Source organism: Bos mutus, chromosome 29 (genome assembly GCF_027580195.1).
Source record: "Bos mutus isolate GX-2022 chromosome 29, NWIPB_WYAK_1.1, whole genome shotgun sequence".
In the NCBI taxonomy this organism is placed as follows: Eukaryota; Metazoa; Chordata; class Mammalia; order Artiodactyla; family Bovidae; genus Bos; species Bos mutus.
The window spans coordinates 28,667,809-28,811,219 of NC_091645.1; the positions used below are offsets into that span (position 1 = coordinate 28,667,809).

A 143,411-nucleotide genomic window follows, 5' to 3' on the forward strand; every position below is an offset into this window, starting at 1 on the left:
GCCAGACAGTGATATTAGATGCTGCTGCTGCTGCTAAGTCGCTTCAGTCGTGTCCAACTCTGGGCGACCCCATAGACGGCAGCCCACCAGGCTCCCCCCATGTGTCTGGGATTCTCCAGGCAAGAACACTGGAGTGGGTTGCCATTTCCTTCTCCAATGCATGAAAGTGAAAAGTGAAAGGGAAGTCCTCAGTTGTGTCTGACTCTTAGCGACCCCACGGACTGCAGCCCACCAGGCTCCTCCATCCATGGGATTTGCCAGGCAAGAGTACTGGAGTGGGGTGCCATTGCCTTCTCCAGATATTAGATTAGTATCTACTATATGCTCAGCATCACTTAGCACTCTGCCTGGCCTTATTAAAAGTGCTTAGTAAAAGCTAGGCATAATTACCAATTTAACATTTATTGAGTGCCAATTATAAGGCTGGGCCCTGTACTTTGTGTAAGAGATTCAAAGAAGTAAAGATCTGGACACTGCTTTTTTTCTTCTCTTGTTTATTTATTTATTTGGCTGTGCTGGGTCTTCTTTGCAGCACGTGGGATCTTCAGTCTGCATTGAGACATTTGGATCTTTAGTTGCAGCATGTGAATTCAGCTGTGGTATGTGGGATCCAGTCCCGTGACCAGGGATCAAATCCCAGGCCCCTGCATTGGGAGTGTAGAGTCTTAGCCACTGGACTACCAAGGAAGTCCCTACTCTAAGGGTTTCATGTCTTAGGTCCATACCCATCCTCTGTCCACTGCTTTGTGATGCTGACCTTGGGCCCTGTGAACCCCATTTCTGCTTTGCTAGCTGTTTCTTCGTGATTTCCCAGTAGGAGCCGCTAAAGGGAAGCTACGGGATGGACAAAGAAGGGTGGGCATCTCCTTGCGCCTGTGTGTTCCCCACACGCCTCACTCCATACTTCTCCACCCCAGCGGCAGCAGGCCCACCCTGAAGCAGCGGCTGAATGCAGTTTGCAGTTTTTCCGACACTGACAGCTTCATCATCCACCACCCACTCCCACACGCCTGCCCCAGAGCACCAGCACCAGCTGGCAGGTGCCTCTTCCTGAGGTCTGGGCACAAGCCCAGGGGTCTTCGCTTCCTGCTCAGAGCCTCCTCCTCAGGGGTCTGAGGCCCAGGCTCTGGGTCCCCCTCCTTGCCATGTTGAAGGTTCGGTGATTCCAGCCTCTTCCTTTGTTTTCCCAGCCCCTGCCGTTGCCAGCTCCATGACACCCAAGCATGCTCTTGTGTTACCTAATTAGCAACTTTATACCCAGTTACCAATTCTTTATAGTCAATTCTCTTTTTCAACTGACTGATGTGATTTCTGTCTCCTGCCTGGACCCCGACTGACACAGGTAATGAAGAATTAAAGTTTTCAGAAGGCTGGGGATCTGCTTCTCTTGGCCGCCCTGCAGAGCACTCCCCCCTCCTCCATTCCCAGAATTATTTGGCTGCCAGTTGCCAAGGAGACGGCTGACAATCTCCAGTTGCCAAGCCTCCCCCTGGAGCTCTACAGAGACATTCTGGAAACTCCCTTCTCCTTCCAGCTCCCCAGCCAGGGAACTTGGAGAATTGAGCCAGGTTGGGGAGCAGGGGATTGGGAGGGGGTGGCGGGGAGCACGCTAGGCCTGAAGATGAAGAGAGAGGCAAGAGCTTTCCTTGAGCCCTGACTTTCTCTGCTGACCTTGGTGCCTGGCTCCTCAACAGCCCTGTCCAGACAGATGCTCACTGGGTCCAGCCAAGACTGAATTCTCCAACCAGGCCCTCAGTCACGGAAAGCTGTCTCAGCACTCCAGGCATGATAGAAGCCCCAGCACCAGCTGGGGCAGGGAAGGGCCTGGAACCTCTCTTAGAGAGGACCGTCTACTGGAGCAGCATTCAATATGCTCTCAGATCTGGTGTCCAGGCCCAGGCTCCAGACTATTTCATAATAGCAATAACAGCAACACTGATGATAACAATAGCAGGCAGGTGGGTGTGAATCTCACTCCACAAACTTACGTGTGCAAGAGTATCTGTTCCTTTATTTCACTAAAATCAGATAAAGTGGATTCCATATTGGAGTCCTTGCCCCTCCCAGGGGTCGCCTGAGTTACCAAAAACAGAGAAGCTTCGAACCTCGGGTTCCTTGTGGTTGCTGCTGATTTTGTAGCCTGAGCCTCTGGGGGCCTCTCCACTTCTCCGCCCCCAGCAGTCATGGCCCTGACCTTGATCCTTTTCCAGGGACCCAGGGACCTGTGACCTATCCTCAACTCAGGAAAATCTCTCCCTCTCCACTCTACCTCCAAATGCTTTTTCCTTTCTCCTACTCATCACTTCCTCTGAGAATACCTACCATGACTTTGGGCTTCACAAAAATAGGGAAATGCTAACTTTGGTGTAGGGCTTCCTTGGTGGCTCAATGGTAAAGAATATGCCTGCCAATGCAGGAGATGCAGGTTCTATCCCTGGATTGGGAAGATCCCCTGGAGAAGGAAATGGCAACTCACTCTTGGGCAATCCTATGGACAGAGGAGCATGGTGGGCTACAGTCCATGGGGTTACAGAAAGTCAGATTCGACTTAGCTGAACAACAACTTTGGTATTAAGCAGGTTTTGCGTCTGCCCTGTAAAAACCCCTGAAGCAATGTGGAACTAAAGACTTGGCTGAAGATGCTTCATCGGTTTTATTTTCACGTAGGGTTTTTTTTCTTTCTCAGTAGCGCGTGCATGCTCAGTTGTTAAGTCGTGTCTGACTCTTTGCAACCCCAAGGACTGTAGCCCTCCAGGCTCCCTTGTCCATGGGATTTTCCAGGTAAGAATACTGGGGTGGGTTGCCGTTTCCTTCTTCAGGATTCTTCGTAGTAGTTGTATTTAATACTTTCCCCAGTGGCTCAGCGGTAAAGACCCTTCAATGCAGGAGATGCAGGAGACATGGGTTCGATCCCTGGGTCAGGAAGATCCCCTGGAGGAGGGCATGCAACCCACCCCAGTGTTTTTACCTGGAGAATCCCATGGATAGAGGAGCCTGGAGGGCTATAGTCCATAGGGTCGCAAAGAGTCAGACACAACTGAAGCAACTTAGCACTCACACATGCATATAACACCTTCTTCTTGACTCTCCTTCCCATCCCTCATCCAACCCCTCTAGGTTCACGAAGATATTTTAGAGATACCATTACATCTCATCCCTGAATGTCTTAGTATTCACTAAAAGACAAACAGAACATTGTCTTATATAAACACACAGCTATTATCACACATAACAAAACCAACAGTTTTTCCAAGAGCAGCCTCCTTTTATAGGGGAAAACTGAGACTTGGAGTAAGTGACTTGTTTGCTGTCGCCCGGCTGGTGGATGACGGAGCCAGGATCTTAACGCTGAGCTGACTCCAAGGTCTGCCCTGGCCTCACGCCCCGATCTGTACAGTGGTTTTTATGCTTTTTACAGTCCTCTCCTCCTTCACCACACTCTTACAACAAGCCCCAGAAGCAGCTGGTGGGCATGACAACCACATTGTTAATCCATCAGGAAATGGAGGCCAGGAGAAACGGGTGTGCTGCGCACCGCAGCCCAGGAAGGGACCACTGAGAGTGGTGAGGAGAGGGAAGGAGGGCTTGTGCCCAGGCAGAGCCAGCAGAGACCCCAGGCCCCAAGGAGCCTCTGCCCTCAGGGTCACACCTCGGCCTCTGCCTCCCCTCCCTTCCTCCCTTGCTCTGTGGTTCTCCCTCTCTTCACCCCTCCACCTAGGCCTTGTTCATTTCCTCTCCGGCCTCCAAGGAGCAGTTTACAAAGTGACTAAGCGGTGACCCCTGCTGGACCCTCTGTCCCTCCGCCCCCCCCCACCCCCCCACCCCTCCTCTCAGCCATGAACTCAGCGGGAGCTGTGTGGACCGCAAAGCCTCTGGCCCATTTCCTCTCCAGCCCTCGGCTCATCTCCCACAGGGGTCCCCAGGGCCTACAGTTGGCCTCCAACAAAGCCCACGTGAACACACATGGAAAAGCCGTTTATTTCTAGGAGCATCTGCTTTCTCTGCTCCAGCCCAACTGTCCCCATCCTTCCATACTCTGCTCCTTCCGAGCGAGGCCTGGGGCTCCAGCATCAGATTCAAGATGGTCGTGACAATCTGGCGAGCTGGCTTAAAACCACAGCACAGAATGAGGGGCCTACAAGTTGACTCAGAGAAGCAGAGATGTGAGGGAAAGACAGGAAGAGGCTGGCATGAGAGTCCCTTGGCCCCAAAGTTGAACAAGTGTCACAGTCTGGTGTGATGCTGCCCACAGCAATGCAGAGGTTCCTGGAAAGTGAGGCAGTGGCCAGAAACCTGGAGAGTGGCTGCAGCCACACCGCTCCCTCGTCCAGAGCTTGGGGAGCACCATGCAGCTGCTGTGTCCACTCAGCATGCTGAGTTCCATCCAGCCTTGCTCGTGAGCCTGGGTGTGGGCCCCATAAAGCAGCGGAATTCAACACACCCTGGTACATGGTGGCCGGGAAGTCAGTGTTTACTAGATGGATAAACAGTGGCAGATTTTATTTTCTTGGGCTGCAGAATCACTGCTGATGGTGACTTGTAGCCATCAAATTAAAAGATGCTTGCTCCTTGAAAAAAAAGCTTTGATAAACCTAGACAGTGTATTAAAAAGCAGAGACATCATTTTGCTGACAAAGCTATGGTTTTCCCAGTAGTCGTGTATGGATGTGAGAGGTAGACCATAAACAAGGCTGAGCACAGAAGAATTGATGATTTTGAACTGGAGAAGATTCTTGAGAGTCCCTTGGACTGCAAGATCAAACCAGTCAATTCTAAAAGGAAATCAACCCTAAATATTCACTGGAAGAACTGATGCTGAAGCTCCAATACTTTGGCCACCTGATGCAAAGAGCCAGCTCATTGGAAAAGAACCTGATGCTGGGAAAGATTGAGGGAAGGAGGAGAAGGGAGTAACAGAGGATAAGATGGTTGGATAGCATCACCAACTCAATGGACTTGAGTTTAAGCAAACTCTGGGAGATAGCAAAGGACAGGGAAGCCTGGCGTGCTGTAGCCCACAGGATCACTAACAGTCAGACACGACTGAGCGACTGAATAACAAGAGATGGATAAGCAAAACCCTAACAGTACAACACTGAGAGAGATAGTGATCTTCTTGCTAGGGAGAAGAAACTTAGCAGTTCCGTGGACCCCTAGCCAGCCCAGAGGGGACGGAGCCCGGGGTGGGTGGGGACAAACTGAAGAAGGCCCAGAGGTAGGGAGCCAGGTGGGAAATGAAGGCATTGGAGACGGGGGAAATGGAGAGAATTCGAGCTCACTGGTGAAATGCAGGCAGCAATGCTGTTTCCTGGCGGGCTGAGAACACCCGGCACACCCAGCACAGACCTGTCAATGGACAGGGACTCTGATTACCACTCAGGTGGAGAAGAGGAGGGCCGGATATGCTGTTGCAAATATTGAATGCCTTTCATTTGAAAGTGGAGAAGGAAATGGCAACCCACTCCAGTATTCTTGCCTGGAGAATCTCAGGGATGGAGGAGCCTGGTGGGCTGCCGTCCTTGGGGTCGCACAGAGTCGGACACGACTGAAGCAACTTAGCAGCAGCAGCAGCATTTGAAAGAGGAATTCGAATAGTTTCACAATGTTTCATTGGAAGAACTCAACCCCAAGGACAGATGTGTCAGGAAAGCAGATTCCGGTTCAACCCAGACACAAAGAGGGCAAGAAAGAGACATTGACTGGACATGCACTGTGGGACGGGGGTTTACCAGATGCTGGATGTGTGTGTGTGTGTGTGTGTGTGTGTGTGTGTGTGTGTGTGTTGAGGGGGTGGTTTGGGAAAGATTCAAGTGCGTTTTGTATACTGGGCACTTCATTTCTGTTAGTTTTACATCAGCTCCCCCTCAGATCCTCAGGCATTAGATCCCAGAGGTTGGGGACGCCTACTTTAAGGGGTTCTGATTTACCCTGTCTGGATCCTCATGTTTTCTCTGGATACAGGGGGTGCCAGCCACCCTGGGGTGGATGGCAAGCCCAGATCCCTATTCTCTGCTCCCCAAAGAATGGCTAATGGACATTCTAATGCTCCCCCAGTTAGGATGAAGGCATCAGAAGAGAAGGGCCATAGAGCCAACAGGGGACAGCAAACAGAGGACAGCAGCCTATCTGCCCCACCTATCCCCACTACACGGGACCCCAATCCCCAGGAACCATCTGCCATTCTACTCAAAGCTGAGTTAGGAACGAATGGGGCCTAAAGACCCTGTGGAAGACAGGGAAGAACATTGGCTATGGGTTGAGTGAAGGACAGGGGTCTTTCCACTGTCCTACGGCCACTGAGAAGCCGAGAGTACCACAGCCAACATCCCTGGGCCCAGTGATGCCCTGCCTGGCATCAGCTCTGACAGCCCCTGTCCTGGCTGAGCCCCAGGGAACCTAACACCTGACACCCAAGCTCATCTCACTGGGGTCCAGGAATCTCACCCTCCCCCAAACCCTGCCATCAGATAATGGAAAACTCTGACCTTATGTCAGGTTGTCATAAGAGACAGCTATAGCAGCAGGACGTGCTGAGAACAAGAGAGGGGAGAGAGAGCTGGGATTCAGAGAGGCCAGCCCAGCAAGCTGGTGTCCATTCCATCTCCAGGGCCCTGACTTTGCAGGCCAGATCTGGCCAGGAGCTTGAATGTTAGTACACCGACTATGTGCACCATTCACACGTGTGTGTGTATAAATTGTATCAAGCATATATACAAAACTAATATACAGCTTGATGTACTGTAACTCCTACCTGAGACAAGAAATAGGACATTACAAGCACCCAAGAAGCCCCCCAGACGCTAGTGTAAGTTTTTCGTTTATAGTCACAATAATCTTTACAAGAAAGGAGGTATTATTATCCCCGTTTATCTGTGAAGAAACTAACACTCAGAAAGGCTCAGAAATATCCTAAAATTTTTCGGTTGATCAGTCAAACCTGAACTCTGGAGTGTGTTTGACTCCAGGGCTCCTGCCAACACTCCACCAGCGTCTCTCCCTGAAACGTGAGGAAAACACGAGAGGCACAGACAACGTGAGCCTCCCGATCCCCGTGGTCTGGAGGGCTGCACGCAGGGGTCCCGCACTGGACGGGTGGTTGGACCTGGCGAAGTTGGGGCCTTTGCCACATCCATGCTCACACTCTCTGATTTCATATTACTGAAATCAAGTTTCAGGGACTGCGGGTCCTCCCCGGCCCGGTCTCGCCCTCCCCAACTCTGCATTATGGATGGAGTGAATCATCTGGTAAATAATTCACCTGTAATCAGGATGGTGAGGGTAACGGGAGATCCGGGGTGGGTGTGTCAGGAGGTGCCCCGGTTGGCAACCTGAGCCAGACTGCCCCCCAACCTTCCAGGGCTGGGCTTTGCTCTGGAGAGAGGGAGCCTGAGAGGCGGGCAGGAACCTCGGCAGGGCGGCCACGCAGGGAGATGGGGCCATGGTGGGTCAGGGGGCCCTGCTCAGCCCACTCGGCCTCCTGCTGCTGGCACCTCTCTGTCTTCTGCATCCAGGGGCCTCGGGTGAGTGATGCTCAGTCCGCCCTCCACAGGAGCCCACCCCTACTCACATCCCATTATTTCTTTCCCTTTCGTCCTCCTGATCCTCTTTTTGCCCTTGTGTAGCCGTTCAGTGAAGTCCATTAACTTCATCCACCTGCCAGACATCAGCCAGTGTGCGCTGAGTGACCTCTCGTGCCAGGGCGGGGAGGCAGGCCCGAGCACCGAGAGTGCTCTGCTCTTCTGAACTTTGAAAAGCCGTAACAGCTTGTGCCGAGGGCCACTGTCGGGGTGTTAGCTTAGCGTGACACGGTCAGACCTGGGTTTCAGGACGTTCCTTCCAAAGCTGACAGATTTCAGGGAGCTGGAGGCAGTGGGGAGGTGTTTGCAATAGTCCAGGTGGGAGATGCTCATAGCGTCCAAAGTAAGGTCCACGGGGTTGGAAAGCACCGGTTTCTGGATTAAATGCCTTTCTTCTTGACCAGCTGAACATCAGAATCTTGACTCTGATCCCGTCCCTCCAACTCCATGCCCGTCTCCTCCTCTTCTCTCTCTGGGGAAGCTGACAGCAATGGGGAGAATCTGAGGTCAGGGATTAGGCAGGGCTCCAACCCTAGCTCCGCCATGTACCGTGTGGTTTTAGACGAAGTGATTTCATGTTTCCGAGTCTGGGGAGGGTATGCCGTGGTTGTTATGGTGAGGATCAGTAGGTGATCAGCAGGGGAAGAGTTCAGGGCAGGCACGGTACGGGGGGCACTCAGTCAGCAGAAGCTTGTGTGCGGGAGCCCTGGGGCTCGGTCGTCCTCCGAGGCACTTATCTTTCCTAGTTTGCTGAGGCTCCCTGCAGCATGCTGACCACAAGCGACAGAAGGACAGGGGCCCAGGCAGGCGTGAGGGTGCCTGCTGGATCTGCCCCATCACTGCTGTCTACTGCCTGGTGGACCGGAAGCTCCATGAGGGCAGAGATGGAGGGCTCATTTGTCACGGTAGCCCATGCCTGGCCCCGTGCAGGCGCTCCAGATTAACAGCTGATGAATGAATGGGTGCTGGGTGGGCTGACGGCAGGCTGGGATCATCTTCCCTTTGCTGCAGTGGGTCTGGAATCCCCTGGAGTCTTTACGCAGATATCTCCAGAGCCTGAGTTACCAGTGGTCACATATACCTCCTGAGCCTCGGGGGTCGTTGTCTGGCTGGTCATCAGATTGACTTCTGGATGGTTGTTAATATACAGATTCCTGGGCCCTGACACCCCTCTCCCCATTCGGGGATTCTGACTCAGTCTTCCGAGATAAGGCCCAGGAATCTACATTTTATCAAGCTTTCTGAAAGGCCTAATGGGAACCTCTGCTCCCACATTCCCCGATTTCAAGAAATCCCCTAACCCACCCACTTGTATAGCACAGCCAGACAGGAAGCTCTGTGGGCCCCTCAGAAACCATCTCTTGTCTTCCAAGTCCCTTCTGGACTTTGATAAGGCTTATGCTGCCTTATCAAACCCTGCCCAGCCGGCCCGCCCTGCAGACCTGCAGATAACAGAGATTCTGGGCGAGGAACTGGAGCAGGAGACCTCAGACCAGCCCGGACAGTCTGCGTTGCCTCTCTGTCTCCAGGGCAGCTCCATCCGACCAAAGGAGCCCCCAGGGAGACCTCCTCCATCCAAGGAGTGCGAGGCGGCTCAGTGGAGCTGGACTGTGGCACCCAGTCTGCCCCCCTGGTGGTCTTCTGGAGCTTCACTCCCCTGGGCTCGCTGATTCCCCAGCCTGTGGCCGTCGCCAGTGGAGGGGAGTTCAAGGTGGAGGCCAGCGCCTCAGCTCTGGGGGCCGTGAGTCTGCGAAACAGCAGCCTGGTGCTGTGGGAGCTGCAGGAGGGGGCCCGCGGCCACTTCCTGTGCCAGGCCCTGCATGCGGCCAGCGGCCAGCTCCACGCCACCTACTCTTCCCTCGCTCTGGCCGTGCTGGGTGAGGGGCCTGGCCGGGCACCCCGGCGGGCTTGAGCTGCTGTGCGTGCTGCTTGGAGTCTATTTGCATGTGCCGCCCGTTATGTTCTGCTGGGCTCGGGTTCTATGGGGCCCTCCTCCTGGGAGCAGGGACACCTGGGATCATGCGAAGGGACGCTCGGGGGCCTGCCAGCAAGTGCTGGGCCGCTGGGCATGGCCTGGGTCTGCGATAACAAACACAGGGCCTCTCCTTCCTCTGGCCAGTGCCTGTATCGAAGCCTCAGGTGTGGCTGAGTGACCCGTCCCCAGTGGAGGGGGCCTCCTTGGTGGCCACGTGTATAGTGCGGGAGGGCACGGAGCCCGTGACCTTTGTCTGGCAGCATCAGGCACCCCGAGGCCCTGCAGAGGCTCTCATGGGGGTCACAAAGCGTCTGATCCAGCTGGACCCCGTCAACCGGACCCACCTGGGCTGGTACACATGCACTGCCCACAACGCCGTCAGCCAGCTGAGCAGTGATGGAGCCTTCCTGGACGTCATCTGTGAGTCACAGTGGCCGAGGGGAAGGGGTCAGGGCTGGCACCCACCTACCCACCTGGGCTTGGCCTCCTGACACATCTCGGGACCCCCCAGGAGTACCCTAGCCCTCCAAGAGGCTCCAGCAGGCGGGAGTCAGGGCTTTGTACCCACTGGGGTCAAAGACGGCTCTAGTACAGGGCATGTTCACCTTGTCAAGGTCGAGGACCCTGTTCCCAGGAAAATGTGCATACATTCAAGGTCAGTTTACCCTAACTTCAGGGGGGGCTCAGAAATTCTGCTTTTGACCAATTGGACCCTGAAGAAACAGGGAGGGAGTTTCAGTGAAAAGAGAGGGTGGCAATTTGATCCTAAGTCTGAGGCTGAGAGGTTGCAATTAGAAGTCAGAAACTTGTCTTGGAAGCACACACAGCAAACAAAGGATTAGAAAGATCTCCAAAACAAGTGAGGAAAGAAGCAGCAATCTGTACAAAAGTGGATCGAGGACAAAAATAGTTATTTCAGTAAAGAGAACACATGTAGCAACTTAACTTCTAAAAATTTTTTTCAAAAGATTTTTTTGAATTTAAAAATGAAATCAGGGGTTTGTGTGAAAGATGAAGACTAGGATAGTCTAGTGCTATACTGTCCAATAGGGTAGCCACTGTGTGACTGTGATTTCTTGGGATGTGGCTGAACCTGAGATGTGCTCTGAGTGTAAAGTGCACACTAGACTTTGAAGATTTAATCTAAAAATAAGTATGTATATCTGTGCATATATATGGGCTTCCCCAGTGGCTCAGACAGTAAAAAATCTGCCTGCAATGCAGGAGACCTGGGTTTGATCCCTGGGTCAGGAAGATCCCCTGGAGAAGGGAATGGCAACCCACTCCAGTACTCTTGCCTGAGAAATCCCATGGAGAGAGGAGCCTTGCAGGCTACAATCCATAGGATTGCAAAGAGTCAGACATGACTGAGTGACTAACATACACACATATCTATATATATACTTATATATACATACATACATATATATATATTCATCAATACTTTTTAAAAATGACTTTTGAATAAGTGTACATTATTTATTGATTTAGTTTTTAAAAATTTTGTCCATGCCACATGACATGCAGGATCTTAGTTCCCCAACTGGGGATCAAACCCATGCCCCCTGCAGTGCACGCACAGAGTCTTAACCACTGGATGGCCAGGGAAGTCCCAATATTTTTTATGTTGATTGTGCATTGAAACTATAATATTCTGCATGTATGTGGTTCAACAAAATATTATTAAAATTGGTGTTTTTTTTCACTTGGTTGGGTTTGGTTATTTTTCCTTTCTAAGATTTGGAAAATTTAACACATGGATAGCGCTGGTCTAGCACATTTAAGGAGCTAGGACTCTGCCTAAGGATGTCCACTAATGATGTGGCCTGTGGAAATTGTCAGCAGAGGAGCATGGGGGAGACAGGTGAGAAGTTCTTGGGAAGGAATTAGGAGCAGAATGAAACCAGCAGAGAATTCAGTCATTTCTGGGAATCAGGGAGAGAGAGGACCCAGGAGACAGGGGCAGTGAGGAGAGCTGGCTGCTAGGGTTATGCTCAGGGCATCTTCTCACCCAGTTTTTATCCCTTTCCAGTCTAAAAGGATCAACTGCCCCAGTTCCAAGAAACCCCTCAATCCCAGGCAGATGGGAAGGACTGGGCATCCTGCCTCTTTTCTGCCCAGCTGGGTCTTGCCCATCCCCCGACCCCAGTTCAACCACCAGTCCCTCAGGGGCTCCCCCAGCCCAAGGTGCTCACCTCCACCAACCCTGGTCACCTACACTGGACTGTGAAGGCCCCTGCTGCTTGAGTTCCTGGGGGCCTAGCACAGTAGTCGACACAGCTGGTACATCATAGATACCCACTGGGTAGGGAGTGAACTCAGCAACGACTATACGAGTGACTGAAGGTATGGTAAGTGACTGGGAGGTATGACAAGCCTTCCTTGCCCTCCAGATGGTCCAGACAATCCTGTGATCACCGTGGAGCCACTGGGCTTCACTGAGGAGGGATTTGGGGCCAGTGAGAGGGAAGAGGTGACCCTGAGCTGCCTGGCTGCATCCAACCCCCCCAGCCTCTACGTGTGGCTCCATGACCACACTCAGGTGCATGCCGGGCCCACCTACGTCATCGCCAGTGCCAGCCGTGCCCACACAGGTCTGTACACCTGCCTGGCCCGCAACAGCCGCCTGGACACCCACACGCAGACCAGCGTCCAGCTCACCATCTACTGTGAGTGTGTGGGGAGGGGCCCCTTGCAACAGGAGTCCCCCGGACCTGTGCTCTAGCAGAGTCCAGGGGCCCTGGTGTGGATGTGGATTGGGAGGGAACACTTGGGAAACCAGATGGAGTTGCTAGGTGGTCAGAGCGGGTCTATAAAAGCCCTCCAAAGTGGGAAGGGGCGGGAAGACGGGATGACCATATGTAGACCCCTCCCCAGGGAATTGTTCTTTCACCCTGGGGACTGAACTGAGGCACAGAGAGGGTAAAGAGAAGGGCGCAAAGCAGAGAAAGGGAGACTTCCCAGGTGGGGGCCTAGGGGGCTCTGGGATTCCTCATGGACTCTGAATACCCACCCCTCTCCCAGCCTCTGCCCTTGGCCTGAGAACTATGCCTTTCCCTATCAGCCCCTCACACAGATCACTCTTTCCCGGCTCACCAACTTCTCCCTACTTCCTCCACCCTTGACACCTCAGGCCTCCAGGCTCCCAGGTCGGGGGAGGGTGGAGGGGGGGTTGCGGTGCACTGCTCCAGCCCTGCCCTCACACGCTTCTCCACCCAGATCCCCCCAAGGCACAGCCCTCCTGTGCTGTTCTCCCTGCCCCTGGGGCACTGGCTTTGCTCTGCACCTGGCCTGGGGGGCTTCCAGCTGCCCAGCTGCAGTGGGCCGGACCCCAGGGAGCTGGCCCCACTGCGCTCAGCAACGTCACCTGGAGTTATGCAGCCACGCATCTTGCCAACGGCAGCGCCTTCACCTGCACCGGCAGGCACCCAGCTCTGGCTCTGCCCATGCTCTGCAGGATCACACTGTGTGAGTGGAGATGGTAGATGGCAGGGCATGCCAGTGCAGGCAGAGGAGTGGGCAGGGGGCCGGGGCCCAGACCACTGGGGCCATGCGGTCGGAGAAGGGGCTGCAGACCACAGTCTCCCAGACCTGCTGCTTAATGGGGAGGTGGCAGCACGGCTCAGTCCCCACCTCCAGCTTTTCTCTCCTCTCCAGCCCCGGTCTCCACCCACACGGTGGCTTAAGTCTGGCTTAGAGCCCCGTGACACCCTCGTTACCATCTCCCAGCCCCCAGGGAGGACCTTATTTTTACTGGTCTATTCTCGCACGCTTGCATTATCCACAGGATCTTAAAGAGTTGGGCACGACTTAGTGACTGAACAGTGAACAATTATCGCATGTTGGCCTTGAGACTTGCCTTTAGTTTTCTTTCTACGTTGGGAACTCCTTCCCATCTACCAAGGCCAAGTTCATATGTCGTCCTGTCTTCAGTCCTCTTCCCTGAAGACCCAGAGACTCTGTCTTTCTACCTATGCTCTAGCACACATCAGATTATATCGCACTCTGTTCCCACTGTTTCCCAGGCACATGGTCAGCCCTCAATAAACGTCAAATGAATGAATGAATGAATGAATGAGTGAGTGAGTGACTGTGTACTCAGAGGCATGAGTGAGTGAAGCAATTAATGAAGAGTGAAGGGATGGGTAGGCCTTCCAGCCCTTTCTCCTCCTGTAGCGCCGTGCTGAGCCATGATTCCCTACCCAGGGGAACCGCTCTGGAGCCCCACTTGCTGGACCTTGGCCACAATCAGAGACCAGTTCATCATGCTGAGCTGTGAGTGGCCCGGAGGCGAGCCCCCTGCTGTGCTGAGCTGGCTTGATGAGCAGGAGCAGCCTCTGGGCAGCAGCAGCTCCTCCCCGGCCGTCTACCTCCTGCAGGCCCAGGAAGACCTGGCTGGCAGAGAGTTCACGTGCCGGGGCACTCACCCACTCAGGGCCCCTGACCCCCTCTGCCGGCTACGGCTCGGTGAGTCAGAGCTAGAGGCTTGGTTCTGGGGCGGGATGGGAAGAGTGGCTCCCTGGAATTAGGGTGAGGGGCTCTGGGGGTTGGCGGCTGAGGAGAAATGCAGAGTAAGTCAAGACCCTGTGTCACCTCCCCTCCCAGGGCCTCAAGTTTTTTGATGCATAAAATCAGGGGGCTTGGTCTAGGCCTGTGTTGTCCAATAAAAATATAATGTGAGCCATAGATAGAATTTAACATTTTCTAGTAACCATGTTTTAAAAAAGTAAAAAGAAACAGTGAAACATTTTATTTAGCTTGATATACCCAACACACTGGGCTTCCCTGGTGGCTCAGACGGTAAAGAATCTGCCTGCAATGTGGGAGACCTGGGTTTGATGCCTGGGTCAGAAAGATCCCCTGGAGAAGGGAATGGAAACCCACTCCAGTGTTCTTGCCTGGAGAATCCCATGGACAGGGGAGCCTGGCAGGCTACAGTCCATCGGGTCCCAAAGAGTTGGCACGACTGAGCGACTAACACAACCCAACACGCTGATATACTAATTCCAACGTGTAATAATAAAATTATCAGTGACATTTACATTCTTCTTTCTTTTCATACTGCCTTCAAAATCTAATGTGTGTGTTTCCAGTGGCAGAACGTCTCAATGTGGACTGGCCACATTTCAACTGCTAAATTGTCACGTGTGGCCGGGGAGTGGGGGAGGGGGGCTGTTATTGGAACGCAAGGTCTAGACTTGGAGGGATGCTGTCGCCCTGGTTTTCATCAATTTGCACAAGGTGCCTAAGTGTCTTCTTGATTTGCATTAACGAATCAGGCACCAGAAGTCCTCCCCTGCTTCTCCTACTCCCTCTGTTTTTGGTCTGATTTCTTTCTCTGTCTTCATCAGGCCACGCCAGTCCTGCTTATCGCCAACTCATGAACAAAGAATTAAACATGAAGTAAAAATTTGAGAAAAGCGAACGGCATAGCCGTCACCCAGAACACTTGTCACAAAATGTTTCACGTCTTGGTCTGCAGAGGCCGAGTGACTAGCATGGTTTTCAGGGAGGTCCACCACTCAACATATTTCTTTCCCTTATTACTCAGCCTCAGGACTGGAAATTCCATCACAGGAGATTCATGCACACCTGAAACCCTGCGTCTGAAACCCTGGGTCTTTAGGAGTTAGTCCATAAAAACAGCACCTGCTATGGGCCCGGCCCTGTGCCTGGGGTGGAGGAGCTGTGGGCCTTTGGGGGGTGGGGATAGGAGGCCCTGGGCCAGGTGCTGGGAGGAGGGGGTTAATGCAGAGGTTAAGTAGGGCGGGGGCCCACCTGCAGGAGCTGCTCTGGGGTCGGGACGGAGAGAAGCATCATGAAACACAACTACTGTCAGTAAAACTTGGAGCAGGTGGTACTGGGAATTCGGCATAAAATGAGAGACTGAAAGAGGGGGCAGACGGGGCCAAGGCAGGCTTCACTGTCAACTCTACAGCCCTCCCGTCTGCTTTCTCCCCTCCCCACTCCCTCCACCACTGGCCAGCGCCTCCCCTCTGAGCATCCCCACCAGCACAGCGGGCACCTTCTCACCTTATCCTCTCTGTCCCTACAGAAGCCCCTCAACTGGCAGTGGCTGAGCCCCGGGTGTCAGTGCTGGAGGGGGAAGAGGCCTGGCTGGGATGTACCCTCCTGGGGGGCATGCCACCTGCCCAGCTCCTCTGGCTGGGACCTCAGCGACGGCAGGTGGAGCCAGGCACTTTGGGATTCACTCTGCACCCTGAGGGGACCCAGCTGCGCCTGAATGTCCAAGGTGCCGACCCAGTCCGCCACGGGGGCACCTACCAGTGCGTGGCCCAAAATGCCTTGGGCAACAGCAGTCGGAGCGTCCTGCTGGAGGTCCTGAGTGAGTGAGGGGTCGTGTGCACATGTGCGTGTGTGCGCAGAGGGAATGGGGAACCTCCAGCCACTGCTCTTTAGGTGGAAAGGCACACGGATTCTCTGCTTCAAACCTTGGATGCCTTATCTTTCTGAGGCACAGATGGACCCTCAAAAAACACAAACCCCACGTGAACGTGAATCGGATGCCCTCGAGTTCAGGCAAACAGAACTCCATGTAGTCAGAATAACTTCCTTTTCCTCCATTTATAAGGGGCTTCCCTGGTGGCTCAGACGGTAAAGAATCTGCCTGCAAAGCAGGAGACCTGGGTTTGATCCCTGGGTTGGGAAGATTCCCCTGGAGAAGGGAATGGCAACCCACTCCAGTATTCTTGCCTGGAGAATCCCATGGACAGACCATGGAGCCACGGAGTCGGACACAACTGAGCGATTAACACACACCTCCATTTATAGAGGAGGAAACTGAGGCCAGTGTGTAAGTCTAGGGTAACACAGACCAAAACTACACAGAAGTAGTCGAGGCTACAACCCCCGTCTCCGCATCCCCACACCACCAGCTGTATCTCAACGAAACCCTAATAAGCCCTGGAGCACACACATGCATGCACACACATGCCTGTATGTGTCCCCGCCTTCACCCCAGGATACCCCGCTCCCCCCAACGTCACCATCAGCCGCCTGACCTACGGGAGACGCCGGAGCGAGGTGCAGCTGCAGTGGACCGTCCGAGGCCCCGGCAATCTGACGGGCTTCCTGGTGCAGCGAAGGGCCGGCGTCCCAGGCCTCGGGGCAGGGGCTTGGGAGACCGTGGCTGGTGACATCGAGCCGGAGAGCAGGGGCCGGCGGCTGGGGGGCTTGGACCCGGGGGTCCTCTACGCCTTCCGCGTCCTGGCTCTGAATCATCGTACGGCTGGCCATCCCTCTGAGGTGAAGACACCAGGTGCCTGGGCTTGCGTCGTGGAGAGACTTGCTTTTCTCCACTGAACCCACCCCGAGTCATTTTCTTCTCCGCAGGGCATGCGTTCCTTTGTTGTTTCCTCCTGAGCCCCTCCACCCCCAGTCTCTGTCCTCCCCTCCGCCCTCCCCTCCGCCCTCCCCATCTCAAGTAACCCCACTGCTGTCTTTCCGTCCCTCTCAGAGTCTCTGGAGGCCTGGGCCTAGCAGCGGGAACCATAGTCCAGTTCAGATCAGAAGAAATAGTGAACGGGAGGTGTAGTTGCTGGTAGTTAAATTAGGGTGAGGGCCCAGCTCTGCGCCTCAGTCTCACCTCCCGGGGCACAGGTGGGCTCTTGGCTTCCTGCTGTTCATTCTCCACCCTGGGTATTCCTTCCCTCCCGCCCCAGGCTGCCGAGATAACCAGACTACTGCCTGCTCTGCCAGATAGAGGGGGCTTGGCTGGGGACTCAACACCCCAGGAGCCCAGGCAGGCTGAGCACCCTCTCCCGGGGAGACACCTGGTCTCCCGATTCTCTAGGTCAAGGCTTGCTCTTGATCACAGCCCCCAACCCCCAGGTGGAGGGCCAACCGGAGGAGCAGGGCACGGCCTGCATTATGCCCCAGAGCCACTGTTGCCGAGCTCAGCAGTGGCTCTAAACCTACCCTGTACACCCTCTCCTAGCGGACCCTCCCTTCAGTGCCTATGCGGCAGTGCTGGGTGCGGCAGGCACAGGAATGGTGGTGGCGACAGTGGCCTCCCTGCTGGTGTTCCAGTATGCTGCCCGGCACCCGGACACCTTCCCCTGTGAGTGGGAGGCTCAAGGACTGGGCTGTTGACCCCAAGAGGCAGCCCCATATTAGATAGGCTTCCCTGGTGGGTCGGATGGTAAAGAACCCACTTGCCAGTGCAGGAGATGCTAGAAACTCGGGTTTGATCCCTGGGTGGGGAAGATCCCCTGGAGGAGGAAATGGCAACCCACTCCAGTATTCTCGCCTGGAGAATCTCATGGACACAGGAGCCTGGTGGGCTATGGTCCACAGGGTTGCAAAGAGTTGGACACAACTGAGCAATTTAGCACACAATACATAGACTCCCCTGGGCAGAATCTAGGCTCTTCCTTAGTTGTGCCCTCTTCCCAAAGCTAGAAGTCCATCAGGGCTCCAACCCTGAACCTTGGGGCATCTAGGGCACCCCCTTCCAGGTTCCTGAGCCTGGGGAGAGGAGGGTTATTCTTCCGGGACCTAGGCTGGTTGCTCAAGAAATGCACCTCTTCCTTTTCTTCCTTCAGGCCTTGGGCGCTTGCTCGTCCCCAGGTGCGTGTGGAAGCCCAATCACTCTGGAGGTCAGGATTTTCTTCTAACTGGACAGGAAGGCTGGGAAAGTATAACTTTACTCTCCTACTTCACCCTCAGGGAGCAAAGTCACCAAGATCAGGGCTCAAGGGGTGGCCCCGAGGCAACGCCAGGTAAGCCCAATTTTACCCCCAAACTGGGGAGAATAGTCATGAGTCACCCATGGTAATCAGTCTCCCTTGTCCTCTGGGAGCAACCTGGGACACCCCCAGGCATCTCTCTTTCCTTTGCTTGTGTCCATTCTCTGTAGGCACCGAACCATCCCCCACCACCCCAGGTTCAGATCCTGCACAAGAATCCACGGAGCCCCCGGTAAATGTCACCATCACAGTGACGGCCACACCATGAGGCCCCAAGCGGAAGGTGCCGACAGGCTTAGGGGAGATGGTGGGGGGATGGGAACATCCCCTCGTCACATTGAATCTTAAAGACAAGGTAGCTAAGACCCTAACTACCCCTTCCCGTTGGATAAGCATCTTCTTACAACCAGCGGAAGGCTCAGCTGCAGGGCCTCTAATGACTTGGTTACGAAACCAGTCCTGGCCCAGCTCATGGCAGACGGAAGTGGAAAAACCAGGAAGACACATGACTGCGGAGAAGATCGCTGGCTGTCCGAGGGCAAGTGAGAACCACGGTGCTGGGAATGGTGTCTGGACCCATATGACCTAGCTTCCCGCCTCCAGCCTGAGTTCACGCACTGAACAATCTCTCAATAAATCATACATGATGCTCTCACTGGTGGAGGGTTAGTCCACTTGCAGTTCCCACGGGGAGAAGCTGACCAGCTTCAGTTGGGACCCAGGTTTCCCTACTGGGAGGAAGCTAGGAGATGGGAAATGAGATAGGCAGGTGTGTGTGTGCCCTTCATGCAACGGTAGCAAGAAATGTGCTCTTCTCCCATCTAAGTACTAACCAGGCCCGACCCTGCTTAGCTTGCGAGAGCAGATAAAATTCGGCGCCTTCAGGATGGTAGGGCCGTAGAGATGTGATCTTCTGGCTCTTTCCCAATCTCCAGCTCCTTCCCCCTCAAACACAAGCTGCACCAGGGCTGGTAGAGGGCCAGGTGCCCAGAGCCCTTGTCTCCCTTTCACCTCTTGTGCAGGCACAGCACAGAGCCTGCCGTGGCCAAAGGGCTCACAGTCGCTGGAGTCGAGAATCGGTGCCAACAAGACGGGACAGGGGTTCCTGCCACCAGGCTGGGGGAGCTGGCTGCCAGGGGCCCGGGGCTGGCCAAAGTCACACTCTGTCAGCCGCCGGCATGACTCACTGGCTCCGAGCGTGTGTGTCTGACATCTGGGTGAAGCACAAATGCGTGCTTGTTCCACTGCCTCCGCGGGGGACGCAGAGGAGAACAAACAGCCAGGCGGCCAAGGGATGGTCCTGCCAGGAATCGGGAGAGTGGCGCCTGAGAGGAAACGGAGCGCTGACAGAAACGGCGCGCTCCTGTTTCTCACGGACTCAGTCTCTACGAGAAGAGGGCTTTCGGGTTCCCTCAGAGCTCTCAGGACTGGGGCTGAGGGTCAAGGAAGGCCCGTTTAAATCTCTGGAACACGCCGTGACAGGCAAAAGTCCCTGGTGGCTTTCTGGTCGAAGCAGCCCAGACACTGGGTGTTTTTGTTTTTGGCTGTGCTGGATCTTGTTGTTTAGTTGCTAAGTTGTGTCTGACTCTTTGCGACCCCATAGACTGTAGCCCCCCAGGCTTCTCTGTCCATGGGATTTCCCAAGCAAAAATACTGGAGTAGGTTGCCATTTCCTTCTCCAGGGGCTCTTCCTGACCCAGGGATCGAACCCGTGTCTCCTGCATTGGCAGGCAGGTTCTTTACTCTCTGAGCCACCAGAAAAGCCACGTGGGAAGTGCCAGACCTTAGCTGTGGCACACAGGATCTAGTTCCCTGACCAGGGATTGAACCTGGGCCCCCGGAGCGTGGAGTCTTAACCACTGGACACCAGGGAAGTCCCACCCCAGACACTTTTTTTTTAGGGCAGTAAAGCTAAGCTGCTTCTTAAGACTAAATTTCTGGGGTTAACGGTAAAAATAGACAAGGTCTGAGAAGGGATCCCTCTTTCTCACTCTCCTCTGCCCCCATTTCCTTCTGAAGAAATGCTAAGCCCCCTAAGGGGATGTATCTGCTTTGACAGAGCTCCTTGCTGCAGATATTTTCCCAGCCACACATAATGTATTTGTCCTGGATCCTTTTTCTTCAGGGCCTGGATCTCTGCAGTCAGATCAGAAAGGATTAATTCACTTGACTCTAAGTTGCGCAGAGGAGGTTTTTAAGGAAGGACACGTCCAAAATATTTCAAAGACATGCACCCATCTCCACCACAGGCTATAAGCAGCTTCACACAGACAGGGAGCATCAGAGAACTGCATCTTCATGAGCTACTCTACATGAAAGCAGCATTCTCTTTTAATAGAAAATCATATCGACCAAATAAAACCTGTCAAAGCTACATCATTTAAAATATATACAATTTCAAACATAATATTACAACTTTAAGGAAAATAAAACATACTTTTCAGTATGATACAAAAACATGCATCTGAAAATCACTGCTTTAGGAGAGAGCAAGACAGGTGAAATCCAGTTAGAAGGCTAACTTCTTGGCAGTCCTGTAGCTGGAATGAGACTTGCGTCACGATCAGCTTAGTAATCTGTATCCGTCTTCGCAGACTCTTTTGACAAAAACAAAACTCAGAAAGAAATGCCTTTTGTTTTTAAAGACCACTTCAAAAGGTTTAAAACATTGCCATTTCACTTACATTCTGTACAGCGCCCATCATCAGAGGATCAGTGCATAACCAAAAGAAGGGGGGAGAAAAGGAGCTAGAGAAATGATATAGCAGAAGGGGGAGTTTGATGCTAAAACAAAGACTCACAGAGTTCTAAGAGGAGAAGGGATGTGAAGAGGTCTGATGGATTACAGGATCACTATCACGCTGAGAGAAGGTCAAATTTCCGGGGAAGGGGTGGTAGGAAGGGAGGGGGGTCACGGGGAGTAAGGAGGGCTCGGAGGAGACCAGGTAATAAGCTCAGAGCTCTGCCCGCGGGGCACAGGGACAGCCTCTCTAGTTGTGGAGCTAGAGGATTGGAGGAATTCTGCGGCGGGGAGGACCGGGGGCTTACAGAACGGGTTCCATCAGCAGAGTGAACCGCAATGGTTTTGGAAAGCAGTCTGGAAAAGCAGGAGCTCAGATTCCCGCTCCAGATAAGTTCAGATTCAGGCTCTGTGGCTCACCCGTGTGATCTGGGGACTTTATCACCTACTTAGTAGCTGTGTCTTAACAGGAAGATTTGAGATAGTAGTAGCAAGCACCAGCAGTCTGGTACATAACAGTAACTTCACAAATGTTAGAGCCATCGCCCATGCTGTCCTGTCCTCTGACTTCCTGGCAAGTAACATTAGGTAGGACTGTTTTGGGTAAATGTGCAGAGCATAAAAGTTCAGAACAACTCATAGTTAGAGAGCACTCATAACTCCTAAACATGAAGGCAATTATATATATATATATATTTATATTTATATATCTCAATATATAAAAGCATTTTTTATAAATAAAATACAATTAAAGGGATAACACTTAAAACAGCGTTACTAATAATATAAATAAAGCAGTCCACAACGAGATTGCCCTACAATTAAAGTCATTTTTCTCTTCCTAGTGGACAAATCCCATATTCAAACTCAATCTTTAAAAGCAGTTTATGACCTAAGGCTCACGCTAATACATCTCTGTTTCCTGAATCAAAATGACTGCTTACAAACACTTACCCCCCAGTTTTCTGAAACTCCCTTTGTGAGTGTAGCACTATAACCTGACTGGCAGACACAGGGTATGTTTTCATATTCCGTGTGCTAGGACTTTGTCCTTTGCTGGCCACAGAAGTAAAGGATGCAGCTAACTCCCTCCAAAGCTAAGTGCATCTAGGCAACAATGAAGAATAAATCCAGTACACTATAGGTGTGGATGTCTGAAATGGAGAATTTGACTCTGGAGCATCCGTGGTACCTGACTATGAAACTGTATCCACTACATTCTACTCCAAGTAATCCTTGCATAGTGACCCAGCTCACACGGCACATTCCACTAGCGGTTCTATTTCTAAAATATATAGACGTATGTAAGGGAATATGGATGCATTTACACAGGAAGTCGATTAATACAGTATTCTACTCTATTTTACTGCAATTGTTGGGAAACTGTAAAAATATTTTCACTTATGCTAGAATCGCTTGACTCTCCATAAAGAGAATTGTTTTGTTTTTCCCTAAAGGGATGCACAGTCCAAAAAAGGACAGTGATCCATAAAGCTCGAGTCAAGCCATCAAATACACTGAGTGCTGTGTTGTTTTGTTTCAGACGTGCAGAAGAAAAGCCTTTCAATGGCAGCTGCAAATGTCCTTGTCACTCAGAGGCAGCAATAACTGTGATTTACGAGCTCTGCCAATCAAAGCTATAGGTGCCTGTTACAATGACGACATTCGGGAAAAATGTCAGGAAACTTCAAACCTCCAGATTCTTTTCTGACACTCATATCTTTCAGGTATTGCCCAAGCTGGAACTTAGAAAATACGGATTTTTCGGGGGTGTTGCACCACGATACTTCCTATACTAACAGGAGAGCTTCCGCCAAGATGATCCACCTGGAACCTTCCCTTTCTTCTTAAAATATGGATCTTTCTCTTCTAGTCACCATTTGAAAGTCTTATTTTTCTCTTAGAAACAGTCAAAAAGAGCCCCATGGTAACCATGTTATAAATAAGTGTGATTTTAAATGATACTGGGTTTGAAGGCATTCTTTTTCTCTCTGGTCCCGGCTCCCTTTCTGCCTTCTACAACAACCCAACCAGACCAGCTTAACCTCCGTCATGTCCACAACACTGTGATTACTGCCTAGAAAACTGGACATAACCTGTGCCCACATGCAGACAGCCTATAGGTCAACCCTCACTTCCGTGGAAGGCACTCATCAAATTTACAAGACATCTATTATAAACATCAGGTGTTACAACTGTGGTTGATTTCCAATGTTCTCAGACAGTCTGATAATGCAATAGTGAAAGACAAGCCTTCCATCTGAAAACTCCCAAATGGCCTGTGCAATTCCCTCTTAGCTGAATCAGCCAACAGGTAGGATCCTTGCAGGAGGGGCTCTTACTGTCGCTGAGGCTCTTGGACAACACGGTCTCAGGTGATTGAAACTGTGCCAAACGAGGTTGTTTACTGACGAGGGGGAGGAAGGAAGAGGGAGGGAAACTTTTAAGGCATAAATAACATAAAAGGGCACACATTTTAAGATACATTCATATGACATCACTACCAACAAAAAATAAATAACGCTCTTTCTCTGAATTGAACTAATGTCCTTCACACAGTCCACTCCCAGGGCTGTTTCGCAGTTGCTGGCTTGCAGTGGGAACGTGACGGAGCACTGCCGCATCCTCAGGTTTCCTGGGGTTGCTGAAGGACCCCTGGAGGACTGTCTACAGGAGTGCCAGGAGGACACCACAGTGTCTTTTCAGTACAGTCCTTCGAGACAGGTGGCAAAACAAGAGGATTCCAACTTAAAATGTTGTTCTCAGCTTCTGAAGGCACACAGCTGTCTCCTGAAAAACAAAGGTTTGGAAGCACTATGAAATGAGAAAGGCTGATTTTTATCAAAGCAGTCTAAAAACACTACCTTCAGCAATAAAGAAAGAACCATGAGCAAAATTAGAGCCCAGTTATGTTTATGTTTGAATCTGAGGGAGGCAGAGGTTTAAAATAAAGTTTAGCTCTCATGGACAGTGACATGATTCATCTAAGGGTTACAGCAAACCCCTTTAAAGCCCCCAAGTAACCATGGTCAAGAACTACTACAACTTCAGAATCAACTCAGACGAGAAAAGAAGCCTAGGATCACGAAATGCACCCTTCTAGCAAGTCTACTGTTCAGGTACAAAACTGAATCAAAGCCTATTTGGATTTATTTTCCAGAATAGAATAGAATGAACAATCAGAGATGAAGCATGTGTATCACAGAATTTCAGGGACTTCCCTGGCAATTCAGTGATTAAGATTCCCTGTATTGGGACTACAGGTTCGATCCCTGGCTGGGGAACTAAGATCCTACATGCCGTGCAGTGCGGTCAAAAAATTAAAAAACGCCAACAAAAGAACATCCCCAAACACCCCAGAATTTCAAAGAATCCTTTACAGAGTCAACTTTTATTGACATATCCAATACCCCCACGCAATAATCTAAGAAATATGAGTGGATCACAGAGAGAACGTTCTGAAAGCATCATCTCTCCTGATATAGTTCTTAGTTAACTGAAGACTATTTAGAAACTTGAGATTTACAATGTCTTGCTGTACCTCTGTGGAACTCTGCTGTATCTTCCACACAATCGGAACTGGCCCCATCTCTACTGTCTTGACAGCAAATCGGCTGAGCAGGTGTTGGTGTCTCATCCTCTTTGATGCCCTCCTCAGGTGGCTGAACACAGTCGGGGACGGTGGAAGCCAGACACACAGGCATCTTCATATGACCAAAGGGCTTCATTTCCAAACCGTCTTGAGGATAAGGTGCTATCACTGGGACCACAGGAAGGGGGCTGCTGCTGAAAGTGCTGCTGGTTTTGGTGAAACACCTACAAAGGGTAAACCAAAACAGACAGAATTGTGTCTAGAGGCGTCAATAATTAAAATTCACTTACTTTGAAATATTATTTGGTATTTTGTATCCACAGATTCTTAAGGAAGACTGGTGCTCAAAATTAACTAAATGATTCACTATGATTTGAATTAGCAAGATCTCAAAAATTAAAGTGAAATACAAAGGAGAAGGCATCAAAATGCAAACCAGTGAATAATGGAACAGCACATGCTGACTCATCACATGCACCCTTTGCCTCCGTCCACTGTTAGAAGTTGTCTTTCATAATAAACTAGCTCCTGAATATAGCACACAGAAGGAAAAGGCCATTCATGCTGGAAGGAGTGAAGCAGAAAAAGAGGAAAAGGGCAGAAAGCTGAGAAACTTACGGCCACATGAGAGAAATGACCTTATGAAAGCCAACAAAAATACAGTTTTGAAACCAGCGATGTTCCCTTTCATTCTTGGAAGACACACTATAAGAACTAGACATTCAAAATCCAAGTTTTGTTTATTTTTCAATTTTTTTTTCTTTGCAGAATTAATTGCCAGAATTTATTAGTACTAAACATTCACTTCAATTCTGCCCTACTTTTGTCTCCTGTCTTCATCCAAAATATGTGTTTTCTCTAATTTTTTCTTCCTGTTCTTCAGATTGGATAATCTCTATTGATCTTTTAGTTTATTGACTCTTTCTTCTATTGTCTTCAATCTGATATTAAGCCCAAACGGTAAATTCTCCATTCCAGTTATTTATGCTTTTCGGCTTTGGAACTTCCATTTGATCTTTACAGGTTCTATTTCTAAGATGAAGTTCCCCACGTGAAGCCACAGTGTGTTGTTCATTGAGTCCTTGAGCATATTTGTAACAGGGTCTGTTTCTATTGACAATTTTCTTCCCTTGAGTAAGTATCACTTTTTCCTATTTTTCACATGTAACTTTTTTTTTAAACTGGATTTTTCCCTCTGATTTTCTGGTTGTTCTGTTGACCTCAAACTCCATCTTTCAACACCTTCAGTTTGTGTTCTTAATCCAAGATTGAAGAATGTCCTCAGGCAAAAACCCACAGACAAATGTTACCCATTGTCTTTCAAGGTTAGATGTATTCAGTTCCTGCCTGTTTCTTGTTACTCTACAATACTTTCAGATTGCCCAGATTCCATCATTATTACCTGTGCATGATTAGCTATTCCATCATTAATAGAAACTGGAGACTGGAGACCCAGAAGTAGTTACATATAAAATAAAAATATTTTTTATTTATAAAATTAGGAGTGAGAAAAGTGAAGACATTTTATGTGACTTTGGTCGGGAAGGTTAGGTAGGAAATACAGAAGTGTGCTCGAGTTAGGCATGTTAGGGAATAAAGGTAAGAATTCTTTGGACCTCCAGCCTTTTAACATGGGATAGTATGTTTCTGGAACATAAAATCAGGAAAGGGAAGTCCACACAGCTGTCACCAGCATCTCTGTTGGTTCTAGTTACCAGAAATAACAAATGCTAAGCTTGAAGCCTTGGAACCTGAAAGAGAATAAGATATCTGTCAGTAAACCAAATCCTTAATTTAAATACGTTCAACTTTAATTTCAAAGAGAGGAACAGATCGACTGTACACTTAGTAGAATCCAGATACCAGTCATCTGGCATGAAAGCAAAGTATGTCTGTTAGGTATTCATCTGCACGGAGAAACGTGACTGCAGTGTAATCTAATATGACTGTAATCCTAACCTTTAACACCATCAGAAAAAACACATACCTGATTCAAAGAAAATCTGTATTCCGATGCAAGTGTTAAGGCAATAAAAAGTAGAGGAAGGACTGATATGGAAGAAAGTGTGTTGGAGTCAGAATCAAAGCACTGAGCTAGCAGACCATGACTCTAGGAGAGCAAGGCATTCCTCAGGGGTCTGCTGGACATTTCATTGAACTCTGAACTTAAACTTTTTCCTGGGATGCTGGGATGCCGACAAAGGTAAACACAGACCTCTTGACATCCATTTAGAAGTGTCCGTGTTATCATCTTTTCACGAGTCTCTTCCGCTGTCTCAATACCCAAGGAATCTGAAAACTCTCTTGAATGTATTCAATTCATGAGAAACTACAGAGTCTAAACAGGGTATTCACCTACGATGTGCGGCAATGTCAGGGGGAAATTTTTTGTTTCTTTTTCTGGCCCTGCCATGTGGCTTACAGGATCTTAGGTCCCTGACCAGGGAATGAATCCTGGGCCACGACAGTGCAAAGTGCGGAGTCCTAATCACTGGGTCACCTGGGAACTCCTGGAAAAATCTTTTTGTATTCAAATTACTTCTAGTGAGAATGTACTGAATATTATATCTCTGTATAAAAAAACTTACTTAGAAGAACCCTTTATTCTAAAAGCATGTGACATGTGAATACCTTCTAAACGTCAGAAACTGTGGTAGACACTGAAAATATAAATATAAATACAACAGGTTCCAGCTCCCAGTCTAGCAGAGGAGAGTGAATAAACAAATGGTTATACTACAGTGTAGTAAGTATAACGTAAGAAGATACAAGACACTGGGAGCACTCAGCTTTGAGATGGTTAGGGCTGTATGGCTGATGAGAGTAAGGTGCTTTCTGCATTCCAACTAGAGACTAGTGTGTATCCTTCCATGCTCTTTCAGACTCAAGAGTCTTATAATTGAGGAAATTACATTAGATGATAATTAGAGAGGAAGAAAGATTCTGATTTCCAAAAACCAGAAATATCTCTGGTCAAGGGAATCTATATGACTACCATGATTTGTTGAAAATAATTCTTAAAAATTACATTTCTGGCTTCTGGCTATGACTGATTAGTTTATACCAGAACAACTCTCCTGCCAAGAGCAACTGAAAAAAAAAAAAAAGATGGAGACATTGGCGTTTAAATCTATTGGAGTCATCAGAGAGCTACCCAGCACTTAAGCGGCTAAGATTCCAGAAGGAAGGTAAATGTGAATTTCAGCAGCACTTGTCCTCACAAGGCATCTGCCCAGCTCAGTGCAGGATGGAACACCGAGGCGTCAAGCATGCAGTGGCGGCTGAGGAACTGAGGAGAACTTCTGGCACTTTCACGGGGCTGGGCAGACAGAAATTAAGAGTTCAGAGTCTGCCAAAGAGAAAAGGCCCAGTAAACACTCCAGGCTTTTAACTGAGACCCTTGAAGGGTTACACTGTGAAAATAACAGTGAAGCAGGAAGAGACAAGGCTTTTAAAAAGACCTGAAACTCAGCATTAAATCAGCTCAGTCTCTAAGTGGGTTAAAATGATCTGGTCCTTTCCTAATTGCCTGCCAAAAGCAAACGCAAATACTTTCTGGGGGAAGAAAACATCTTCCAGAGCCTCTAGGAGTTTTTATACGCAATGTCCAGAATTCAATAAAAAAGAATTACCAGGCATTTCCGAAGACAGAAATAAAAGAAAAATAAGTGATGCTCATATTGAATTAGAAGACAATGACTTTAAAAGAACTGGATGATTATATTCAAGAAAAAAGGTGACAAGATGGAGAATTTTAACAGAGACTGAGCATCTAACAATAATTATTATTTGGAATTTCTAAACTAAATAGAATGACCTAAATGAAGAGCTCAGTTCATGGAGTTAAGTGGAAATTGAGCACAGATGACCAGAGGTTTAGTGAACGTGAAGTGTGTTCAGACTGAAGACACAAAAGGATGGACAATATATAAAGAAGCTTAAGAGACATAAGAGGCATACAGAAAGGCTCATATACAGAATGAAATATTACTCAGCCATGAAAAGAAACAAGACGATGTCACGTGCAGCAACACAGATGGACACAGAGACTGTCATATGAGTGAAGTAAGTCAGAGAGAGACAAATATCGTATGTTACTTATATATGGGATCTAAAAAAAAAGGTACCAATGAACTTACACGCAAAACAGAAACAGACCCACAGATGTAGAAAACAAGCTTATGGTTACCAAAGGGGAAAGTGACAGGGAGGGAGGGAGAAATCGGCAGATTGGGATGGACATATACACAGTATCATATATAAAATAGGTAACTGACTAGGACCTACTGTATAGCACAGGGAACTCTACTCAGTGCTCTACAGTGACCCAGGGAAAAGAATCTGAAAAGGAGCAGATATGTGTATACGTATAGCTGATTCACTTTGCTGTACACCTAAAACTAACACAGCATTGTGAATCACCTACACTCCAATAAAAATCAACTGAAAAAAAGAAAGGAGAGAATAGCAACAAAGATAATGTTGGGACTTGTGAATAAACATTGCAAAAAAACAGAAACTGTACTGTCTTAAAAGATTTTAAATATTTATAGAATTAAACTATATGATGAAAATAAGAAAGCACTGGAGAAGAAACTGCAGTTAAAACGCTCTGAAATATTTTGCTGTTCTAGGAAGTAATAACACTACTAATGCGTGTTAGACTCCAATTGAGGTCACCATGTCCAGTGCCAAGCACGTAGTAAATGGCATATCGTAGGACCTCAGCAAAAATGGCGAATGGATACATAATAAACATCGAACATCACACTTTTAAAATAAGCTTTTCTGTAAGCAAGCAAAATTATTATCAAAGAGCAACAACTAAACTAACGGGTCAAGATATCATATAATAGATCACACCCAAAACTAAGACACATAGATTAAAAGTGAGAATGAATCATATACTTACCCCTGAAGATTTTTGTACCACAATAGAAATGATCTCTGTCCTCGTTCATATTGGCTCTGTTGGTTAGCTTTCTTTCTATCTGTTGACTTCAAAGTTATCTGACTTAAATGTCAGTCTTCTGGAGGATGGGCAATGTCTGTCCTTGGTGTCAGAGAAAGCTCTTAGATCAGTGAGACACAGCACAGTCAGGCACTTAATGAAATCCCCAATCATGATGTAAAACAAACAAAATGAGCTTCTGGCTTAATGTCCCATTTCTCTGCAGGAATCTGGAAGTAATACAAAGGTACCTGAAACCTGAAAGACAAAAAAAAAAAAAAAGGATCGGGTCAGAAAGAGACATTTTCATTTAAAGAAGTAAAGTTAAGGTGTAGGAAAAAAATATACTCGCCAGATTTTGAAACACCAGGGCAGTTCCCTAAAAAACAAGATACTGTAAGTTAATAACTGGCTTTCACAGAGCTAACAGGAATGAAATTTCATAATGTTAACACAAAATAATGAAGACTCACCAGATAAGATGCCTTCAATTCTTCTGTTGTCTTTTTCTCCCTCTTTCGTTTCTTTTTTGTCCTGCTCATTTCTTTAAAGCAAAGGATGAGATTTTTAAAGGACCTCTAAGGGCAGTCTAACAGCTTGAGTGTAGAGCACTTTTGCGAACATTTTATTTCACAGATGTTTGATCGCTACACTGGCTACCAGCCTGAGAGCTGTTACAATATGGCAGATGTGGTTCTGATGCTGCCTTCACTGATGAAAACAAGTGCCAAGGCTTCACATTTTCCAAATGAACAAACTAGTTTCCTTCATAGTGGGGAAAAAAAATACAGCACTGTTGTGATAACGAAGGTGAACGACACGGATGGCACAGGACCAAAGGATGGTGAGGATAGAGGCGCCAGGGCCAATTACTGTGAACAGTATCTAGAGAGCTGATACTGTCGTCTGGTTTTATGAGCTGGGAGTTAACAACTAAATACATATGTTTTAAAAGAAATCACAGATATTTAGCAGGAGAAAAGTACAATTTCCTATTGGATATTCTTTAGCATCTATCTTTCAGGTAAGTGATATAGAAAACCACTTCAGTGCATACTTTTATTCCAAACTTTGAGTCTCAATTATCAGGGTGGTGCTGACAGTAAAATCATCATGTGAGTTGGACTGGTAAAGTGATGATTACCCAAATTTCAACCTGATAAACCAAACTGGTTTAAAATGTTCTAGTACAGTGAACCCTGATTCATAATTATCAGTAATTAACCACATAGAGCAGGGCCTCCAACCACCGCGTTCTAATGCCTGATAATCTGCAGTGGAGCTGATGTAATAGCAAGAGAAATAAAGTGCACAACAAACATCATGCACTTGAATCATCCTAAAACCACCTCCCACCTGGGGCCATGGAAAAACTGTCTTCCATGAAACCAGTCCTTGGTGCCAAAAACGCTGGGGACCACTGATGTAGAAAGCCGAATATAAGTAATTGAGTCACATTACTTCTAGTTCATTTTTGGATGTCTGCATGGGTCAGCATGAAAATGGCTTTAACCTGGGGGTTACGTGCTAAGATATAAACACAGAGGACATAGTCTATAGAAAAGAAACATGATACCTGTTCTGAATGTAATTAAGCTTGTAACAAGTGAAACAATTATTTTACTGATGCTTTAATTAAAGCATTTACTGATGCTTTAATTAAAATTTCTAAAGCAACCAGATTACTACAAAAATAGTACCTGTATATATGTAAGAGACCCAAATCTACAGGTAGTGAGAGAGAGAGAAAAGGGCAAATGTCTGCACATTTATGACATTATTAACATGCTCTTACAATGCACATCTCACAGTTTAAATGATACAAAGTTTGTATTTTGTATTAAACTATTTTGTATTAAAATAGTTTGTATTTTCTTATCTATCTTAGGCTTCTCAATCTTTCAGTTGCAGTTATTATTGGCTTAAGGTGAAGTGACAGTTTTCAATGGGTTGTCTCTAGCTCAATGAAACGACTTTGTCTAAGTTTGAAAACACTGAGTAATCAGAACTCCGTGCATCTTGCCACATACAAAGATTTGTGCTGCTTTGCAAGAATTCAGGTGGTCTGGGACCTGTTAGTTTATTACTAAGGTATCTTTCAGGAAACAGGAGAGGGCTGTCTGACCAAAGGAGAAGATAGGAGAATGACTATTACAGTGTAATAAAAAATAAAATATTCTTGAAGCAGCCATCTGAATAGCACACACTAAGAAATAAGAAACTGGAATAGTAGCTCAGCATTGTTTAGAAGAATACGTTGCATTAGTATTTGACTAAACATATTTTGGACATTCCAGCAAAACTACATAGCACCTCTGGAATGTTTTGCAGAGAAGTATCCCATTTCTGATTACATAGTTGAATATTTGTTAAGCATGATTATGTACAGAATTTCTGTGATTAGATAATTGTATACATGTTGCCTTAAGTTTCCTCTTCTGATTATCCCTGGAGGGCAGGGACTAACTACCCACGAACCTCTTGGATGGTGATGCTTATTTTCATGAATGTGTTCCATGAATATCTCCTGAAACCGTCTCGTCTTGGTGGCGGTTTGCTTTAATGTTCACCTCACCCTTGCTGTTTCCTCTTGCCACTGTGCCTGTCACTTGGCTGACCTGGCCCTTATCTTGAGGAGGTCATCAGTTACCCTGCAACAGAACCCTGATGACATTCCTCTAGGGCCATGGAGGTCCTCTGTTCTCACCATACACTCTTTGCTACAGGCTGCAGTGACCTGAGCCATGCAGTGGAAGTTTCCTTTTGGGAATTAGTTTATTCGTGGCTGTCACAGAACAGGTGACAATACATGTTGGTGTTAGTCACTCAGCCATCTCCGGCTTCCCTGGTGGCTCAGACGGTAAAGAATCTGCCTGCAATGCAGGAGCTGCAGGTTTGATCCCTGAGTTGGTCTTTTATTTGTAAGACTGTGTGTGTGTGAGAGAGTGAGCGAGCTTGCCACGTTCAGTAATGTATTCCGTCATTTATAGTCACCCAACATGTATTTAAAGGGAGTATTAGTCGCTCAGTTGTGTTCGACTCTTTGCAGTCGCATGGACCATAGCCCACCAGGTTCCTCTAACCACAGGACTCCTTGACAAAAGGATCAGGTCTCCATATCAAAAACAGAATATAAGTCACTTCCCCCCAAAAGGAAGGTACCAATCAATTAAAGAAATTAGACACAGTTTTTTGAATATTTTTCTTAGAGAATCAGGGAGATTACCATAGATGGTAGAGAATCCAAATCTTGGGCTCTGTGTATTTCCTTCCTTTGGTTTTATGGCTAGTTTGGAAGTAGCTGAGTGGTCAGGGATAGGAGATGGGTTGAATCATAACCAATTAACCTGCTGGAGCAGAGTCTAATTGTCTTTAGATAAGCAGTTGTTTTCATATTTCACAAACCAATTGGGTAAACCAAACCCTCCACCTAAAAGATCTACTATTATAATGGAATGTTTTCACATTCATCTCTACACACTTATGTTTATCTGAGTATATCTGATTCAGTGGAAGGTTTCAAGTTGGTGAAGGAGTACCTTCAAACCCAACAATACTCAGACTTTTAAGGTGATCATTACATAAAAACTTGGAGGTCATTTATAATATCTATGTTTTCTAAAGCACTATTCCCAATAGTTTTATTTCTCCTCTTGACCACCAGCCATGTATAGCTCATACTTTTTTCCCCAGATGGATTATATACATTTTTCCAAGTTGATTTTTACTTGGCAACTTCCTGCCCATTTCCAATCTCTCTAGGACACTTAAAGTTAATTTTTGTTTCTTCCTGATGGGACCGCTCAGTTCATTCATCTGTGAATTTCATCAGTGTCCTCTCTTACAAATTATCAAGACTGATGGTAAACAGAGCAGATTTAATGTCAATCCCTTCCCATTAAACTAGCCAAGCAACTGACAAACCCCATTTAATGACATATCCAGAACTGCACTACTGTTTTCTGAATTGAAGAGAGAAGAGTAGAAAGCTATTGATTTATTTGATTAAAATCTGTTTAACTCTTGCAATGCACAAGGATTTCTCAACTGAGTTGTTCATGCAGGGGGCTGGCTCCCCCAAAGCTACATTAAATATGTTTCTTTCCAGCTGTTCGTAGTGAGTCGTTACATGCAACTCTTAAACCCAAAAAGCATTCAAATGGACTAAACGCAGTGAGCAGGCTGCTGCTGGCTAAGTTGCTTCAGCTGTGTCCGACTCTGTGCGACCCCATAGATGGCAGCCCACCAGGCTCCTCCGGCCCTGGGATTCTCCAGGCAAGAACACTGGAGTGGGTTGCCATTTCCTTCTCCAATGCATGAAAGTGAAAAGTGAAAGTGAAGTTGCCCAGTCGTGTCCTACCCTCAGCGACCCCATGGACTGCAGCCTACCAGGCTCCTCTGTCCATGGGATTTTCCAGGCAAGAGTACTGGAGTGGGTTGTCCTCTACAAATGCTACCAAAGCCCTAGAAGCAAATAAAACTCTAGAATGCTAGCGTGTGCACTCCCCTTTTGTTGTTTGGTTGCCACGTTGTGTTCAACTCTTTGTGACCCATGGACTGCAACAGGCCAGGCTTCCCAGTCCTTCACTATCTCCCAGAGTTTGCTCAAACGCTTATCTGTTGAGTCCACTCCCCTTTGACCTGTTCTCAAATTTTCACGTCAATATGCCAGTTTAAGAAAGGCAAAGTTTTCTATTACTGAAATAGAAAGATGATAAAAGGACCTTAAGGTTAGCAATGACTTGCTTTTTAAAAGGCCACTCCAAGAAGTACATTCGAGTTTAAATCTAAAAAGGCAGTGGGCAGGGGGGGAAGCTAGAGCGGCAAGATACAGGGCAGGTAGATTCCAAGGGGAAAGGCCTTCATCAATTCTTCACTCATCAGTAATCTGTAGAGTAAGAGACCTGCCCTGGGTCAAGGTGAGTTTGATGAAGCACCACTGGGGTTGAAGGGGATGACTCCCAGGTGTGTGAGGGGTGGACGGGCTTATGTGTATTCCCGCAGTGTCTCCTCGTTCAGTGATTACATCCAATTACCTGGACACCATCCTTGACATCTTCCCCTCAGCGGCCTCATATCTTTTAAAAAAAATTGCACCTTCTAAATCTCTCCAAACCACCTACCTCTCTCTGCATCTACTATAGCTATCTTAGTGCACTGTTTCTCACCTGGACTGCTGCCACAGCCATCCAACTGATCCCTTGTATCCTTTCTTGTGCCATCCAACGGAGTCTCCAAACTCTATCCTCCAGAGTGCTCTGTCATGCTAGCCTTCGCTGACTCAACTGTGGCTCCATATGGTCTTAATTCACTCATCTACCTCTGACCCTTTCCCTTACTACGTTCCTGCCACATTAGCCTTCTTTGATTCCGTAAGAATTCCAGCATTCTTTTTATAGCTTAAAGTATCTATTACCAATGATTTTAAGATTTTTTTTTTGATGTGGATCATTTTTAAAGTCTTTATTGAATTTGTTGCAATATTGCTTCTGTCTTATGTTTTGGTTTTTTGGCCACGAGGCATGTGGGATCCTAGCTACCCAACCAGGGATCAAACCCATGCCCCTCACTCCCTGCATTGGGAGATGAAGTCTTAACCATTGGTTCACCAGGGCAGTCCCTTTTTATTTACTTATTTATTTTTAGAAATATTTATTTATTTGACTGTGCTGGGTCTCAGTTGGGGCACACAGGATCTTTTAGTATGGCACGTGGAATCTAGTTCCCTGACCAGGAATTGAACCAGGGCCCCTGCATTGGGAGTGCAGTCTTAACCACTGGACCACCAGGAAAGTCCCAGGATTTCAGTATTCTGCCTTAAAGGTTTTGCATAAATAGTACCTTGCCTTTGCCTGGAAAGCTTTAAACCCATCCCTATTCTCTTTGACCTAATTCTACAAATTCTTCACGTAAGGTGCCACTTGCTTAGTGAAGTCTTTCCTTTCTAATGCATTCTTTATATTGTCTTTAAAGCACCCAGTTTGAATTATTTATTCATTTTTATGATTTATTTATGCCATTTTGAAAAAAGATGTGTCTCCCCATCAAATTATAAGCTCAGTGGGCAAGGACAATGCCCATTTTGTTTGCAGCTGTAGCCTTGGGACCTAGCTCGGCACCTGGTCCACAAAAGACTTTCAAAAAAATGTCTGTTGAGTGAATGATGAATGATTGAATCCTCTTTAATTTTCACTCTCCTGATTTTATCACACCCCTTGCCTCATCTCTTTGAAAATATGTCAAGGCAGTAAGCAAAAAAATAATAACAATACGAGAGAATTATGAAAAGAGTGTCTAATTACTTCAAATACTTAAGAAATAAAAGCCTTTAAAAGTTAAATATATAAAAATAATCACGGTCTCCATTAGTATATCCACTGATTTTTAAATTTGTTTTCCTTTCAAACTTTGTCTTATTAGGCAATATGGAATTGGTGGTATTCAAACATTTTTATCCTACAAAAACAGCAATTTCTGTATATATGTGTGTATACATATACACATACTTATGCATTTCCAAATAAATGTCTTATTGATAAAACAAAAATCTCCCCCCTACCACCACCAAATATCTTTAAAATGGTCAACTTTTACATGTAGGTAGAGAACTTCAAAACGTCCAACCCATCTTTAAGTTCTATTACTTTGATACAAATGACTCGTAAATATAGAGATCATTGTCCCAATCTACTCCCTGAACTCGAGACCAGCATTTTCATCTGTCTGCTTGACTTAGACGTTTAACTGGCACTTGAAACTCTAAAAACATCCAACCAATATCATCACCTTCCCTCAATATATCATTTCATTAAGTTTCTTGTTTCTATGACTATCACCGTGGCGACTACCAGGCCATTCACATCTGAAACTCTCTATTCATTTGGACCTTTTCCTAGATTGCTATCAGTGCATTCCAGTCAATGGCTAATCCCCAAAGTTCTAACTCTAGAATCGAACTCAGCTCTCCTTTTCTAGCCTCATTCCTTTCATGAAGCTAAGGCCTTCATTACACAAGTAGTCACAGTGGTCTCCTCCCTCCAATCCCACCACCACTAACCAGCCTAAACACATCTCTGCATCGCTGGCTCCCTTTCTCAAACATCTTCAAAAGAATCACGATGCCACTAAGCCCAGCATGTCTCAACATTTAACCCATGTCCCCCACTTTTTGATTAAGGCAAAAATCTCATATCTCTCCTATGTTTTATATTACAGAAACAATGGGGACTTTTCCTATTCCTTAAATATAACACAATGAGATTCAATGTGCTTCTTCAAACTCTGCTCACCATACTTCAAGCTCTGACTGTGACTCCCTCTTATTAACTGCTACCTCTCTGGAGGGAGGCCTACTATGTGGTGGGCACTCAATAAATGTTGATTAAATGAACTACTAAACCCTGACAGTAAGGATCATCCATGATATAAACTCAGTCTGGTTTTCCAGTTTTATGATCTGTGATGGGCTTCCCAGGTGGCTTAATGGCAAAAGAATCTGCCTGCTAATTCAGGAGACACAGGAGACTCAGGTTTGATCCCTGGAGGAGGAAATGGCAACCCACTCCAGCCTGAAAAATTCCATGGACAGAGGAGCCTGGCTGGCTACAGTCCACGGGGTCGCAAAGGGTTGGACATGACCGAGCACGAGTACTGCACTTTATCGAGAGGTTGAACTTCGCCCCTGATGTGGAGCATGTGCTTAGTTGCTCAGTCGATCTGACTCTTTGTGACCCCATGGACTGTATCCCACCAGGCTCCTTTGTCCATGGGGATTCTCCAGCAAGAATACTGCAGTGGGTTGTCATACCCTCCTCCAGGGGATCTTCCCAACCCAGAGATCGAACCCAGGTCTCCTGCAATGCAGGGGGATTCTTTAGAGGCTCATAAAATGAGTTAGGGGTTCATGAGTACTCACTACTTGGCTACTCCAGCCAAATTATGCCAGTGGTTCTCAAAGCATGATCCCACAAACAGACATAAGCACCCCTGGAATGCACTAGAAAAGCAAATTCTCAGTCCCCACCTTAGATCTACTGAGTCAGAAACTCTAGAAATAGAGCTTCATAATTTGGTTTTTACAAGTGCTCCAAGCAACTCTAGAGCACGCTAAAGCTTGATAACTACTGAACTAGACTATTTACCCTCGTGTAAGTGTTATCTTTCCTCCTTCCATGACTTGATTCCTTCTGCCTGGAAACTCCAATGCCTGGCTAGTACTCAATAAATGTTCATTTTGCCTGAACAGCCAAAAACTCTAAGATGCCCCCTTGATACACTCATATAGCTGAACTGACATTATGCTTCTTTTTGTGTACATACCCTTTTCAGTTGGCATGAGGAAATGCAAGCTTATTCTTAGCAATAATGTCAATATTTTAGAAGTGCAAATTGTCTAAAATTGTGCATATTTGGGGGAATAAAAGATATATCATCTACTTCTCAGTATTTGAAGCTTATTACAAATTTTGCCATCTTGAGGATCTTGAGAGGAGATGCCTGTTTTTAATTACAATGTTAAAAAGAATCAGAAACCTTTAGATTTAATGATTCCAATTTTGCAGAGTTGAAGATAGGTACTTTTTGATGTTAATCTGTGTCAGAATCACATAAGTGTTCCAAGAAGCCAGGTGAGCCACTTGGCTAACCTCGGAGCCCAGGCAGGAAACTGAAGGTTTGCCCTAAAACGGTAGATTCTGAGATAGGAAGAATATTTGGGCCAGGGAGAAACTGATGCTGGCTTTCTAAGGCTGCAGAGAATTCATCTGTGTTTCCAGATAAAAGTAAAACCCCAAACATGAAATACAAGAGGTCGCTAACTTGAAAATCAACAGAAATATTGATTGGCTTAAAGGAGAAAACCATGTATAATAAAACCCCAAAGACCACACACACACACACACACACACACACACACACACAAGCTCACATAAACAAAAATGGCAGTGAACACAAGATGGCAGAAGCCTTTCAGATTCTTTTAAGGAAATGGGATATATTTCTGGTACTAGGATATGATACCTCATTATAAAGATGATTAGCAGCAAATTACCAAAAGCTATAATCAGAGTACATTGTGAGCAATTTTACACTATCTAGGACAACTCACTGTTTTTCAGATAAGGAACAGCCTCAGAAAGACTACTTAACTTTCCCAAGAGCATAGATTTAATCAGCGGCAAAGCCTATGTTGATTTCTTCTTGGACCTGAGGTCTTCTTGCTACGTCATTCTAATGTCTGGGTTGAATCGTATTTGCTGCTGGCCACAGAAGCCACTGAGAATGTGTTTTAATTAAATCCATCTGATTACTCACCGGGCGTATGAACTATCTTAACCGATTCTTTAGCATGTTCCTAACAAGTTGTGATAAAGCCTTTGACAAACTCTGGACAAAAATGTGGCTTTACTGGTACAAGCATCTTAAAGTTTAGTTAAGGTCATACAGCATTTTAAAATATGACAAGCAAATCTTGGTACACAAAACAGGCAGATGGCTTTTGCTAATACAGAAACCCTAAAATGGGTTAAGCAAATGATGAAAAACAAATCTCTAGGAAGCTTTATTGCTTTTGCTTGGCAACTCTCAAAACACAAGATGAAACAATGTAATTTTAATTCAATGGCTGACTGGATCCTTCTTTAAGTTCTGGCTTTGATAGCTCCCAAATGCAACTTTTAATTTCATAATTCATTTTTAAAATATAGGTCAAATCCCATTTCACTAATGAAATATCCAAACTCTAGTCCAATACTCCAGGTATTTTATGTACTAACTGTAATATGATTTCTAAATTGCAGAGTTTTAGAGCTGAGAAGGACTTTTGAGACCATGTAATCAAACACCATCATCGTGTAAAAGAAAGAACTGAGATTTCCGACAGTTGTAACTTTAGTACAACAAAATATCTGATAATCCTTCAGGATTAATATATAAAGAAGCAGCATGAAAGCTTTCTGACTATTCTGTCAGAAATTAAACGTATATGTCACTCTACATATTCCTATCTTGTTTGAAATATTATGAGCACATATAATCCTTAATTAAAAAAACCCAGAAATTAAAAGAAAGCAAGCTTGTGCTACTTAATTATTAATTATCTTAAGGTCTTAAGAATTTTTTAAAAAAATTGAACAACCTGATAAGAAAATTTCGGCAATGTTACCATGAAAAAACATTACCACACACACAGGGTTTTTCCCCCCGACATTCAAACAGGCTGTCATCTACAATAAAGAGTAGAAAGTATCACACAGCACAGAGAAGTCTATTGAAAATAGAATATGTGAGAAGAGATAAAGTCTATATAAAGAGAAAGACACTGATTTAAAGGTTTCAAAAAGATCAAACCTTCTAATAGAATCTCAGTGAGAAATACAGCCTTTATATTGTCAATATATCGAAAGAAACCAAAGCACGAAGCTTTAACAATTGTAAAGCTGGGGCAACAACTGAGTAACAGCCTTAAACCTAAGACTCCATACTCTGAGATTTATACATAACTTAGGTAAAAAACTGCAAGAACTTTCTCTGCTGAACACAGAATAACAAACGGAGTTACACACCCCTATTCACAACTTGCAAATACACACCAGCATACCTATTGTTGTTCCGACAGTTTCGACAGTTGATGCATTCCATCGGGTCAGCCGGAGGTACTGCTGTGTACAGGCCACCACCCTTGTCAGGAAGGAAGTGGAGGGAAAAGGAAAAAAGAGAGTGCTGAAGGTGTCACAGACTAGAAATCAGATCATCTCTACAGTTAAACAAAGCCACATCAACAACAAATGGTTACGTGGTATATGTTAACCATCTCCTTGAACCATGTTATCTTTATCACCATTTACCTATATTCACACAGGGGTTGTGCACAATACTAAAACTGTTCTCCCCAAACTCAACCACCATGGGTTTTTGCATGTATGTTTGTACTGGAAAGAGGGAAATAAATGAAGGGAGAAGGTTAGTCATTTCCCTTCAGTGTTTCAAATCTAATGGGCCCAAAATACACTATACGTTATAAGCTCCTATTCATTTTCACTTTCCTAGCAGTCATGGAAAATTTTTATGGGATGCTAGCTGGAGAAACAGGGTGGAAATCTGTTTGAATGATGTCACAAGATAAACCCATCTTCATTTTCCTGTAATTATTTCGATTAGGTTGTTCACTTGACTCCATGAAGTCTTAAAACATGTTATATTTTTCCAGATGGAGTAGATTCTCAGCCAGCGATGACTTGGAGGGGAGTATTAATATTGTGCTGTTGCTTTTGGCGGAAACTGCCCAGCAATTAAGAAAAATGCCCAGATTAACACATACCTCACTGTAAAATGTTCACTTGACATATACAATGGCAAGAGTTCTTCAAAACGGGTTAAGACTTGAATCAGCCTCATGGTCAGAGTCAAAATTCTGCTTTCAGAAGCAAAACAGCAGAGCTGAATTTGATAAGGGTGGAGGAGGCTGTTGCACTGCTCCCCAAGCCCAGAACAGGCCCTCAAGGTTAGGAAAAGTTCAGGCAATTGTTTTTCCCAGAATACTTTCCATTTCCATTCATCTCATAACAACAGCCAGAATCTAAGCAAACCAAAAGTACTGAAAATTTCTTTGCAACATTCCTGATCCAACTAGCAACAGGAGCTTTTGAGAAAACAGAGAGAGAAAGAATATGCCTATGCTATATTCAGTCCAGGAGGATAAACTCCAAAGCTGTAGAAAAACCTGAAGTTAAGAACCTACAGGATAGCATATTTATTGGACTCACCAAACATATTAAAGTTAATTCAATCATTTTATGATCAAAAGCGTTTTAAAAATGTCCACATATCCAGAAGAGTAAGAAAATGAATGAGCTAAGATCACAGAGGATAACATGTAAAACTGCACACTTACTGGGGCAGCTATTATTTAAATAGCAACTCATTGTTCAAAAAACACAAAGTACTGTGTTCAAATACTAAAGCAAACATCAGACTTATTTTTTTTTTCTTATGGAAACAGCATGTGCTATTCAAACGGTAATGCTCTCTCCTTCAATTTCTTGGACAATGTTAGTAGTTTGGATTAGGAATGGTGACAAAAAAAAGTTTAGAAAGTCTGAATATAAGCCATGTCTTTCCATACAAAATAATGAAATCATTATTCACTTTTGGTAATGATGTACTAAAGCAAATTAAATATTTTTTCTACAACATATGAAAGCTAGGTCACAGGAAAGCCATTAGATTTCTAGCTTTAAGATACAAATATATATCATAGTTTTGGTCTCCAAAGGTAAGATTTTAATAAATCTTTACTACTGTTCAAGATTTTTTAAAAAATCTCTATAAACGTCTTCATTTCTAGCACATTGTAGGTTATGACAGATTTATCTGTAATTGAAACAATGACAAAAATGTAAATGAGTGTTTAATTTGATCAACTAAACATTTTATTTATGTGATTGAAAATAAAGTAGCTGACTATCCAAGCAATGTAATAAATCAAGCTTCCTGGTGCAGAGAATCTCTTAAACCAGTACAAATCTAAAATACATTAGTCATTCTATTCCCATTTCAAAAATGAAAGTATATCAGCTGGTTGAAAGTGAAAGTGTTAGTCACTCAGTCGTGTCAGACTCTTTGTGACCCCACGGACTATAGCCCGCCAGGCTCCTCCGTCCATGGGATTCTCCAGGCAAGAATACTGGAGTGGGCTGCCTTTTCCTTCTCCAAGGGATCTTCCCAACCCAGGGATCGAGCCCGGGTCTCTTACACTGCACTGAGATAAAGTAGTACTAAAGCTTTATCTCTCCTTGTGGGAAGAGAACACTAATCTTATAAAATATAAAAATCTTACAGCCAACCACAAAACACACATGGGCAAAACAGATGAAGAAAACCTCACAGGAGGTCAGAAGTGACAATCTGGTGGTACCCAGCCATGCTGTGTACGGCCCATGCAAGGCTTTCTTCTAAAAGTGGAATTAGTTGCCAACATGTAAAAAATCTAGATTTCACCTGGATTTACAGATGTGAAAATTCAGAAGACCTGGCCACACAAGGTGTGTGGACAACAGGCGCTGAACCTGGGCTGCTTCTTTTTTTTTTTTTTAATTTTATCTATTCATTTTTTGGCTACGCTGGGTCTTCATTGCTACAAGGGCTTTTCCCTAGTTGCAGCAAACGAGCGGGGGCTACACTGTAGTTGCGATGTGTGGGCTTTCACTGCGGTGACTTCTCTTGTTGCACAGCATGGGCTCTAGGCTGCGTGGGCTCAGCAGTTGCAGCTCCCAGGCTCTGGAGCACAGGCTCAACAGTTGTGGCCCAGGGGCTTAGTTGCTCTGCAGCACGTGGATCTTCCCAGATCAGGGATTGAACCTATGTCTCCTGCATTGGCAGGGCGATTCTCTACCACTGAGCCACCAGGGAAGCCCCCCAGGGCTGCTGTTACATGGCTCTCCCATACCTTTGCTACTTCCGTCTCATCCCCAACTTGTTTCACTCAATTTCAGGATCTGCCTGAGTCCTCTAAGCGTATAAGCTTTTAGACTTTGCTCTAAATAAATCACATTTAAACTATGTGGCTTGGTCCATGGCCAATAGTATTTCCGCTTCATCTCAAGAATAACTTCCAGTCTGTTTATAATTGGCCCTGCATTTTCAGTGCTAAATAACTCTAGATACAATTCAGATTGATGAATACAACTACTGCTTGATAATAGAAAGCTTCCAAAGATGTCTGGATCAAGGGGCTACCGGTGCCACAGGCTACACCAGTGACCCTGTGAGGTTTCTTTATTGGGAAAAGCACGTGTGCTGACCATGTTCTCGCACCCTGACATCGTGGGGCACAGGGGGCTTTTATTTATAAGTAGGTCTCTTACATTCACTAGATGACGAGGATGTTCAAAATCCACGCGTGTTCTGGTTAGAGAGCTCACGTGCCCGGAGTAGAGCCCTCCGTTTAAGCTCCCGCTGACTCCATTGGGGACTTTATGGTGCAGATGCGAGCAGCCATTGCTGAAGCTTCCATGAACACTTCCGTTTATCCGGTTTGTGCCGGGCAGAGTGGTGTATTCCACCATCTGCCCGTTGACATCTGACCCTTGGTAGAGATAGCCTGGTGGGTCGTATTCTGTTGAGAGAGAACAAAAAAAGCAAACAAACAGAAAGGGTAAGGGACTGAAAGAGACAATTCTTCTTGTTCGGGAAGTTTTATTAATTAAATTCCTAATAGACTACAACTGTACTAAAATACACTCTTAAAAAGTGTTCACTTACAGCTTCTTTGTGAGATTTGCTTTAATCAAGTTATTACTGTTATTTCCTTAACGGTGTAGAGGCAGCCAGGAACTATGAGTTAGTTATGACTCTTCTAATGGGAAGAGAAATCAACCAGAGAGAAATTGCTCAAAGGAGAATGAATAAATTGTGCAAGTTGCAACTATCAAAGTACCGGCAACACTAAGAAAATGTGTTTAAATTCCCCGATGCTTCAAAGTGCTGAAAGAAATTGTATGGAACACCAGCAAAAGGCTAACTTTAGGTAGAATATTTCAAAAAGCAATAAACACCACTTAAGTAAAAGGATGTGATTGGGAAAACATTCACTATTCATACAGGTCCTTGGTTATTACAGCCAAGTTGGAAATTGTGGGGCATGAAAGGCTAATTATTCCCTTTCCTTACATTAAAAGTATTTCCATAGCTGCCTCAAATATCTGATTTCCAGAAGCACACCTACCAGATATATTTAGAAAACGTGAAATGTTCTTTAGAATGTATATTATCTAAACTGCACAGGATTTGTTGTCAGAGTTTTGATCAGTTCTTCAAAGGTACTGGAGGACAGTGCCAAGACTGGAGGAACCGTCCCTCCTCCTGTTAAGCTGTGTTAACAGCGCGTGTGTTCCCGTCAGTGCTTCTCTTCTCCACTAAACTACACGAAGAAGGCATGATGCCTGCACTGTCCACCAGTGTAGGGCACACAGGCGAGAGCCACAATGACTATCTTCTGAATCAATGACTCAATGGACATTTCCATCAATGAACATTGCCATTTCCCATCTTTCAACATATCATCAAGTCACAAAGAAAAGTAACTTTAGCCAGATTAATCTTGCTCAGACAAGCAGATCAGTACTCTTAGTGATTTAGCGCACTCTCACACAATCAAAGTCAATGACATCAGAACCATTTAGAAAAAGACCCAAAAGATGGCTAGCTCTTCCAGTCTGGCACCACCATCACCATCTCCACCACTTCTCACCCTGCCCATCTCTTGGAAGGCAACAAGGTGATAAAAATAAATCGCTTTTCCCCCCTGAGCTGTTCACTAAAAAGGGACCACAGGCAGGAACCAGCTAAGAGCTGCTGAGCGCTTATCACTGCTGGGGTCTTTGCTTTTGTATCATCTTTTTACTCTGGGGCCATAGAGGAAACTGAAATACTTCCTCCCAGCAGAGACTAAAGCCTCTGATCTGACTGTCCTCTTTTATAATAGCTGGGGGAAGACGAATGGTAAGAAGGTGAGGGGATGAAAAAAGAGGAAAGAAAAGGGAAGAGGGTTCTAGGTTATATGTTTTACTGCAGCGCCATCACTGACAGCTCCAGAGCTCCTGGACACGTCTTGGGGGTGGGACACCACTCTGGAGCTATTTTGGTACATGAAGCACCGAGTCAGGAGTGTGGTGTCTTCATCTGTGTCATTCCAGGACAGTAACTTAGAACAGTCTTCACTAGCTTCCTTTCCATCATGCCTTTTTCATTCCTTGTTGACAAGATCTGGAGCAGTACGGAGGGGTTCCTGCAGCAATTCCAAAGCTCCACGCTTCAAGTCCTCAGCCTCTTTGGTGGTCCAACGCCACCAGAGTTTCCTAGCACTGAGTCAGCTATTTACTTAGAGACCTGCTTAGTTTGGGCTTTGCTGTTTATTTCTCCTGGGCAATTGAATTTGATGCTCCACTTATTTTGGCTGACAGCTAGCACCATCTTAAAGTCATCTCCACGAATGAAGAGCATCTGATGTGTTCTATCCCACGACACTCATGCACAAACGTGTTAGAAATCAATATTTATTCTGACAATATTTTTCTACCCATCTTTAGAAAAAAGAGAAGGAGACACCGATGAATGGCTTACTCTGTATGGTGCTCTGCTGGCGGTTCTTCCACAGGCACATGGCAATGAAGGCCATGAGAATGAGCACCATCACACCCAGCACACAGCCCACGATCAGGTACAGCATGTCGCTGCTCCTGGTGGGGCTGGCGGCAGGGCCCACGTTCCCTCCACTCCCCGAGGAATTCGGAGGGGTGCTCAAGTCTTTGATGGGATACTCAGAAGCTCCAGGGACCCGTTTCACTAGTTGAAAAACAGAAAGGAAAACATGATGTCAGGGTGAAGACAGTCTCTACGAAATGGTTTACTCTCCGAAGGAGGTCTGGTTAGGAACACGAGCCAGTCTGTTTACACTTGTGACTAAGATGATCTGACCACCAATGAGTCACAAAGAGGGCTCCAAAGCTTAAAAGTCTAATGTGCCAAGGTTTTAGGCCACAAATTCTAGAGAAAGCATCAGATCAGAGACACAGATGCACTTGGTCTAACCCAAACTGCTGTATGATGATCTGCTCAATTGTACTGGCAGAAGGCTCCCAAAGAGTTGAAATAAAAATATTTTAACCTACAGATGGGACAAAAACTCCTTTATGTCTGACACACTTTGAGCTGAATGAGACTCACGATTACCTATTTTATGCCTTTTGCCTGTAAATCACATTAAAAGCCATGACTTTGAACTACTAGAACAATTATATACAATTCCAAAAACTGCACACATAATACTAAACATTGCAAAACCAAGAACTCTTGAGGTCTACGTAAACATAGTCCTTTTACCTAATTCACTAGTATTCTGGATAATGGCAAGAGCAAAAGCTAAAAACAGGTGGCACATAAACCCCACTTTCTCTGTCCCCAGAAAAGATGCTCTTAATGCTCTACATGTTACAGAGAAGCAGCAGACAGCACAATGGTTGATGGCCTGGTCTCTGGAACCAGACTGTCCGTCCGGGTTTCTATCCTGTTCCACTGTTCACCTCTTAGCCATAAGACTTGACTTCCATAAACCAGTTTCTGCATGTGGAAAATAGATATAATCATACCAGCTCCATCATAAGGTTGTGATGAAGAGTAAATGAGGGGACTTCCCTGGTGGCCCATTGGTTAAGAATCTAATTTCCAATTAGAGGACGTCGGTTTGATCTCTGGTGAGAGCTGGACCATAAAAAAGGCTGAGCGCCAAAGAACTGATGCTTTGAAATTGTGGTGCTGGAGAAGACTCGAGAGTAACTTGGACAACAAGGAGATCAAACCAGTCAATCCTAAAGGATATCAACCCTGAATATTCATTGGAAGGACTGATGCTGAAGCTCCAATACTTCAGCCACCTGATGCAAAGGGCCAACTCATTGGAAAAGACCCTGATGCTGGGAAAGATTGAGGGCAGGTGGAGAAGGGGGCAACAGAGGATGAGATGGTTAGATGGCATCACCGACTCAATGGATATGAATCTGAGCAAACACGGGGAGACAGCGGAGGCCTGGGAAGCCTGGCGTGCTGCCGTCCGTGGGGTCACAAAGAGCTGGACACAACTCAGTAACGAAACAACTGAGAACTAAGATCCCACATGCCACGGGGCAACGAAGCCTGCAGGCCCCAACTAGAGAGAGCCCTCGAGACGCGACTAGAGAGGTCCACATGCTGCAGGGTCTATCACACGACTAGAGAGCCCATGCGCCACAACTACTGAGCCCGTGTGCTCCAGGGCCTGCGTACCACGACAAGAAAGAGAAGCCCGGGCAGCCCACTGGGAAGCCATGTGCCACAGCAAGAGACGCCCTCGCGCACTGCAACTAGGGAAAGACTTCACAAGCAGACCCAGAGCCGCCAAAACTTTTTAAAAAATTAGAATAAATAAATAAAGTCATAAAAGAATAAATGAGTTAATCCGTGTAAAAAAGCTCTCGGCTTACAGCCTGGCATGTGGTAGCATTCAATCAATTTTGTTACTGTCATTAGTTACTATTCTTCATTTCTTGTTACGGTTCCTAACTACTTACAGGAGCAGAGTGATCTTTAAAAACAAATATTACATTGGGGTTCCATTTTCTAGCAACTTCAACTCTACAGAACAGGGCTGGAAATCAGTCAAGGAGAGGCTGCCTTTCAAAGGAAAGAGCTCTGCAGCATTGAAAGCTAGAAGAATACCTGGCAAAGACTCTAAAGGAAATTTCTACTTTGGGTGGTATGTTGGATTATACAATTCTAAGGTCCCTGCCAATTCCTAAGACAACAAACAAGTTTCTAAGGCAAAATGGATGTTACAGATTGTACATGAAAGACCACAATTACTCATAGGGAAGTTCTTCAGGTTTGTTCACTCCTCATTTACTCTGAATTTATTCATAATTCCACCAAGCTTGATGAGCGGTTGCCAACCTCTCGCTGAACTTAAAAACTTTTGCAGTGGGTGAGATGGTCCCATGGACGTGAATGAGAAGAGAGAGCCAAGAACATGACGTGAGCAAGTTAAGGGGCAAAACAGAAAGAGAAAGCAGAGAACTAAACAAAAATCACGATGGCCTACAATCTTGAACAGTGGGGGGAAGTGGCTGGCCTCCAACACTGTGTCATTCCCGAGAAAACTGTACGGAATTACGAAGATAAGATAATCACTGTTCACAATAAGAACCTTGAGTCATTTCTTTAAAAAGGTGAACTCATGCATCCAGCGTTCTACTTAAACAGGCTGGGGATTGTGTAATACATTTCAGAAAGTCATTCAGCGTGAATGGTTAAAATTTTATTTTTTTAGATTTTTCGTTTTTTTTTATGTGAACCATTTTTTAAAGTCGTTATTGAATGTGTTACAATATTTCTTCTGTTTTATATTGCTTCAGTTTTTTTGGCCACAAGGCATGTAGGATGTTAGCTCCCTGACCAGGGATCAAACCTGTACCCCCTGCATGTAAGGCAAAGTCTTAAACTCTGCACCGCCAGCGAAGTTCCAATTAACATTTTAAAGAAGGTTTTTGCTTTTCTCTCATCCGAAAGTCTATAGCTGGAACCTTTGATTCCCCAGCCGAGTCGATTAATGATGTATACTATAAGACTATTAAAAACAATACAGTTATTACATTGTTGTCTCTGTTTTATGTTCTGCCTGGCTAGATTCTTAAATGTCTTGGGAGCAGAGACAAGAAATTTCATTTTTATGTAATTTTGTTCTGAGTTTCACAGCATCTGGAGGCAAGTAAGAAATGTTCATTAAACAGTGTCCAGTACAAAAAGGTACTCAAATATATGCTAAACAAATGAAATTCAAGGTTAGTCTACAGGTCTGTGTGTATAAACGTTTAAATGTGAATTTAACATGTGGGTTTTGAAGCAGAAAGACATGTGATTCAGAATTGAACGATGAAGCTGAGTCTTGGCATATGAATTCAACCTTTCTGAGCCTCAGTTTCCACTTCGGCTGCTTCTGTTACTCAAGTGTGGTATCTTCTGTTTTCAACAATTGTAGTATTTTACAGCTAATCTATGTCTGCAAGCAGTTGAAATCTTATTTTAGAATTATCGACTAATTCTGAACTTAACTACTACACTTAACTGAACAGGTAGGTAGTATACATATCTGTCATTCAAAAACCACTTTAAACATAGGTAGCGCCTTCTCTTTAACTTTTTTGGGAAAGCATTCTAATTCTCTCAGCAATCTCAGAAATTAGTCAGCAAATATTTCTATTCCTTCATAGAGGACCAAAAAAAAAGGGGGTTGGGGGGAAGTGACCTACCCAGAGGCATGCAGAAATTTACAATGAATACTTATCTAAACTACTTTTAAGGCAAGTTTTCTAGCCCAGGGGTCCTCAACCTCCAGGATCTAATGCCTGATGATCTGAGGTGGAGCTGATGTAATAATAATAGAAATAAAGTGCACAATAGATGTAATGCACTTGAATCATTCCAAACCACCTGCTCACCTCCCTGGTCCATGGGAAACTGTCTTCCATAAAACCAGCACTTGGTGTCAATGAAGTTGGGGATCGCTGCTCTAGCTGACATAAGGCTAGAGTGTTGAGACAGTGGATATACCTAGAAAACAGTCCAAAGTATCTATGGAAACACATCAATAGTCAGAAGGAATCCAGAGTTCAAAATCCTAGCTCTGTCCAGGGAAGAACCACTCATTCTCACCCCTCCCTACCTTTCGTTTCACAGATCATCACGTTACTGAACTCGCTCTCTCCTCCTTCGTTGAAACACTGCATTTTAATATCATAGGAGGTTTCTGGCTGCAGGTGGCCAATCATGTGCCACTGCTTTGAACCTAGAAAGGAAAAATAGATGATAAGATTTAAATACGCCATAATCTAAACAACAGAGTCAATAAAATCATTTAGTAATTTCAAAATGAAGTTGGAGCAGGTGCCATCACCATATAGTCAGTTTGAGCAATAAAAATGTCCTTATACTTTCAGCGATACATGACAGATGAATAGCATTTCTATTGCATGGTATGAAAAGAAATGGTAAAGAGAAGAGAGAAACTGAATTAAAGCTAAACCTGTCTGTGGGGATTCAGACTTTGTTTCATTACAAGTAATTAGTAGTAAGTCTTTCATAAAATACATATTAATTTTCTGCATAAGTTAAAAGAAAACCCTCAAGTCCTTTGATCCCATACTTCAGCGAGCAAGTCAACCCACTCTGTTCATCCACCAGAAAGCAACGCCATGTATGAGGTCAGAAAACAATGTCTTACCCAGAACAAGTGACCATTACAAGACAGACCTCAGCAAAACTCTCAGTTCCACTCTAATGGGACACAATGTGTGCATGTGTGTGTGTGTGCATGTGCGTGCTCAGTCATGTCTGACTTTTTGTGACCCGTATGGACTGTAGCCTGCCAGGCTCCTGGGTCCGTGGAATTCTCCTAGCAAGAATACTGGAGTGGGTTGTCATTGCTTTCTCCAGGGCATCTTTCTGACCCAGGCATGGAACCCGTGTCTCTGTGTCTCCTGCACTGCAGGCAGATTCTTTATCCCTGAGCCATCAGGGAAGCCCTCCAACATATAAATGAATGCTCAAACAGCAAAATCTACTCTGGGAAGCTCTTGGCTACTGCTCCCGCCATTTCTTTCCTTTTGAATCTGGGTCTCCAAACCACACAAGTAAAGAATGAGGCTGTGATCCGTGGCACACAGCCAGCATTTCATTTAGAAACACTTCTAAACTGAGCAACTTCAATATAAATCACTCTCTGTTTTTACTTCCGTGGACCTGTGACAAACTTTAATAAACAGGGACACGTCTGCCAGACTCAATGAACTCTTCAAGCACCTTTAATCCTTCTCAGAAAATACCTCTTCAAACTGTTTTCACTGTTTCTTAGAAACTCAACTATACCACCAACTGATTTAAGAGTCAATTAAAGATAGAGAAGGAAAAAAATAAATGAAACAAAACCACACGCACAAGTCAAATCGACTTGGCTGACAGAGCCAGTGGCTCCGGGATTCTTCCTGATTCAACACAGACAAAAACATCCCGACCTGGAAGCATACCCCTTTCCAGGCCACCGATACAAAGCCCCTCATTCATATTCTACAAGCCCCATATTTTATAAGGAAGAGAATCTGCTTGCTTTAGGATCGAAGGACTATGAAAAACTCACAAGTGGGGAATTCTAGGCCCCATTTATAAGTGTAAAGAGGATTCTAAAAGAAACTTGACTCAAAATCTACTTGAGATAAGAACAGATCCATTTTTAAATTCCAAAAGCTTTGCTAAAAGACTCCTACTTTTTTCTCTATCTTTAGTTCTTTCCTGGTCCAGCCCCCAACTCACTCAACAACATTCACTTGAATAATTATTACACTAGATTTGAAGTTTTCCTTTCATAGCACTAGTAAAAATGGAATTAAACTAAGCTTCTGATAAGTTACTAGTAAGAGAAAATGAACTAATACATATCATATTAGAATAATATCCCACTGTTATTGAAATTATTCCAATTATAGAAAATATCACCAGAAAGGTTTTACAGGTCATTGACAAATAAGACACCTAAGTGTTATTATTAGGTTTATAATCAACCAACAAGCATGCTGTTTGCTCAGCAGTTTTTTTCACCAAGAATGTTTTAGAAAAGGTAAAAAATGAAAGCACAGGCTTAAAGATCAGGATGACATACTCTGATTTGCTTGAAACTGAACTTAATTTACAAGATTAAAATAATCACCACAAACACACTGGTATGTTCAAAACGTTTACAGCTTATCTAAACGTGGAACTTAATTCAAAAGGTAGGGTACCAGTATAATTGCTCTTCTCTTACTGTATTCTTTAACAATGTAATTGCGTTTCAAAGCTTAAACAGTTTTGAGTTGATATACGTAAGTAATCTAAAACTTTAAAGAAAACTTTATGTAGAAAGGATAAATACCTTTGTTTCTTGGCTCGGGAGAGCAAGCCAATAGTTTCCAACTGCCACAAAAAGAATTTCAAGTGCATAAACTTGAAAATAAGGAATAAGCAAATTACACAGCACAGTGAAGCCCACTTAAACAGCTAACTGCTCTATTATGTTCATAAACAAGTTCTCGTGAACCACAAGGCAAAGCTCACATGTACAGATGCTGGTAAGAGAAACAAAAGCTCCTTTAGAGGAATTTCCCTGCTCCACACTCCACAGGCCAACACTCAAGTCTGTAAACGTTCAAAGATTTAGCTAGAGAATATAGAAAGTGTTTCTCAGCGGATTTCTAGAGTTGAACCGGGAAGGGGAAGGGAGGGAGTGATACTGATGGAGACAGAGAGGGAGGTTTGTTTTATTTATATTTGGCTTATGTAGAACGACCTTCTAACGAAAGTGTAACCTCTCTCAAAAGAGTTTAAAACTAAAAACCAGACACCTCCACCTGCCTAACCCAGACAAAACTAACATGAAGACTGAGCCAGGACTACAGTGTGGATCGGTCACTGACAATGCTATTTCCTTTCATGAACATGCATGTGAAAAAGTACCCATCACTGTAGAGATGAATGTTCACACACACAGGCCACAGTCGTGGGACCAGCACCCGGGTGAAGCACGTCACACACAGGCCACAGTCGTGGGACCAGCACCCGGGGGAAGCACGTCACACACAGGCCACAGTTGTGGGACCAGCACCCGGGGGAAGCACGTCACACACAGGCCACAGTTATGGGAGCAGCACCCGGGGGAAGCACGTGTTCCCGGCCCCCACGGTCCCCTCATGCCCCCTCCAGCCACTGCCACCTCCAGGAAGCTACCATCCTGACTTCACTGAATCTTTTTGCCCTTAACAATGATCTTTCCACACTTCCCCAATTCTTTATGAAGAAGGCAGGTTTGGGGAACTCATTTCTTTCCTACTTTTCCAGATTAAGAAAAGAGAAACAATCACTCTTCCATTCAAAAAATATTTAGGGAGCACCTACTCTGTGCCAGGTATTAAAACTTAGATAACAAATTTTTCATCATATCACAAAAATAATGGATGCATCACATCACAAAAGTAACGGATGAACAATAAAAAGAAAACCACAATATTTAAAGAAACATGATGCCACCTATTAAAAGTAATTTATTATAAGATTACTTACAACAAAAAAACTATTGGACGTTGAAAAGTCAGAGGAAAGTCACCTTGGCTTGGCACAATTTTTTGAGATGATTCATTAGGAAATTAATACTTCAAAAAAAAAGAATCTTAGAGTGAAAAAAGACCTCAGAAGAAGCCTTCCTCCCAAAGCAAGAATCTGTTCCAACTTAGCACTGAGAAACAGGTATCCAGCTTCTACTGAACACCTCCCAAATTGGGGAGTTTATTATTTTGTGAGGGGACCCACATCAGAGAAATATGGTATGAAAGGGTTCTTCCTCACTCGATTTCCTTCTAGCTGTCCTCCCCCAACAGACTGAGTACCTCTTCCACATTCCAGTCCTTAAATACTTGAAGACAGGACTTTCCTGGTGGTCTAGTGGTTAGGAATCTGCCTGCCAATGCAGTAGACACGGGATTGCTCCCTCACCCAAGGAGATTCCTCATGCTGTGAAGCAACTAAGCACGGCACCACAACTACTAAGCCCACAAGCACCGAGAGCCCGCGCTCTGCAAGAGGAGAAGCCCCCACAACGAGAAGCCCGCACGGCGCAACTAGAGAGCAGCCCCGGAGCCCGTGCTCTGCAAGAGGAGAAGCCCCCACAACGAGAAGCCCGCACGGCGCAACTAGAGAGCAGCCCCGGAGCCCGCGCTCTGCAAGAGGAGAAGCCCCCACGACGAGAAGCCCGCACGGCGCAACTACAGAGCAGCCCCGGAGCCCGCGCTCTGCAAGAGGAGAAGCCCCCACGACGAGAAGCCCGCACGGCGCAACTACAGAGCAGCCCCGGAGCCCGCGCTCTGCAAGAGAAGCCCCCACGACGAGAAGCCCGCACGGCGCAACTAGAGAGCAGCCCCGGAGCCCGTGCTCTGCAAGAGGAGAAGCCCCCACAACGAGAAGCCCGCACGGCGCAACTAGAGAGCAGCCCCAGCTCGCTGCAACTGGAGAAAGCCCAAGCCCAGCAACGAAGACCCAGAGCAGTCAAAATAATAAATTAAAAAAAAACAAACACAAAACTTGAAGAAAGCTGTTCTGCTGCTGGCTATCATAGATGTCTTTTTTCCAACCTGATCACCCTAGACACTCCATTATTCTTTTCTGGACTCTGAGCATTCACCCATTCATTTACTCAATAAATACCGAACAACTCAACAGTGTAGGGCTTGGGATACAGCCGTGGGAAAGAAGGCCCTCTGCCGTGAGGAGAGTAACATTTAGTGGGAAAAGCAAATGTTAAGCAAATAATTTCCTATACACACACATATGCAAAACTGAACCAAGATGCATACTTGCAAAATCTCTTCAGTTGTGCCTGACTCTTTGTGATCCTACGGACTGTAGCCTGCCAGGCTCCTCTGATCCTATGGACTGTAACCTGCCAGGCTCCTCTGTGCATAGGATTCTCTAGGCAAGAATACTGGAGTGGGCTGCCATGCCTTCTTCCAGGGGATCTTCCCGACCCAAGGATCAAACCCGTCTCCTGCAGCTCCTGCACTGCAGGCGGATTCTTTACAGACTGAACCACCAACCCCTCATTCTTCAAGGGTCCATTGTATTAAACTGGACAAATTAACTTTCTTTGGAAAAAATTCAAAGTAGTAGCATATATGCCATTTCATTTTTACTCTATTTTACCCTGGGACATTTTTCATAATATTTATAAACCCTCTCCATCCAAAACTCTCTTATTAAGACTCTAGCTTGTCCATGGCACTTACCTTCTACAATATCCCTCTTGTAATCACTATCATTGTCACTATCTGTTGGCCGGTAATAGATATAAAATCCTTGAATGGGAGTGTTATTGTTACTCGATGGAATGTACTAGAAAAGACAAGCAAAGACTTGTCAAAGACAAAAATAAATGTAACTTTTACATCCATTAAGATTTATTTATCTGTGTGGCAGTATTTTTTGAGCTTCATTTTATAGAAATCCTTGATAGCCATTTAAAGTTTAATTTAAAGGTATTCACAGGTGCTGAGAGCATTTTAGCTTACTGCAGGGCTAAACAAAAATAAAGCACTATGTCTCACTAGGCTCAAAGACAAAAAAGTACATTGGGCTCAAAAACAATAAAACATGAAATGGTGATTGTGTTAATACTTGGATGAGAGCTGAAGAGACAATCATTTTATTTTTAGCCCTGCCCCCTGAGCCTGGATGGGAGGGGAATTGGGGGGAAGAATAGTTTTTGTGTATGTACAGCTGAGTCCCTCTGCTGTGCATCTGAAACTATCACACTGTTGATTAGCTACGAGTGTGTGTGTGCTAAGTTGCTTCAGTTCAGTTGTGTCTGACTCTGTTCAACCCCATGGACTGTAAACACCAGGCTTCTCTGTTCATGGGATTCTCCAGGCAAGAATACCGGAGTGGGCTGCCATGCCATCCTCTGGGGGATCTTCCCAACCCAGGGATTGAACTCACATCTCTTATGTCTCCTGCTTTGGCAGGTGGGCTCTTTACCACTAGAACGCCACCTGGGAAGCTCTAATCAGTTAAACTCCATTATAAAATAAAAACTAAAACAAAATAAAACAAAACCTGCCCCTCTTATAATATATGCTCTTACACAAATTTGTGGCCCTCAATTTCCTCTTACTTAAAAGTTCAAAAATTTCCCATTCATAGTATCATGTCCTGATATTAAACTAACATGGCCACATCAGAAACTTTTGTCATTAGAGAAGATGTTTTACTTACCGTCCACTTTAGCATGATCTGAGTATCACTGACAGCTTCTGTGTAGGCGATGTGAGGTCCAGTTATTGGACGGTTAGAAAAGCGATTGGGGAACCCAGCCACCTGATACGGACGAGAAGCTGAACTCCGAAAACTCTCACCATAATGGTTGATAGCAATGACCCTAAATTTGTACGTTGAACCTTTCGAGGGAGGGAAAAGAAAAACAGAATTTAAGGGACAATATTCAAAATACAACAATCATACTTAAACATCTCTCTGCAATAACAACGACATGCTCTAAAGCCTAGATAGTAAATAGATTTCAACCCACTTGTCACTCTGGTATTGCATGCGTTCATTGCGTGTGTTCAAGATTCCAATACCTTACTGGGGGTCCCTGGGAGAGACAGATGCTGTTCCTCATGGAAAGAAGCCAGGAGAGAGGAGGAAAGAGCACATTTCTCTTTCAACATCCTGTTCTAAAGTCATACCCATCAAATACAGGACTAGCTGGTGGTGATGATGGTGGTGTTTAGTCACTAGGTCGTGTCCCAGTCTTTGCAGCCCCATGGACTGCAGCCTGCCAGGCTCCTCTGTCTGTGGGATTTCCCAGGCAAGAATACTGGAGTGGGTTGCTGAAACTATTGGGTTGGCCAGAATATTTGTTTGGGTTTTTCTTTTTCTGTAAGTACATAGGAAAAATCCGAACGAACTTTGTGGCCAGCCCAATAGGGTTTTTTCCACTTTGAAAGAAACAACTGAAGCAAAGTTTAACACAGGGAATACAGCTATGAAGAGGCACTGTGTGGCTAATCACAGATGTCACTCTGCTCCCTCTAATAAGAGGAGAAAGATCAGATTTAAGCTACAACAGAAGGTATTTGTTTGGCTTAGATATTAAGAACTTAAAAAAAAAAAAAAACTCTAAGGATTGTGAGTTTCTGAAAATCTGAATCTAAAGAATAAATTAGACCCCTAAAGCAAGTTTCCCCAAAGCTCAAAAATAACCCCTGAGCTTCTGAAAACAGTCTTTTCTATCTATAAAATGTTACTTAGCTTTGCCCATATTTAAAACTGCCACCCTCTCCCAACTGTACCTACATATTCCTGAGCTCCTCCTGTTACCTGTCAGACAAACACGGGTTTTTGCTGCTAAAGTACATTTAAAAGTCCATCAACAAAAACAGTCATGAAACCCAAACAAACAAAAGTAAATAAAGTTGATTTGTGATTAGTGCTTTCCTCTTTTATGGGTTGTTTCATATATTAGGGGGTCTGGATGGGCTTCCCTGGTGGTTCAGATGGTAAAGAATCTGCCTGCAATGCAGGAGACCTGGGTTTGATCCCTGGGTTGGGAAGATCCCCTGGAGGAGGGCATGGCAACCCACTCCAGTACTCTAGCCTGGAGAATCCCCATGGACAAAGCAGCCCAGTGGGCTACAGTCCGTGGGATCACAAAGAGTCAGACATGACTGAGCGACTAAACACACAGGGGTCTGGAGAAGCTCCCCTGATGCTGAAACAAAACTTAACAGAACAAAGAGGTTGTCTCATATCCATAAAGCAAAGTAGTGGGTTTAACCATGCTGTGTCATCAGATCAATTGTAGTCAAATAACAAGCAATTTCCCTCTTAAAACATTCATTCATAGCAGAATACACATACATACACACACACAAAGATGTCACCACCACCCTACTTCCACTCATTTGCAGTTAGAAATAGTCTAAAGCCCAGAAATAAAGACTAGGTTAAGTCAATCATGGTATACTTACACAGTAGATCCACAGTTATTAAACACTGAGTTCTGAAGAATTGTTAATTATGATATAACATGGGAAAAGGGGGTCACAAGACAATATTTATGGCATGATCCCAGTTTGTATTAGAAAGGAAAAAAGACTAGAAAGAAATACAACATAATATAAACAATGGTTATCTCTAGATGGGTGGGTTTGGAGTGACTATTCTCTTTTTATATTTTGCTTTCAGATACAATTTTGCTTTTTATACAATAAGCTCACATTACTTTAACAATTAGAAGAATATATGATTATTACAAATATGTATTTAGGGATTTCCCTGGTGGTCCAGTGGTTAAGACTTTCCAATGCAGGGGACACAGACTAGATCTCTGGTCAGGAAACTAATATCCTGCATGCAGTAGGCATGGTCAAAAAAAAAAAAGACGAATATGCATCTAAGGTCAGCACTGCTGGCCTAAAACAAAATGTTTGAATATTACTACCTGGCTCTAAACTACGAACTTCCACAGAAAGCTTAGAAGGAGGGATGTCTTCAGCTGCCACCAGCCAGTCACTAGTCCTCATCCGTTTATATTCAACCTTGAAGGCAGTGATTGGAGAGCCCCCGTTCGCCCGAGGAATCCATGTGACGTAGACAGACGTCTCTGACGCAGTGGAGATAGTAGGCCGGTCAGGTGCCTCTGGGACTGAAAATGGAAACATTCATTTCGATAACCCTCAGCATCAGAAACAAGAATTACTCAAATGAACTGAAAGGGATAAATCCCCAACATCACTTTACTAAAGGCTCTGCACCAAAATTCTTGCCAGAGTTAATGACATTATGACTTTCTTTCTGTCCTCTGAAAAGTTAATGTGCAATGAAATAGAGGAAGTAGCAGGAAAAGTGAGATAATTTATAAACTTGATAAGTATCTCTGAAAATCTGAAAGTTAATGAGTATGATGACTGAGGCATGCTAAAACAATATAAGTAATTATTACTTGGTGCTTCAAGTCTGACTGTGGTAATAATTTACAGTAAATTTCAAAACAATGTGTTATTTAAATGGTTTTCATTATCCAACTGAGCTATAGAAAACATATTCAGCCAATAGTCTATAGATTGTTCTGTTTATTAGCTATGATGATCATAGCCTGTCAATAATCAGCAATGTAGCTATTACTACTGTACAGAAAAACAGTACAGAAAAACTACTGAAAAACAGACTGCAAGCAGTAAAATAGGGATAAACCGAACCAGTAAAATCAATCCTGATAAAAATGGGAAGGGAGAACCACTGCTTAGGATGAAAGCAGGAAGACACATTCACAGTTAAATAAAGACAAGTGTTATCAGGAAACAGACGATCCACGTGATCATCCACGTGAACCCAACCCCTGGCAGCTCTCAGTTAGCATGGCCAAGAGGAGGGATGTTTCCAGCCCACAGACGAGACGGTCTCGATTCTATGGCAGGTGGAAACCTCAGGAGGAAGTTCATCAGCCATTCAAACTGTGTGGCCAACACATGTCCCTAACTGCTGGCCAAGCAATCTGGTGGTTATAACTGGCTTCCCACCTGGTCCCTACAGAGCAAGGGTGTGGACAGAAACAGCCTGGGCTGTACAACAGTTCGGAAGTTGTGAACGGCCACCCACTTTACAGCAGTCACCTGTGAGCTTTTTAAGAATGAGCTGGTTATCAAGACCAACTGCCCTTCCACACGCTCACTGTCATGTCTCTAGAGCTGGAACAAGGAGGACCAGCTCTGGACCATGGTTCCATTGTCGTTTTAGTCGCTAAGTCATGTCTGACTCTCTGCAACCCCATGAACTGTAACCTGCCAGGCTCCTCTGTTCGTGAGATTTCCCAGGCAAGGATACTGGAATGGGTTACCATTTCCTTCTTCAGGGGATCTTCCCAACCCAGAGATTGAACCCATATCTCCTGCATCAGCAGGTGGATTCTTTCTTGCTGAGCCACCGGGGAAGCCCCCATGGTTACATTACTTCAGTGAATTACTCAGGAAGCCCTGTCTCTGTCTAGCCTGGGTCTGGCCTCCACCAACACCCCTCTGTCTCAACATCTCTTCAATCTGAATACAAACACATAACAAAATAATGTTGCATATGGTGCCTGTATGAAGGAATTCGTGGCATTTTAAAAACAAATTGTTTAATGGATGAAAAGATGAACACATTCAAAGCAGGCAACTTGGCATGATACTTACTGTATTCCTTTCAAGTTAGAAAGCAATGGAAACAGAACGAATAGAAGTTAGTGAATTTCTCTTTTAATACGAAGATAACTGAACAACTTCCTCTGTTGATTCACATGAGGTTAAAACTCATAAAGAATACCACAGACCAAGTAGAAAAAGAACGTTATTAGGGGAAAGTCCCTAAAGAGAAGAATACCATCGATACCTAAAATAAACAGCATGTGAAAGGAGATAAAGAATACTGCTCTTGGAGTCTTAAATATCTGACTGTGGATAGCAGTTCCACCACTCTCTGGGTGACCTTAGGCAAGTTCCACAACCCCCTTGAGTCCCAGTTTCCTGATCTGTAATATGCTGATGCTCCCTTCCTCACAGGGTTATTGTGAAGATTAAATAAATCCTTTCTTTAGGGTTATCTCTGCTTGGATAACACCAAACTCATGATTGCCAGCACAGAATCCATAACCTTCAGCAACAAATTCTTATCACCTATCTTGGTAAATGGTTCAAGTTGCCCAAGTCACCATATTTCTTGCTTTCTTTCAGTGAGGATTCAGTTCCCTTCATCTCTGGTCTGTGTCCTTCCCCATCCACACTGTCACTGTCTGTATTTCCAAGCCTCATCTGATGCCACTCCCCCATCCCATCTCTAAAATCTTCCAGGCTTCTTCATAGCTTTCAGGGAAAGACTGAATCTTTAAGGACATCATACAAGGCAACTGCTTTCCTCCCCCACTGTAGCATGATTCCCCATAGCACTAAATAAAAATCTCTGAATCTCTAAATGAAATAGAACATGTCCTTCATCTGTCTCTGCATGAGAGGTCTCTGCCCAGAACCGTTTCTCCTGCTTCTTCATTCAGCTATAACATTCTTGCCTTTGAAGCTCAGCTTAGGGAACATCTCTTATTGCCAGCCACTGGGCCTCCTTCCTATCAAGGAAGTGATTTAGGTAAATCTCATGAAATGTTTGATTCCAAGGCAGAATCAAAACCATCGTTGCTGGTTGATCTATCCTCCCTGCTATATTGGTATTGGTTTAGTTGTCTGCATCATCTCCTATACTGTAAGCCTCTCCAAGGGCAAGATTTATTTGATCTCTGCTGCTCCAGCATGTAGTACTGCGTGTTAGTTCATGAGGTTTTTGTTCTTCTGATCTCAGAGGCGAAAGGACTCAAGAAAAAGCAGCTCATGATACTGAAGATGCAGAAGCATTCCACAGAGGTGTTCAAATGTTATGACTTGCTTCTGTCTGAGGCCAACTCATAGACTATAAAAATAGGGAAGAGAAGCTTGAAAATTCTTAGAGCTCAGTAATAAAATGTTAAGCCTTCCCTAGATCACAAAAAGCACATTATGTTGTAACAGGAGAATTCATGTATGATTAAATACTAAAAAGAAGTCTTTTAAAAATCTTATTGTTATGACATCTAAACACTCTAAGATCAACATGATACAACAATAAAGCTGAGAATGACATGTAATCAATCAATAAAAAACTAAGTCATACTATAGGTACCATGACATATTTTGACAAATCACCAAAAAAAACAAGTCAGATGTTCAGGGTTCCAATGTAAATTTGGTTTCCATGCCAGAGAGGAGACAGAAAAATTCTTTTTGTGAGTTATAAAAACTTAGTATCATAACATTTGAAATCTGAGTTTATTACTTTGAATATCAATCATGGTACTGGGTATTTAAGATTTCAAATTCAAGACATTTTAAAATGGTTGAAATAAAACCTATAAGAGTTATATGGTAGGATATAATTTGAATAATAAATATCCTGTCCCACTCCACCCCCTAATAACCTGAAACAGGTCAGTTACATTTGGAAACAAACAGAATGAGTAAGTGAAGAATCTTCTCTTTACCTCCACTATGCCTAGAGGCATCTGTGAGTACCACTCCGAAGTTGTCTGCAGCCTCTGAAACAACAGGGCGCTTAGGGATGCCCACAGGTGGAGAGGAGGCCTGGGTATTTTTCGATGATGCTGTTTTCTCTAGAAAGGTACAATATAACATAATATAATACAAATAAGCTTCTTTGCATAAGAAAAGATACTATGAAACTCAACTGGCATATAAATATATGAATTTATCGGTTACAGTGTCTAAATTTAAAATCTACATTGTAATTACTTGGCTAATATGAGGAATTAACTTGAGAAGTTACTTTGTCTTTTTCTAGTACCTATAACAAAAATGTGTCTCTCTTCACCAGGACAGCTTTAATCTACACACATAAAAAATGACACAAATGAAAAAGCCAAATGACTAAAGGTTTTCAAACTATTCACCCACTGTTATTTTTACTGTACATATTTCTTAATTCTGATGCAGAATATTCATTATTTAAGAGCTTCGGTTAAGTTTCTTCATGCGAAAGCTGTCATGCCGTTTTAAAATTTCAAGGGGGGAAAAATGAAATTGATTATTTCAGAACTGAAATACATGCTCATTATTCAGTATTTGCAGGTCAGGCTGTATAAACAACTAAGGACTAATTATGGGTAATAACTCAAAATACATTTCAAATAAGAAATACTATTTTTCTGTCTAGACACAGTAATTAAATAAAAGGATATTTTTCAAAAGTCAATAGACAATTTCTTTTCAATCATCAGAACTCCTTTCCAACACTGTGCTACACCAAAAACTCTTGTATCCAATTCCCGTCTCTGCTCACAGAAGTCTTTTTGTTCATCTATGGCCAACCTGCGATGGCATCTTTTTAAATTGTTTATTTTATTTATTTATGACAGCGCTGGGTCTTTGTTGCTGTGCAGGCTCTTCTCTAGTCGTGGCGAGCAGGGGCTACTCTGTAGCTGTGGTGGCTTGGCTCCTCTTGTTCACGGGATTCAGGGCACACGGGCCTCAGGAGTTGCGGCATGTGGGCTCAGCAGTTGTGACTCCCGGGCTCTGGAGCTCAGGTTCACCAGTTGTGGTGCATGGGTTTAGCTGCTCTGAAGCGTGTGGGATCTTCCCAGTCAGGGATTGAACTCATGTCTCTTGCATTGGCAGATGGATTCTTTACACTGAGCCACCAGTGAAGCCCTGAAATGGCATCTTTTCAATCAAGCTACCCTCACAAACTGGGAGGGCTTCCCTTGTAGCTCAGTCAGTAAAGAATCTGTCTGCAGTGCAGGAGACCTGGGTTTGATTCCTGGGTCAGGAAGATTCCCTGGAGGAGGGCATGGCAACCCAATCCAGTATTCTTGCCTGGAGAATCCCATGAACAGGAGTCCATGGGGGGCTCAAGATTTGGACATGACTGAGCGACTAAACCACCACCACCACCCTCACAAGCTGCCCCACAGAAGACTATCCCCTGGCATCTTGTCTTGCCTGGACCATGTCAGATCTGGTCCCTCCCTATCCCTTTGCCCTCCTCCAATCTATCCTGACCCTACAGTCAGCATGGCCCTATAGCCAGCATTGAAACACACAAGAGGCAGTGTCACAACTCTGCTCAAAACTCTCCAATGCTCCCAGTTCACTCAGGGTCAAAGTTGGTGTTCCAGCAGGTTGGACAATGTGCCGATGATCATCCATCTCCTTGAGCATTCTCTCCTCCCCACTTACTTTACTCTCATCACTGTGGCCCCTCAGTGCTCCAAGCACACCCACTTGCTATCCTCTCTACTGGGATATTCCAGCCCCAGATACTCACATGGGTTTCCACACACCTCCTTAAAGTTCCGCCCTGCTGTCAGCTGCTCAGTTCTCTGGCCACCCGTTCAAACTGGGACAACCGCTACCACCCCACATGCTTGCATGTAAGTCATTTCAGTCGTGTCTGACTCTTTGTGACTCTGTGGACTGCAGCCCACCAGGCTCCTCTGTCCATGGGATTCTCCAAACAAGAACACTGGAGTGGGCTGCCATTTCCTCCTCCAGGGGGTCTTCCCGACCCAGGGATCAAACCCACGGCTCTCAGGTCTCCTGCATTAGCAGGTGGATTCTTTACCACTAGCACCACCTGAGAAACCCATGCTACACCCATCCCTTAATTTATATCTCTTGTTAGCATTCAACACCTACTAATGTTCTTATAACTTATGTGTAAACTTCTCCCAACTAGAATGGAAGCTCCATGACAGCAAAGGAGTATTATCTATTTTGTTTACTACCTGGCACTGAGAAGTCATTCAGTAAATATTAGCTGAACTGAAATTTTGCCTTGAGTTGGCCTTTATGTGTATGTCTTACCTTTTTTAGCAAAGTAGAAGTTCTATCAGGATGGATCTTGTCTTGATTATCCTTGTTTTGTCCCTTACCCTAATGCCTTACCTATCATAAGCTCTCAAAAATACCTGTGAAATGCTAGATGGACTAGAAGAATTCAACCATCTAAATGTGGCCCCAAGAGGTACTATAATAGGTTTATTTAGTAAATTTATATACAAGAAACTTGCTACCCCAAAATGACACTAATTATTAAAAAGTGACATCAATACAGCCAACTCCCTCCTCTTAGGGAAGATTATACTCACCTTTGCTGGTTCGGAAGGTGAGCATGGCAGGCTGTCCTTCCCCGGCTGCACTCCTCGCCACCATCAAAACTTCGTAGAGACTCGATGGCTCCAGTTCCGTTAAATGGAGCTCATTCTCACTTCCTGGGACTCGAACTGTGTGCCAGTTTCCCACGACACCAACACCATCCTCCAGCTACCCAAGCGAAAACAAGGCATTTTTCAAAATGGAGATATAGGGCAGAAAAATCTTTCCATTTCAATTGGATAAAAACTAGAAGTCCTTCAATTCCAAAATGAATCTGGGGAAGCGATGCACCATCAAAAGTGAAAGAGACACAATGCCTCTTCCAATTAAGAACCAGAAGGAGACCTGCAGTGAGAAGTTTGGGATTCTCACTGTTTTTGAAAAAGGCTGCTGCTCATCAGCTGCCACTAACTTATGGCCTCAAGGAAGTTACTTGATTACCCAGTCATTTCCTTTCCTGGTAATGGAAACGTTGCTCCTTTCTTACTGGACTAATGGGAGAATTAACTAAGTAAACAATAATACGTACTAATGATAATATATAATATATACAATACCTGATAAATCATAGTTCATGTTTATGTCTATATAATTTATGCAATTATGCATTATATATTTCTAACAGTCTTGTTTCATGTTTTTATACTGTTTGTTGAGTTGAAGGAAAGAAAAAGAGATCCAATCTGTTATGCCTTCCTTAATAAAACCAAGGGCCAACATTCATGGAAGTTTCCATGTGGACAGGATTACCAGTGAAACTTCCTTCATCTAGAATCATCAAGTTAAAAACAGTGAATAAACTTCCAAGTATCATTATGTTAATTTTTCCAGATATTAAAAATATTACTGTAGGGGGAGAAATGGAGTGGGAGGCTGGAATAGCAGATGTAAGCTTTTATACAGAGAATGGAAAAACAACAAGGTCTTACTATTTAGTACAGAGAACTAGATATTCAATATCCTATGATAAACTATAATGGAAAGGAATATTTTTAAAAAATGTATATATAGGGATAACTGAATCCCTATGCTGTACAGCAGTAATTAACATTGTGAATCAACTACACTTCAATTAAAAAAATACCTAAAGGATAAAAAAATATTCCTATTAAATGATGGATACCAAAACATCTTGAATATAGAAAATTATTTTAAATACGAGTACATCTCCTCCCATTTCATTTACTAATCTCATTAAACAAAGAAGGGAGGATTTTCATTTTGTTTTAATATAAGTCTGTGGATAAAAAATATCATCTGAGAAATCAAGACAGACCAACGTTTACCGTAACAAATAACCAATGAAAAATATTAATACAATTAGGAAGACAACTGGAAATGAAAATATTAATCAGAGATTATAATGGAAAACTTTGTTCAAACAGTGGTTTCTAATAAGAAATTGCTTCTTCGCTAAATAAACTGTCTTCTGCCACTTCACAGAGGGAAGGAATTACTTTTTAAAAAGTGGTTTATAAAGCTTTACACCCAAGGGGTTAAAATGTTTGATTAAAAAGGTCAAGAAGCAGGGAATCCCTGGCAGTCCAGTGGTTAGGACTCGGGGCTTTCGCTGTCAGGGCCAGGGTTCTATGCCTGCTTGGGGAACTAAGATTTCTCAAACCCCAAGGAACGGTCAACAAAACAACTGTCAAGTTACTTGGTTCTTAAAATCCCAATCTGGGGGAGGTTATTTGTACTTCACTCTTACTGTTTTTATAAGACTGGTGAACCCAGCGTGACTGCTGACTCTCTCCCAAACCCATCACCCTGGGATGCTCCTGTTCTGCTTCCTGCCACACCCTGGGATGCTCCTGTTCTGCTTCCTGCCACTCCACTAGTGTGAAAGACAGCAAGCATGTGTTATACACAGGATGCGAGGATGTGAGAAGAGAAAGATCACAGACGACAAGACGTTACCTTTCGATACTTCACGAAATAGGCATTGATGGGCAGCCCGCCGTCCTTCCCTGCCCTCCAGACCAGGCTGTAGGTGTCTGGCGTGTGTGTCTGAGGGGGGCTCAGAATGATAGGGGCATCAGGGACAGAGGGGCCACTAGCGTTTTTCTCTGATGATGATTCCTTGGCACTGGAATGTTCTTTCACCGGAAATGAGCTCAATAATCCAGTTTCTGAATCATCACTTTTATCATTCTGAGTGGGATCAGAAGATGTGACTATTTCTGCTTTGGTATCTGTCTCAAAAGGAACTGCAGAGAAAGAAAGAGGAGATGGAAGAAATTCATCATTTCAGGGTCTCTCACACATTGTGCCGTCATCTAACACAATGTTAGCACAATTTGAGCCCTAGTAGTTAAAACAGGTAACATTTCAACTTAAAATTCATGGAGACATCTAATCTCCAGTTGCTGTTGTCATTCAGTCACTAAGTCATGTCTGGCTCTTTGCAACCCCATGGATGGCAGCACACCAGGCTTCCCTGTTCTTCACTATCTCCTGGAGTTTGCTCAAGTTCATGTCCATTGAGTCGGTGATACTATCTAACCATCTCATCCTTTGTTGTCCCCTTCTCCTCCTGCCCGCAATCTTTCCCAGCACCAGGGTCTTTCCCAAGGAGTCAGCTCTTCACATCAGGTGCCCAACATATTGGAGCTTCAGCTTCAGCATCAGTCCTCCCAGTGAATATTCAGGGTTGATTTCTTTTAGGACTGACTGGTTTGATCTCCAGTAGCTATCTACTATTCATGAAGAAGCAAATTAATTTTCTGAAAAAGCAGTTCTACAATGCAGCGGTTTGGTAGCTAGTACTACTGTTAAGTTGCTTTAGTCGTTTCTTACTCGTTGCGACCCTGTGGACCATAGTCCACCATATTCTGTTCAAGGGATTCTTCAAGCAACAGTACTGGAGTGGGTTGCCATCTCCTCCTCCAGGGGATTTTCCCAACATAGGGATGGAACCCAGGTCTCTGATGTGAAAGGATGCTGTTTTCCCCTGCTCTGTGCGAGCAGTCCCTCTTTTACAACAAGTTGCTAGTGTAACCTCTGGAGATTTTAAGTTGGCCAACAAGGAACTTTTACGCTAATTGGTAAATGAACACAATGAGTAATGCACTCCCTTGGGAACAAAATAACACAAGTAGCAAAGAAAAGATCAAGACTTAGACCATTACCTACTGGGTAGCTAGTCCCCAAAGGTCCCTTAGTATTAACACCCTTGGACAGTCCTCTCCTGTGCTGAATCGGGCTACCCCATGAGTGGCTGTAACCAATGCCAAGCCCAAAGTAGGCTGTGGTCTTCCAGGCTTAAGCCTTAAGAAGGCCTGGCACCCCTACCAGAGCACTACCACATACAGACGTCCAAGCTAGCCATGGAGAGAAGTGACCAGGGAAGGGAGAGAGGGAGGAAGGGAGAGAAATGGAGGGGGGCGGGAGGGAGAGGAGGGCATGTAGGTGGAGTCCAGCCCTCACAAAGATGCCACACGTGTGAGTGGAGCCTCTTGGGCATTTCCAGCCCCAGGTGCTATCTGATTACAAAGGTCTAAGAGACCCCAAGCAAGGCCCACAGAATGGCCCACTTTATCCTTTTAACCCACAGACCTGTAAGATAATAAGGGACCTGTTAAGTCATTCATCAGATATAACTATCCCCAAAGATGGTTTTTCCAGTAGTCATGTACAGATGTGAAAGTTGGACCATAAAGAAGGCTGAATGCTCAAGAAGTAATGCTTTTGAACTGTGGTGCTGGAGAAGACTTTTGACAGTCCCTTGGATAGCAAGGAGATCAAACCAGTCAATCCTAAAGGAAATCAATCCTGAATATTCATTGGAAGCTGAAGCTCCAATACTCTGGCTACCTGACGCAAAGAACCGACTCATTAGAAAAGACCCTGATGCTGGGAAAGATTGAAGGCAGGAGAAGAAGGCGAAAACAGAGGATGAGATGGTTGGATGGCATCACCGACTCAATGGACATGAGTTTTTGAAAACTCCAGGAGATGGTGAAGGACAGGGAAGCCTGGCATGCTGCAATCCATGGGGTCGCAAAGAGTCAGACACGACTGAGCAACTGCACAGCAAAAGATGAACAACTTAACACATGGGCTTCCCTGGTGGCTCAGATGGTAAAGAATCTGCCTGCAATGCAGGAGACTTGAGCTCGATCCCTGAGTCGGGAAGACTCCCTGGAGAAGGGAATGGGCTACCCACTCCAGTGTTCTTGCCTGGAGAATGCCATGGACAGAGAAGTCTGGTGGGCTACAGTCCATGGGGTTGCAAAGAGTCAGACAAGACTGAGCGACTAACACTTTCACTGCATACAACAACAGAGAACTACCTCCCTCTAGTATACTCGGAAGACAAGTCATAGACAAGAGGGAGGAAACGAAACAAGACTAGCAAAGGTAAGGGAAGAATTTACTTGTTTCCATTTTTTTTTTTTCTGGATAAAATGGAAGGTTGGCTTAAGAAATTGCCAGTCTATATCATAATAAGCGAAATAAGAAAAAGGCAAATACCACAGGATATCACTTACATGCAGAATCTAAAATATGACACAAATGAACGTATCTACAGACGCAGAGAACAGACTTGCGGGTGCCAGAGGGAAAGTGGGGTGGAGGAGGGACGGACTAGTCGCTCGGTATTAGCCGAGGTGCAAAGTATTATACATAGAAGAGATAAACAAGGTCCTACTGTGTAGCACAGGGAACTATATTCAATATACTGTAATAAACCAGAATGGAAAAGAATATGAAAAACGTATTATATGGATAACTAAATCACTTTGCTGTACAGCAAAAATTAACAAGGCACTGTAAATCAACTATCCTTCAGTAAAATAAAATTTTTAAAAACTGCCAATCTAAAAACAGCCTTAATATTCACTACTAAGAGCGTACAGAATACATAGAAGAAGGTAAAAATAATTTATTTGTGCTGAAAAAAATAAATAGGTCGCCTACACCCAAAAAGAATTACAGAGCACATATTATGTGCTCAGCATGGAGCCAGACATTAAATAACCATCATCTCATTTAATTCTCAAAACAACATTCTTAGGAAGATAGTAATACTTCCATTTTACAGATTAAGAAATTTGGGTTCTGAGAGATTAAGCGACAACAGCTGGCAGAAGAATGTTAGTGGTGCTGCCGTGAAAAAATGAGAGAGCAATTTATGAAAACAAATAAACTGCCAACACAATAAAACCCGAGGACTGACAGCCTGGTCCCTCTAAAGTGCTGTTAACACAGACAACGAAAGGTCTCCGATTCTGCGGAGGAAGGGAGCCTAGGAAACAACAGCAGAGTCTCTTTTCCACAATGAAGTCAGATTCCTGGTAAAAGGTGGGAGTATTTTTAGAATGACTGCAGCTTCATAGAGAACCAACCAGAAAACAGGGCTAACAGTGGGAGGTCAGTTCTCTGTTTGTTTAAAAGAGAGAAAAGGTGTCCCAGAAGCTTTCTCCATCAAAGAAAACAAGAAGCTAGTGGAAAAATAAGATAGAAGAAAATTAATTAAGTTCACTGAGAACTTTCAAATATTGCTCCTGGAACAGGCGTGTTTACTTAGTGAGTCAGAATGAGGGCTGGATGTGAAGGGTGTGGCTGGGAGCCTGCTCATGCAGAGATGGATTCTAGCAAGTGGAGGCAATTAGTTGTGGCTAGGGTAGTGGAGAAGGACCTTTTTATCATTAGTGTTTCATGCATCCTCTGGGCAGGTCACCACTGGGAAGTGGTATTTGGCTGTAGAAGAGTTTGAGTACCACATGCCGCAGTTTATACAGAGGCATGAGAAGAATGCAATGTTACAGCCTGTGTCTACTGCAGGAGTATCAAAATTCCACTTGTGTTATTCGGGCTGCAATGAGACTTTTCCGTAACTTTTATTGAAAAGGAGCTTCGATTAATTTTCTTCTACTGTTCCCAACAGCACAATTAGAGCGCTCACAAGATGCTAGATACCATGCATAAAGCCTTCATAATACTTTCCAAAGGTTCTTCACATCCATGATCTCAATTTACCTTCAAAGCAACTCTTTGGAAAAGACCCTGACGCTGGGGAAAGACTGAGGGCAAGAGAAGAAGGGGCCACGGAGGATGAGATGGAGGATGGCATCATGGACTCAATGGACACGAGTTTGCAAAAACTCCAGGAGACGGTGAAAGACAGGGAAGCCTGGTGTTCATGGAGTCACAGAGAGTTGGACATAGCGACTGAACAACAACTCTTTTTATCTTCAAAACAACTCTGAAATGGTCATCTAAAAAAGATATCTAGCATTTTTTAAGGTAGATTGTTTTTTGAACTGGAAAAGAGATTGATAAAACACTGGCTTTCTGAGTACTATGATGATGGCCATGTTTATGAGTAAATGACTGAGTTGAAACCAAGTCAACAGGGAACAGAACCAAATCTGCCTAAGTGGTTCCCACTGTGACCACTCAAACCAGCAACCCCACCCCCAACTATTTAGGACCCTAGGCCAATTCTCACTATAGTTTTGAAGAGTTACAACTCCCTCTACAAATATTTGTACATCCAGAACCTCAAAAACCCAAGGTCTCTGGGAAGAAAAAAAGGTGAGGGAGTGATTCATCTTGCTTACTGCCCTCTTCACAATAAACAAAGTAAAGGCTGTCAGCACGCTAGGATTTAATAATAGGCTCAGACTTCCAGGGAAAGAACTAGGTTGTTACATGCTGTTTTGAGCTCTAATAGACTCTGCTAGTGGAGAAGGCAATGGCACCCCACTCCAGTACTCTTGCCTGGAAAATCCCATGGATGGAGGAGCCTGGCAGGCTGCAGTCCATGGGGTTGCTAAGAGTCAGACACGACTGAGCGACTTCACTTTCACTTTTAACTTTCACGCATTGGAGAAGGAAATGGCAACCCACTCCAGTGTTCTTGCCTGGAGAATCCCAGGGACGGGGGAGCCTGGTGGGCTGCCGTCCACGGGGTCTCACAGAGTCGGACACGACTGAAGCGACTTAGCAGCAGCAGCAGCAGCAGACTCAGCTAGACTTTGATAATTATTGTAGAACATGTAAAAGGGACAATGGAGGACCACTCAGGCAGGATGTGGTTCATGGGGTTACTATACATTAAAAAATTATATTTATCAAGACATAAAATCCTGGGGGTGAGGGGGAATCTTCAAAATCTAAAAATATCTCATCTAAACAAATTATATATCTTCAAAGTACTTCGGATTTCTCAAATTTAAAGTGAGGCAGTTAGGGGGACTTCCTGACGGTGCAGAGGTTAAAACTCCGCACTTCCAATGCAGAGGATTTGGGTTTGATCCCTGGGTGGGGGAACTAAGATCCCACATGACACAGTATGGCCAAAAAAATTAAAAAGTAAATAAATGAGTAAGTAAAGTGAGGCAATCAGACAACTAGACACTTACTTGTCCCAACAGCTATGACTGTGATGTCTACAGCTCCATCTTCCCCTTATTTACATAAAATAACCACTTGAGCCAAATGCTCTACCCTAGCAGTACCTGCATTACACATCTTGCAGCTAACAATTTTGAGCAGAGCCACTCCTATTTTTGCTTGGCAGACTGATACATAAACACACACAAGTATATATACATATACACATCTGTAAGTGTGTATAAATTTATATAACACTTAACTACTTTTCTATACTTAAGGATTTTTTAAGGTTTACTAAAATCAGGAACTATTTCTTCATGCCTTAAACATTATCCCAAAGTGTTAGTTGCTCAGTTGTGTCCGACTCTTTGCAGCCCATGGACTGTAGCCCACCAGGCTCCTCTGTCCATGGGATTCTCCAGGGAAGAACACTGGAGTGGTTGCCACGCCCTCCTCCAGGGGATCTTTCCAACCCAGGGATCTAACCTAGGTCTCCTGCTTTGCAAGCAGACTCTTTACCATCTGAGCCACCAGGGAAGCACAAGGGATAATTATAATTTAACAATAATTAGATGGCAATAATTATAACCCAATACTTAGTATTTATTGAAGGCTTTCTATTAATACTTCCAGACAGTGTTCTAAGCACTTTACAGATATAATCTCCTTGAATTCTCACACCAGCCCTATGCATAGGGCACCTTCACTAATGCCCACTGGTATTAGATTTGATTGTGAATTAAGTCAAATCTGAATTAATTTGAATACTATTAATATTCTAAATACCAGTACTCCAAATTAAGTCATTATATCCAACATCAGTAAAAATAAAAAGAATAGTATACATCTTGTTAGAAAAATAACTTTGAAGAAGGGTGAGGCAAATATATAGATTTGCCTGGGGACTCTCCTGGTGGCTCAGCTGGTAAAGAATCCGCCTGTCAATGCGGGAGATGCAAGAGACTTGGGTTTGAAGTATATTTTAATAAGTCTGGGCTTCCCTGGTAACTCAGCTGGTAAATAATCTGCCTGCAATGCTGACAACCCCGATTCGATTCCTGGGTTGGGAAGATGCCCTGCAGAAGGGATAGGCTACCCACTGCAGTATTCTTTCTTGGAGAACTCGATGGACAGAGGAGCCTGGCAGGCTACAGTCCATGGGTGTGCAAAGAGTCGGACATGACTGAGCGACTTTCACTTAATAAGTTCAACAATCTCTAAAAAATGTATATTTTATTTTATCCCCTACTATCAAAGAAACCCATTCCCCTGGGAAAAGATACTAATGACAACTCACCAACCACGAGGACGGCTTCTGACCGTGCGGTGCCATGCGCGTTCGTGGCTTCACAGGTGTACTTCCCGGCGTGCTCCCGCCTAACAGCCTGAATGTACAGAGAGCCTGAGCCTGCCCGGGATGTGACAGGCTCTGGGTCAGAACTCCCAGGTCTTAATAAGTGGGGTTTTCGGGATTTAGATCTAAGAGCTTGAGACAGATGACTGGTTATCAATCCGCGCTTGTCGTACCAATGGATGGCGGGCACCGGTAGGCCAGTGGCATTGCAAGACAAAGTCACAGAGTCACCCACGGCCACCTCTGCACTTGCTGGCGATCTAGTTATAATGGGCTTGAGTCCACTGCCTATGAAAGAAAAATAATCCACATATAAAAATTAAGTACGTTATATATAGTATCTACAATACAAAATAATTTCATCCTATTGCATAAAAGTAAATACAGAACTGTGAGGAGAGCTTGCCACTATAAATACAGAACATCTGAAGACAGCTTGCCCACAGGTATCTTCAGCACATCTGGTCACTGCAAACACAGAACATGTGAAGCCAAAGCCTCAGACTTTACCATGAAAAAGGTGTAAAGAAGTATAAGACCAAGCAATAGGCCTTCAAAAAAAAATAATAATAATAATAGTTGGTTCCAGGAGGCAAAAATCTGATCACAAAAATTCTGGGAGAAAAACCTATTCTGAATCATAGTTGATAAATGTATTTCTGACCATATACCATGAACAAATTTTTGTTTCTAAAGTGGCACCACCTCCTTCCTTTTGGTCCCAGATATTTTGGAAGCATATATTTCATGACCTTACAATAGAATATTGACATTTGACATTTTCTCCAGCACATCTTTCTCCTTTTCTAGTCCTACTTCCTGCGTTTGACAAAGTCATTCAACAATTACCAGATTTCTGAATTTTTGCCCATCTAGTACATGTAAAATGCTATCTCATGGGTCATAACCTGCATTTCCCTCAGTACTAATGAGGTTGCACATCTCTTTTGTCCTTTTTACTATTGGGTGCTTTATCTTTTGCATAATGGTTCTGGATTCTCTGTAACTACATACTGTTGTTTTGTGAGTTACATTTGTTACTAGTATTTTCTCTCTTTTCATTTTAATGGTATCTTTTAATAATAAGGATGCTTTAATATTAATGTGGTCACACCAATCTTTTCTTAAAAATTAGCCTCAAATTTCTTGTTAAAAAGTTTTACCTAGATCATATATTCTTCTATATTTTCTTGAAAAACTTCACCATTTTGCCTTTCATATATAGGTCTTTAACCCACTGGAAATTAGGCTTTGTGCGTCAGAGATTTAATTTCTTCTTCTCCATTTGGATAACCAGTTATCCCACGTGGAAACCTGAAATGGATATCCTTCCCTTGGTGATCTGCAGTCCCACCTAGGTCAAATCCTTACCTGCATATCCTTCATGACAGTCTCTGTCTTGTTCCAAGCGTATACTTGTCTTTTCCTGCACCAATAATACATCACTGTCTTTTAAAAGAAAATTTTTTTAATTTATTTATTTGTTTACTTATTTTTGGCTGTGCTGGATCTTCCCTGCTGCTCAGGCTTTTCTCTAGCTGCCGGGAGTGGGGAGTACTCTCTGGTTGAGGTGTGCAGGCTTCTCACTGTGGTGGCTTCTCTTATTGCAGAGCACCGGCTCTAGGGTGCACGGGCTTCAGTAGTTGAGGCTCCCAGGCTCTAGAGCACAGGCTCAGTAGTTGTGGCACATGGGTTTAGCTGTGGAATCTTTCCAGATCAGGGATCAAACTCCACTCTCCTGCATTGGCAGGCGGATTCTTCACCACTGAGCCACCAGGGAAGACCTACAGCACTATCTTAATTACTATAAATTTTTGTATATGTTCTAAAATCTGGTAAAGCAAGGCCCCCCCCACATTCTTGTTCTTCTTTTAGAGTGTCTTAGCTATCGTTTGGCTTTTGATCATCCATATGATTTAGAATTGGTTTGTCTAAGTCCTCAAACCAGTGATAGGATTTAGTTGAAATTGCCCGAATCTACAGAAAGCCTTTGGAAAGCCCTGAGAAGTATGTTAATACTGAATTTTGGTATCCATGAACTGTTATATATTTCTATGTACTTGGAACTTTTTAATGTTTCTAATATAAAAAGGTGACTTTTAAATGACACTTTTCATTGCTGGTCGTAATGGTTAGTTTTATGTGTCAACTTGACTGGGTTAAAGGATGCCCAGATAACTCGGTGTGTCTGTGAGGAGTGTTTCCAGAAGAAATTTGCACCTGAGTTGGTAAACTGAGGATAGCAGATGGCCCTCCCCAACGTGGGTGGGCACCATCCAACCCGATGAGGACCTCAGTAAAACAAAAACGCAGAAGAAGAGCGAATTCTCTCTATGAGCCTAGTCATCCTTTTCCTGCCCTAAGGACACTGCACTTCAGTGCTCCTGGACCTCTGGCTATGGGCCTTAGGTTGAGACTTATACCATCACTTCTCCCACAACTGAACGGCTTCCTCAGCTGACCTCCTTCTCCAGTTTGCAGACGACAGACTTGACCACCTTAACTGTGTGAGCCAGTTTCTACAGTAAATTTCCTCTGATGTGTATCTTATACATCCTACTGTGTTTTGCTTCTCTAGAGAAACTTGCTAACACATTGGTACAGAGAAAGGCAACTGATTCCTGTTTATTGGTCTCCATCAGCCACCTTGCTAAACCTTTTATTATTTTTAATAATTTGCCAACAAACTATAGAGGATTCTCTCTAATGACAACCATAGGAGCTGTGAATCAGTAACATTAATAACAGCTGGGTTTCTTTCTCTCTTATCTTTATTGCTGTTCAGTCACTAAGTCCTGTCCAACTCTTTATGACTCCATGGACTGCAGCATGCCAGGCTTTCCTTTTTTTTTTTTCAGGCTTTCCTGTTCTTCACTATCTCCAAGAGTTTGCTCAAACTCGTGTCCATGGACTTAGTGATGTCATCCAACCATCTCTTCCTCTGTCGCCCCCTTCTCCTTCTGCCTTCTTATATCCTAATATCTTTATTTCTTTTTCTTATTCTGTGCTGGTTAGAATCTGCACTATGATGACAACTAAAAGATATTTTAAAGGGAATGTTTAACATTTTGCCACTAAAGGTAATGTTTCTTGTAAGTTTTCTATTGGATATTCTTTATCAAGTTAAGACAATTCCCTCCTATTTCTATTTTTCTGAGTGTCTAACATGGATACTGAATTATGTCAAATGGTTTTTCTGCTTCTATTGAGATCATCGTATTATTTTTCTCCTTTATTCATTAAATTAGATGAATAATACTTTAAATTTTCTGACTGATTACTGGGCTAACTCCTTGGTTAAAGTTTCTCCCTACTGATCCTATCTATTTTATCTTAATTTTCTATTTAACTGATTTCTGTCCATATCTTTATAATCTCTTTTCTTCTGTTTTCTTTAAATCTATTCTGTTATTTTACTTAGTCCACTAATTTTTAGTTTTACTAGCTTTTTTTTAAATAAGCATTTAAGGGTATAAATCCTTTTATATTCTACTCTCCTATATCCCACACAATTTGATTTTGATATTCATTATCATTTTGAATTTTAAATTTCCATTACGATTTTTTCACCCAGCCATTGAGAACTATAATTCTAAATTTCCAAATACATGCCATTTAAAAATTCTTTTTTATTATTAACATCTGAAGTAATTAATTGAAGTAGCAAGTTCAGAGTCTAAAGTAACTGCAACAAGTTCAGAGAGTTGGTCTCTGTCATACTGATTCTTTGAAATATTTCTAACTCTCAGCAAAAGCTTAATTTCTATAATATATAAAGGCAACCTAGATGTCCATCAGCAGATGAATGGATAAGAAAGCTGTGGTACATATACACAATGGAGTATTACTCAGCCATTAAAAAGAATACATTTGAATCAGTTCTAATGAGGTGGATGAAACTGGAGCCTATTATGCAGAGTGAAGTAAGCCAGAAAGAAAAACACCAATACAGTATACCAACACATATATATGGAATTTAGAAAGATGGTAACGACAACCCTGTATGTGAGACAGCAAAAGAGACACAGATGTATAGAACAGTCTTTTGGACTCTGTGGGAGAGGGAGGGTGGGGGGGATGATTTGGGAGAATGGCATTAAAACATGTATAATATCATATAAGAAATGAATCGCCAGTCCAGGTTCGATGCAGGACACAGGAAGCTTGGGGCTGGTGCACTGGGATGACCCAGAGGGATGGTATGGGGAGGGAGGTGGGAGGGGGTTCAGGATGGGGAACACATGTACACCCGTGGCGGATGCATGTTGATGTATGGCAAAACCAATACAATATTGTAAAGTAAAAATAAATAAATAAATAAATAAAAGAATTCCTATAAATAATAAAAAAGATGAACAACATAATATAAAATGTACAAAAGACAATGGGCAGTCGATACACAGGAAAGCAAATTCAATGGCTCAGAAACACATGATGAGATGCTCAACATCACTCATAATAATAAAAAATACAGGTGTCAAAAGGTAATTTAGAAAAACCTATCAGATAGGCAAACATTAAACAGAATTCTGACAACTCACTGCCTTGGTGAGGATATAAAGAAACATTGCTGGTAGGAGTGTAAAATGATAACAAGAGAGAGAGAGCAAGGTATCTGTCAAAATTACCAAGGCATATATGCTTTTATTTAGCAAGTTTATTTCTAGGAATTTACTTTAAAGATGTTCACATGTGTGCAAAATAATCTATGTAGAACGACATTCATCACAGACTCCTCGTAACAGCAAAGGATTAGAAACAGTCATCCGTGAGGTATCAGTCAGACCTTCACAGCTTTACAACAGAAGACTAAGCAGCCATTTTTTAAAAGAAATGAAAATATTCTTTAATGTACCATATGCGAAGATGGCCAAGATATATGTTAAGTGAAAACAATCAAGGTAATTTTTAAGGTAAAATCCAAGGAAATTTTTAAAGGAGAAATTCAAGGTAATTTATATAAATGCCAGCATCATCTGTGTAAAAAAACTGACTTGCTATTAAATGCACACAAACTCACATGTTATATGTAATTAACCATACACATGCATACACGATTAGTCAGGACAATTATAAAACCTGTTAGTTCTAAGAGATATCTGACTGGCTAGGGAACACGAGTGAGATTTTTACAACACACTTTTTAAAATTATACCTTTTTAAAGCAATGATGTATCTGTTAAAAAATATTAAAAAACATTTTTTTATGAGCCTGATTAAATAAGGTTGCTTCTTCATGGAAAGGTCTACTAGCAAGCAGAAAGGAACATGGAAAATGAACACAGCTCTGCTATGGTGATAGGATTACTTCCTTTTTGTAAAGAGGATTTAATTTTTAATCAAAACAAAATCCCATCTATACAGTGAAATTTCCTAGGATGACATGACCTAAAAGCCTACCTTTTTCAATTTCAAGTCTCCCAGTAGACTGTGTAAATCCAATCCCATTATCTGCGACACACTGATACAGCCCGGAATCTTCCATGGTAACACCACTGATTTTCAGTCCATTTCCCACAGTCAGATGTCGTGGGGAAGGGCGAATGGGCTGGGCGTTGTGAAACCAGGTGCGGTTGGGCGCTGGGTTCCCATGAACTTCACACGTGAACTGTACTGTCGCACCCAGGGACACTGTCTGATCCTGCAGTCCTTTAGAAATTGAAGCATGTTCTAAAAATAAAACATATTATGATTTAAAAGGACCTACTGCATACCACAGGGACCTGTACTCAATCCTCTGTAATGGCCTATTTGGGAAAAGAATCTAAGAGTGGAGATATGTATGTGTATAACTGATTCACTTTGCTATATACCTGAAACTATCACAACTTTGTCAATCAACTAATACGCCAATAAAAATTAATAAAAAATGAAAATAAAAAATATAAAGTTAGCCCTCACACAAGTCATACAAACTCTCTCTACCAATAACTAGTTAAAACCAAAATGTATTGTTTCCTCACATTCTCCCATCCACTGTGATCTTCAACAAAAAATTAGAAATGTATTGACTTTCTTCCAGTAGGATAAACCATATGTTACAGTTGCAGTCCCCTTTTATGTAATAGATCTCTCCACCCAATTAACCACCCCCCAAGCCGACATATGTGCGCACACACACATGCACATATGCAGAGTTTCAGATGATCTGTTTTGAAATAATAATTTCCTTTACTATACAAGAGCCAAAATAGAAGAATGCTTATTTGGAAGTGAAAAAAAAATTTTTTTTTTTTTCCTAGTGAATTCTGCTTTGAGGTTAGGTGTACTCTGGGCAAAAATCTTCTTTTAGTATCCATCAGGCCACTTTTTACTTGGACAAAGTAAATCATGTATCGGCATTTGTAACATATGCCAATATTAAACGATTAAGTATATTAATCTAGTCCTCATTATCATTAAATTTTAAAGCCTGCTTGCCACACACTTATACTAATGCCAATGTAACCTGCGTCAAGCCACTGTTGCCCATACACAGGTACAGAAGGTTGACAAAAACTATATTTAGTATGAAACTTTTTTCTGGTTTTCATGCAAATTTGTTTTGACAAAACATTTTTGCTGCTACACATGACAGTGAGATAGGCAGCTGGAAGAAAGGAACGTCATTGAAATAAATAGTGCACATAGAATGTGAGTGAAAACACAAATTTTATGAATCAGCGATTGTGAAACTATTTCCAAAGGGAAAATAAAATGAAACCCACTTCGAGATGACATTTTCTAGTCAGTACCCTGTCTTAGTTGGGCTTCCCAGTGGCTCAATAGTAGAGAATCCGCCTGCCGATGCAGGAGATGTAGGAGACACGAGTTCGACCCCTGGGTGGAGAAGATACCTTGGAGGAGGAAACAGCAGCCCACTCCGGTATCCTTGCTTGGGCGATGCCATGGACAGAGGAGCCTGGTGGGCTACAGTCCACGGGGTCGAAAAACAGTCAGACGTAACCGAGCACCCATGCACTCTGTCTTACTGTTGCTGGACACTACACACCAATACAGCCCAGAATCCTCATCCTGTTGAACTCCAGTCTCTTTCCTCCATGTCACTGAGAAGGAAGAACCAGCTCCGTTTTGTGTAACCAGGTTAGGGGTGAGGTTCCAAGAACACCCCAGGCTCTGTGCGACACAGAAGTACCGCCCCACTCGGCAGTCCTCTTTCTTCCGCGGCGGCACCACAGCATGCAGTGGGATCTCAGTTCCTTAACCAGAGACTGAACCCCACCTCCTCATTGGGAATGCCAAGTCTCAAACCACGGGACCCCCGTGGAAGTCCCAGCAGGGCCTTAGAGAAATGAAGCTTGTTCTGGCTACTGGGGGAGCTATTTCTAGATAGTCTCTATTCCATTTAGTGTTCACAAATAGATCTTCCATTCAAACATCAGTTAGATCGGAAAAATAGCCTGACTTGAAAAAACGCTTAACAAGTAACGTCTTACCAAGTACATTCACCATGTAAGTCACGTGTTTGGCATCTCCAGCCTTGTTTCCCACCACACAGGAGTAGTTGCCGGAGTCCGCTGGGTCGATGCTGTCCGTGGCAAGATGCGTATACAGCCTTCTCCAAGTGCTTCCCACCACAGCATCCTGACCACCCTTTAGCCACCGCACGTGAGAAGCCGGGACCCCACTCACCACGCACTCCAGGGTCACAGGGCTACGAGAAAGAACGGCTAATGCCTGTGAAAAGGTGGGGTGAAGAATGTGAAAGTCACCTGAAGAAGGACCTGGAGAAAGAAGGCAAAGCAAAAAAATCATTAAGTATCCACTTCCACTTTCTTCCTTAGCAAAGCTGTGAGCATCCTCATCTTCCCATTTACTCTTTTTTACACTACAAGGTCCTATTTGGTAACAAAGCCATTTTCAGTTGAGAATTAAATTTAAAAGACTTGGGGATCCTTTAGGGCTACTTCTGAATTAATAGTTCTGAAATGTCAAATTCACACCAAGCACATGGACCACTCCTTCACTGTGCTTTGACTACTGATCCACTCACAACTTGACCACCCTAAGCTAAAAATCAGCTATGACTTACCATATCTCAAAGACAACTGAGAAATATTTTTTCATAATTCACAGTCAGTCACCAATTTGATTACCACTGATATACAGTGATACTTGCTCTCCAATTTCTTTTTTTTTCTTTTTAAAGATTGTGTTTGTCGTGGACCATTTTTAAAGTCTTTACTGAATTTGTTACAATAAATTTCTGTTGTTTATGGTCTGGTTTTTTGGTTCTGAGACACATGGGATCTTAGCCCCCCGACCTGAATTGGAAGGCAAGGTCTTAACCACTAGACCACCAGCGAAGTCTCTCTAATTTCTTTTTCTCTGGGCAAAAGGCAGAGTCCCCCGCATGAATTCTACTCTGTCAATTCGACCAAAATTCTCTCCTGGAAAGCCATTATATTTGTATTAATAAAACATGTACAGAATTATGCTATTTAGGCATGTAATTTTTTATAAGACTTTCTCATGATAAACAAACAGGATGTGAAAGAAAAATGAACTCCCATTTCCCAACTCTTCACGTGGAATGCTTCCAAGGACTCTCCCCAGTGACCATGATTCCCCCAAATACTTACGACTCACAAGGAGCTTTTGGCCAATGGGTTCAACTTTTAACTCATGTGTGACAGGATTAAAAGCTGCACATTTATAAGATCCCTTGTCCTCTAAGGATACATTCAAAATCTGAAGATTTCCTGATGGAAGGATTAGATAATTCTCTGTGGAAGGAAGGGAATGCAGTTAGGCTTCTCTCTTTATGAAGGACACCAGTTAAAATTTACAAAGGTTGATAGTTATGCTTTAAATGTAGACATGACACAAGCAGCCGATAAGCAATCAGGGGGAAAAAAACATTAAATGAAGGAAAAGGAAAGCCAAGACAGGAAAAAAAGTCAGCAGCACTTGAGTAACAAAATCAAGCCCACGACTACAGACCACTCACTGAGAAAATCAAAAGCACAAGAAACATATTTGGACAAAGACACAATGACCACAGCTATCACCTTGGGCAAACCTCTGCCTACAGCACTGACCAGCCAGTATTCATTCACGTCTTCATTCCTTTCTTCTCAACAGTATGTACTGAGAGCCTACTTTCTGCCAACAGCAGCCTGGGCCCAAGCGATACAACAATGAAGCAAGCAGATAGAGCAAACCCTGCCCTCCCACGGCCAGCATTCCAGTGCAGGGATGGGGTAGCCAAGAAAGAGGCGAATAAAAAGCAAGCCACCACTGACATAATACAGTGCTACAGAAAAGAGGAAGCTGAATCAAGGGGGCAGAGAAAACACGGCATATAATTTTAGATAGAGCCATGAGAGTGACCTTGAAGGAAGCATTATCTGAGCAGATTCCTGAACAGGTTGAAGGAGTGAGCCTTGGAGGTGCGGCGTTGTAATTATTTCTTTCTAATTTTTACTTTTTGGCTGCACCTCTGAGCATACAGGATCTTAGTTCCCTGACCAGAGACTGAATCCTCGCCCCCTGGGTTGGAAGCCCAGAGTCTTAACCCTGGACCACCCGGGAATTGCCTATGATCATTTCTATCCTGTTCTCTATATTATGTTCTATCTTATACTGTAACCATTTGTTCTAGTCTCCTCCACTTGACTCTCAAGAGGAGAGACAATATATCTCAAGTATTTTTGCGTCCCCAGCCCCCAGCACACAGAGCTTAAAGGAAGCTAGGGAATGACATTTGTTCCATGGGCGCCACTGGCTTTTCATTAGAGTTCTCACCTGTGGACTGCTTCAGCCACTTTCCCCGGATTTTATAGCGCACTTCAGCTTTGGGGTTACTATCTGGTACCCTGCAGGCAATGAAACCAGTGCTCTTTTCTTCTGCTGTAATAACGTATTTTCCGGAGGCACCAAAATCACCAAGAACTGAAATAAATAAGTAGACAGATCAATCAATAAATGCAAATTTGAACTCTCTTCCCCAAAGGACATTTTAAAACCAGAAAAAACATTGGCACCACAGCTGTGTGTGGCCGCTAATCCCAGTTCCCAGAGTACAGAATCTTTTTATCTCAGTAAACAGTTGGGATAGAGGTACACAGTTGAGGGCTGGGGCTTAGTCATGGCACCTTTTTTGAGAAGTCAATGCTTCCAGGAGACTACGAGACAAGCAAACTGTTCCTGAAACATGAGGGAGGACTATAAAGCGTAACTGTTCCCCATTCTATCAAGATGAATCCTTTTTAATCCAGTCTCTCATCACAGCTCACTTTCCCTATGCATCTTTATTCTGTTTGTAGCTACTCACATGGCAATAAAATGGTTTACAAGAATGAACTTAGGACATAGAGGAAGAAAAAAAAAAAGCAGTGTATCATTTGAATTTCCAGGGAGAGAATCCAGTCTCCTGCATTGCAGGCAGATTCTTTACTGTCTGAGCCACCAGGGAAGCACCAAATATACTAATTCTTTTTTTTTTTTTTAACTTTTGTGTGTGTGTGGGGAGGGATTTTAGTTCCCTGACCAGGGATGGAACTCAGGCCCCTTGCAGAGGAAGCACTGAGTTTTAACCACTGCCAAAGAAGTTCCCTAACTAGGTCTCAATTTCTCCCGGGTTAAGTTTACTACAGATGGAGCGAGCACTACTCATTATGGCCAATGGTGAAAGCACTGTGCAGCCTGCCCCTAGGAATTCAGCCCTCCAGCGTGTGACTTGGAGCTGTCCATGGGTCACAGCTCTACAAAAACATTTACTCTTCTCAGTTATGACAAACTCACTACTCCTGGGGAATCCAGATTTGTTCTGTAAATAGGGGTGCCCTCACAAAGACGTTTTCCATTACTGGAAGCCATCATCATTTGAAAGGCAGATGGCTCAAACTTACTAAGAAAACCACACAGTCTAGATTTACCGTAAGTTCAATACTCAACATTCCTTTCTTTGCCGTTATTCCCCGCCCCCTCCCCACTTCTTTAACTTGGTTTCAATTAAATAAACGAAAACCACTCTGCAATCAAAGTAAATAAAACAATTAGATTTGAGAAAAAGATAAAGGACTGCATGAAATAACTGCGTCAAAGCCGACAACAGCTGTTGTTGCTGATATTAAGAACTTTAAAATACAAGGAAATTCAGTTTCACGTTAGAAAATTGTCCTAACTCTGCACAAAACAATTTTCACATTCCTTATTAGAGTGGAAGCCACCAAGCTAGGCTCACAGAGGTTCTAGTATCATTCCCCTGGGGTTAAACACAACAAATGTCAAGGCTGGGATGAGAACTCACATGTATCTTACTCCAAAGCCCATGCTCCTTCCACGACTCAAACAACGCAGGTACCGAGAGTCATTTCAGGAAAAAGCATCTGTCACAGGGACAACAATTAAACTCACCCGCAGTGGATACGGTTGCAGGACCACTCAGGATGGCACCGATGCTGTTGTTGGCAACGCACTGATAATAACCCGAAAGTGAGGGGTTAAGAGAAAGGATAGTCAACGTGCCCTGATGAACCTTAATCTGTTCCACGTTTCTGTCCAATCTTTTTCCATTATGCAACCATGAGATACGAGCAGTCACAGGTTTAGCAGAGCAATGCAGTACTACAGGTCCACCAAGTTTCTGGACAGCAGACAATGGCTCAGAAACAAAATAAGGTGCCAAGTCTGCAAGGGAACATTCCCCGTACACAAAGGGTGGAGGTGGGGGAGGGAATGGGGGAGAAGAGGAGATACGGGGAGAGAGAAAAAGAGCACAGTTAATATACTTATCGGCATATACACAACGAAAGGCAATCCCTTACTGCATCGATATGCTATGGTCCTTAAGAGCTTGTATAAGTTCTAGGAACAGCTTTACATTTGTAAAGAAACAAGGCAACGTCCTGATATAGAAGATAACAATTAGGGCAGTACAGATAATAATCCTTACAATCTAAATAAACAAAATACGAATTCTGTAGATGAGAAATGGTGAGCTGCTCTTTGAATGAAGCAGTTTTTATTATTTATTTATTTTTTTTGAATGAAGCAGTTTTTAAAAACCGGAAATTAGGCATCTGAAAAAGAGAAGATGACTTTCAAAATAAAGAGAATTCTCTTCCATATTACCAATAGGATTTGACTTTTAAGAGCAAATTATTTTATCAATAAAGATTATGGTACTTCTTGATTGGACTTCCCTAGTGGCTCAGTGGTAAAGAACCTGACTGCCAATGCAGGGGGCAGGGGTTCGATTCCTGGGTTGGAAAGATCTCCTGGAGAAGGAAAGGGCAACCCATTCCAATACTCTTGCTTGGTAAATCTCATGGACAGAGGCGCCTGGAGGGCTATAGTCCATGGAGTTGCAAAAGAGTCAGACACGACTTAGCGACTAAACAATAACAACCACTTCTTGACTACTTCTCTTTAATATAAATCATGTTCAACTTTTAAGAAAGCAGAAGTAGAAAGTCAGGAAGCCACACTTAAATACAAAGCCTATCCTTTCTGGGATGTAAGGATAAACGGGGTATCAATCTGAACATTTTTATTTGGTGTTTGGAATAGTTTCATTTGTTATGTCTGTTCTTCCAGGAATTTGGGAGAGAGAAGTTCTTGCACTCAAGTATCAAAACAGATCCCTCTCCTCCACCCATAAAAGAGGATGGGGGAGGAATCCTGTTAATCTGGTATAATAAAATACTTAAAAGAAAAAACATAATAAATTGCTGAATCTACTTTTATAGGGTATTTTACCAGAAATAAAGATTAAGGGAAATGCCTCAACTGAATCTGAGGTTGCTATTTAGCCCAACAAAAAACAGAAATAAAACCACTAAATCAATTTTCCCTTACTAAATCAAACACAGTTATATAGTATTTTTAACAAAGATAATAAACAAATATTCATAAACAAACATCACTGTATTTGTATATACTTCTATATAAATCTTCACACAAATCTAAAATAAAAAGAAATGCATATGGGCCATGATTCAGCCTTGGGCTTATATGTACATTTAATAATAAACACATTAAAGCTTTTCAGTAATGCAAAGAGATAATAAATTAGGCGAGGTCATAAGACCTGGGATTCAAACCAAGTTCTCTCATTCCAAGTTGAGTATTCTTACATACTGATTCTAAAACTCCTCTGCAGTGATATGTAGTCAGCACTTTATTCCTATTATAATTTCCAAATTCAGAAATCTGTAACATATCCTCATTGGAAAAAAAGCACGATCAGAAAATATTTATTTTCAAGGCAACAAAAGGAATAAATCACAAGGACAATGATGGGAAGGACTGTAAGTGCCTAGAAGTACTACTAAGAAATCCTTAAATTGTTTAATTAAAGTTTTAAAAATTGTTCCGCTGGTCAAACAAATCTTAGAAATGTCTTTATAAACCATTACTACTGGCAAAGCTTTAAAGTTGAAGTTTTTCATAGGATTAAGATGAGGACAAGCTTCACCCCAAAAGTTACCATTCTCTCTTCTTACCTGGACTCACAGAAGCGCACAGCATCAGGAGAGTAACGTACAGCAGCGTCTGTAAGGGTCTAGAATCTGGATGCATAGCGCCAGATTACAGAAGCGGGCAGGGCAGACGTCCAGGGCAAAACCTAGGCTTTGGCTCACTAAGAGACATAGGGGGGAAAAAAAAAGAAGGAAATTCTAAAGTACAAAGACAGTTGAAATCTATTCTCTGAAGAGCCAGAGTCCTACACATGGTGGCTGCCTTCAATTTCGCAAGCTTTATATAGATTGCATCAAATACAAGGCATTTAATGATCCACATCTTCCCAGTTCACAAAATAATCTGTAGGCATTAAAGTCAGAAGTTCCACTTATTTTTCCAAGATAAGTACTTGGATAAGTACTAAGATAATTATTTTACACAGACCCAATCATTCCAAATGAATCCATTATGGTCTTTCGCCCATTTCTGTTTGTACAACTCACAACCATCTAAAACTCAACCAAAACACATTCCTTCTCTACATTCCTTACAATACAAACAATAACAAAAACAAAAAAATTTTAACTACCGTTTATACAGCGTTCTGCACGGGCCAGACACCATCTCAGTGGTTTTCATACATTAACTGAACCTTCACAACAACACTATGAGTTAGGGACTCCTGGTTTTCTTCCTGTTTTTTCAGATGGGGATTCACGGATTGCACAGAGAAACTAAGGGCCGGCTTGGGTGGGGCCTGAGCCTTCTGCAGAACATCCAAAGACCCCTGCGGTGAGAGTGGGATGAGCCAGAAAAAGAGCACAGAGGAGAGCCAGGCTAGATCCCACCCAGCTTCAAAAGCCACGGTGAAGATGTCGGCATTTCTTCTCAAGGCAACGGTGGGCCCTTGGAAGGCTTAGAGAAGGGAGTAATGGGGTCTCATTACGCTTTAAGATCCCTGACTAGAGGGTGGACTAGACTGAAGTGGGGCAGGAACGGAAGAGTGTGGACAAGCTGGTGCAAGCACCTCGTTAGTGGCTGTCTGTCTTGTATGGGAGGCTCTCTATACATAGCTTGCAAAACGGTGGGCAGCCACTGAACCCAGTGATTCACAGGATGAAGATGCAGAAAAGCTTCAGCCCCCAAACTGCCATTCTCTCTTCTTACCTGGACTCACAGACAAGCACAGAGTTGGGAGAGGAGCATACAGCAGTGTCTGTAAGGGTTCAGAATTGGGATCTGAATAACTGAATTTTCAACTGACCAAGCTGCTTCATTCAAAGAGCCGTTTACCATTTCTCATTTATAGAATTAGCATTTTGTCTCATTTATATCATAAGGATTCTCTCATCTATACTGCCCTAATTGTTAAGCTCTGTATCAGGACATTGCCTTATTTCTTTTAAAATGTAAGACTGTTTCTAGAACTTTTACAAGCTCCAAGGACCAAAACATATAGATGTAATAAGGGACTGCCTCTCACCGGTCTATAGGGTGCATCAGATACAATACAGGCAGTCACTGAATCACTAGATTTAAAGCAGACTCTAAAGGTAAACCAACAGAATCTGCTGAAGGTTTGGGTAGAAAAGGCGAGATAAAGAGATGTCAAGGATAACTCTTAGTCTTTGATGTAACAGAATAAAGTTCTGTTTCCTGAAATGGGGAGGACTAGAGAGGGGAAAACAGCTGAAGAGGAGGTTGCTCAATAGCTATGCTTTGGCCATCTGGATCTTCCTGACCCCAGGGATCAGACCTGGGTTTCCTACATTGCTGGCAGATTCTTTTACCATCTGAGCCACCAGGGAAGCCCATTGCTATCAATGGCAGCAGAAAAATTGAACTGCTAAGGATAGATGGATGACAGCCATGGAAATATTGGGTTTTGTGGGTTTTTTTTTTTAATATCGAAATTCTATAACACATTAACAAAGCTAAAACAGAAGATTCACATAACCCAGCACTGGTGAAGATGTGGGTAAAAATCACTATAATATCTCATTGGTGGAAATAAAACCGGTAAACTCCTTTCAAAAGGAAAATTATTCATTCAGCAAGTATTTATTGAATTTTTTACAGTTTTTTAAATTAATTTATTTTTTAATTGAAGGACAATTGCTTTATAGAATTTTGTTTTCTGTCAAACCTCAACATGAATCAGCCATGGGTATTATATATATATATATATATATCCCTTCCCTTTTGAACCTCCCTTTGAATGTTTACTATATGCTGGGTACTATTCTAGGAACTGGGGTCAGAGTAGCTTAAATACATATATAAGTAAAAAATAACAGACAAAAATGTATACCTTACATTTGTGTGAGAGATGAACAATAAACCAAACAAATAAATTAGGAATATTCACAAGGTCCATGCCATTCTCCAGATGTTTTATTCTTTCTCGTCTGTGCTAACTCTATACCCTGGTCACTGCCTACCACTGCACTCACTGCTCTGTTCTGCAATTTATCTGGTTACATAACTGCTACCTCTTTAAAGGCAAGAATGATATCATGTTCAACTTTGCAAATTCTAATGCCTAGCAGAAAAGTTATGACCAACCTAGACAGCATATTGAAAAGCAGAAACATTACTTTGCCAACAAAGGCCCATCTAGTCAAGACTATGGTTTTTCCAGTGGTCATGTATGGATGTGAGAGTTGGACTGTGAAGAAAGCTGAGCACCGAAGAATTGATGCTTTTGAACTGTGGTGTTGGAGAAGACTCTTGAGAGTCCCTTGGACTGCAAGGAGATCCAACCAGTCCATTCTGAAGGAAATCAGCCCTGGGATTTCTTTGGAAGGAATGATGCTAAAGCTGAAACTCCAGTACTTTGGCCACCTCATGTGAAGAGCTGACTCATTGGAAAAGACTCTGATGCTGGGAGGGATTGGGGGCAGGAGAAGGGGATGACAGAGGATGAGATGGCTGGATGGCATCACTGACTCGATGGACATGAGTCTGAGTGAACTCCGAGAGTTGGTGATGGACAGGGAGGCCTGGCGTGCTGCGATTCATGGGGTCGCAAAGAGTTGGACACGACTGAGCGACTGAACTGAACTGAACTGAATGCCTAGCAGAAAAGAGGCATGTGATGTTTCTGAAAATGAAAAGAATACCTTCATAGAATGTAATTCCCAGAAGTACCTTAACAAAGTAAAATTTAGTGAGAACTGTACTGGATTCCATGTGACCTAGCTATATTTTTATTCCTTCATTCGACTATTCATTCATAGTATGATTTCAAAAATCAGCAAACATACAGTAAGTACCTACTGTATACCAGGTACTACTGGTAGGCTAGAGATCCAAAGAGTGGTTATTTTGATGACAAATTCTACTCCCCATATTCCTGCTTGGCCAGGACACAGAATTTGTGACTACCAAACACAACAAAATGTAAGGCCAAAGCTACATTAATGACATTTTAGTAGTGAGAATTCTACATGCATACTTATTTGTGAAAAGAAAGGTTAAGTCTAACCATCAATAAAACTGGGTATAGCAATACAAGGCAAGGCATCTTAAGAACGTCTCTGAATAAATCAAGTACTTCTCAGGATCTGCTTGCTTCTTCTCTATACTACGGACTCCAAAAATATCCAAGTTGCAAACTCAAGTTCATCTACTATCAGTTCAAGGACTGCCTTTTTTTTTTTTTTTTTAGGACTGCCTTTTAAATGTTTCCTTGATGAGCTCTTTTAAAAAGTGGGAGAAAATACTACAGTACCACTCACTGGCAGAAAGGGCCAGCTGTGTGAAAGCCTTTTTTGGTTTATTTGAATTCTCCCCTGTTTCAAGGGCAAGAACTGACACACCGCTGCTAAGCAGTCAAGGCAAAACAAACATTCAAACAACTTGTTAACAGCAGACACTTTCCTGAGACGATGAGGACAAGGAGGAGAGTTTCTTCCTTTTGCCAAATCTCTCCTCAACTATTTATTTATTGAAAAGCAGTGAAACAAATTCCAGAGTCAACTTTAACCCCAGCATGAGATCTAGTAAGTTATTTTACAGCTGTCCTTTAAAACGTCACAGCTCATTATTGCTACCTAAACAGTATCACACAGGAATATGCCCATGTTTCTGTGAGACTCACACTGTCAGTTAATTTGGGTGGTTGGAAAGGAATTACAACCCTAACCGTTACTGACTAAGTATTTGTTGACTTGGTTTATATTTATCCCTGGCAGGCCTGCTCAGCTTGTTAGAGAATTGTGATATTCAGAAAAAGGACCTGGATTTCATTGCCCTACTCATCAGGTAGCTTGAAATTATATTCAACAGCCACCAAGGGAAACCTAGGTCCAGCCTTGCAAACAAACATCCCTGACCACAAGAAGAGTAACAGACAGCCCAAGTGCTGCTCCTTGAGTCCTAACTCAAGATGAGCTGGTACCTCCTGAGTTTCAGGGCTTTCTGTAAGCCCTTCCTGCATGCCTACAGAGAAGCCAATTTGTCTTACATTACAAACTGTACTTTTAAGCCATCCCAGGCTTAAGAGAATTTCTGTCAGCAAGGGGAAACTAAAGGTATGCCTCATCTCAGAATAAGAAAGGAAATAGTTCCCTAACATTTATTTAACTTATTGTTCAGGTTGTGAACTTGTTGCTTTTATAACCCCTTTTCAACACACTGCCAGAATAATCCTTTGGGAAAAGTCTTTCCTGAATTTCTAGATTTGATTCCTCTGTTTTTGAAGGAACGCCTCTGCTTTCCTAAGGATGATCAAAGCGGCCTCTCTGCATTATCCCCTCCCTAGACTCCTATATCAGATGTTCTTAGAGTTTTCTTTGAGGCTTAGGGAATAACTGTGATTAATTTGTGAACAAAAAATTCGGCTTTGGGATCAGTACTGTTCTTCAAAACATAATATTCTTAGTTTTCTTTCTTAAAGGCATCTTTTTCTTCATAAAATAATAATTTCCTTCTTTTTAAAAAAAAGACAGATTCTTATTTTCAAACTATTTCAAAGCATTCTATTTCTCAACTGTGGAAGGGAAAAAATGATATTTTGGCAGTAACTAAACAAAAGAATGATGCTAAAGCTGAAACTCCAGTACTCTGGCCACCTCATGTGAAGAGTTAACTCATTGGTAAAGACTCTGATGCTGGGAGGGATTGGGGGCAGGAGGAGAAGGGGACGACAGAGGATGAGATGGCTGGATGGCATCACCGACTCGATGGACATGAGTTTGAGTGAACTCCGGGAGTTGGTGATGGACAGGGAGGCCTGGCGTGCTGCGATTCACGGGGTCACAAAGAGTCAGACATGACTGAGCGACTGAACTGAACTGAAACAAAAGAAAAAATAAAGCATGTCTACTTAAAATTTTTTTACTAGATACTGCTTAATTCTGCACAATTTCGGTTATGGAAGTCAAAAACCTTTTTTTAAACCCATTGAACCACCTTGATCTTAATCATAAGCAACTGTAAATCTCCTCTCCAAGTTTTCTTCATTCTGAATATCTAAGTAGTTTAGCTAAGCAAACAACATTTCCTGCACAGACTTCTCAGAGAATCTTACTTTTTCCAAGAAATATTCATTCAATCAATTAATTCCATATGCAGGGTATTTACTTGGGGCAAGATCCTGGGAGAGGTACAAAGATGAGGAAGATGAGGAAGGCATGATTTCTGAGCTAGAGGAAAGTGCAACCTAATTTGGAAAAGAGGGCTTGAATTAATGAACTCTGAAATAAAGAAAAATATAATAAGTAGATGAGAATGTAAAAAGTATTAAAAGAGTTCAAAGCAGAGGAATGCATCCTTCACTGGACAAACACTAAGCATCTCCCTACTCCGTGACAGGCACTGCGCTGTCCTGGGAACCCAGCCGGGGGCGAAACCGGCAGGACAGCTGCCTTCAAGATGCTTCAAATCAGGTAAGCGCAGGTGACAACTCAAGAAGCCCTTCCAGTACTGATTCACCTAACAGAACACCTAAGCTTGCTGCTCCAAGGCTACTGCATACTGTGGACGGCTTCTTTGTTCCTCTCTCTTTTTTAAATTATGAAAGTATGGTAACACATTTACAGAAGACTTGGAAAATAGGAAACTAAGTTACAGACAGTTTCACTATATATTACAATTAAGTATTAAGATGTTTCGTTGGAGTTTCAATATCAAACTCTCAAAAATTAACAGAATGAATATACAGAAAAGTAGAAGGATACAGAAGACCTGAAAAGCACCATGAACCAATTCAACAGAATTAAGATTTATTCCATTTTCACACAACAGTAGGATACAAATTCTACTCAAATTTCCATAGACTATAAACTAGGAGACACTGGAACATATCCAAGGACGTGAAACAAGATCCAAAAATTTCATGGCCTAAATATTGAAATCATACTGAGTCTGTTCTCTTATCACTGTGGAATTACATTAGAAGTCAATATCAAAAGATATTTGAAAATACCCCACACAGTTTTAAGTGCAGTGTGACATTTACCAAGAGAGACCTTTGACTTGACCGTTGAAACCCTCAATAAAGTCAGAAGACAGAAAACACAGGGTGATCGCAGAGAAGAAAGCATTTAAATGAGAAATTAATGCCAAAGACACTTTAAAAACCCCATGTGTTCGGAAATTAAATGTCCAGTTTTAAATGATGGCTGTATCTAAGCAGTGGATGGCTTCTTTTTATTCGGTATAAACTTTTATATAACTTTTACAATCAGAAACTAAACAAGGAGACTTGGACAGCTGTGGGCAAAGAGACACCCACCAGTTTATACGACGCCACAGTCTTTATCAGAGAATATCTAGAGGATCTGAATGGTCCGCTATATTTATTTGGATGTTTTGTGAACAGATACCAAGAAAGAAAGGACGGTGAACGCTTAATCTTCTGCCTGCAGCAGGAGTACATCGTTTTCACAACTGTGGAACACTTTGATGCTTAGCCTTTATTCTGCCATCAGGTGCTTTTGTGTGCTATGACTTGAAGTGCCACGTGAATGAAAGGTAACTACATGCTATAAAGGACTTCCTGTCTCCAAGTCCACTTCCCTGCCCCACCTCGGCAGGACTCCCTCCCCAGCCCTCCTTCACCAGCCAGCACCCTCAAGTCTTCTCTTTCTCCTTTGCTAAGTGAAATAAACTCATTGCAACATATTTAGGAAGACACTATCTATTTGCTTTCAAAATAGTATCACCTATTTATCACCTACACAAATTAGTTTTTATTGCTAAGTTGATTTACTTTTCTATCCGTGGAAATAGTTTAGCTCTCCTGGTTTGGGATGGAACATGTCATGACTTTTTTCCCCATCAGAATCAATGGAAATGGTTTTCACTAAGAAGCAAGGCTTTCAATGGAATTATCTGGCAGTCCATGGTAAGGATTAGGTGCTTTCACTGCTGGGGCCCGTGGTTCAATCCTTGGTCAGGGAACTAAGATCCTGTAAGCCGCAGGGTGTGGCCAAAAACAAAGAGAAGAAGATAAAGAAGCAAGGCTTTTAGGATATGCAAGTTTTTCGGAATTAAAGTAGGTAAGGAGGGGTTAGATGAGCCACAAAATAAAGCAAGCACAGGTGCTACCGGAAAAACAGAAGGGTCACCCAGTCAAGACTCAGAGGCTGAGAAGACATCCCAGAGGAGACATGATTAGGGGAGTCAGAGGGAGAAGTTTGGGGGAAGGGAGGAAAAGCAAGGGGAGCGGCATATTCCAAGCAGAAGGGTGAGTGTGTGCACAGAATTAGACACACAGAGAGGAAGGAAGAACAGACTAGAGTGGACAGTAAGGACAGGGAGACAATAAGGCCACATGGTTGAGTAGATGCCAGAGTATCAAGAACAAAATAAATCCAGTTATAGCATTTGGCTTTTTTCCTCCGAGTCGAGTATTAGCAGCTTTTAGGCAGCAAGAGTCAAGATGAGACTTGTGCCTTTGACAAACAATTTACCCTGCCATGTGGAGAAAGGCTGAAGAGGGTTTAGGAGGCTGTTGTGAAAAAGAAAGGGGACCTGCACTAGAGAAATAACAGGGCATACATGTGAAAGACTTTTTTTAAATGTTAAGACATGGACAAGTTCAAAAGCTATTTAGGAGGAGGGACTAATGGAACTTGGGTAGTGAACGATGTGACCTGGGAAGGAATACATCTCTTAGACATCTTTGGAATCCACTGTCCGCTCACTTCTGTTTCCCTTTGGCTTCGGCCATAAATAAAGGCATTGAGGCTGCTGTCCAGATTTCGGACGTGGAAGAGTGAGTATGTGGATGACTGCCTTCACTAAGACAGGAAACACATGAGAAACCACAGGGCTTTCCGTGGTTTGTTGTTGCTGTTTGGAGTTAGCAGGGAACGAAAAGGATGCATCTTAAGGTGTGGAACTAATAAGCTGAGTTGGAGCTAAGAGAAACTCTAGGAAAGACCTAGCAGGCAAGCTGAAAAGCTTAAGAGTGATGAGGGAGGCAAGGGCAGAGAAACTGTGATTCCCTAAGGGGGAAGGAGTCTCAGGCTAAAGCCTAAAAATGAAATAAAATCAACTTTAAAGGGGTATCCGTTCCTCTCCCAAAAATAAAGCTCATGATCAATGCTAGTAAAAGTTTTTTGTCTTAACAAAAGAGGAAAAGACAGAAAATTATATTCCAGGGATGGAATCAGACACTCAAGACTTCTTAAAAATGAGTTCCTAAATGTCCCTGGACTTTCACGCCCCCGTATACCTTTCAAAGGTACCAACCATGGTTTAGGGTAACCAGACACATTCCTTCCCTGCAGCCTTTGATCAGTGACAGTCTTCAGGCTGCCCACATGGGGTCCCAAGAAATGAGAGTAACAGCTGGCAGGCATCCTTCAGTGGTCTGACTGGAGGCGTGGGTAGGGGCAGGAGGAAGGGGAGGAAAGGAGAAGGGAAAAAAGAGCTCTCCTAAGTCCAGTGGCAGCAAATGCAGCCTCTAAGAGTCAGCATGTTCCCCTCTGGGGGCTATTCTCAGTGCTTTTAGAAACCAGAGCATCTTTTCCAGCAGTCATGTGCAATTGACAAGGATGCATTCTGCGACCTGCTGCAAAGCTCGAGGGCAGAATGAGTGTATAAATTTTGTGCAAGCAGAGATGCAGGATGTCCAGCATGTAGGCCAGGTCAACAGTGGGTAGACCTCTCTTCTCACCAGAACTCAGCACAACCGCCCCCGCCTCACAACCCTTCCGCCCCCAGCCCCACTCCCCTACCTCCACTGCTGTTGGAAACGCAGCTCTTGGTGGTATCTGCTTCCATGAGCTTGGAAGGATCACGCAGTCATAAGCATCTAGTTTTTTAAACCATTGACACCTACAGACCTCACAGCCCTTCCCCCACTTTTCCAGAGCCTCAATCAAGTCAGCCGAGCAGACACGCTGATCCTGCTGCCTCCACAAGCATTTCCTTTCACTGTGGACCATCAAAAGTCGAGGAAGCAAATGGAAGTGACTTGGAGTTATGGCACCAAAAAGGCCAAATGAGCAAAGAAATAATCAACTGCACATGAGCCACTTCAGCTCCGACACAATGCAAAGGGCCTAGGACTAACCCCAGGAAAGGTCACTGAGATCAAAGGTCATGAGCAGAAAAAGGCACTCGTGAGGGGCTGCCAGCTGCAATGGGAGCCAATGTGGTCTTAATTACTCACCAAAAGAGAAGGAGTCTGAGCCAGGGCCGAGTTGGGTTCTAGTCACATATTTGTGTGTTTTTTTTTTCTTTTAAAGTCAAGTGTTCCTGTTCCACTCTCTTTCAAAGAGGCTATTTCTTCCTGCTTCTAGAGCACAGGAAACCAAGAATTGTGGAGATAAGATAATTCTGGCATCCACAGTAAGCTGTACAGGAGTGTTCCAAATATTTAAAAGCATAGCTGCATACAGACAAGGGAAATTCTAAAGCATGACTTAGGAGGGATCATTAAAAACACAAAATACAGCAAGTTTCAAGGAGATTATTCTTGAATCCCTTGCAAGCATCACAAAATCAACACTTGCCACAAATCCAACTCTCAGTCAATTTTCGGGTTTGTCATTGGAATTGGCTTCGTGGGAAAACGTAACACCGTAATGGTAACCACAAAACAAACGCCAAACGCAAAGTTTTCAGTTTGCAAAGAACTAGCTGAACTTGAACAGGCTGATGTTACAAAGATCCAGACAGACACTGGGCTAATGCTCTTTGATGGAGAATGAGAAGAAGGAAGGTGAAGCCATTTTAAAAAGAGCTCTGGATGATAAGTGTTAGGCAATAAAATTAATATAGTTGTTAATAAGAACAATGCCTTGCTCAGACCTTACCAAATGGAATGAATTTTCCTTGGCCATGACGAAAGACACCCTCAAGGGGTTTTGGCTTAGATTTCATTTTCATAATGAGGAAATAAGGACTGAAGGAGAAACTCATTTCCATGCAATATATTCTAATGTATACAGTAAAATACTGAGGAAAAAGCAAAACAACAACAACAACAAAAATTTAGAGATCTAAGAATAAATATCTTGGCTGCAAACAAACTTGAATCAATGATGGTTGGGCACTGGACCTCCATCAGGATGATTTTTGTATTATATGACCTGCTGAATTATGAGTGTCCTAGAGACCTGGAACTTAGTGATACTAGTCTCCAAGTACCTTCTTCCACCTTTAAACTTGGCTGCATAAAATACAGGGAGCTTAGCGACGATCTAGAGGGGTGGAATGAAAGAAGGTAGAAGGGAGACTCAAGAGGAAGGGAATATATGCATACATAGAGCTGATTCACATTGTTGTACAGCAGAAACTATAACACAACATGGTAAAGCAACTATATTCCAATTTAAAAAAAATAAAATAGGGACTTCCCCGGTGGTCCAGTGGCTAAGACTTCGTACTCCCAAAGCAGGGGGTCCAGGTTTGAACCCTGGTCATGGAACTAGACCCCACATGCTGCAGCTAAGACCCAGCATGGCCAAATAAATAATTTTTAAAAAGCAAAATAAACATAACCAAAAATAAATAAACCTAGCTGAATAAAATAACGGAAGGGGTGTATATTTCTTAGGAGGCCCAGTTTGTTCAAGCTGGTGATGGGAATTAGGTCAGACACGGCTCTGCCAGAGCTGTCACAGCATCACGTCTGTGCACTAGGCGCTGAGAATAGGGCCCTTCGAGCACTGCCATAGGCTAGCATACATGTCAATCACAGGTTCCCGTGCACTTAGCACAGTCACCACAAATGGACTGATAAATATAGAAATAAGTAAAAACACACAAAGGCCTGTAGAAAAAAAAACCCCTGCATTCTTAGAAGCTTTGACAGACAGATAAAAATCAAAGAAATGATCAAGATACAACGTCCTGATGAAGTGAACATAGAAAAATGGATCAATTAAGATTGGGATATCTTTGTAAACACAACACAATACTGCATGAAGTTTTAGTCCAACTGGGAGAGCCTAAGACACCGTTTTAGCAGTGGGTCCACCTTGTCCACCAGAAATGAAACAAAGCTTGCTGGAGCAACTCTGCTGGGCTGCACGCATGTACACCAAAGAGCAGCAGCTGCTTTGTGACATTAGATTGGACAATGGGAAACAGGAAGGTCCAAAGAAAGAATTCAAGAACACACTGATAGAGGAGATACACACAGACACACACAGCACACAAGGGCACGAGCGGAAAACCAGCACAGCAGACAGACCCACCCAGGAAGACAGACAGACTTACTCCAGTGACGCTCCTCTGTGTAAGTCTTTTCTGAAAATCCCCTGTTTATTATTTTTGGTGTCCATGTATAAACAAGACATAAAAATCATCTCATTAGATTATGATTACACTTGATTTTTAACCCCATATAGTTTTAACTCCATCAACATCACTCAATTAATTTATTAATGGTTAGTTCCAAAATACTCAAGAACACAAAAAAACATTTTTTAAGTGCCATAAACAGTAAAGGCAATTCCAAAAGAACACCAAATTTCTTGGTACAATAACAGCAATGTGATATTAAATATACAGCTTCCCTAGGTAACAGACTTCTTTAAAGACATAATTCTGATTTAGATATTTTAAGTTCTGGTATACTTCTGATATATATTTTTTTCATATCACACTACACTCACGTCATAGCTGACATTTGTAGAACATACATGTTGATACAGGCATATACCTTGTAGCTGAACTCTTAAGGACTCATTATTGGCCTCTAGAACAACTTGAGGAGTTTTTGGTTTTCATTCTTGGTGAGATTTAGAAGAGAATGATTAACTTGATTGTTCATATAATGACAGGTGATTAATTTGGATCTTATAAGAATGCTGTGGGTTGGATCCTTTGCTTAAATTTCTAAAATCTCTTCCTTCAACCCATTTTCTAAGACATTATGAGTAGAGTTGAAAGTCGTAGCCTAAAAACACAAAAAGCAGTTTCTCAATTCATTTATACAACAAAAATGTATTGAGCGTCCATATTCAAAGCAGTTGGGGAAAAAAAATGATTAGAGAAAAGATGACATAGAAGCAGAATAAGATAACAGAGACCTTGATCTCATTTCTTAAATCTCTGACATCTTTAACTCCTGGATTACATATAAACAGCAGCATTTAGAACTTTTTTGACATAAAAAAGAGTTTCCAAAAGTGACAGGAGTTTGAATTTTTTAATAACATATTTTTAAAGTATTTAATAAGAATATTCAAAATATATTTTTTAAAAATTAACAGTTGGTAGTCTACAGTGACGTATTTCTTTTTCCTAGAGGATTCAGTCAGGTGGAACATTTAGTAAATTAGTGTGGCTTAGATTCTGTCTGCAAATAGAGGGGAAAAAAAACCCCACAATTTTCTCTCAGTTTTAGAATTCTATGACAAACATTTTACAAGCGCTATGTTTAAATGAAAAAGCACTTAAAAGCCTGTGCGCACCTCTTACACTAGTTTTGCCTCATCTCTGGCAGACTCCAAACATGACTACACTAATGAAGAGGAAAGGGGGAAGAGAAACAGCAAAGGTGTCCAAAATCAACAACAGTTCAGCTCTAAAAATTAAGTCAAAAGCATATAGTTCAGCCCTCCAGTTTGCAAGCAAAAAAGAGAGTGCTTGTGTTCACTCTTATTAAAAAAAAACAAAAAAAACAAAAAAAAACACCAAGTTGAAAAAAAAAAGCAGGAGACAAGTTTATGATTTCATTGTAAGAACTTGAAGAGGCAGACCCTTTACTTTGTATTCGGGTAAAGAAACTGAGGTTCCCTGGTGGCCCAGTGGTAGAGAATTCACGTGCCAATGCAGGAGAAGGGCTTCGATCTCTGGGTCAGGAAAATCCCCGGGAGAAGGAAAAATCCACTCCAGTTTTCTTGCCTGGAAAATTCCACAGACAGAGAAGCCTGGCAGGCTACAGCCCATAGGGTCCCGAAAGAGTCAGACACGACTTAGAGACTGAACAATAATAACGAAGAAACTGAAGAAATTTCCCTACAAATTTTTCCTGCTTTGTGAAAGTGTCATCCACTATTTTACAGTCAAATTATCTGTGAGGTTTTCCCAGAATTCTGGGAACACTGGTAGAAACATATGCACAATGGAAAAGACAGAACTTCTCATGAAAACTCAGGGTTGTCTTACAAAAGAAAGACTGATCATGAAGCAAACAGCCCCGCTGATTTGAAAACTACTAAGTTATCAAGCTTTCCAAGAACTTACATTGAAGAAAACATTTCATAACTCTACATAATCACCTCCTTTTTCTCTGCCCAGCTTCCATGCCAACCTGAGTAAGAACTTAAGAGGAAGGCCCAGCTGGCAGGTGTGGGTGTTCCAAAAATCAGATATTATTTTGTTTATTTGAATTGCATTCTTTGCTTGAGCAGCCTTGGGGTACAAATAAAACATACAAGTAATTAAAATAACCAACAGCAGGACTAATAAAACAGCTAAAAGCAACTCTTATAGAGAGAGAGACTCTCTAAGTGTTTGCCTCCTGACCTCAGTATATGGAACAATGAAGGTACATGTAAAACTAAGTGAGGCATTACCAGTCCTGCTGGAGGAGGATAAAAAGCCAACTCAAGTCTGTGGTCAGAGGGAGAATCCGACTTGATGCTGACGCATCATAAACACACGGCTGTAAACACTACAGATGGAGAAACATTCAGCATGAGACACAGCAAAGACGCCACACATCCAATTTGGAAAACTGTACACTGATAGTTTACCAAATTTAATCGAGAGCAATAGTTCCCAGAGTTTTGGATTTCAATAACCAGAGACACCTAAAAATAAAACAAAACACCCATACGTCCCATGTAAGTATACGAACCATTTACCAAGTTAAAAAAAAGAAAAGAAGAACTGCCATCTACAATCATTGTTCATTGGAACAGAACAAAACATGAGCCAAAAAGTAATTTTAGAATAAATCTGGCTTTAGGAAATAATCACTCCATGTCTTTCAGCTGGCTGTTTCTCATCTTACTCCATATGAATATAAAATCCTCACTATAAATCAAGCTGGTTTAAAGATCAATGTTGAGAAACAGTAATTTCAAGACTTTAAAGTCTTCAGTCTGATAAATCAGTAGATTATGTTATAGCAGCTCATCACCAACATTTGGTTATAAAATAGTTAAATCATGTGTCTCTTAATGGAGCATTAAACACACACACCCCTCAGATTTTTGTCTCGAATGTCAACCAACAAATCTCCCGAAAGCAGCGTTTTCGCTCTTAGTACTGACGGGTTTCTGCCACTCAAAAAAGACCCCACTGGTCCCAGCAGCACCTGTACTTTCATTATTAACATTCCTCTCCAAAACAGGCCAAACTTCTAGACCTTATTGGGAAGCAAAATTCCCGTTATCCCCTTACTTTCTCTGCAGACTATTTTCAAACTCTGTTTTAAAACTTTACAAAAAAGAAAAAAAAAATTTTTTTAAAGAAATTACTGAGATAAAACATAAGGAATTTCACTCCAATACTATGTTATAGAAGTCCTATATCTCCCTGTATGCACATTAAATTTAATCAATGAACAAGTATATACCTGAATCTGTAGCGTTTCCATAATAAATTATTATAATCTTCTATAAATTAAAGCAATTTTCTCTCTGTACCATCATGGTACATCAAATAAAGATGGCCCTGTCTATAAGATCTTTAAAAAAAGATAAAATAAAACTTCTTTCCTTCTTCAGTAATGGCTTTGATTTTCATTTGAATCTGATTTCCTGAGAAAAAATGGTAACCAAGGGAACAGTATTGAAGGGAATGCACAGAAGTTGGTTTTACCTGACTCATTACACTGTGAAAATAAAGAACTAGGCTAGATATCTATAGGTCATATAAATGTAAAAAATTTCTACCGGACCTGGATTAAATAGTAGGTCCATGAGGGAAGGGAACCACATCTAGTTTGGTCACCTCTGTATATCTAAAACCTGCGAAGTAAACTACACAAAATGAGTGTTCAGATAATCTCCCCAAGATTGCATAGCTAATAAATGATGGGGGTGAGATTGAGCCCAGGGTGAGCCCAGGCCTCCATTTCACCCTTTCTACACACAGCTTCTTAAATAAAAGGAGAGCCTTGAGTATAGTCTCTTCTTTATGCCTGTTGAATTCACTGTGAATCCACAGCCACTTCTCATTCTGGAAGGATGCTTAAATCTACGAGGTTTTAGTTTTCTTTCTCTATTTTAGTTTTAATCTGCAGATGAATTTCTGAAGGTATGAAAATCTTTTTTCTTTTTTTAATTTTATTGTGTTTCTGCACTGCTGAAACCTGAATTATTGTTATCTTATTCCAGGTCATCAGACAAATGATAAAGACATGACACAAGATTTCCATGCCTGGTTTACATTTGTGTTCTTGGATCATACCCATGACATGTGAAGGTCAAATGATGTTACATAATACCATTCAAAGAAAGTTCTGAAACAGGTGAAAAGAAAAGTAGGAACTGTAAATCATCTTCTAGCTCATGGCAACATAAGTGTGCCAACTTGAAAAGCAGATGACATCGCAGATGGTATAATATAACATTAGAAACACATGTACTACAAAGATCCTACATTACCATGGCTCATCAACAATAAGTAAATAAGAATGCATACATGCACTTCATCAAATGAATTCTAAATTTTTTTTCAGTATTATGTATCAGAGTGTACTTTTAAAGTGGCCCACAAAATACTGGACCAATAGTTAAATACAAGTTCATTATTAAAAAGAAAAAATAGGGGCTTCCCTGGCAGTCCAGAGGTTAACGATCCAGGCTTCCAATGCAGGGGATGTGGGTGTGATTCCTGGTTAGGGGACTAGATCCCACAAGCTTCGGGGTGCTGCTGTTGCTGCTAAGTCACTTCAGTCGTGTCCGACTCTGTGCGACCCCATAGACGGCAGCCCACCAGGCTCCCCTGTCCCTGGGATTCTCCAGGCAAGAACACTGGAGTGGGTTGCCATTTCCTCCTCCAATGCATGAAAGTGAAAAGTGAAAGTGAAGTCGCTCAGTTGTGTTCAACTCTTAGGGACCCCATGGACTGCAGCCCACCAGGCTCCTCCATCCATGGGATTTTCCAGGCAAGAGTACTGGAGTGGGGTGCCATTGCCTTCTCCGTTCAAGGTGCAGCCAAAAATTAATAAAATCAATTAATTAATTAAAATAAAAATGAAAGGTTTAAAAAAAGAAAAGAAAAATAATGTTAAACATGCTTAAAATCAAAGAATCAAATCAAAAGGCCAAGTCTTCCTATTAGGGCTTCCCAGGTGACTCTAGTGGTTAAGAACCCACCGGCCAATGCAGGAGATATAAGAGACACAGCTTCAGTCCCTCGGTTGGAAAGATCCCCTGGAGGAGGGCACGGCAACCCACTCCAGTATTCTTGCCTGGGAAATCCCAGGGGAGCCTGGCAGGCTACAGGGGTCGCAGAGAGTGACACAACTGAAGCGACTTAGCACACATGCATCTTCCCCTTATTCAACTCAATACTGACAATGTAACAAGACAGTTTTTAAGATTTAACATTTTTGAATTACATTGGTTTTGTGATTTTGTCACAATGTGCAAATTTAGTTTTATAAGAAGTTTGCATCTAGTTTATTTTGTACATAATTAAATGAGGTTAATAATTAAATTTTTTAAACAATATTGGGGTTTATAAAAATTTTTCCCTTTGATAAGTGAAAGTGAAGTCGCTCAGTCATGTCCAACTCTTTGTGACCCCATGGACTGTAGCCTACAGGCTCCTCCCTCCATGGGATTCTCCAGGCAAGAAGTGGTACATTATTCAAGTTTAAGTGTCCACTCCTTTTTAGCAAAATACAGGACATTATCACCTCCGTTAAGACGTTAACTAATCACACACAAAGCTAATTCCTTGATTACATACATCTTTGCAAATCTCAACTGAGACTGGGGGTGACAAGACAAGAATTATAGTTTCAAATACTAGAGTCACATTCCCCCAAATCAAAAAGGTTAAAAGAATCTTGTAAATGCTACCCACCTCCATAGCCACCAAGACCACTACCTTAAGAAAATTCTATAAATGCATTTCAACTAAGCTTTATCCATAGGCCCCAGAGGGAATATCTTAAAAATCTGTGCATGTTAGAGTTATGGTACAATGTTTTTTTCTACAAACAGGCTCATTATTGCTGCAAAATTTACTGTGCTTCCCTGAAAACCCGGATTCCAGTGATATAATAAAAATACAATAATGAGGCCAACCTGTAAGGTAGAAGAAACAGATGAATTCTCAAACCTTAACTAAAAAAAATATTTAAAACAACAACAAAAAAGTAAGACAGAACAGTATCTCCTTCCTGAAGCATTAGTACTGTCACTGCTGATGACAGAAAGGAACTCCAGGACAGACAGGCCACAGTCAGGTAGAAAGTGATGCCTGCAGCCCCCCACCTTTCCATGTTCTGATTCCACAACTCCTGGCTCCAGTTCTTTGGATTCCCCTCTACTGCTAAATCTCAATCTTCGACAGTCACTTGAGGGCTTATCCCGGCCAGAGAAACAACTCAAGGGCGTGGCTAGGGTGGGGCTGACTGTGCACCACTGGCCTCCCTCCAAATCAAACATTTGCATCAGATGATCGCAAGTCTATTCTATTTCTTTTTTAGAAACAACTTGGGAATGACACTTTATTGGTGGTCTTCAAAGCTATCAAGCCCAGTTAAGTATTTATCTGCTCTGACCATATCTAAGCCCAAGAGAAAAAAAGTAATTTGAAAGAGACTTAAGAGCCAAACTCATTATTAAGTATGTATACATCAAAATCCTAGAAAGCACTGGGATTTCCCACAGATAAGAACATTTGTACCTTTGGTGGGAAAATTATCAAGAAGAATCAACAAAAGGTTCCAACCATAGGTAGCTCTTGCTTTTAAGAACGTGTCAATAAGACTAGGTAAGAAGTTCATCTCGTATCTAAAATTTTATTTTCCTGGTACTAAAGTAGGTTTCTATTAAGTCTGGGGAGATGAGGAGAAACGGGAGATCGCAAAGAAACAAAATTGAAATTTAGGTAAGAAAGGGGATATGGGAAAATCACCACCAGCTATTATATTATTCACATAACCTAACCACTCTCTGCGATGGAAGCCAAGTCCTAACCAACTCAACAGCAACATATAATCAATTCTAGTTTCTTTCCACATTTACAGTCCCCAAAGTTTAATCCCAACTCATTTTATTTTGAAATGACCGTCTTGAATTCAGCAACATCACAATAATATTTTGTAACTATTAGACCAGAACTCACAGATAATATAACAGCAGCAACCCCTCACGTGCAAGAAGCACCTATCAAGCACCTATCACTCTGTGAGGATTAACTGAGGTGATCCCATTATACAGACAGGGAAACATAGAGGCCTTGTCACGGAGATGGTGGGGTCAGGCTTTGATCCCACTCACACTGACTCCAGAGTTTACTGTAGTCTAAACCTGTATGATCAATAGCCTGAAAGCTCCCAGGTTATGAAAATTCCACTTACAGAAAATGAATTCATTCTCAATTGTTTCACTCATTTGGAAATTCCTTATGCTCAATTTACTTAAAATAAGGTGGAGAGAGTTCTTCTGGTCCTATACTCATTTCTACTAAGCAACATATGAATGATTAAAACACAAGAAATCATGTTGGTTGGACACAGAACTACATGTAGACTAATGATTTAAAGTGTTGCCAAGACCCTGGATGGGAGGGGAGTTTGGGGGAGAATGGATACATGTATACTTATGGCTGAATCCCTCTGCTGTTCATCTGAAACTATGACAACATTGTTTGTTAATACAAAATAAAAAGTTAAAAAATTTTTAAACAGTAATTAAAAAGAACATCTGCACATTTTAGTCATACAGAGAACCTGTTGGTAATGAGAATAAGGAACAAATAACATAGCAAAGGTTAGCAGGGACACTCAGTGACACTATTACAAGTTTCTAAATCATGGTTGCATGGTAAGACAGCAAGAGGGTAAAAATGCTTTAGGTTAAAGCCAAAAATTGGCAAAGAACTCAAATTTCACCAGAAAATAAATAAGAAAATTCCTTACAGGTTAAAAAATTCCACTAGACAAAAGAATATATATATAACATCAAAGAAAGTCGTAAGAAAGATGTTAAGGTGTGAAGCAATATCTCCAAAATTTCAAGAATTTAATCACGTAGAAGTCAAATTAACCTACTGATCTAAAAATATTCTTTTAAAGCCATTTAGTTATACCATTAAAAATAACATATAAATTAATACCTATTAACCCCGACAGATAAAACTACAGTACATTACAGACTTGGCTGATACTGGGCAGTTGGAGATCTGAACAAGTATTCATTCTTGCTCTGTTTTTGTCCTTTCAAAAAAAAAAACTTACAGACAAGCTTCATCAATCATTAAGAGGGCCTGGTTCTGATATTATATGAGTTCTGTCAACCTTAATCAAATCGCTTGCCAGATCGTAGATAAGTAATGACTTGCTTAGGTTAAGCAAGGCCAGAGTCTTCCTTCTGTAGTATATACAGCTCCAGAGTGAAAATAAACAGCCTCACACCTCAAACTAGGAGCTGGACTCTGTGCTCTTATAACTCAGCTTCTCTCCAGCCCAGGAGGAGGGGCAAGATTTGCCTTTAAGTTACCTATTTTTCTTTCTTTCCTTCTCCATTTGGTCACCAAAACTTTTAAACTATCTCATTAAACTAGTTTGATCTACAATGAAAGAACACAAGTAAGGTATCCTTAAATGCTGTAGCATTAACATTTGTTTTAGCCAATATTATACAATGATATGGGGCTTCCCTGGTGGCTCAGATGGTAGAGAATCTGCCTGCAGTGCAGAAGACCTGGGTTTGATCCCTGGGTGGGGAAGATCTCCTGGAGAAGGGAATAGCTACTCAGTCCAGTATTCTTGCCTGGAGAACGCCAAGGACAAAGGAGCCTGGCGGGCTATAGTCCATGAGGCTGCAAAAGAGTCTGACACGGCTGAGTGACTAACACTTTCACTTTCTTTCATACAATGATATAAAACAGAAAAGAAATAGCTAATAATTGGGAGGTAGGCTCAAGCTGCTGCTGCTGCTAAGTCACTTCAGTCGTGTCCGACTCTGTGCGACCCCATAGACGGCAGCCCACCAGGCTCCTCTGTCCCTAGGATTCTCCAGGCAAGAACACTGGAGTGGGTTGCCATTTCCTCCTCCAATGCATGAAAGTGAAAAGTGAAAGTGAAGTTGCTCAGTTGTGTCCGACTCCTAGCGACCCATGGACTGCAGCCTACCAGGCTCCTCCATCCATGGGATTTTCCAGGCAAGAGTACTGGAGTGGGGTGCCATAGCCTTCTCCAGCAGGCTCAAGAGGGAGGGTATGTATATATATATATATATATTTATGACTGATTCAAATTATGACTGATTCAAACTATTATAAAGCAGAAACCAATATGATATGGTAAAGCAATTAACCTCCAATTTTAAATAAATTAAAAAAGAAAAGAAACAGTTAATGATTGACAAAAGAAATATGAGAAGAATCACTTAAAGTTACAAAGTTTGTATTCATTTTCTAACATATCCAAGAAACAGAAAATAAGATTAAGCACTGACCTCATCTGTCATGCTCAGAACACAGGGGTACCGTGGAACAAATGTTAAGAAAAAGAGCATTCAATTTGATTTGATATTTATTTCACAAGCAAAAATGTATATGTAAAATGAGATTTATTTCTAAAAGCCCCCTTTGCTATTTTCCTTACTGGGCATGTAACTGGATAGGGCTTTCAAACTTCATTTTCAGCTGGAATATACCATTAAAGAATTTCTAAGAATCCAGGTACCTGGCTCTAAAAAAATGTGTTGGAAAATAAGGATCCCTGTTGCTGGTGGGGGGGTCGGGGGGGGGGGCGTGGTGGTAATTAAAGACCTCTTTAAAGAGGAAAGAGCTTAAAAAAATACAAAACACCTGGGGGTCAATTTTACCTTGGGCAAAATTTACTTCACTATCTCAGTATCTTCCAATAGAATCTCGGATGCAGTTTGTGGTTTACAAATGTCAAAGACAAAAGCAAAACAAGAAACTTCCTGGCAGTCAAATGTTTAGGACTCAGTACTTTCACTGCAGGGTGCCAGGGTTTGATCCTTGGTGGGGAAACTGAGATCTCATGAGTTACATGGCACAACCAAAAAATTAAAAAAAAAACCAAAAAACCTTAAAATTCAACTATTTCATTCTATTCCTAATCATACAAACGTGCACTTATAATCTAAATTAAGCTTAAAAACAAAGACCCCAGTTTCAAATAATCTCCTCTTCCAACATTAGAGATATTTTAACCCAACTTTGAACTACATTAAAAACTCCTGTGTGTGAAACCAATGCTCAATCTTTATTTTCCTCATGACTTCCCTTCTTATGAAAACTTTACTATATCATACATTATTGCAAACAGGAAAAAAAAAAAAAGCTTTTAAAACACTCTGCAAAGTACAAAGGACCCTATAGAATTATTTAAGAAATAACAACCATTAGAAATAGAGGGTAGGACACAAATATTCTGTAAACAGAATGAAAAGAATCACAGGATAGGCGTCTAACTGAACTAGCAATTCCTCAGCACGGAGCTGCGTGAGCACAGGGGGGTCCCGGTTCCACCCAACCTGTCTGGGCATGCAGTGTCAGGACCGTCTTTCGCTCCCCAATCCTCTGGAAGCATCATTCTGATAAGTCTGCAGGGCACTCATTCAATCAAGGCCCCTGGCTTAACCAAAGCAATACTTTGCTCCTTTGTCACCACACTGCTTATTATTAAATTGCCCAAGTATTTCTGTAGTACAAATCCCTCTAGATGATTCAGGCACAAAAGATGCTAGTATTTCTCAGTGAATTAGAAAGAACTTTTAAAGCAAATGGGGACTGTTTGTCTAGGAAATGGCAAGTGAATGGATTCTTTCTCCAGAAAACTCACATTTCAACATGAAGGGGGGAAAAAAATCTTAATTGCACAAATGAAAAACTCAGAACTCAGTCTCTCATTCTTGATCGTTGAAGGCCTCAGGAGTTTAGTATGTGGTGTCTGTTAATTTGATTCCATGCCCAGCTGACATCTACAGTCACAACTCATTAAGTATTCAGTATATGTGTACAACACCGAGCTGAGAAAACATGGATCTGATCAAGGGCTGTCTTTGTTCTACAGGGTCAATTGTTTCCCTATCTTTTTCCTAATAATCTGCCTATCTGGAAGAGAAAATCTTCAAATAAGTAAAACCTTGACAATTTCTTTAAAACAATTTCTACTGTTACTTTCCTGTGGGTAGGGTACAACCTGGACTTACTAAGCTCATATTTAGAAACTCACTTTGGGAGTTAGCTACAAGACCTTATTAACATTAACAAGATGTATTCAGTCAAATCCCTGAGCTAAAATTTATTTGATGCTGCAAAAAAAAGATTGTCAAATCTCTGCACAAGCTTTATTGTTTATGATTTAAAATCCCACCGTGGCTGCAGTCACAGTGACAAAATTAAAATTATTTTAAGGCCTAACCACGGTGACAACAGCTCTTTTAAAATACATCCTCGAACACAAAAGGATAACAGATAATGACAATTTCATTGGCTAACCTAATAGGAGACCACAGTTAACAACCCATCTTAGAATGATTCAAAATTGGCTTTAGTCGCCATGAGGCTAAAAAAAAAAAAAAAAAAACTTTGGCTCTAAAGTGTATGAAGAACATTCTATGAAAGGCGTTTATATGGATCTACAGTCAAAACATGAATAACTTAATAACTAGAGCTTGGAATTAGGGATTCAGAGTAGAAGTTTGATCTGTTTTCGTTTTACTCTCAAAAAGGACTTGACCATAGTAAAGGAAGTGTGTCTAATATTCAACAAATAGAAATCAAAAGAACTGATTTAGAGGTCAGGCCCAATTCTAATCAGATTATAATATGACTTGAAAATATGTTCTTCAAGAGGAGTAAAAATGCAGAATTAGGTCTAAAATCTAACCCATCCATACTATAATCCTTCTTATTGTAAAACAAAATGTGTAATTTCATTTTGGAAGACCATCTAAGACTTAATGGAAGAAACAATAAAATGACCTGGTTTAAAAAAGTGATCAGGAATAGGAGAACCCACATGGTAATTTATGGACACAACACAATGGTAAGACCAGTGTGGTTCTACTTGGGTGTTTTAATAATCTATTAAGAAACATAAAACTATTTTCCCAGGATTCAGCAGTCCCAAGATCTACTGGAACAACTGTTCAGATGCATGGAAACCAATTTGAAATCCTGGTGCATCAGTTGTCATTAAATCATGGCAATATCTAAAAGCCTAATTAGCCTAATTTCAAGAGTGAACAGGGTAACACAGGCAGGAGGAAACACTAGATTCAAACAACGTCATTTTACTGGTGTTTACTGGAATAAACAGCACTTGTCTGACACAATCCCACTCATAGTCACATTTAGACATTCCCCCTCATATGACCATTTCAACAGCTAATTATCAAACTTTCAATATATTGAAAGCTATGTAACATCAATAATGAAGCTTAACTTCACTTCATAGAGGAGGATTCTTCATACCTAATCTCATAACTTCACACTCACCAACCTAGGAGGAAGTTTAAACCACTGAAACAGAAGTGAGTGAAAAACAGCATATCCGTTCCAGCTGAAGCTATGTTCACTCCTTCTTATTGCCTGTTATTCACTGTGCTATTTTGTTGCACACATGCCCTGAGGCTAAAACCATGAAAATAATCCAAAATAAATGGGCAAGAAAAATCTTATCCCTAGCTTATGATGCTATTTCTCTTTTTATTGGAATACAAGAGGCTGCCAAGTTCTGATGTCACTACAGTAATTTCATGGCCTGATAAAAGTAGTATTTTATCCATTAGACATTCGTCCCCTTTGCCAATTTCACCTCCAACCAGGCAGTGTATGCAATTACTCACTGAACAGATTTCAAATGATAGTAAAAGAGAAAATACTAATTACTGTTATTCTGATACCTAAAAAGCCAGTAACTGTTAGAAATTTCCCTGGCAAGAGACAGAAAGCAGAATGTACTTTTTAGTGCCAGAAATCCAGGAAAACTCCTCTAATACTATGTATTTAAAAAAAAGACAATATCTGACATCAGCTCTCTGGGCACAAAATAACAGCACGGAACAAAATTAAACATCTTAAATACATAAAATGTTTGACAAGCATTCCAGTGATAATGTGATGATAGAAGTCCTAATATCTTTAACATTTTTTTTTTTTAATCCTAAGCTTTCTTTTAATTACACACTTCTGCCCTTAAAAATCCAGTGAGATCAGTGACTCTGCATGTCTCTGGGATTTCCCAGACAAGAATACTGGAGTGGGTTGACATTTCCTCCTCCAGGGTATCTTCCTGACACAGGTATCGAATCCTCTTGTGTCTCCTGCATTGGCAGGCAGGTTCTTTACCACTGAACCATCTGGGAAGCCTCGTAATTCTCTGTAGGAGTGAGTCAGTTACTTGGCCAGTGGTGAAGCTTCAAGTAAACTCAGGTGCGTACCTACCTAAAAAGGTAGCAGATATTTGTAAAGTGTTCTCATTTCTGCTAATGATATGCTTAGAATACTGGAAAGGGCCCCGTTTTCTCTTTAAGTAAAAAAGAATATTTGACATTTACTTGTTATTGATAAACTAAATTACATTTAAAGTGAAAGGGTCAACAAGAAGAGGCAGTCCTCAACTTTAAACTAGAGCTGGTTTGAGAAACTTTATTTATCCAATGGTTGTTTGGAACTCTACACATTTTTTCCCTCCAAAATTATGTACAGTTGCCCCCGCCTCTTATCCACAGGGGATACATTCCAAGGCCCCTAGTGAATGTCTGAAGCTGTGGATAGTACTAAACCCTATTTATACTGTGTTTTTTCCTATACATACATATCTATGATAAAGCTGAATGTATAAATTAGGCACAGTAAGAGATTAACAATAAAATAGAGCAATTTTAACAATATGGTATAATAAAAGTTATATGAATGTGGTCTCTCTCTCTCAAAATATTGCACTATTATGAATACTGCTCTTATGATGATGATGATAGGAGGTGACCAAGTGCCCAACTGGATGTGATGAAGTGAGGTGAGTAACAGGCATTGTGATGTAGAATTAGGCTAGTACATATTGTCAGAAGGACGATCACCAGCTCCTGATAAGCCTGGTCACCCAGGCGTGACGAAGTGAATGGCTGGATGTCAGCGGCAGGACAATACTGAAGGTCTGGGGATCTTGGGTGGCAGCGGTGGGGGGAAAGTATTTCATTACACTACTGAGAACAGCACACAACTTGCAACTTATGAATCATTTATTTCTGGAACTTTCCATGTAATATTTTTGGACTGTGATTGATCCCAGGGAAATGAAACTGCAGCAAGTGATCCCTGGGGTAAGGGGGAACTATTGAATGTGATGGTTAAGTAGCACAGCCCTCTCAGGAGAGCCTGTCTCATGGGCTCATACTGAAAAGGCCTTTGGGGGTCATGAGGTCCCAACTCTCACCCAAGGGAAAGATTTCTTCTGCAGCATCTTTTGCAAACACCACTATAACACGTCTAGCAACAAGGAGCTCACGCCCTTTAAAAGAGCATTTTCTGTCCTGAGGCAGCTTTAGTTGTCAACAGTTCTTCTTTTGAAAAAAATCTGCATCTTTTGAGTGCCCCCTCTGGGACAAAAGATGAATCATATATCACTATTTCAACTCTCCCCACCCCCAGTGAAATCTTGGCTGCTGGGGTTCTGATTTAAGAGAAAAGGGGACCACTTGCCCCCTGTAGTCCAAAGGAACCCATCCTGTACATGGCTGTATGTGAAGATGGACCTGGTGTCAAGGAGCTATGAAAAAGAAGATTTAATAAAATTACAAACGTTGAAAAAGACAATGTCTCCAGAGAGAGAGAAGTGGCTTGTATCCCAGCAGAACACCCAGAAAATGCTTCATCAACATTTCCAAGAGCAGAAACACACACTATTAACCTCAGCTGCAGCCCCTTCCAAAATTTAAAAACAAAAAACACACTTCTGATTCATCCATATCATCTGGTATTCTTATTTCACTGTTTGGTGAAATCAATTTTACTTATTTTGTAATAGGGAATTCCAACAATACCAATAGAAATTCCAAACATATAGGCAGAGACTGACAGCAACTGTTCAGAACGTTAGTGACTAAAATTCTTCTTCCTGAATCAACTGTGGGGTCCCATTCTTCAAAATTTTCCTGCAGTATAACAATATCCTTGCTCCATTTTCTTCCATTATGGGTGGATTTTTCTCCCCCCCCCCCCCGCCCACGAATCCACTGTGTTGCTTTGCTTTCTCCTAAGAGAATATGATGCTAATGCTGAGCTAGTTATTGCTTTCCTTGAATGCACCATGCTAAGTATTGACTTTGACATTAAATCCTAAGCATGAACATTATCAGCTACCTTAGATGGTCCTTATTTTGAGGCTCCCTCTCTCCCTTTCTAAACACACACACAAGTGAAGGCAGTTATCAAAGGATTTGGTTCATGGAACTGTCACTGAAGGTGACGGAACCTTCAACCCAACTTCATGTACAAACATAAGTTCTTTCTAAGATAGTGACTAGGACCTCATTTTCTAATGACTGAGGAAGAGATGTTATTTTCTTGTTTTCCCAATAACCACATACCTAATGTGCCAATAAAATGAACTACTATGAATTTCAAAATAGGCAAAAGATGTTAAAACAATTTGAAAAGCATGAATTCCTACCATACACAGTAACAGAGATGGCTCTCAGACATAAGGAACAGTGCAAGAAACCAGATATAAAGAATACTTATCATGTGAGTCTATTTTTATAAAGTTCAGGAACAGGCAAAACTCACGTATGGTTGAGACTAGTCAAAATAGCTGTCCTCGGCTGGGGGCGGCAGCGAAGTCCATGAAGGGGCACCAGGGCGCCTTCCAAGATGAAGAAGTGTTCTACATCTTGATCTGGGTAACGGTTACCACACATGTGCATATATAAAACTTCATCTGGCTGTTCGCTCAGTATACATTAACTGTACACTTGTGTACATTTTCCTATTATACCTCAAAGGGGGGGGATGCAACATTGTTTCCAAGTGCCTTTTAAGTCTCAATTGCAAAATGAAGAGAACTGTAGCATACTGAAATTAGAGCAGTTCCATGTGCCCCCACTATTACTAACGTCAGAGAATTCCTCATTGTTTAATCTTCAAAAGAAATCACTTCTGGATCAAAGTAACAGACTAATGTGTACAGGAGGAGTTACCTAAAATAGCAGCTAACATTCATAGAGGTCTTACTATATGCCAAGTGCTTTACTTTCAGAATCTCACGTAATCCACAAAACAATGCAGTTACTACCATTATTAGCCCCATTTTAGGGATGAGGAAGTCAAGCCTTAGATCGAAATCACCTTCCCAACTCATACAAATAAAAAGAGATGAGCTAATCTATGACAAGAATGGCTGAAAAGCAAGCTGTATGTCAGTTTCTTAATTCTGTTTACACAAGAGCAATATAAAAATATTGTAACCAAATGTAAGCAGAATATGTCTCAGTTCAGTAACATAACCTGTGTGTTTTCCCCCCTCTCAAGTAGTAAGGAACTGGACAGTTTCCTAAGTCTATGGTTAAAAGCACAGCACTGGTTCTCAAGAACTGAAGTCCTGACTCACATTCCAACTGACAGGTAGCAAAACAAAATCTGCTTTGGGATAGTTTTATTATCTCTGGCCATCAAAATACACCACACAGCAAAGTTCCTGAACAACTGTGAACAGAGAGGGGCCCAATGCTAACTTTAGTATTTACTCCCATTCATCCCAGAGTCTTTTCAATCTGGCCGTACTAGTAGACGGAGAAGGCAATGGCACCCCACTCCAGTACTCTTGCCTGGAAAATCCCATGGACGGAGGAGCCTGGTAGGCTGCAGTCCATGGGGTGGCTAAGAGTCAGACACGACTGAGCGACTTCACTTTCTCTTTTCACTTTCATGCATTGGAGAAGGAAATGGCAACCCACTCCAGTGTTCTTGCCTGGAGAATCCCAGGGACGGACGGGGAAGCCTGGTGGGCTGCCGTCTATGGGGTCGCACAGAGTCGGACACGACTGAATCGACTTAGCATAGCATACTAGTAGAATGCAAGCCCAGGAAGAAGGTAGAAAAAAAAGTTAAACATATTCTCTAAAAGACTTCTTTATTTTTTAAACGCTTAGTGTTAAACATTTAGGAGGCTCTAGTAGAGGACTACACAGGAATTGGATGGAGAGATCTGTGACACACAAGATTTTAATCAGAAACAAAATCTATCAAATAGGCTACTGCTCTCTGCTCTAGTTGAAAGCTACAAACACTGGAATTCACACTCATTTTTAACTATTCTTGGAAGATGAAAATCAATTAAGTAGAACGTCCAAGATTCAGAACTGCTCTTCCTTGAAAAACACATAAGAAACAAACCAGGCTCATAGTCTGAAGAGCGTCTGTATTCAAAAATCATTCAGGGGTAGGGGAAGAAGGGTGGGGTGAGGGCTGGGGTGGGGTGGAGTGGAGAGACATGCTGATGTTTCTCAAAAATTTTGCTCCAAAGATTTTACAGAATATTTGATAGATATATTTTCATTTATTTGTGGCCGCTGGCAAGTGTGCAAAGTGATGTCTTAAAAAATCCTAGCAGAGAGAAATTTTTCAAAAGACAGAAGAGACAGACATACCCTGCACGAAGGTAAATTCTGCGATAATGTTACAAAAACACAATAAAAGTCATATAAAAACAACACAGCAAACTTAAATATGCCTATTCAAACAAGCATTTCATCTCTGCAAAACACTCTGCTTCACAGAAAAGTCTGATTCTGCTCTTGGCTGAAAAGTTATTAAAACAATAAAGCGGCCCTTACAGGCGAGACCAAACTGTACCATGATTTTCCATAGTTATCAAAAGATCATTCACAGAAAACTTACCAGGTCTGCAACGTGTATATGCTTGTGCTTCGGAGGGAAAGCAGAAAAGTGACTTTCTGTACTTACAGTGGCGTGCACTTCAGGATAAAGACGCATCACCACAGTCGTGCTGCTAAGAAAGTCCTGGCCAGCAATCTGCCTATGGGTTGGGCTCTTCTCGTACAAGATAAGCTGTTAAGTCCTGCCTTGATTTTAGATCCACTAACATATGGAGTCTTCTAATGTAGCCTCTCTCCGTCCCCACGCCCACCACCACCCGCCCCCCCATCACCACTCGGCTCCCCTCCCTCTCCACACACACACATACACACATACAAAAAAGGCACTGCAGGGCAGAAATTCCTCAGGTGCTCGCTAATGGAATTCCCAGGGTCTTGGAGCCGCTTCGGGGATCAAGAGATCTCATCGCCCCTGCTGGGGTAAGGAGCAGCAAGTCTGTTCCATTTAATCAAATACAGAATGAATTTTCAGCTCTATTCACTAGCTTGTCTCCAGGGCTCTCAAAAGGCACCAGGCAGCTAGAATCACACACATGTGGCTCTTTTAGGCAAGTATAATTAGTTTGATTTTAAAAAGCCACATTAATAATATCACCTCAGGACCATTATTCAGGGGACAGATGACAATGATACTGTATGTTTTAAGCCTGACAATGGGGGGAAAGAGCACAGACAATGAGGGAGAACTTGAAGGATTAAAAAAAACCAACAAACCAGTTTTTCATTTAATTGTAATCCAATATATTTAAAGTGAAATTAAATATATCCCATATACTATCTCTTCATTGTAATTGAAGTCAAGCTCTCCTTTCTGTTCTCCTGAAAAATGAGTCAGTACCATATATACAACATTTATAAATGGAGTGCTTATAAATCAATGAAATGTTTATGTATAATATAAAATTTAAAATACAAACAATAAAGCATTCTCTAATTCAAGTTAATAAAATTTCTTGAAAAAAAGCACCCATCAAAACCCACATTAAATCAAGTCCTTCAGAGCAATCTGTTTACCAACCAGACTCCAAATTTCCTTTCTAATCTAATTAGTTTCTATTAAGTAGTAAGATCATATGTCTATAGAGACTATCCCTAGACGTCAAGGCTTCTCTTCTGATGTGTTGCCTTAGCTCCACTCTTACACAGTAGAAATGCTAACCACAAGGCAATAGCTAATGTAACAATGTGTTAACAAATAACAAATTTTTCACTTAATGGTTTTAAATTTCTGATCTCCAGCCTGATTTTGCTACAATAAGGCTTAATTCTTGAGATCATTTTTCCAGTATTTTACTTAAAAACAGTACCGATTCACTTACAAACAGTACCTAAAAATCTTACAGATTTTTAGTCCAAAGGTCTGCATAAGAAACATTTCTAAAGAAGCAACATTATACTTCAACTTCCATTTTGACAAAACCATTAATGAAATTATCTAGAAAGTCGCGAAAGCATAAGGGCAAAAGTGGGAAAAGAAAAAGAAAGCATGAGAACTAGTCAACAAGTTTTACCTGAAATTCTTTGAGCCCAGCCCTATGGCAGAAGTTCTTACTCCAACATAAAGATTCCTCTTACAGATGGGACGGTGGGGAGTGTCCTATCTTAAAATGAATTTAATTCCTTCCATGCACAGGCAAGCCACCTGCAAAGAAGACAAGTAACACTGATTTAGAAGCCAACCTACACAAGGTAGATCTGTATGCTCCAAGTCCTAAGGGTTCTCTGTGCTTCCTGGCTGGAGGGTCAGAGCTGTTTAAGTACTTTCCACAGAAGAGGAGGCTGATGAGAACCATGGCAATCAATCAAGGCGTCCCAAGTGAGTTACTACACAAACAATAGCACAGTACCTCTAGTAACTGATTTTCCTGGTTGACTAAACTATTCAAACAAAGACAGATTTCCCAAATACTATATCCCAGTTTTTGCATGAAAGTTAAACAATATACACATGTGTGCGTCTGTGCGCGCGTGTGCGTGCGTGCGTGTTTTACAGAAATATAAATGTTTCTGCTCCACACGCTGCCAAACACACACCCAGGGCACGTCTTTACGAAATGAAACAGGTTTTCTCCATCCTTCTCATATAACTTAGAGTATGAGGCAGTTTATTTCCACATGTGCAAAACAGAAACTACAGTATTTGGTGCCTCTCTGGGTTCCTAAGAATGCTTTCTAGTTAAGCACTCATTTAAATTTTCCAGAAATTTTCTAGAGGTCGCTTTCATCTTGTCCTAAAAGTTGAACTACTCCCACATTCTCAGCTAAAATAGACTACTCCCCAAAAAATGAGCTATAAAATGTAATAGACTGTTTAGAATTATACTGAGAATAAACCCATTTCATGCTCCAGCCCCCTCCCACCTTCTCCTACCAGACACTGTCCACTAGGTATGCCAAGAGTCAGCTGGAAAGTCTGCGGCTTGTGGCATCAGTGAGGCAAGGAAGGAGAATTGGCCTTGTTCACCTTTACTGGCCACTGGCCTGAGACTGTATCTCATGTTTCCTTTTAGTCCAGTCTTCTGTTTCTCAAGGTGTCTGATTTAAGGACACAGAGGTTAATGAGGTTCCCTCAATTCTAGATGCCAACTTGGAAGGCAGCCTGCCCTTCAGGCACCTGCCACCCTCTGGAGTCTGAACTGGGAAAAACAGGCATTCTGGAGAAATCTCTTTTTGGAGAGCCTTCCACCTGATTTGGTGGGCTGGGGAGAACAATGAAGGGAAGGGCGAGAGAGGCTCTCTAGCCCCTCGGTGATTTATTACTGAAATTCCTAGATGTGGAGAGAATGCAACAAAGGTCTGGAAGCTGCAGAGTGAAATAAATAGCGGGCTGTAATGTATTTAGCAAATGATAATGCAATCCACAGAATGCTTTACAGAGGAGAAGAAAAAATACGCTCCCTGGGGCTGGGAAGTCACTGAGTCTGTGAAGGCAGAGAAAGATACATTGTGCAGGAAATTTCTCTTGATTCTCCCTACACATAAATCACTGTCTCTCTCGGGCGCTCCGCGGGGATGGAGGTTGAGAGGCGAGAGATCCGGCTCCCTTGGGAAAACGTGCCCGGCGCCCCCTGCACCCCGCTATGCTTCATCTCACCTGCCCCAGCGGATCATTGTCAAAGAGATTGTATCGTGTCACTGACACCTCACCCCGCCTCCTCCACGAGGTGGCTCAGAGTCCCCAGGACCGGGAACCTAGGAGCTCCCCGCTGCGCATCCTTCAGTTACCCTTTCCAGACCCCGAACGCAGCCTGGACCCCCAGCCCTCCCAGGCAGCCCGCTCCCCCGGACCTCCAGCTCCCAAGCCTCGTGGCGCCCAAGCCCGGTGTCCCCAGGCCACCCCTCCCGCCCACACTTAGGTGCGACCCCACCCCCGCACCTCTCAGCGGGGCTGGCTAAGCCCCCAGACCTCCTGCGCGGCAGCCGGCTCCGAAAGCCACCCCCAGGTCATCCCCCGCGCGCTGGCGGCGGCTACGGCGGCGGCGGCGGCTGCGATCCGAACGGGCCCCTCCATGCACCGGGCAGGGCAGCGGGAGGGCGTGGCACCTCTCACGCCGGGGCGGGGGGCGCGGGGGCGGGCGGCGCGGGGTCCCGATCTCCTCGCACCAAGCCGCGCGAGCCGGGCACCCGGGACTCAGGGGAGGGGAGGCGGGGGTGGGTGGGCGGAGTCACCGGGGCGCGCCCCCGCGGCCGCGCTCCTCCCCGCCAAGGCGCGCGGGCGCGTCACCCGGCGGGCGCCGCGCCAGCGAACAGCACGCGAGGAGCGGGAGGAGGGAACCGGGCCGCGGAGGCCGCAGCTCCCCGCCGGCCCGCGCCCCGCCAGAGGGTGCGCGCGCAGCCTGCCAGATCAGCGGCGGGGGGACGGGCTATACCAACGAGCTGGGGGGAGGGGGTGCGCTCCGGGCAGGCCCTTCTCCTTGTCCCCCTCTTGCTTGCCCTACAAGGTAGCCCCCCCAGGAAAGGAGAGAACAGTCTCTGCTTTGGTTTAGGATGGGGAAGGATGAGTTGCCTTAGCAATTCTCGGAGTTTCCCATAATGCCTGCACTCCCCTTTCCCCTCACCTTTACTTCCCCCGGGAGAGGCGGCCTTTGGGGCGGTCCACTACTGGGCTCGAGCACGAGCACTACTGGGTTACACGGGCCCCGGTTTCCCCGCCCAGGCCCCGCCCCTCATCCCTCCACCTAAGCCGTCTGCGGAGCCAGCCAGTCCATCTCTTCTCTTGGCTCGTACCTAGTGTCTGCCTTATGGCTCCGGCTTCCCGCCGCTTTTGGTTCCTTCGCCTTTGCCCCACGTTTAGTATTTAGATTCTTAGGCGGTGAATTTTCCTCGGATTCACCGCTTCTCTCGCTCTGCCTTCACATATACGTAGGCAGGTAACAAAACTTCCTAGAGACTAGGAGAGGCTCAGCGTCGCCTCGTGCAACCACCTCGGCCTTTGGCCCCAGAGTCTTCCCAACTTGTCCTTTGGACGTGCCCCAAGTGATCTGATTTCACTGAACTTCAGTTGTTCAAACAGAAAAGAAAATAATTTCTACTGTATTTAAAGGTTGCTGTGAAGCATAAGTATGATACTTAGTGGAAAGCACCTGCCACAGCATGGGCATTCGAGGATTGTGACCTCTATATAATAATAATAATAATAATAGCAGTTAATTTTTTTACCATCGTCGTCCCTTACTATTTAACTACAAAAAAGAGCTCTAATGATACTTGGAGTTCAAAAACACTCAGTTCTGAACATCAGGAGAAATACGACATTCCTAACCTTCCATGGGATCGCAGAGTCAGACATGACTGAACAACTTTCACTTCACTACCTTCTTAACTGAATTTCACAAGCAAAGGCTATCAAAGTGTGGTGTTCAGACAGTTTAGTTTTTTACTTTAGCTATATCCAGGGTCTTTATGAAAGCATCTGGTCCTAAGAAAGTCAGTAGAGGAGAGGGAAAAAAGAACTCTACTTCTTTGTTCTCTATTGTTTCATTTATGATTTTTTTCAATCAGTAAATAAGATGTCCTGTAAACAGTGAAGGTTTATTTGAACTGAGAGTTTTGTATGAATGAGATGGAAGTCCTGTAGGTTTCTTGCAGCACTCTGAGAATCCCATAGCAGTTTCTCTACAGGCTCTTGAGGGTTCTCTCCTGGAGCCTCATTGATTCTGGGCTCTCCCAAGACTCATAGCGCCCTTTGAATATCACTATGCCTATTTGTGGCACTAGTGGTAAAGAACCCGCCTGCCAGTGCAAGAGATGTAAGAGGCAGGCTCAATTCACAGGGGCTTCAGTTCTTGGGTTGGGAAGATTCTCTGGAGGAAGACATGGCAACCCACTCCAGTATTCTTGCCTGGAGAATCTCATGGACAGTGGGCTACAGTCCATAGGGTTGCGAAGAGTCAGACATGACTGAAGCGACTCAGCACACACATATGGTATTGTTACTCTTAATCAGGCCTGGGAAATAATCATGATGTTTCTGGATGCTGATTACTCCCTTGCTACCTTACCTGTAAAGTGAATTCATTCCAGGGGCAAATTGTTTCCCATTAATGAATTGTTCACTTATTTGTTCACTTACAAATGTAAAGTAATATTTTACAAGTATTATCATTGAGCGCCTACTCTATGCCACTGCTAGGCAAAGAGATACATGGAGAAATAGGACCCAACACAAGCTTCAAAGAGCACACAATCTAATTGTGATACTGATCCATCAGTGGATAAGTATTTTGAAACATCTTCAGTGCAATGAACAAGCAAGGCGTGGGAGCACAGGGTCAGTGTAGCTAACCCAGTTTAGAGTTTGTGGAGAGTGGCTTGTCAAGAAAGGCTTCCCAAAAGATGTGACCCATGAACTAAGCCTTAAAGGACAATAGGGTTGGCCAGGTGCTGGTGAAGGAATGGGAGGGTGGTCTAGCAGAGGGAATGTTATGAATAAAGACAAGAAAGGAGGCTGCTCAAAGGAACTGCAAATACTCATTTGTGATTGAAGTGTGAGGGGTCGGGTAAGGACTGGTAAGGAAAGGAATTGCAGGAGGAAGCTAAGGCCAGATCACAGATGGCCATGCACGTCATGCCAAGCAGCTGAGACTCGATTCTATAGACTGTGGGAGTCAGTGCAGTGGGGAGTGTGATATGGGCAGATTTATGTTTAGAAAGATCACCAAGCAGCAGCTATAAGGACAGATTTAAGGGATCCAAGCCTGAGATCAGACAATTTGGAAGCTTCCAAAGCAATCCAGGCTGTCCAGTTGGATCAACTGTCGAAAAGTGAAGAGAAAGGAAATTCCAGAAACAAGAGGAAATCTTGGCAGGATTTGGAACCTGATGACATGTGGAAGGTAAAAAAGAGAGAGGACTTGAGGATGATATCAGCCTTCTAGCTTGAGAAGTTGGTGACCTCTCTCTACACCCATGTACTCGGGAAGAGAACCATGCCCTGCGCGATAGATGGATTTTAGAGGAACAATGGTGTTTGATTTGGATACTTTTGAATTTGAGGTGTCCATGGACCTTCCAAGTAAAAGTGTCTATTAGATAGAAGAGTCCAAGCTGCAGGTTCTAGATTTGAAAGTCATCAACAAAGAGTAGTTTTTACACTATGAAAGTAGAGGTGAAGCCTCAGGAAGAATATGGAATCCTAGAAAACTGTGGCCAAGGATAGATCTCTAAAATTCTGATATCTAAAGCCTTCAATTATCCCGATGAATCTGGAGGGTGGGTTGCTTAGAGAACTCAAGGTGTAAGACTTGAAAAGGATGCTCGGGGAAGGTGATGGGGGCTTGGAATAGTCATTAGAAAAATGAGAGTTGAAAACTGAAAGTTGAAAAGCATTTATGGGATTGATGAGGGACAGTGAGGGCCTGGCTTAGATTGGAGATGGTGAATTTGTAGTGATGGAATCTACATGACTTTATCAAAATTTAACTGCTCAGGCATAAGGGGAAAGAAAGCACTAGACTGAACTAAATTTGGAGCTGTGCTGGAGGATGTGCACAAGGAGATTAATATGCAATATTTGTAAGAAAATAATTTAAATCATCAATCACAAAATCTGGTCTGTGAGCTGGAAAGAAATGACCAAACCCAAAAGTGCAGGTGTGTTATCACCTATCATAGGTTATCGTCCCTATGACGGTGAGAAGGGTATGGCAGGAACACCACTGTAGCTCCCTTATCTATCCATGTCCTGTTCCAAGGCTTGGTTTTTCAGTTTATCCCTACTGGAGGCAACTCTCATGGCCAAGCTGGAGCACCTGGTGAGGGACCAGCTATGTCTCTTGTGATATATCAGAAAGCAGTGGCCAGGGTGGTAACATGTTCCCCCTCACTTGTCTCCAAATTTGCCTGTTTCATATACAAGGAAATGGAGGTAAAGAAAATGCAAGATCACCGAGTTAATGATATTCAAGCTGGGCTGAAAACTTGTGTTTGGCGGCATCCTGCTCATTTGGTATTTATCAAATGGTTATTTGTATTGTAACTTAAGATTGAAGGCAGGAAGAGAAAGGGACGACAGAGGATGAGATGGTTGGATGGCACCATTGACTCGATGGACATGAGTTTCAGCAAGCTCTAGGAGTTGGTGATGGACAGGGAAGCCTGGTGTACTTTCACACATTGATGCTAAGAATTAAAAATGGCACAGCCACCAGGGTAGAAAATCGGAAGATGTTTATAGAAATTCAGCATGCTGTCACCCTTTGATCCAGCAGTCCCAGCCTCTAAATCTATCCTACAGACTCTCCTACACGCGTGTGCAAGGCTGATGTGAACGTCATTCACTTCGGCCTTGCTCGTAACAAATTAAGAACAACTCGGGTGTTCATCATTAGACAAAACTCCAAAATTTGATATGAAAACAATACCTCCTTTTCCAGACTTAAATGAGATCACCTGCGTCAAATTCCTAGCACAGCACCTGATGCACAGTAGGATCTCAGAACATGGTGAGTACAGAAACAACACCCAATTGCAAGGGAGGTAGAAAGGCTTTAAGAAGGAAGGAGAACGTGACCTCAGCCTGGAGGCTGGGGAAGGCTCCAAGAGAAGTAGAGAAATGGGGAGGGTTCCCAACAAGGAGTGAGGGGCACAGGGAACAAAGCTGTGAGGGCAGAATGGAAAGAGGAAGGAAGGTTCTGGACAGCGAGTAGCCCGAGTAGCCCGGGGGATGAGAGCAGAGTGGTACTCAGGAGCAGTGGGAGGTGGAGTTGTTGAGAGCAAAGGGGCCCACAGGGGAAGGATTGAATTGTATCATGAACTTGAGACTTTCTTCTTTGGGTCATAAGAGTAATTAACTTATATTTGTATTGTATCTTATGGTAGAAAATCAGACCTTACTGGTTGGATTTGGTACCAACCAAAATGAATGTTATGGGCCTCTCAAATATTCTTGGGCTGGAAATGACCTTATAAGGGACATCCCCGGTGGTCAAGACTCTGTACTCCTAATGCAGGGGGCCTGGATTCAATCCCCAGTTAGGGAACTAGATCCCGTATGCCGCAACTAAGATCTGGTGCAGCCAAATAAATAAGTAAATACATAAATATCTTTTTAAAAAGAAGAAATGACTGATAGATGTGGCAAATGTCAGAGTGTCCCTCTTAAGCAAGAGTGGTCAGAGTTGGTCATCACCAAGCCGGCTCAGTCTGTTAAAGGTTTTCAAACCAAACAGTGATTTCACATGTTTTGATGTTCGTCATGGCTTTGGATTTTATTGGATCTTATTTACATAAGAAAAAACATTAACCAATTTAAAACTGAAAGAGGGAAGGGAAAATGACCATCTAAAAGTCAATTGGTTTAGGGCCTTTCTCTCTGCTAAAGGTTCCAAAGTTCAAAATAACAAGTAAATCCCACAAGAAGTTGGGCCCAGAGGGCTAAACAATAACAAAAGTCGCTTGTCTCCCTTTGGACGGTTTCCAAATTTATACAACAAAGTTCCCGTTAAATATGCAGGAAGTTCTGATTATTTATGATGTAATTTAATATTGACATGTTATTAAGGGAGCTGACCCTCCTCCAAGCCTTTGGAATTTCACATCTAATGACTGCAGGATAACTTCCCTACCAAAGCTCAGAGGTGGGTCATCAACAGTTTTCCTCTGTGAGATATTTTTTTTTTCTTCAAAAAGAAATTCCAAGAGGTTGACTGTACCCTCACTGTCTTGTACATTTCCTGAATGTGTGCAAGAGGATTTCACGGAGAGAGAGATTTCTATGGCCTTTTTAATGCTGAGCAGGCTAAGCTCCGGAGGCTCACGGCCTAAACCCATTACACACAGATCACCTAACGCTGTGACTGGGTTTGTGACGCCAGATTAATTTACCCACACACCAGGTCGGGAGAAAATGACTTTACGCATCTCCTTTGCACCAGCAAAGAATGTGGAGATCATTTTACAGGAAAGAGAAAGACAGGTCTGTAATGAAAGCTGGTGCAGCGTGTTTGCTCTTTATATGCACCAGCTTGCTTTAGACAGCCACAGTTCCTCATCAGTTATTTTATTTCTTAAATCAGCAGCAAAGAATGTTACAGAAACTGACTTGCCTCTCAGACAAATTACTTAGGCTTTGTGCGGCAGTTTTCTCATCTGCGAAACAGTAATAATGGTACCTGTTTCCTATGACTGTGGTGAGGATTAAATGAAATAATGCATACAAAGCAATGGGCTTTGAAATAATAAAAACATTATCAATAATTTAAAATAGCTACTATTATTACCTTTATCATCATGGTAAAAATCACTGTGAATTCTCCTCCCCCAGACCAGTTTTCTCTCTCTGCTTTATGTTTTTTTCTCTCTCTCTCTGCTTTCATTGTGAACAACTATCATGCGACATGAGCAGTGGAAAACTGAGCACATGTGAATTAATGATCTGTGTCCTGATGGTTCACGTTTTAGTAATAAGGATTATACTTGGTCTTCATATGAATAGCTATCCATGCTGCTGCTGCTGCTGCTAAGTCGCTTCAGTCGTGTCTGACTCTGTGCGACCCCATAGACGGCAGCCCACCAGACTCCTCCGTCCCTGGGATTCTCCAGGCAAGAACACTGGAGTGGGTTGCCATTTCCTTCTCCAATGCATGAAAGTGAAAAGTGAAAGTGAAGTCGCTCCATAAATGACATAAATTTAGAAGCCTGTTATGAGGATGAGATAAGCCTGGCACACGGCAAGCCTTCTATGGTGCTTGTTAACCAGATTAACACATACATACATAAAACGACAAGGCGAGCTCATGACTCATCATCCTTAGTCTTGCTCACACCCTACCTAACCAAGTGTTTTCTCTAGGTTGGTTAAAAGTATTTCCAGAGAGCCTCAGTCCTAACACGCCCCTCCTAACAGAGCTCCCTGAGTCCCTGGGTCTCCCTCTACCTCATGCCTTGTACTAGCCACCATGCTTCCCCGCGTCCCCTCTTCTGCGTCCTGTCCTCTCCCTTGACCACATGTTGACCAGGTCATTTACCAACTGCCTGCTCCCCGATACTGTCCGTCCCATCCTGGGAGTTCTGGGTACCACATTTTCCAGGAGGAATGGAAACTCTTTGTGAGTTTGGACAAATGTAAAATGACATATATCCACCACTATAACATTACATAGAATAGTTTCACTGACCCCTCAAAATTCTCCATGAAAAAAAAAAACAAAAAAACTCTATGTTTCTGACTCTGCATCACCGTCTCAGCCTTACCACTTCCGTAAGGGCTACAGAGACCAGGGTCCGGGGCCCAGATAGGAAGAAGACACCAGGGGAGGAGAGATGGGGACTCCGGCCACTTGGGACAGAGGTAGGAGCCTGGAGAAGCCCCCTTGAGTTTTGGATTCAGCCTTTACATTCATGCTTATGCCCAAAAGGGAGGGAAGCAAGTAGGAGAGAGCCACTGAGAGCTAGCTACCCCAGTGAGGGAGGTTTACGAGTGGTGGTGGGGAGGGAGAGCAATTTTCACTGTGTTCTTGCTCACTGTCCCTCGCCTCCCTGCACCAGAGACTGCCTTAGTTAATGAGGGAGTGGGATGGAGAAAGAGACAGATTTTCTCGACGTTTCTCCAAGCTGCCAATGTAAACTGGCCATGGGCTTCTCAGCGTGTTTTCAGGCTAATTCAATCTAAGGGGTCAATAACTGAGAGCAGCTTTGTAATTGGTTCTCCTGGGATCTCAAGCCATCACTCTATAGGAGCAGACTTCCAAGTGCTACAGCAGACACCACTGGAGATATTTTGGCTTTGGAGGGGGGGTGTCTTCTGCCTCCTCCACCGCCGTTCAGATCACAGCACATGTTTGGATCTGTGCTGCCTACATTTAAGGCCAAACAGAGGAGCCTGGTGCGCTGCAGTCCATGGGGTTGCAAAGAGTCAGACACGACTGAGGGACTAAGTACACACACAGACACACACACACACATACCCTTTCTCTGGAGGCTTCCCAAGTGGTGCCAGTGGTAAAGAACTCACCTGCCAATACAAGAGATGTAAGAGGCATGGGTTCGATCCCTGAGTCAGGAAGATCCCCTGGAAGCAGGTATGGCAACCTACTCCAATATTCTTGCCTAGAGAATCCCATGGACAGAACAGCCTGGCAGGCGACAATCCAAAGGGTCTCAAAAAAATCAGACAGGACTAAAGCAATTTAACACACACACACACATACACACATGCACCCTTTCTCCGCTTGCCCTATGGCCACTAATCTCCTGACCAGCAATGTGGGGACTGAAATTAGCAACCTCCATCCCCTACGTGGTCCCAGACTAGGTTCGGGCATGAGAAGACCTTTGGAAGAACCCATTCACAGGCTCTCTTGATGTCTCAGACTCCACCTGCATTCAGAAACATCTCTTGGCCCATTCTCTTTGTATTCATTTCATGGATTTGTCAAAAGGCTCAACACTGAGCCAATTAGCCCCTCCTGCAGCCCAGCTTCTCTTGGGCCCCTTCACAAAGGGCTTCCACCTTGATGAAAGGACTGTGCCTGGGGAGATCTGGGCTTAGCATTTTTCAAAATGCTGCAGAAGGAGGACCGTGGGGCCTTTCGCAAAAGGAAGGGAGGAATGGACATGGGGGCATTGCGACTTAAGTCCCAAAATAAGCCAGAGCAATGCAGAATGTCAGGACTCTAGGACTCTTTTTCCACAGTGAGATCATTTCCTTTTTAACCATCAGAAACAAGCCTCTGGGGGCTATACATGCCCATCAGGTCCAATCCACTGCCTCCACACGTGAGGCTGCCTCAGAGATAGCTCACTCCTCTCACAGGCCCTGTTTACCCTTCTCTCCCCATGTCAACATCTTGCAGCCTGGTCCCCTTCCAGGCCCAGAGGTTGGCTTCACCATTCTCCTACACAGGAAACATTTCAGAATGTCTTTGGGATGTTCAGCCTGGCTGGATTCCTGTTGGTGAGCCCTGCAACCATCTAGAGTCACCAGGAAGGTGGCCATTCTCAAAATTCTCTTTCTACCACGATCAGCAGCCCCAGTCTGGAGAGTCAGCCCTGTGTTTCCTCTCGAGCCTGGGTCAGTGCACACTTCCACCCCATGGCTGCCTCAGAGATGGCTCAGAAGGTGCTGAGCTTAACAAACACCTGGAAAAAACAAGACAAAGGCTAGAAGGAGATGAATTGATCATTATCCTCCTACTGTCCTTTTTCTCTATTTCTTTCTCTTCCTGTAAACACTGAAACTGCCGAAGTTCTCCATAGTGCTGATTAAGTGTAATGAAATTAAATCAATGACATTTACTAAGTGCCTACAAGATATTATCAAGATTCTACACTTCTTTATGTGGACTTCCCACTTTGCTGCTTTCCTGGGTGGAGTCCCAGGAAGGCACATGTATCTTTTCACCATTTCTTTGAGCAGCCAAAGACCCACACAAATGCTTATCAAGCTTTCTCTGTTTATCACTAGCTTAGCACTCATAGAAAGATACAATAGCATCTTTGCCCTTGAGACATTTAGTCTTTTTTAAGTGAGATAACATCACACTTAGCTAGTACCTATTATGTGCCAGGCACAGTTTGATAGCACTCACTCAGCGTTCCTCTGAAACAGGTATATTATTCTCATTTTATAAAGGAGCAAACCAAGGCTCAGAGACGTTGAGTAACTTACCCAAGGTGACACAGCTAGAGATATAGAACTGGATTCAAACCCAAGCAGGTGAACTTCAGAATAGACACACACTTAACTCTCATGCTTCATAGCTTTTTAAATGTGGTCTCCACAATGAGAAAACCAGGCAAAGCAGCGCAGAAGCAAGCACTCAGCGGTTATGGTGAAGACTGAGGTTATGGGTTTAAAGATCAAGAAAGAAGTGGTCCTTGAGGAGAAAACCACTGAAAGAACTGGGTTGGACTGTTTCAGGGTTTCCCAAGTGGTGCTAGTGATGAAGAACCCACCCGACTGACAGGTTCAATCCCAGGGTCGGGAAGATCCCCTGGAGGAGGAAATGGCAACCCACTCCAGTACTCTCGCCTGGAGAATTCCCACGGACAGAGGAGCCTGCGGGGCTACAGTCCATGGGGGTCTTAGAAGAGTCAGGTAGCACTGAAATGCAGAACTGTTTCAAAGCTAACAGAAGACCTTGTTCACATTCAGAATGAAGGAGATAACCTGCAGATCGGAAGAGAAGCTACGGGGGAAGGAAGGAGACTGGCCTGACTTAAGAATAAGGAAAACAGGAGAGCTCCACTTTCAAAAATGACGGTGCTAGGAATGCCTACCTCCTGGTTTTGTAAGGATAGAACAATGCCTTGTACGTAGTAAGTGTATGTTTGGGCTATACCATTACTATTATTATTCTTGGATGAACTTTCACTTTGGGACTTGCTCGAGGTAGGGACTGGGGAGCCTGGCTTATATTATGGTGTCTTAGGCTAGTGACTAAAACACAGTGAAAACCTTTGTTCCTGGCAAGGCAGAACTATGCTCTCATTTCAAACCCACTTATAAATCCTGCAATGGAAAAAACAGGGCTGGCCCGTAGGGAACTCACTGAAAAGGTCTGACACTTGGGTCACACTCTCGTGAAATCCACTGGCAGAAGGGCCTTCAGGCCACCCAGCCCCACGTGTAGGTGGGAGGCGATTAAATGGGCGATCTCACTGGGTCCCTCCTGAGTGAAGAGAGAGCCCAAGTCCTCGGTCCTGTAAACACACTCCTATCCACTGCAAACCATAGGTGTATTTGTGGATTGTTCTTTGTTCAGAAAAAGCCAGAGCAGTTCCGAGGAGCCTGCAGAATGTTAGAGCTGTCAGTCCCAAAGTAACAGAACCCTGTTACCCAGCGGACCAGAAAAGCAAGGCAAGGTATCCGTCTCCGTGAGTCAGGGTTTACTTAATATTCACAACCCTGGCAGTTTTTTGACTGATGAAAATGTTTTGCAAACAGAACCTGGTCCTGTTTTTCTCCTCGCTCCTTCCCCTGCCAAACGTCGAGTGAGAGGTTGGCAGAGGCGGTGCTAAACTAGTAGGGCTGATGAGATAGTATCTCTGTCTCCTTGTAACACAAAACATTTATTTTGCAGTAAGTTGAAAACCAAACTGAAAGGTGTCCAAGATTTCTGGGAGCAAGAGGCTTGATCTTCCCCACTGCTGGATGGCCTGGTTTGTTGACTTTCTGCCTTTCGTCTCCCCCACAGCAATGCACCAGCCCCACCAGAGACTCTGGTTCAGTGATAAAGAACCCACCTGCCAATGCACAAGATGCAGGAGACATGGGCTAGATCCCCGTTTTCAGGAAGATCCCCTGGAGAAGGCAATGGCACCCTACTCCAGTACTCTTGCCTGGAAAATCCCATGTATGGAGGAGCCTGGTAGGCTGCAGTCCATGGGGTCGCTAGGAGTCGGACAAGACTGAGCGACTTCACTTTCACTTTTCACTTTCATGCATTGGAGAAGGAAATGGCAACCCATTCCAGTGTTCTTGCTTGGAGAATCCCAGGGATGGGGGAGCCTGGTGGGCTGCTGTCCGTGGGGTCGCAAGAGTAGGACACGACTGAAGGACTAAACAACAGCAAAGGTGTGAGTAGGGTTCCCTCTTTACCATCCAGGAGCCGCCAACACCGGCTCTCAGGGGCCTCATTGTGCCCACAGGCTGGGCCCTGGGCCTCTTCTCATGAAGGCCCACTTTCCTCTTAGCTCTGAGCAGACTCTGTTATCTCTGAGGCTCCTCGGGTTCATAATTGATTTTTTGGTCCCGCTTCTTGCACGGGACTCCAAGTACCAGCCAGCACCACTCGGCCTCAGCCTGTCTGTTCCATTACTTAAAACACAATTATTATCCAAATTTTTTCTTTGAGAAAACAGAAACACCCAAAGAGCCGGTCCCAAGGTGACTTGCAGCCACACTAGAAAGCACACCATCGCTTCATGACTTCTTCCCCTAAGTCAGGTTTACTAGGTACTGTTTATATTAGAGCTTCTCAACCTGAGCACTGTGGGTATTTGGGAGCAGATAATTCTTTGTCCCATGCACCCACTTAGCAGCCTCCCCTGCCTCTATCCAACAGATGCCAGTAGCCCCCACTTGTCCAGTCGTGACAGCCCAAACATCTCTGAGACAAGCGATAAGGTTGTTGGATTTAGCAAATAAAAATACATAGATACATCTTATCTGTCGCCTTGTGGAAGTAGGCCACCCCATTCAGGAACCATTAGGTTAGGCGTGAAACCCTGAGCCTGTTGCATTCACAACTACTTACTTACATGATAACCGTGTCAGGCTCTTGTGAGCACCCCATTCCGAAGATGAGAAAATGCACTGTGGTGTCCTAAATGGGAGGGAAATCCAAAAGGGAGGGGATATATGGATACTGTACAGCTGATTCATTTTGTTATGCAGTAGAAGCTTCCCAGGAGACTCAGTGGTAAAGATTCTGCCTGCCAACGCAGGAGACGCAGGAGACTCAGGTTCGCTCCCTGGGTCAGGAAGATCCCCTGGAGGAGGTCTTGGCAACACACTCCAGTATTCTTGCCTGGGAAATCCCATGGATAGAGGAGCCTGGAGGGCTAGAATCCCTGGGGTCACAAAAAGTCAGACACGACTGAGCGACAGAGCTCACAGAAGCTAACACAACATTGTCGAGCAACTATACTGCAATAAAAATTAATGAATAATAAACAAAGATGAGAAACTAGGTCTTGGAGAGAAAGTGGTTTGACCCAGTCGGCCAGGTGGGTGATTCATTTCAGTCTCTTTCTGTTCCATTAGAGTCTGGATGGTGCTCATCCCTTTGTAGAATCTTCCACGTTTATGAACACAGAGGAGCCCCCATTCCCACACATTCCAACCCGTCTGTGCCCCGATGCTCTATAACTGGGGCGTTGATTGTACAAAGGACCAAACCAGGCCCTGTCCTACAAACCCCTCCAGCCTGCACAGCTCTGAAAGCCTCTCTTGGAGAGATGGAGAAGCGGGAGGTGCGGGGTCCCTGCCTCCCACTGCTCTGCAGCCCAGGCCCAGAGAGACAAAGGGCGTGCTGTGAGGCGTGATTGCTTCCCGGGCTCCGCCACCCAGTCAATGGGGCATCCTGGATCCCTGCCCTCCAGCGCTCTGGGGCCTTATTAACAGACCTCAGCTGTTGCCCAAAGCCCTTACCTCACCCAAGAGGGCTCTATTTGCATGATAATACCCTCTTTGGGGGGATGATTGCTTAATTAAAGAACAGCAATCACGTTAATTAGCATGTCTCCTTGCGCCCCGTCCTTCGGCGGATTCCAATGAGCTGCTCATTAGGTCTGGGCACTGGGACAAACCCGGGGCCTCTGGCAGCCGGAGGAGGCTCCCAGGGCCGGCGGCTGCAGTCAGGACCTCAGGGATGGGAGGCCCAGAGCTGCCAGCAGCACAGCTCAGGCTTTCTGAGGAGGGCAGCTGATGGGCCTGGGCCAGCAGCACCTTCTGGGCCCACGACCTGTGTGCAGGGGAGGGCGGTCCTGGAGGGTGGCTTTGCTGGCTTTCTCTGGGCTCCTGCTCATCCACTCGGCCACACTTCCCTTCTCAGCTCCTTTGTCCAGAACCTTCTGCGACCTGACACCATCCTCCTCCTCTCATGAGCCACTTTCTGTCACCCACAACCCATATCTCTTCTCCTCCGGCCCAACGCCGGAATCTGTTTTCATCTCATTGCCCCGCAGAGCCCTCACTCCCAGTTTTAGGGGCCAATTTTTCTCGCTTAACAGGTTGTGTGGGGGCTGGCAGGTAAAACCAAACAGAAACAAACAAGGGAAAACACGTGTCCTGATCGAGAGACAGTCCCCTGCCCCAGGCGAGATCACCACCTTTCTTTAACTTCTCTCCCCTGAAATCCACTCCTCTGAAGAGGATTTCCAGAAATATGGGCCAAGGTGAGTTCTTACTGCCAAAGCTCACCTTTCCCTGATTATTAATAAAATAGAAGGTGTTATGTTGGCTGCTGGAGAGACACTTCTTGTACCTTACAAGGGATATCAGCTGAACTATACTTTTATATCTCTTTTGATGTTTTCTGGAAGATCCTTTCTAGAGGACAATAGCCTTCCCTCTATTTAAGAAGGAAATCTTATATATTTCTACATAAGACAAGAAAGATCTGTCTTCTGCCTGGATTTCAATGTACCTAAGATCAATTGACCCCCTTCTACATTACATACACTCTCTCCGTACTTCAAGGACTGTGTCTATAAGATTCTGTCTATTGCAAATTAAGGTAAAATACACATTTTAGAAGTAATGAGAGAAATAGCCCTGAATTTGCACTCAAAGAGATCTGGCTTTCAGTAGTTTAGCATTTTCTGGGACTTTCAAGTAGAGACTGAGATGGACTTCCCTAGTGATCCAGTGGCTAAGACTACACACTCCCAATGCAGAGGCCCCAGGTTCGATCCCTGGTCAGGGAACTGGATCCCACATGCCACAGCTAAGAGTTTGCATACTGCAACAAAAGATCCTACATGCTGCAATGAAGATCAAAGATCCCACATGCTGCAACTAAGGCCCGACCTGGTGAAACCACATAAATAAATATTTTAAAGAGACAAAGAAGAGAGTGAGAGGCTCTCAGACTCCAGTCCCAGAGAGGGACCCAGCCCAGCGTCCCCCATCAATTCAGGGCTTTCTCCTCCCTCAGCCTGGTGAACGCACACCCAGCCTTTAGCATCTCCATCTTGCTCGCCTTGGTGCCCCTAGACAAGCAGACCTGGGCCCCCCATCACTGGAGCCTCCATCTTTGCCCATGTGGCACGAGAATTCAGAGGGGAGAGGAGGTGACCGGGACTGACTTTAGGGACTTAGGTTGGAGAGAGAAGGGGGAGGGGAGGGAACACACAGGCAGAGGTCTCTGGGGAGAAGGAGCCCCACTCCCCCTGGGTATGGTCCTGTTGCGAGAGTAACAACAAACCAGGGGTAAATCCACTTCCTGGCAGGAAGCTGAGCCTGAAACCAGATGAAGCCACGGCAGTTCAAAGGGAGAGTGACACCCAAACAAGAGAGCAGCTCTTAATCCCGCACAGAAAGACGAGAATGGGGGGCTCGCGCCCAGGAGGGAGGCGGCCCGGCTTTGTTTAACCAGGACTGAGAACACAGCCCTATTGAGAAGCTGGGCCTCCGAGACACAGACCCCGAGGGGTAGTTGCCAAGTTGAAGGCAGCCTAAGGCTGCCAGCTTTCACCTCTTTAGTTCTGGGCTTGGCAGTAATGAGGCGAAGGGCCAGGACTTTTAACTGGCTGGGTCAGAAAGGTTTCTTCATTAGACAAACAGCTGGGGGTGAGGATGGAGGGTGGGGGGCGTGTCTCAGTTTAGAAAGAGCTTCCAGAAAAGAGGCAGAACCTGGGGCCTGTGGGGCAGTCTCCTTCCATCCCCTCCCCGCTGACTCCCCAGGCCCTTCACCTCCACCCCAGCCCCACCCATGCCATCTCCACCACAGCCTGAAGGAAGCTGGAAGCAGTGTCCAGTGGGCAAGGAGAGGGTCCAGACAGACCAACAGGTGGCCAGGGGAGGGCCCTTCCCCAAGCTAATTCTTGACCTGTGAGTCAGCACCCGAGCTCAGGTACACTTGGGCAGGACAGCCCTCGGCTGGTGGGCAGACAGGCCCACGGAAGGGAGGGGTCCCTCTCTCCTGGGCGGCAGCAGAGTGGCTACTGTGGCCCAGCCCCAGAGCTGGGGTTCAAAGCCCCACACCCTGCTGGGTTTTCTCCAGAGCTGTTGGGCAGCCTGCTCCCAGCAGGGATCTAAGGCTTAGGAGGAGGTGATTCATACAGATGAGGAAGGGGGTAGTCCAAGCTGAGTGAGGGGTCCCATCCTCTTGTCCACATGTCTGTACCAGATGTCTGCTCACATTGACTTGATCTGCCTTTCCTGTCGGCTGAAGAAACAATCACAGAATCTAGAAAGTCTGAGATGCACTGCCTTAAGGGGTAAGATGCTCTGGAGGGGAGATTCATACATCTGGGTTTCCAGGACTGGATGTCTGCAGAGTTGGCATTCAAATGTAATTCATTAAATGCTTATTAAACACCTTGTTTAATATACCCACTAATTCTGCCAAAGATTCGAGTCAGCTTACGAAGAGATGCGCATAAAAAGGAGAGGCAGGGATCTCCTTGGTGGTCCAGTGGCTAAGACTCTAAGCTTCCAGTGCAGGGGACCCTGTTCAACCCCCAGACAGGAAACTAGATCCCACCGGCCACAAATTTAATTTGGCACAGCCAAATTAAAAAAAAAAATTAAAGTAGAGATAAAGTAGAGATATAAATGGGAATAAATGATCAGGACCAGAGAAAACATACCTTAATTGATATCCAGTCTAGGGAAGAGAAGTATATAGATGCAGGTGATAAAGTTCTATATATTTACTATAACTGAACTCCAAATTGGCTTCTGAATTTCCTATAAGGGAGAGAGAGTATGTAGGTCTGGTATCCAGCTCTCCTTATCAGAATGCAGGAATGATACCAGCTTCTCACACTAAGCAAAAACCCTTTCCATCTTAAAATTTTAGAAGTAATTCTCACAATGAATGTCATATAGCAAGTGTTGCGTAACATCTTTAGCTGGCTCCTGAAGGTATTGGGCTTCTGTGGCAGCTTCTGGGCATAGTCAATAAAAACCAAAAGCATTACCATTAAAATGCACCTCTGTAAAAACACACTGATGGGGAGTCCCCTGGTGGCCTAGGTGGTTAGGATTCCAGGCTTTTGCTGCCATGGCTCAGGTTCAATCCTTGTGGGGAGCCTGAGATCCCCCAAGACTCAGTGTGGCCAAAAAAAAAAAACACAGCAGTTCGATGAATATTCAAGATAAAGCATCCTGAAAGAGTAGCTTTGTGTTGCTTTACTTGGCTCCAAGTGTAACCCATCTGTCTTAGTTTGGGTTCCCCTAGGAATAGACCTTAAGAAAAGGATTCAAATGCATGGCATTTATTTGAGATACAGTCCCAGTAAGCAATGGTAGTGGGTGGGCAAGTGAGACAGAAGAAAAAGAAGCCCCCCAAAAGATGTACGGTCAAGTTAGTTGCTACAAAGGAAGATTAGAACTTTCCCATTGGAAATGCAAGGCTTGTTAAACAGCCTCAGAGTAATCCTACCTGGGTGGGGAGGGAGCTGGGGCATTTGTATACCAACTTCCATCAGTCATTGGTTGAAGGCTGCTCCTAGAAGCATTAATCCCCACGCATTTTCACCCTACCAAGCAGGTGGAACAGAGCAAGCTCCAGGAGGCAGAGAAAGCCTTTAGGCAAAGAGATGCAGATGCTGCCAGGGACTTGTGGGCCAGCGGGCCTTGAAGTAGTCAAGGAGGTATGGGAGGGGGCTGACAGCATCCGCTACACCATCCTGCTCTGTGACGTACGCCCTGGGGGACACATGGTGACACTCAGCAAAAATGGTCTACATCCTCCTGGCTCTTATTCAGACCCGCTGATGCAGGACTTCTAGTTCTCTGCAGTCTTCCCATAATTATTCCTAGGAGAACCCAGGGAGCATTTTGCATGTCCTCACAAGCCAGGTCAGTCAGCTGGGCATCCACTGGGCACTGCTGCCTCTTCTGGGAACAGTTTATCCTAAGTACCAGGTCAGCTGCCTTTTCTGCTGGTTCCCAGCAACGTCACAGGGAGCACCAGGCCTGTTCAGCATCATAGTCTAGGCTGGACATTGACTTTCTTTCCCTGCAAGTTCAGGGTGACATGGAGCTCTCAGAAGGCCCTCCACTGAAAAGGAGAAAATGTCTCTCTCCATCACATCATATCTCATTAGAGATCTACCAACATGATGCAGTCTTGTGTCCTGATATGGACCAAAATTTTAATGAAAACAACTCTTTTGCTTTTTACATGAAGCTACCTCTTTTCATTTCTTAGGCCCAGACAAAGCAGGGGCCAACTCAAAGAATATTGTACACATGATTGTTCCTCCTGGCCCAAGAGGTTGTATTCAGAAGTCCTCTCTATTCCCCTTTGACACCGAGCTTTGTGATGAGATCAAACTCAACTTCCTCTCTTTTTCCTTGGGATTATTTCCTGGGAGGTGCCTTGGTCCTTCACACAAATAGATTTCTAGACAGTTTGTCTCACCAGTCTTGCCAAATTTGCTTAGACTTGTCTCAAATTGCAGCGGTAGATACAGCGTAGACCAGAACTGGCATCTCCACTGGAAAAAGATAGAAATTTTAACATTTGAAGAAATGGATAAATTCAGTGTTTCTCAGACAATCTTCCATAAGTGTCACCTTTCAAAGATGCCAGACAGCAGGTAGTTCAATATTATATTCCATAAAGAGACCCTGGAGCGATGATGTTCTTTGTTGAAGAATGGGACTAGATCCATAAGTATGGAAACCAGTTGAGCAGGTAACAATTTTGATATTATTTTTAAGATGTCTAACCAGGACTCTCACCTGCATGGAGAGTCACACAGGAAGGCTGGAGGAGCACCCACAAGTAAAAGTTTCTATGGATTTTTCCTTAGACACACATTTTATTTTGGTAGAGTCCATGAACAAGTGGTCAGTGAATTTCCAAAGTTCTACACTGTAGAAACTATCCTACCTTTCTCATCAAAGCAGTCTTTATCGAAAGGCATGCGCCCTGGGTTCTTTATTATTTAAGTATTTCTGTCCGAGTCCCCACATAGTTTTGAGGCTGGGTAGGGCATCTGGTCCCATCACTTTATGGGAAATAGATGGGGAAACGGTGGAAACAGTGTCAGACTTTATTTTTCTGGGCTCCAAAATCACTGCAGGTGGTGACTGCGGCCATGAAATTAGAAGACACTTACTCCTAGCATGAAAAGTTACGACCAACCTAGATAGCATATTGAAAAGCAAAGACATTACTCTGCCAACAAAGGTCCGTTTAGTCAAGGCTATGGTTTTTCCAGTGGCCATGTATGGATGTGAGAATTGGACTGTGAAGAAAGCTGAGCGCCGAAGAATTGATGCTTTTGAACTGTGGTGTTGGAGAAGACTCTTGAGAGTCCCTTGGACTGCAAGGAGATCCAACCAGTCCATTCTGAAGGAAATCAGCCCTGGGATTTCTTTGGAAGGAATGATGCTAAAGCTGAAACTGCAGTACTTTGGCCACCTCATGCGAAGAGTTGACTCACTGGAAAAGACTCTGATGCTGGAAGGGATTGGGGGCAGGAGGAAAAAGGGACGACAGAGGATGAGATGGCTGGATGGCATCACCGACTCGATGGACGTGAGTCTGAGTGAACTCCGGGAGTTGGTGATGGACAGGGAGGCCTGGCGTGCTGCGATTCATGGGGTCGCAAAGAGTTGGACACGACTGAGCGACTGAACTGAACTGAACTGAACTGAGGGGAGACAAGTACTATTATAATGTGAACATGTCCTCTAGTGAATGGACCACTCATATAAGTAGCCTCCCTCCTAAACCTAGCATTCGTCTCTTCACCCCCCAGAGCTGCATCTACATCCTTGTTCACAACACTGCCTGGTGGTCTGGGTGGTAGATGTGGTGAGTATCTGACCCCAAAAGGCAAAGACAATGGCAAATCTGGCACAAAACGCAGGGATTTCATGAAGTCAATGAAAGTGGTGTTGGATAACCACTGAAATTCACGCAAAGCCCCGAGAAACCACAGGTCACTCATAATTACAGAGAAAATTGACAAAATTATTAACTTGATAGGTGCTCTGAAATAGAATTAAAAAAACAACCATTTATTTATTTATTTGGCTCACCAGGTCTTAGTTGCAACAAGTGAGATCTTCAAATATGGCCTGCTAACTTCTTAGTTGCGGCATGTGGGATCTAGCTCCCTGACCAAGGATTAAACCTGGGCCCGCTGCTTATGAGCTTAGAGTCTTAGTCAGCGGACCACCAGGGGAGTCCCTGAAAGATAATTTTTGAATAACAGAGGATTTAATTCCCTTGAGAAATATAATGATTCTTTATGATCCTGCTGTGAAAGTCAAAAGGGCAAGTGATGTCTCAGGCCATATTATATCCTGTCAGAAATCTTCCCAAAGTGAAGATTTGCTTAAAAAAAAAAAAATCATTTGCTTTTTTAGAAAAAAATACTGCATGGTTGCAATTAGAACTTAACGTTTTGTTAAAATGGGGTTAAGTGAACTTACTTTTCACATTTTTTGTATAATTTTCAATGTAAAATTTGAATCTACCCCTTTCCCCCTGCTATTTACTATGAACTATTTTTGGTTCTCATTCTAAGTGGATTCACTTTCAGTGACCATTTCCCAAGATCAGTGAAAAATCTGTGTACCCTGAGGAGTCTGAGACAGTAGCTTATCACTTGCATGAAATCTTTTTAAAGTTTCACACTTTATCTTAAAATTTCATGAAACTATTTTTATACTCTATAATTGCATCTGATAAATTACTATCTGTTCAGTTACTCACATGATTCACTAAAGATTCACTTTAAGTCTTTATGAAAAGGACACGCTCAGAAAATGAGTGTATTTATCCTGCAATTTTACAGGTTCCCATGGCATGTTGCCTGTTTCCCTCCGGATATATGAACTTCATTTGAAACTCATGGCCATAAAGAATGATCAAAACTACTTGGGTCTTGACAATGTCCAGAGGTAACGTTGCCATTAACTACTGTACTCATATAATAGAAAAAAATCTCAAAAATGCTCTCTTAGGAGATCTAGCCTGGAGCAATGTTCTTACTCTAGGAAGGAAATTAATTGTAAATATACTCCTAAATTGCTAGGCTGATTAATCTGATCTGTGGGATTACCCTAGGTGAGACAGTTCAATTTTGGAGGATGATACTTGCAGATGTGAGAGTTGAACCATAAAGAAGACTGAGCGTCCAAGAATTGATGCTTTCAAATTGTGGTGCTAGAGAAGACTCTTGACTCCCTTGGACTGCAAAGAGATCAAACCGGTCAATCCTAAAGGAAATCAACCCTGAATATTCTTTGAGAGTACTGATACTGAAGCTGAAGCTCCAATATTTTGGCCACCTGACGGGAAGAGCAACTCACTAGAAAAGACCCTGATGCTGGGAAAGATTGAAGGCAGGAGGAGAAGGGGTCAACAGAGGATGAGAAGGGGTCAACAGAGGATGAGATGGTTGGATAGCATCACTGACTCAATGCACATGAATTTGAGCAAACTCCAGGAGATAGTGAAGGACAGGGAAGCCTGGCGTGCTGCAGGTCATGGGGTTGAAAAGTCGGACACGACTTAGTGACTGAACAACAACAAATCTGCCCCAGATAGTAATTCTGTTATAGAACAGCAGTGAGTCACTCAGCATGGTATTCTGGGACCCTTGGTCCCTTCAATGTACCTACTCCTAGAAGACCTACCACATCTGTAGTCAGAGGACTCCTTCCCCTCCTATTTTTAAAGCAAGAATATTCATTCATAGATAATCTTAGAGCAGATTACTGGGGTATACTTTTTAAAGTTTTAAATTTAAGGGACATCGCTGGCAGTCCAGGGGTTAAGACTTCGAGTTTCCACTGCAGGTTAGATCCTTAGCTGGGGAGCTAGGATCCTGCATTCTGCATGGTGTAGCAAAAAAATTTTTTTTAATTAAAAAAAATCATACTAAAGTTTTAAATTTAAAAGGTGAAGGACAAAAGAGAAAAAGAAAAAGAAACCAAAACGGTGTTGTGGTTCAGAATGTTCTAAACTGTTATTAGCCCTGATTCCTGAGAACTTTCATTTTCATGGTGGTGCCCAAATTAGATTAGTATAAACGTTGACAGCTAGGGATTTGTCCTGTTCTTGCATGAGTGCTGGGTCGTTCAGTCATGTCCAACTCTTGTAACTCCATGGACTGTAGCCCACCAGGTTCCTCTGTTCATAGAATTTTTCAGGCAAGAATACTGGAGTGGGTTGCCATTTTCCTCCTCCAGTGGGTCTTCCCAACCCAGGGATGGAACCTGCGTCTTCTGTGTCTCTTGCATTGCAAGCAGACTCTCTACCCGCTGAGACTTCAGGGAAACCCATCTTGTTCTTCTGTGATCCATTTCCTGTCCATTGAATCAAGGCCAATGAGAAGCTGGTGGAAACCTCAAACAACCTACATTGGCTTTGATAGATTCCTCATAACCACAGGGAGAAAACCAATCATTCATGTGGAGTGGATGTGCTTGAAAACTCCGGATGCTCCCCAAGTAAAATATTGCCCAGGAAACACAAAACTATGACTTGCCAGGAAGAAAGAGTGCACAATTTTATTGAATGCGATGTGTTTCGTTTTATTGCTATAACAGAAAGAATGTTCCGTATCATCAAATGCTCATAAAAAAAAAAAAAAGTTGTGTAAGATGAAAGCTAAGAAGAACCTGTAGGGTCTCCCTTCAATTAGACGAGAATATTTGAGCCCTGGATAGTTATGTGGGAACTGAATCTTGAACTACAGTCCAGTTGAAGACAAGCCCAGTGAAACCACTGGTATTTGAAGACTGGTTAAAGGGTGTGATGGTCAATCACATCATAAAACTAATCCAGGTATTAAGTTTAAGATGGTCTGGTTTAATGGAAAGAGATTGAACCTTATGGTGATTCCACCACCTCTGGCTGTGCAGCTTTGGCAAAATTGTTCATCCTTTTTGTTTTCTCATTTGTAAAAAGAGGGTAATATTGAAATAGCATCTACCTTCTGGGCTGTCGTGAGGATTAGAAATCTGCCAGCCTTGCTTCTGTTAAAAGCCTGGTGAGAAGAAACTGTGATTTTCACCATAGAAGACATTCTAGACTTCAGAAGTGCAGTTCCTGGAGAAATACTTCCATTAAACACTGTTTTAATGTCTTGATATCAATTTTAATTGAGGATTATCATAAGAAATTATCATAAGAATTCTGTACAATGTTATTCATTCTGGGTCCTTGGGATTCTTTTCCAGGATAGAACACATTACTTTGAATTTAGCCCCAGAAACAGGCGCCTTATTTTCATTTGCTTTTTATCAATGAGAATCACTGTGTTTTTAGTTTTCATTTAGTTGCCAGGAAATCAAGGACTAAACTAACTAAAGCAAATAAGTTCTTGTTTTCCTCTTCCTCCCTATATGGTTTTGGGGTTTTATTTCTATGTTAAGTCTTATTTGCTATGTGTATATTACCATTACTATTACTTCTACTTCTGAGCCCTTGGAGAAGGAAATGGCAACCCACTCCAGTATTCTTGCCTGGGAAACTCCCTGGACGGAGGAGCTTGGTAGGCTACAGTTAATGGGGGTGAAGTAGAGATCTGAAGCCAGATTCTTTGTCTTTTTTTGTCTCAAGTTTCTCGAAGGTGCCATGAGGCATGTGGGATCTTAGTTCTCTGACTAGGAATTGAACCCACTGCCTCGACAGTGGAAGCACAAAGTCTTAACCACTGGACCATCAGGGAAGTCCCCAGATTCTCATCTTTAAGTCCTGGGTTCCTCTTGCAGCTCCATCACTAATCTTTTTTGGAAGTGGACAAGCTGTACAAAAATAACTTGCACTGTCTTTCTGGTCTGTTCCACCCTGCACAGATGTGATTACTCACATGCATTATGATGGCTGGTGTTTATCTGTTTGAACAGCATACACGGCTGTTCTGGTGATTAAGGACATTCTGCCTGGGAAGATGAGGGACAAGCCCATGAATGGAGCTCCTCAAGGAGTAAGCTCTCTGTACACAAGAGCATCATCGCTAGGCACCAAGTTGGATATGTGACCAAAGTCCTGTCCTGCTTGGTTCCAAAGTATTTGTGTTTGACCTTAGTTACTTCATTTAATCTCTCAACAGCTTAATGAGGCAGGTGATGATCTCCATTGTCTAGATGGGAAAACAAGGGTTAATTCTTTGATGACTCTGTCTGTGGTTCCAATAATGTTAATTACTATATATCAGAGACAAAAAGAACACTGTCAGTTATGGATTATTGTCCTCATTTTTTGAGGAGAAAATCAGAGAAATCAAATAATTTAAATCATTTGCCCCAAATACAACAGAACCGTCTTTACTGGATCCTTCTGAGTTCTTTTCCTCCACCTCCTGC

General features: G+C 43.4%; 2 protein-coding genes across 3 annotated transcripts; one reads left to right on the top strand and one right to left on the bottom strand.

The window, feature by feature from the left end:
- Positions 1 to 7,438: 7,438 nt before the first annotated feature.
- Positions 7,439 to 19,422, top strand: VSIG10L2 (V-set and immunoglobulin domain containing 10 like 2). The gene is made up of 12 exons (XM_070365039.1): positions 7,439 to 7,520; positions 9,107 to 9,454; positions 9,697 to 9,972; positions 11,946 to 12,221; positions 12,772 to 13,020; positions 13,759 to 14,019; positions 15,608 to 15,898; positions 16,535 to 16,831; positions 17,510 to 17,632; positions 18,117 to 18,141; positions 18,241 to 18,293; positions 18,431 to 19,422. Exons 1-12 carry the CDS (start codon positions 7,439 to 7,441, stop codon positions 18,526 to 18,528), a joined length of 2,379 nt encoding a protein of 792 aa, XP_070221140.1. The 3' UTR covers positions 18,529 to 19,422.
- Positions 19,423 to 21,044: 1,622 nt separating this feature from the next.
- On the bottom strand, positions 21,045 to 119,600 carry CDON (cell adhesion associated, oncogene regulated). 2 transcript variants are annotated; one of them, XM_070365274.1, is made up of 22 exons: positions 119,337 to 119,600; positions 117,472 to 117,602; positions 86,522 to 86,658; positions 84,432 to 84,704; positions 82,818 to 82,964; positions 81,653 to 81,796; positions 80,507 to 80,794; positions 78,471 to 78,740; positions 73,014 to 73,358; positions 66,290 to 66,579; positions 64,366 to 64,540; positions 61,744 to 61,872; positions 58,147 to 58,350; positions 55,917 to 56,098; positions 54,932 to 55,037; positions 49,792 to 49,914; positions 45,663 to 45,884; positions 43,406 to 43,656; positions 40,141 to 40,220; positions 30,017 to 30,087; positions 29,896 to 29,922; positions 29,506 to 29,801 (listed from the first exon to the last, which is right to left on the bottom strand). In XM_070365274.1, exons 3-22 carry the CDS (start codon positions 86,595 to 86,597, stop codon positions 29,698 to 29,700), a joined length of 3,507 nt encoding a protein of 1,168 aa, XP_070221375.1. In that variant the 5' UTR covers positions 86,598 to 86,658; positions 117,472 to 117,602; positions 119,337 to 119,600; the 3' UTR covers positions 29,506 to 29,697. The 2 variants fall into 2 exon arrangements, with proteins under 2 accessions (XP_070221374.1, XP_070221375.1); XM_070365273.1 differs by lacking the exons at positions 29,506 to 29,801; positions 29,896 to 29,922; positions 30,017 to 30,087 and adding exons at positions 21,045 to 23,790; positions 24,542 to 24,816 and having other exon boundaries at positions 119,337 to 119,599.
- Positions 119,601 to 143,411: the final 23,811 nt, after the last annotated feature.

What these genes read in the sequence shown, in the direction of transcription:
- VSIG10L2 (XM_070365039.1), top strand. Translation starts at nt 7,439, where the DNA reads ATGGTGGGTCAGGGGGCCCTGCTCAGCCCACTCGGCCTCCTGCTGCTG. An exon ending in CCTCGCTCTGGCCGTGCTGG is followed by an intron (nt 9,455 to 9,696) that starts GTGAGGGGCCTG and finishes TCCTCTGGCCAG; the next exon opens with TGCCTGTATCGAAGCCTCAG. An exon ending in CTCTGAGGTGAAGACACCAG is followed by an intron (nt 16,832 to 17,509) that starts GTGCCTGGGCTT and finishes ACCCTCTCCTAG; the next exon opens with CGGACCCTCCCTTCAGTGCC.
- CDON (XM_070365273.1), bottom strand. Translation starts at nt 86,597, where the DNA reads ATGCATCCAGATTCTAGACCCTTACAGACGCTGCTGTACGTTACTCTC. An exon ending in GTGGCTGAAGCAGTCCACAG is followed by an intron (nt 81,797 to 82,817) that starts GTGAGAACTCTA and finishes TTCCTTCCACAG; the next exon opens with AGAATTATCTAATCCTTCCA. An exon ending in GAGACTTGAAATTGAAAAAG is followed by an intron (nt 73,359 to 78,470) that starts GTAGGCTTTTAG and finishes TTTCTTTCATAG; the next exon opens with GCAGTGGACTCAAGCCCATT.